At 32.5% G+C, this 144,179-nt stretch overlaps 3 protein-coding genes across 3 annotated transcripts; 2 read left to right on the forward strand and 1 right to left on the reverse strand.

Annotated features, from left to right (window-relative positions):
* Positions 1-7,506: 7,506 nt before the first annotated feature.
* Positions 7,507-11,873, reverse strand: LOC114338783 (cecropin-B2). Its single transcript, XM_028289395.2, has 2 exons — positions 11,656-11,873; positions 7,507-7,746 (listed from the first exon to the last, which is right to left on the reverse strand). The coding sequence occupies exons 1-2, from the start codon at positions 11,743-11,745 to the stop codon at positions 7,672-7,674; spliced, it is 165 nt and encodes a 54-aa protein (XP_028145196.1). The 5' UTR covers positions 11,746-11,873; the 3' UTR covers positions 7,507-7,671.
* Positions 11,874-55,103: 43,230 nt separating this feature from the next.
* LOC126888277 (cecropin-B-like) lies at positions 55,104-87,636 on the forward strand. The gene is made up of 2 exons (XM_050656388.1): positions 55,104-55,291; positions 87,392-87,636. The coding sequence occupies exons 1-2, from the start codon at positions 55,202-55,204 to the stop codon at positions 87,491-87,493; spliced, it is 192 nt and encodes a 63-aa protein (XP_050512345.1). The 5' UTR covers positions 55,104-55,201; the 3' UTR covers positions 87,494-87,636.
* Positions 87,637-91,990: 4,354 nt separating this feature from the next.
* On the forward strand, positions 91,991-107,582 carry LOC114331433 (cecropin-A-like). Its single transcript, XM_028281013.1, has 2 exons — positions 91,991-92,237; positions 107,384-107,582. Exons 1-2 carry the CDS (start codon positions 92,136-92,138, stop codon positions 107,483-107,485), a joined length of 204 nt encoding a protein of 67 aa, XP_028136814.1. The 5' UTR covers positions 91,991-92,135; the 3' UTR covers positions 107,486-107,582.
* The last annotated feature ends 36,597 nt before the right edge of the window (positions 107,583-144,179 follow it).

The raw sequence follows: 144,179 nt of genomic DNA on the forward strand, positions 1-144,179 counted from the left end.
ACTTTGATGTACGAGAACACTGGAACAGGGGAAGTTTTAATTGTGGAACAGTTTAAAAATTTGCAACGTCAGATTACGAAAACGTCCCATGTATTTTGTCGGACAGAACATCCAGTTGATTTGTTACCCTATATGCAAAAATCAGATTGCTATTACTAACCAACATAATTCCTGTCATTTGACATGTTCTTCGTGTTCCACACATTAAAATTCCCAGTTGGTGATAAACACCAGTCTGATTTTTGAATGAGATTTTGATGAAATGGTAATAAATCAATTGGAAGTTCTGTCCGACAAAATATATGGGACGTTTTCGTAGTCGGTCGTTCCAAATTTTCAACCTGTTTCACAATTAAAACTTCCCCTGTTCGAGTGTTCCCATACATAAAAGTTTGTCCGACTAGACACCGTTAAGCTATTAACACATTTTCAGCTTGCTATTAATCAACTTTTTTTGGTACGCGGGATCCAGGTCTACTATGTTTAACCATTTATTTAATCTCTAATAAATTAAAAAATAAGTCAAATAAATAAATAAATAAAATAAATAGATAAATAAATAAATAAAAAATTACTTAATATTTCAAAGATAAAAAATAAACAAAAATAAAACAATATGAAAAAAATGTTTTAAGAAACGCATTTATTTAGTTATGAGTGACTAAAAGTTAAAATATAAAAAAAATCAACTAAAAATCAAAAAATAAAAAAAATCAAATTCGACGGATTATTCGAAAAAACTTCGTTAAAAAAATGAAAAAATCTAACACAATTCGTTAAAGAAAAGCCTGGGGCGAAACCGTTTATTCGATGAAGACGCGCCCCACACTTTTCTTTAACGAATGTGTTAGATTTTTTCATTTTTTTAACGAACGTTTTTTTCGAATAATCCGTCGAGTTTAATTTTTTTCATTTTTTGCTTTTTAGTTGATTTTTTATATTTTAACTTTTAGTCACTGATAACAAAATAAAAGCGTTTCTTAAAAAAAATTTCGTATTGTTTTATTTTTTACTTTTTAGTCTTACACTTTTCAAACATTAAAATATATAGCCATGTTTAAAAAAAGGATGTAGGTATATGACAGATATCTTTTTTTTTGCATTTATTTTAACTTTTGATACATACATTGTACATTTTCTGTAATTTCTTCATACATTTTTCTTAAATCAAAATCATTATTTACGACTATTGCAGTTTTCGCAGCATTTCTATCTCTTGTAATACTTTACTATTGCACGGTGTAGACGCTGTTAATTTCTTGCAATGCAGTTCTTTGATGCGCAAGCCGTCTAAAGGTACGTATCCATACAAGAGTAAACCTCGCTCGGTGTAGTAGCTCCACTGAATGGATACGTCGGTGATCGCCGCTTGGCGCGTACACTCTTCGTTTCAACCGGTTTATATATAAGGGAGCGCATGCTCTATCCATTTGAGCAGCTACACCGAGCGGGGTTCACCCTTGTATGGATACGTACCTTAATGATCGCACTCGGCTCAATGAAACGTAAGCTTTGAAGGCTCAATGCAGGATTTTAAGCCTGTCCTTACGCAAACACTTTCGGCCCCAAGTTCACGACAGCGCAGCGTAGTCAAGAGTCGAACCTTGCGTTTTATGGACAGTCGAAGCCCACGACAATACTAAGGGCAGCATTCGTCCCTCTGCGGTGCCATAACTTTTTTCGCTGAAAACTGGATAGAAATCGGACAGAAACTAGATAAATTTGAAACTTTATTGTTTATATATAAAGCATAACGTAAACAAATAACGTAAAAAGTAAAATTATGAATAGTTCATATAATTAGCTACAATCTGTAAAAGTTTCAAGTTTCTACATTGATTGAAGATATAATATGCAATATTTTTGTCCGTGAGTATATTATTTTAACAAAAGGAAAAGAGTATGTAGTAGCAGATTTTTATCGACTGTGTAGAAATATGACGGATAATAAATGATGAATGTTATGCCAATCTATCATACTTTAGCGAAAATGTCAAAGATAAGTAATTTTGAAATGAAAATTAGAGACATCTTATATTTCACTTGGTTTAGAGAGGACCATCATCCTATTACGTACGTTTCACCCTCTTTAGGCATCATCGGTGAGGTTTTATGGATCATCAGGGCAGACCATAGATCCTCTCAGATAATATCTAAAGAGGGTGAAATTTACCTAAGAGAAGGATGGTCTTCTCTGAAAAAATTGAATAAATATAAGATTTCTCCCATTTTCATTTTATATTAGTTTACTCCAATCTGAACACACGTATGGAAGATTCGTTGAAATTTATACTTAGATCAATACACAAGTAGTGAAAAGCAATTTTAGATTTCTCCTAGTCTTCTTTAATTTATCGTTCTTCTACTAGAAATCACGAATACATGAGTTACCAGAATTTGGTCCAAGTAGAAGTCTTTATTTCTTCGGAACTAAAGCTTCGAATTTTATTTGATAAACATACATAGGCGAACGCACTTATAAATTGGTGACTACAATGATCAACCTTTATTAATCTCGTTTTGAAAATCTCATTATTTTCTCTAAATCTAGCTTATAGTAGGTATAGTAAGTAATTCCATGGATTTCACACTAAACGGTTATCTTTTGTTTTGATATATATTTAAAAATTACTCGGAAAATAGAGTTCTCCGTCTACTAGATAATGCTTGCTATAAATTTGGATTTAGATTAGAATTGGGATTTGGATTCATCGGATTTCGATGATGATATTTTTAGTTTTGAAATACTTACCGTAAACATAAAATCTAAAGTTAGTAAAATATTAGATTTTTCAATTAAATTTGTTCTCTGAAGACTAGAACTATCTTTTCCAATTAAAGTAATTTTATTCGTTGCTGAAAGGTAAAAAATTCTGGAAAGGTATATGTTTTAATGGTCGTTCTTCGTTTGTTAGTTTTTCTTTTTCTTCTTTCTGCTTTCTTAATAGGATGGCTCCTGTTACATCTTCGGATGCCTGCTCATCAGATGTCCAGGTTGTCACTCCACCCTTTCCTTGGCCTTCCTATACTCCTTCGCCGTTTGGTGGTCTGTCTCGTGCTATCTTTACCAGTCTGCATTCTCCCATTCTGCTTATATCGCTATACCATTCATTTTTTCTTTTCAGTGTCCAGTTATTTATATTGTCTATATTACAGTTTTGCCTGAGGTCTGTACTACGTTGTCTATCCCATAATGATTTTCCTGTGATATCCGGACTATTTTCATTTCACGCGTTTCCATCAGTCTTTTTGTCCTTGTGGTGTCAGGTCTTGTTTCCGCAGTGTAAGTCATAATTGGCCTAACTACTCTCCTATAGATCTTGGCCTTTGTTTCTGTCCGTAGATGTGTGTTGCGCCAGATAGTGTGTTTAAGTCATCCTGTTATGCTGTTGGATTTGTTTACTCCTTTGTTAGTTAAAAGTAATAATAAGCTAAGAAAACTTAGATGCCCTGTCACAATCTGAAAGAAGATAAAATGTCATATGTGACGCGACGAATATGGCTAGATCCTAGAAGACAAAACAACAATCAAAATTCACCAGAGATTTAAAGGTAACAGATTTTCTAGAACCAAGTGGTTGGATTAACTGGATGACGGCCTTAGAAATACCAACTCAAATCAAATAAATAGTCAAAGTAAAAATAAATAGCCAAAGACTAACCCAAGATTATAAGGCCAAAACAAGAAGGAGAAGATAAGAAGGTTTCATATACTTTTGATATTTCCTCTTACCATGATTTTCAAGAAAATTCAGATAATTTCATACAACGAATATTGCAGAAAATTATAACGATTGCCCAATTTAATGTTTTCACTTCCTTTTTTGTACCTTTTGTTTGTTTTTTATGGATTTTGTGATACCTATTTATTGTGTAAAAACAATCAAATACCGGAAAAATGGAGAACGAGCGAACTAATTTTACTATTCAAAAAAGGCGATAAAAAGCAGCTAGAAAAATACAGAGGTAAATAGCAACTTGTTAAACACTCCTCTAAAACTTACACCTAAAACTCTACAAGAACTAATGAATCAGAGGATAAGTGTAGCAGATGAACAACAGAGTTTTCGTTCTGGAAAATCGTGTACAGATGCAATTTCGCCATAAAGCAAATTACTGAAAAATCACTAGAGTAGCATTTCTATGTTTGATTGACTTGAAGAAAACATTTGACAGAGTAAGACTCAAAGATGTAATACACCTTCCATATAATATAAAAGTCCCCCTAGATATGGAAAACATCTACCAAAACAACAAAGTGGAAGTCAGAATAAATGGACAACTTACAGAACCTATGGACATAGGCAGTGAATTAAGGCAGGGAGACTCATTGAGTCCTATGCTCTTCAATTTAATCATGGATGAAATCATCAAAACGTCAACAAAGGAAGAGGATACAGAATGGGAAACAAATATGTAAAATACTCTGTTACGCAGAAGACGCAATTTCAATAGCCCAAGATGAAGATAGTCTACAAAGATTAGTCCCCAGATTTATCATAAGAGCAAAAGAATTCAATATGACAATTTCATCTCAGAAAACTAAAACAATTCTTCTTCTTCTTCTTTTAGTTCCTTCTCCTATCGGAGATTGGCTATCAACACAGATATCCGTACCTTACTAAAACAATAGTAATCAGTAAAGAACCAATCAGATGTAAAATAAAAATTGATTGAATAGAAATAGTATTAAACAAGTAATAGAAATAAAATAACTTGGAATTACATTGTAAAGCTATGGAGACCTGGACAAAGAATTTAGAAATCAAGTACAAAAAGCAAATATATTGGCAGGATGTCTCCATAACACTATATGGCGAAACCGACATATTAACACTACGATGAAGTCAGGAATATATAAAGCCAGTGTAAGACCAATAATCACACAACACGAAGCTAGGACAATTAATCCCGGACAAAAAATCCCCAAATAATATTTGCTGCCGAATTGTTCTCTAAAAATTTTCCCGAAATTTTAACAAATTTTGAATTCCAATTTCATGCTAAAAACTTCAAATTTTACATGACAAAAGAATGTGAGTTTTTTTAAAAATCGTGGAAGATATGAGGAATGAGCTAAAGCCCCGTTCTCATGACAGGCGCTTAACACGCGTTTTGATAACGCGCGATTATAACTACATACATTTTACTTGAGACCGTTCACATGCCAACGTCCGTTTTAATGACCTAAAGCCCACGTTAGCATGTGAACGGTCTTCAATAAAATGTATGTAGTTGTAATCGAGCGTTATCAAAATGCGTGTTAAGCGCCTGTCATGAGAACGGGGCTTTAGCTCATTTCCCATATCTTCCATGAATTTGGAAAAAACTTACACTCTTTTGTTATGTAAAATTTGAAGTTTTCAGCATGGAATTGGAATTCCTAATTTGGTAAAATTTCAGGAAAATTTTAGAAAACTATTCGGCAGCAAATATTTATTGGGAGTTTTTTGTCCAAGACTTTTTGTGGGGATATTTTGTCCAAAAAAATTTGTGGGGATATTTTGTCCAAAAAAATTTGTGGGGATTATTTGTTCGGGATTCTTTGTGGGGATTTTGTGTCCGACGATTATTTGTCCGGACCCCGGTCAAAATAGCAAGAGATAAATCACCAATCGATAGAAGAAGTATAGGTCGGCCGCACAAAAGATGGAGTACAATCAGAATTACTTAAAAAGGGGAAGAAGGAGCAGAATACTTATGTATATATGTAGTCCAAGTGATGAAGCTTAAAAGAGTTCAAAACCTCGCAGGTTTTACAGAATCGATCGATTTGCTTTAAAATTTGAGAATAAGTAGTGGATAGTCCAAGGATCAAAATATATATGGTACTGAATGGCGCTTTTACCATGGGGGTGGTTGCCACCCCATCTCGGAGGTGGAAATTTTTTATTATATTTTGACCGCAATAGTTGGTAAAAACGTTCACTCTAAGCAAAAAACGTTCTATACATTTTTTTGATAAAATTAATATTTTTCGATTTATTCGCTATCGAAATTGTTAGTTTTATATCGAAAAAATCAATGTTTTTACAAGTTTTCTGCTAATAACTCCAAAAGTTTTCGTTTTATCGAAACAACTTGACTTAAGAAAAATGTACCTTTTAAAAAAATAAACAAAACCGTCTTTTTTAATTTTTTTTAAGACCAGTAATAATCGAGCTATAATCGACCGGTAATAATAATCTTGTATTGCTAAATGCTAAATATTGTAGTTTCAATGTCAAAAGACGGGAAACCTATGCATTTTTCGAGGAAAAATTTGTTCAAACTAATTTAAAGTATTTAAAAATATCTATCTCCAGAAATAAAAAAAGTCTCTAGCTCAAAAGTTAAGTTACTTATAATGAAAATAATGTTCTTATAATAAAATAATGGCTTTATCTTCAGAATAGGAAGATTAGCATCAGAGATACGAAAAAATGTTTAATATGAAATTGTAGCCTGTTTAATTTCCAAGAACGAAGTTTGCAAAAAATTTTCTACGGCAAAAATTGAGTGAGCTATGGACAATTTAAACTTGTAATAACATGCAAAAACCACCTTTACCAACCCATTCAGAGTCACCTCTTTTTGCGATTAAGGATTTTAAAAATATTTAATATAAATACTCTTATAGATCTTGTAAAAACCTACAAAATTATTTTTTACCAAACTTTCTAAGATAAAAAATAAAAAAGTTACGGTTAAAAAACCAATATATTATCTTTTTGAAAAAAAAGGGGAAATCCAATTGGAAGCATAATAATGTATGTTAGCGATGATTTTAGTCATTGACCTTATTCATTCTTCTTTATTTATATATTATTAACAGATTCTGAAAGTTTGATTCTGATTCTGAAAGTTAGAATGATTAGTTAGAAAAAACTGGAGTTAAAAGCAAATAACAAATTTTGTAGTTTGGTAAAAAATGTCATTTTCTTCAGAAGAGAACGATTACCATCAGTGATACGAAAATATGTTTAAATATGAAATTGTAGGTTATTTAATTCCCAAGAATTTGGTTTGAAAAAATTTTTTCTACGGCAAAAATTGAGTGAATCGTAAATGAGTATTATCCAAAAACATTGATTTTTTCGATATAAAACTAACACTTTCGATAGCGAATAAATCGGAAACTATTAATTTTAGCAAAAAATGTATAGAACATTTTTTGCTTAGAATGAATGTTTTTATCAACTTTTGCGGTCAAAATATAATAAAAAAATTCCACCTCCAGGTGAGGTCGCAACCACCCCCATGTTAAAAGCGCCTTTAGGAATTATATAGATTTTGATCCTTGGACTATCCACTACTTATTCTCAAATTTTCAAGCAAATCATCCATTCTGTAAAAATTGCGAGGTGTAAAGCTTCGGTTCCTGGACTAATGTACATGCATTAGTATGTATATATGTATATGCGCATAGGTACATAATATCCTTATGTTTAATGTTGTAGCAAACATTATTTATTATTGTAACGTGGCTGAAGGGATCAGGAAATCCAACGACATTAAAAAAATTCATGGTTCTATAAAATGTCTATTAAAATTACATGGTTACCATAAATAAATACATAATTTAATTTTTTGATTCTTTTTCCATAAAATTAACAAATTTTAAAAACAAAAACTAATAATTTTCTTTGATAAGTGTCTGTGATATTAATGTCAACCACATCCCAACTGAGTTCAACATCTACCATATCCTTGAACAATAGGGAGGGTTTTTTCCGAAGCTTTTCTTATATTTTGTCCTACCTTTTCCTACAGAAATATTAACCAACGTTAGTAAAAATATAAATTTTAGTTAAATATAATTTTAATTTATTAACGTTCTATGTACAGGGGTAGGCATAAGTCGGGCAATAAATTAGCAGTAAGAGAAAAAAATGCAGCGTCAAAATGAATTTATTCAAACAAATTACCAAAGGGATTCGAAAAAAGGTTACTGTAAGTGTTCAAAGTGATGCACATCTTGATCAATGCATTTATTGCAACGTTTCGCAAGGAGAGGCAGGTCCGGCGAAGCACGTCAAGCTGTCCGCGAAGATTTTCAGATTCTTCTTCAATTGCAGTTCGGAGGTCGGGAAGGGTGGGTAGTCCTCTTGCAAAAACGCGGTTCTTGAGAAGGCCCCATAAAATCAAATCACAAGGTGTCAAGTCACATGACCGTGCAGGCCTCTCAACGATTCCTCGTCTGCCCATCCATTCTCCAGAATGAAGATTAAGGCCCGCTTGCTCATTCGGAGTTCAACTCAAGTTCAGCGCCATTACTCAGTTCACGGCATGAAGTGCGTACTAACGTACAACGCACTTCATGTCTTGAACTCAGTTATGGAGCAGAACTTCAGTTAATCTCCGAATGAGCAAGCGGACCTAAGGTACTTCCGCACACATGCCACGTAGCTCGACGCCCACGTGCTATCATGACACCGAGACAACTGGCTGATGCACGAACGTGCTTCGTTTTAATCTTTTTCGACAGCTTTACCAGACTTATGGGGACTATTCGCGCTGCATGCCCTGAACGTATCCCGAACTTACCCAGAGGGAGTTCGCCTGCGCATTAGGTTTTCGGAGGGAAATATTCGACCTTATTGAACGTCCAATTTTGTAATGCGCAGGCGTTCTCCCTCTGGGCAGCGTCGGGGTATACAGCGCGAATATGCCTATGAGCGTTGCCGGACTTATGCCGATTTTTCGAGAGCGTTGTCTAACTTATGCCGACACCCGTATATTAAAAAAAGTTTAAAATAATAGTGTTAAGGGAATCGTGACGTCAATAAAACTAGTAAAATATACAGGGTGTCCAAAAACTTTACCGACAAACAAAGAAAGGAGATTCCTCAGACAATTTTAAGTCAATTTAACCCAATTCACTTAGTTTGAAAATGCTTCCTAAGGAAGCTAGAGCTATTTGAATATGGCGTCTTATAATTAGTTTTTCCTAAATACATCCAGAACGGTTTCTATTTAGAAAATTGGTACGCATATTTATCGTCCACAAATAAATCGATTCCATCCATTGCGAATTTCTAGTACCCGTCATAAACGTCCGTTTTAGGTAGGGCAACGGTTATTTTATAGCATTTTTAAGCATTTTTGACTCTGAATTATTAATCTGTAAGGTATTCTAGTACTAAAAGGTACTATTGCTTTAAGATGATAGGATATACCATTTTCTGGAAAAATCGATTTAAAAATTTTTCGTTTTGTGAATTTGGAAAAAAATTTCAAAAAAAAAACTATTTAGAGAAACGAAAACTGGTACGTGTATTTATATTCCAGAGATGAATCGATTTCTTTAATTACAAATTTTTAGCACCGGCCATTTGCGTCCGTTTTGGGTAGGTGAACAGATATTTTACCGCATAATTTTTTGTCTTTAATTTTTAAACCTTTTTGACACTAGATTATTTAATTATGAGGTATAGACCAGGACTAATCTGTAAAAAAAAACGTGTATTTTTGGATGTGAGAGGTGGCATTCGGATTTTTGCAGATAAAGTTAGGTGACACCTTCAGTAATAATAATTGACAATAACAACCTTCTCAAGTATGCCCGGAACATTAATAAAAAAATTAAAATATTTAAAAATTTCGAAAAACATCGATTTTTTTCTGCTTTCTTTGCTTATAACTTTAAAACGGTTCGTTTTGGAACAAATTCGTAAAAAATAAAATAAAGATAATTGAATTTTGTATGATATGCGACTGGTCAAAAACGTCTTAAGGTATTATATTTTCTGCAATATAGAAAAAAACCCAAAATAAGGGGGAAAAATACGCCTGTTGTTATTCAATATTTCTTAACCACTTTGGTGGCACTTAGAACCTTAGCAATTCGCTTAGAAAATTCTTATAGCTTACTTAAATGGTCTACCAAATTTCAATAAAATCGACCTTATAGATTTTGCATAATTAATTTGCAGTATAACTGTTTTTAAAAAAGTTCAAATTATTTAAAATCGTTCTGAACAAAAAGTAAACCATTTAATCGGATTATTTAAGGGGTCTCAGCAATGTTTTAAAATTATAAACAATTGCTATCAGCAGAATTGCTATTTTATTTTTTAATCAAAAGATATTCTCGTTCAAAAATTGCAATTTTTGGATTTTTTGAATGTTCCACCGCGTTTATCTCAAAAACTATGCATCCTACGAAAAAACTTGTAAGAACATTTTTTGCTTAGAATTACCCAAGAAATACAAAAAAAAATGTTTTATTTTGCGAAAAATTGATGTTATGTAATTCCTCAAGTTCTTTGTTTATTACAATCTTATCGATATCCAGATCAACTGTTACCCAAAAAATTCGTGTTCTACTGGTCAAAATACATAAAAAACTTGGGTAAGTCTATCTAAATAAAGGAGCCCGTAGCACCCCCTCCTGGACACTGCACTAATTTGTTTATAAGCCAAAAAATTGTTTATAACTTTAAAACATTACTGAGGCTGCTTAAATAATCCGATTTCAATTCTGTAAAGTGCATTAGATAGGTGGAGTGCCTTCTTTATATGTAAAGCAATTGACAAATCTTTGCATGTTCTAGTTTTTGTTGTGCAAGATTTTAAAAAATTTTAATTTTTTTAAAAAAGTTTATATTGCAAAATTATAATGCAAAATCTAGTAAGTCAATTTTAATGAAATTTGGTGGACGGTTTTAGCACATTACAAAAAATTTCTGACCGACTTAGGAAGGTTCCAAGTGTCACCTAAGAGATGGAAAAATCTTGAATAAAAACAAGCTTGTTTTGACCCCTTATTTTATATTTATTGCTATTTTGCAGCAAGGGTGTTAAATTAAGACATTTTTAACCAGTCGTATGTGATAGAAAATTTAATTATCTTTGTTTTATTCCTATACGACTTTGTTCCAAAATGAATCGTTTTAAAGTTATAAGCAAAGAAAGTAGAAAAAACGAAATATTTTGAAATTTTTAAATATTTTATTTTTTTTTTATTAATGTTCCGGGCATATTTGAGAAGTAGCATAAGTCAATTATTATCAACGAAGTTATCACTTAACTTTATCAGCAAAAATCCAAACGCCACCTCTCACATCCACCTAAAAACAGATCTTTCCTGGTCTAGTATTGTAGTACTAAAAGTTACTATTGCTTTAAATTGGTGAAATACACCGTTTTTTTTTTCTGAAAAAATTTTTCACTTTTTTTCAAATTCAAAAAACGAAAAATATTCAAATCGATATTTCTAGAGAACGGTGTGTCCTACCGACTTAAAGCAAGAGTACTAGAATACCTCATGATTTAATAATCTAGAGTCAAAAATGCTTAAGAGTTAAAGATAAAAAAGTTATGCGATAAAATAACCATAGCCCTACCCAAAACGGACGCCTATGACCGGTACTAAAAATTCGCAGTGAATGGAATCGATTTACCTCTGGAAGACAAACATGTGTACCAATTTTCGTTTTTCTAACTAGAACCGTTCTGGAGGCATTTAAGAAAAACTAATTACAAGACGCCATCTTCAAAGAGCTCTAGCTCCCTTAGGAAGCGTTTTCGGACTAGGTGAATTGAGTTAAATTGTCTTAAAATTATCTGAGAAACGTCCTACCTCCGTTTGTCGGTAGAGTTTCTGGACACCCTGTATAATTTTAAAAAATATTTTAAAAGATAAATATTTCTGAATTTTAAAAAAAAACTTACCACTTTTTTCCAAAATTTTTTTGCTTCCAGTTCACCAGTAAGAGATAATAAAACTATAATAGCAAGAATAAAAATAAAAGAAACCTTCATGTTTGATGTCAGTGAGTTAACCTATCAAAATCGACTGTGAGTTCATTAGAAGGATAGTTGCCTTTATATTTGAAAAAAAGATAAGTGTGAAACACAATACTTCCACCTTAATAATATACCTATTGTTCTAGTAAATAACAAGGGTTTACAGTGATAATATTATTCTTAAAAACAATATAGCATTTTCAAAAACATTCCATAAAGCAATCATGTCGCAATAACTGTATTTGTTATTGCAATGACGATTTTTTTCTTGAGACCATAAATATTGATAATTGAATGATTAGTCCTGTCGCCAGGGGGGGTACAACGGCCTCCTTAATTCAGATGGACTTACCCAAGTTTTTTTATGTATTTGACCCGTAGAACACGAATTTTTTGGGTAACAGTTGATCCGGATGTCGATAAGATTGTTATAAACCAAGAACTTGAGGAATTACATAACAGCGATTTTTCGCAAAACAAAACATTTTTTTGTATTTTTTGGGTGATCCTCAGCAAAAAATGATCTTACATGTTTTTTCGTATGATGCATAGTTTTCGAGATAAACGCGGTTGAACTCTAAAAAAATCAAAAAAGTGCAATTTTTTAACCCGAATAACTTTTAATTAAAAAATAAAATAGCCATTCTGCTTACTGCATTTGAAAGTTCAAGTCAAATTCTATTGGTTTTGAGTATTTGCATTGTTAAAAATTAAGTTTTTATTTGTTAAACAAAGCCATAAACACATAGTGTTTCTCGTGCCCAATGCATGCGTTTTAATATATGAAATTGTCTGTATGCGCCTACTCGTTCGATTTCAAATGAGAAATGCATTGAAAATATCATTCAATCACTATGTGTTTATAGCTTTGTTAAACAATAAAAAATTAATTTTTAGTAATGAAAGTAATCAAAACCGATAGAATTTGACTTGTACTATTAAATGCGATAAGCAGAATTGCTATTTTATTTTTCAATCAAAAGTTATTCGGGTTCAAAAATTGCAATTTTTCGATTTTTTGAAAGTTCAACCGCGTTTATGTCGAAAACTATGCATCCTACGAAAAAACTTGTAAACACATTTTTTGCTTAGAATGACCCAAAAAATACAAAAAAATGTTTTGTTTCGCGAAAAATCGCTGATTCGTAATTCCTCAAGTTCTTTGTTTATAACAATCTTATCGACATCCGGATCGACTGTTACCCAAGAAATTCGTGTTCTACGGTCAAAATACATAAAAAAACTTGGGTAATTCCATCTGAATTAAAGAGGCCGTTGTACCCCCACTGGCGACAGGACTAGATCAGTTACTGTATAAAAAATTTACTATTTTAATTGGGAATAAGCCACAATATTAGTTTGAAGTTAAAGTTATTTGACGTTTCAATTTCCACTTCAATAATTCTACGAATTATCTAGAACGAAATAGTTGAATTATATTGAGAACGGCCTTAGAACCAGAGGAGATCTCAAATCAAATAGCGAAACAGGCAATGACTCGCCTAGGATTATAAGGCGATAACAAGAAGAAAAAATATGAATGGTTTATATACTTTAGATATATCCCCTTACTATTATTTTCAAGAAAATTCATATAATTTAGACATTTCAATTTTTTTTTAACAGACAAGGACAAGAAAAGATCGTGTTTGTTCGGAAAAATATTCCGATTAGCCCAGTAAATGACCGTTTTGGAGTGTAATTTTGCTAATTAACTATTCTAAATAGAAAATAAGCCAAAATTTAAACAAAAACATATTTTAATAACGTTTCGACGTCCACATCGGACGTCGTTGTCAAAATACAAACTATTATTTTGACAACGACGTCCGATGTGGCCGTCGAAACGTTAATAAAACAGTTTTTTAGCTAAACTGTGGCTTATTTCCCATTTAGAATAGTTAATTACAAAAATGCCTCAAAGAAATAGCTTCAGAACAACAGTAATTTTGCTACTCACGACGTATTTGCTTGAAAATTTGAATTTAGGTTCCTGTTACCCTTTAATTTACTTTTGGGCTTGAAGCCAGGGTTGCTTCTACTTAGGGGTAAAGCCACCCCTTCTTATCGGTAAAAAATATACGTTTAAGATACGTCACTAAATGGATAATAGGCGAGGAAATAAAGTACTAAAATCGCCTATACCTCTAACTTTTTGAAAGTATGATGAATCGTTATGAAACCTTTTGCATTCAATTCGGGAAAGCTTCAGGAAAATTCTTGGCATAAGGGACAAAGAAAATTGCATTGCTGTAGGCGCAAAATGCATTTTCGAAAGTGGATCCCAAGTTGTTCAGAAAATAAAAATTCACAACTCGGAAAACAGTCATGGAAATAAGTTCAATTTTCATACTAGGTGAGTTTTTTAGGTCGCTGAACAGGAGTATTGGGTCGGCGAAGATATAAGAGGTACCTTGAGTATCCTGGACTTTTATGAAAATTCAGTATGAAAATCGTTGACAGATGTTATCCCGAGGTTTTTTAAGTCGCTGAACACTAATATTACTTTGGCGATGCTGTACTAGGTATCTGTTGCTCGGTATCTACGCCATCTTCTGGAGTTTTATGAAAATTCGTTATGGAAATAGTGGAAATTTATTACCTCGTGGTTTTTGAAATCGCAGAACACGAATATTGCATCGACGATAGTGAATCCTGGTGCCCTGTATCTATGACGTCTCCTGGAATTTTTTGGAAATTCGTAATAAAATTTGTTGAAACTTGTCATTCCGGGGTTTTTAGGGCTACTAAGAGTTTTAGTCATATACTCGAGGTTCTAACATATTTATATTAAAAAAAAAATTATTACAAATACTAAATAAATTCCAAAAAATTGTTATGCATAATATGCGCTCTAAACTAAACTAACTTACTGTTATCGTTACTAACTGTTGAATTTTATAACGTATTTCCATAAAACTCCACGAGACGACGTAGATACCGGGCACCAGGTACCTCGTGCAGCAGCATCTATGCAATATTCGTGTTCAGCGACCTCAAAAACAGGGCAGGGCAACAGGTACCTCGTCAGCATCTTCGATGCAATATTTTTGTTTAGCGACCTCAAAAACCACGAGAAAATAAATTTCAACTATTTTCATAATGAATTTTCATGAAAGTCAACTTTTCATAGAACTAAAAATTGATTAATTTTGTAACTTTCGTGCTATAGAGTTTTTTCACTACTTTTTTGTGAGTTAAAATGTTTATTTTTTATTAAAAAAAATTAACAGGTTATGCTTTTTAAATGTTTTGGTTGTTTTTGTTTTTCTGACAAACAAAAGACCAACATTGGTAAGATATGGCTGTTCAAAGTTTGTATTCACGCGTGATTATGGACTCGTTTAAGCCCTTATAACTAAAAACCTTTCAAAAATAAGGTTTTAAAAAAATAAATTTGAATGTTCTTATTGTCCTTAAAAATACTACAAAATGGTTTTATTAAGCATTTCATAGCTTAAAAGCTAACCCAGTTACGAGTAAAAAAACAATAACATATTTTAATAGATATTAAAAAGCGTATAACGGAGCGATTGTAATAGTCTAAGGGCTAGTGAACCCTCCGACTAACGGTCGTCCTGTACGGCTAGAAATTTTTCTAGTGATAATTCATAGCACACCAAGGCTAAAAACCATGACCTGGCAGGCCTCAGTGGTGCACGTGTATCTACCAGGTGAATCAAAAAGTGCAAATTTAGGGGGTAAAATAAACTTTCTCCTGTAAGGTTTAAAAAGTATGTGTTTGAGTAAGTCATTCAGAAGAAATGTGTACAATGACAGGCGATTCTGAAGAGCATAAAACCTTGCCAGGCGAGGGGAAAGATTAGGGGTTTTTCCTAAAATTATTCTTTTTGCATCGAATAAATTTTTTTTAGGTTTTTTGAATCATTTCAAACAGAAAACGTCTTTAGTGATTTTTCTATTAAGCTAATAGTTTTTGTTATATGAGCGATTGAAAATTTTGAAAATTGCGAAATAGGCCATTTTTAACCGTAAATCGGAGTTTTTTGCAAAAGAGTTTTTTGCAATAAAATATCGAAAACCCCTTTGTTTTTTTAATTGCTAATCAAGCAGGTGCGACACTGTAGTATAAGTGAGGACGTTTGAGTTTGCATAAATTCATTATCTCGAGAATGGGCAAATTTCAAGAGAAATCCTCAGACAGGTCGATTTTTATTTTTAAATTAGGACTTTTTGGCATATATATAATACTAGTGACGTCATCCATCTGAGCGTGATGACGTAATCGATGATTTTTTTAAATGAGAGTAGGGGTTGTGTGATAGCTCGTTTGAAAGGTTATTGAATTTTCTATTCACTAATATAAACATTAACATAATTATTTATACAGGGTGCACAAAAAAAAAATTTTTCAATAAATTAACTTTGATTAAATTTGACAAATAGAAGAAAAATTTTTTTTGTACACCCTGTATAAATAATTATGTTATTGTTTATATTACTGAATAGAGAATTAAATAACCTTTCAAATAAGCTATCACACAACCCCTACTCTTATTTAAAAAAATCATCGATTACGTCATCACGCCCAGATGGATGACGTCACTAGTATTATATATATATGCCAAAAAGTCCTAATTCAAAAATAAAAATCAACCTGTCTGAGGATTTCTCTTGAAATTTGCCCATTCTCGAGATAATGAATTTATGCAAACTCAAACGTCCTCACTTATACTACGCTTCATCAGCAATTAAAAAAACAAAGGGGTTTTCGATATTTTATTGCAAAAAATTCTTCGGAATTTCATCAATCAATGTTTAAAGAATATCTACGTACCTTGGCAACATTGAAATTTTTAGATAAATGTCCGATTTAGGGTTAAAAATTGCCGATTTCTCAATTTTCAAAATTTTCAATCGCTCATATAACAAAAACTATTAACTTAAGAGAAAAATCACTAAAAACGTTTTCTGTTTGAACAGATTCAAAAAACCTAAAAAAAATTGTTCGATGCAAAAAGAAAAATTTTAGGAAAAACCCCTAATCTTTCCCCTCGCCTGGCAAGGTCTTATGCTCTTCAGAATCGACTGTCATTGTACACATTTCTTCTAAATGACTTACTCAAACACATACTTAAATTTAAACCTTACAGGGGAAAGTTTATTTTACCCCCTAAATTTGCACTTTTCGATTCACCTGGTAGATACACGTGCACCGCTGAGGCCTACCAGGTCATGGTTTTTAGCCTTGGTGAGCTATGAATTATCACTAGAAAAATTTCTAGCCTTACAGGACGACCGTTAGTCGGAGGGTTCACTAGCTCTTAGACTATAAAATGTACATAATGTGCTAGAGAACCTACTTTCTATGAGCTACAACTCTGCTTCTACTCTGTCTATTAACTTCATAAATACACCATTTTGTTTTTGTTTTTTTCTATTAGCTCAATTTTTTATAATAATTTTTTTTTTTTTGTAAAACACTTTTTGATGTATACATTATGCCTTTCCGTTTTTAAAGAATTGTTAACTGTTTTTTTTTTAATGTTAATGTTTTGTCTCAGTTGAAACACGTCATGTTAAAGAATAAAAGCGTATTTTTTCTTTGTTTCAAAGATATCATAGACTTTCAAAAAACAAAATGTTCACAAAACATAAGACCATTTCGATGTTTACTCAGGTTATTTAATTCTAAAGAACTTGATTTGAAAAAATTTCTTTACGGCAAAAATTGAGTGAATCGTAAATGAGTATTATCGAAAAACATTGATTTTTTCGATAAGTATAAAACTAACACTTTCGATAGCGAATAAATCGAAAACTATTAATTTTCTCAAAAAAATGTATAGAATATTTTTTGCTTATAATGAATATTTTTATCAACTTTTGCGGTCAAAATATAATCAAAAATTTCCACCCTCGAGATGGGGTGGCAACCACCCCCATGGTAAAAGCGCCTTTCGGCATCATATAGGTTTTGATCCTTGGACTATCCACTACTTATTCTCAAATTTTCAGTAGTAATTGCACAAGAGCTCTAAAATTATTGAATTTTTCCCGAGTGACACTTTGACAGTTTTAATTTCGTGAAATTATGTCAAAGTGTCACGAGGGCAAACATTCTATATTAATTTTAGAGTTCGAGTGCAATTTGTTGCGATTATTTCATGAATAAAACTGTTCAAAACCAAAATTTTATTGTAATTTATTTATGTAAGTACAAATGAGTACAATTAAACACAAAGTTTTTATAAATATTTGACGATTGAAAGTCATCACTTTTTTAATTTTTAAAACATTAATTGTCATTAATGTCACTGAATGTATTTTTTCGTAGCAACGAAGGGTATCCGACGTAATATACTTAACGACGGGCAATTATCAAAAATTATCAATTTAATTTTTATTTCTGTAGCTTTCTATTGGTCAGAATCTCCTATGAATGAAATAATCAAGCAAATCGATCCATTCTGTAAAAGTTGCGAGGTGAAAAGCTTCGGTTCCTGGACAAACAGGCTGAAAAGTTTGTAGGCTAACATAGAAAGAATTTTTGTTTATAAAATTTGATTTTATTATTCAATATTACCTTCGAGAGCGATACAACGATTGTAGTGGCCATGCAACTTTTCAATACCATTTTTATAATACAGTTTGTGTTTAGCCTCAAAATAAGCCTTAGTTTCGGCGATTACCTTTTCATTGGTGCTAAATTTCTTTCCAGCGAGCATTCTCTTGAGGTTAGCGAACAGGTGCTAGTCGCTGGGAGCCATATCTGGTAAATATGTTGGCTGCGGAAGCAATTCATGAAATATTGCCATCGTTTTCATTGATTTGTGACACGGTGAGTTGTCTTGATGAAATATCACTTTCTTTTTCTTCAAATGGGGCCGTTTTTTCGCGATTTCTTCCTTCAAACGCTCCAATAACGGAATTTTGTAGTCACTGTTATGTAACGGTTTTTCCCTTTTCAAGATAGTCGATGAATATTATACCATGCGCATCCCAAAATACTGATGCCATAACCTTGCTAGCCGACTGTTGCATATTTACCGCTTTAGAGTCGGTTCATCACGTGCAGTCTACTCGGCAGACTGTCGATTGGACTCCGGTGGAAATGATGGAGCCATGTTTCATCCATTGTAATATATTGACGCAAAAACTCGGTTTTATTGCGAGCGAAGAGCTTCAAACACTACTCCGTCTCCGAATCATCAACTCGTTGTTTTTGATCGATTGTGAGCTCTCGCGGAACGTAATTTGCACAGAATACCCAAATATTTATGCACAATATATCCAACACGTTCCTTTGATATCTTTAGGGCCACTCTGCGGCGCTACTCTTAGTATGGTATAGTTAGACCCAAACCCAGACATCCAAGGTGAAAGCTCTCCTCCAACACCAAATTGTTCTATATGGTCCACATAATGTTCAGAAAAAAGTCACACCATTTTGAGCGTCGGGTTTGGGGGGGAGAGAGGGGATAAATCTGCAAATTCGTAGTTTTTTACGTTTTTCGTCAATATTTCTAAAACTATTATTTAGCGTAAGGAATGTTCTATAGAAAAATGTTCTACATAAAATTTAAAACAAAAAAGGTTCTATACATAATTGTTATAAAATCAACTGTTCCAGAGCTACGGAGGGTGAAAAGTGGAGGTTTTCGATACTTTTTATATTTACCGATTTCTCCCCCCTCTCCCCCCCCCCCCCAAACCCGACGCTCAAAATGGTGTGACTTTTTTCTGAACATTATGTGGACCATATAGAACAATTTGGTGTTGGAGGATAACTTTCACTTTAGATGTCTGGGTTTTTGGTATAGTTATATCATAAATATTGAGCAAAAAATATAAAAAGTATCGAAAACCTCGACTTTTCACCCTCCGTAACTCTAGAACTGTTGATTTTATAACAATTATGTGTAGATCATTTTTTGTTTTAAATTTTATGTAGAACATTTTTGTATATAGCATTGTTTACGCTAAAGCATAGTTTTAGAAATATTGACGAAAAACGTAAAAAAACTACTAATTTACCGGCTTCTCTCCCATCTCCCTCCCAAACCGGACGCTCAAAATGGTGTAACTCTTTACTGAACAATATGTGGACCATATAGAACATTTTGGTGTTGGAGGAAAACTTTTACTTTGGATGTTTGGGTTAGGCCTTTTTTTGGACCAGTTACACTATACTACCTCCGTAATTTTGGAACCATTCATTTTAGAAAAATTATGCATAGGGCCTTTTTTATTTCAAATTTAATGTAGAACAATTTTGTATAGAAGGTTGTTCATGCTAAACGGCATAGTTTTAGAAATATTGGCAAAAAACTTAAAAAACTACGAATTTACCTATTTCTCCCCCCTCTCCCCCCCAAACCCGACGCTCAAAATGGTGTGACTTTTTTCTGGACATTGTGTGGACCATATAGAACAATTTGGTGTTGAAGGATAACTTTCACTTTGGATGTCTGGGTTATGCCATCTTTTGGATCAACTATACTATACTATCTGTGGATCCACAGAGTGGCTGAAACAGGCGATTTTCTAGCGCCGGCGACTAAGCTGCGAAGTGGATCTTTTGTATGGGTGAGAAAAACATTAAGTTTAATCAAATGATTAAAAACTTGCCGGCTAATATTTTTTTTAAAGTGTGTTCGTCAAAACCAGTGTTTGTAATATCCATAGTTTTAAAAATTTTATAAAATTTCCACGCTTTTGAAAAAATACCAATAAACCCCAAAAATGGAATTAAGAAGAACCAGACAAAAACAGCTATATCACAGAAAGAAGCACATAAAAATCAACCAGTACATCTGGTATCGTACAGGCGTAAAATAGTTTGATACAACCTGACAACTGAGTGAAAGTGAAAAACATGTTAGCTTGCAACCCCCTTTTAACTGATATCTTATCGTTTTATCTTCAACAACAAACAATCAAACCTTTTTTGACCTAGGATGGGACCCCACTATTTAACATACATAAAAAACAAGATTGTAAATATTTGTTTTGTTCAGTTCAAATGCATCCAATGTATAATAAAATGTAAATATAAATAGAGAAAACATTGCTTATGGGATTTATTCTTTTCGATAGGGCTACCTTCTTTAAAATCAGAAACAAATAATTCAAAGATGACGTCCCACGCTTTTCCTTTTAATGCCCTATAAATATGCCTTCGGGTTCTTGTATCACATATATCCGGTCTGTTTTACACTTCAATCAAAAACCGTTCCGAATCGAAATTCATTTTAGGAGCTCACCCTATAAATTCTCGTAAACATCTGCGACAGCTACAAAAGTGGTCCGTCTGAATGACGTTTGCCACTAGTGGACGCCACTAGCAGTGAGGCTCGGCGACTGTGGCTGGCCACAGTCGCTCGTCTGGGGTGCGACGTCCACTTCACATAAGAACCCACGGTAAATCATCGGAAGCTGCTTTGTGGATCCACAGAGTAGCGCTGCAGAGTGGCCCGTCTGGTTTGGGCCTTAGAGTCTCAGCTATCTCGAACAACTTCACTTTACAGTCATCCAAATTTATTTTGTGGACTTTTTTATGTTTTCATCGGTAACAGCCTCTTTGGGGCGTTCACTACGTGCATAGTCCTCGGTGCTCATTTCGTCTCGTTTAAACTTAGCAAACCATTTATCAACGTTTGATTTTCCTGATACAGATTCTGATTAATGTTTATCAAGCCAAGCTTTGGCTTCAAGAGTATTTTTTTTCGACAAAAAGCAAAGCTTTATTAAGGCAATAAATTCCTTTTTATCCATTTTTTTTAAATTAACACAAGTTAATTCACTCATAATGCTATATCTCATAAACAAATAGTTCGACAGCTGTCGAATTTATACACGCATCTTTTGAAGGTTAAGGCTGACTAAAAATCATAATATGGAATTAATACCAGTGGTGCCATATACCCTCGGATGCAAAAAAATCGATCCACTGAAAATTTGGTTATTTTTGATGTCTTGAGTTTCCTAAACCTGTTATCCGATTTGTGATTTTTTTAGCATGTTATAGCCTTATTCATTAACAATATCCCTGTAATAGTATTGTTGTTAGACAGGTAAACTGTCATTGTATACCCGGTGTACGAATCAAACTGTGCTTTTTTCTCAAAGTTCGCATCACCCTGTGGATTATTCTAGCGTTTATAAAATACTGAAATTAAAAACCAACAATAGCCTCAGGTTTTCTTAACATTCTGTTTTTAGATTTATTCGCTTGTGTTGGATAATAAAAAAGTTAGGTACTTTACCAACTGGCCATGTTCGTCATCAGTACAGGAGGTTTCGAAATAAGTGCGGCAGACTTTAAGGGGTAATTTTACATTAGAAACTAATGACAGTTTGCTTTATAATCATATGTCCGCAAACGCTTCGTTTCCGAGATACGGGATGTTCAATTTTTTTTACAAACTAACGATTTATTTATTGCCTTAAAACCAGTTGAGATATGCAAATCAAATTTGGTGAGTTTTAAGACGTAGTTATTGCACATTTTTTGACATACAATTAAGAATTTGATATTCACCATTAGCGCGCAAACGGGTATTATGACCGATCATATTACCCGTATGCACTGCAATGATGAATATAAAATTCTTAATTGTATGTCAAAAAATGTGCAATAACTGCATCTTAAAACCCAACAAATTTGATTTGCATATCTTAACTGGCTTTAAAACAATAAATAAATCGTGAGTTTGTAAAAAAAAAATTTGAACGAAACGTACCTATCTCGGAAACGAAGCGTTTGCGGACATATGAGTATAAAGCAAACTGTCATTATTTTCTCATGTAAAATTACCCATTAAAATGTGTCGCACTTATCTAGAATCACCCTGTACTGATGACGAACATGGCCCGTTGTTAAAGTAACTAGCTAAATTTTTTATTATCCAACATAAGCTAATAAATCTAAAAACAGAATATTAAGAAAACCTGAGGCTATAGTTGGGTCTTAATTGCAGTATTTTATAATATCCCAGGCTGTGGGTGAAAAAACGTGATATAATTCAGGAATTTTTGAAACCTATCAGGTGTTGTAAAGGAAGATGCCAGGAATAACTTCTACTAAAATGTAACCAAAAATATTGTGCGCTTTTTTTTTAATTGCGATTTTTATTTGTTAAATTTGCAATTTTTATTGATTTTTAATTTTGCAGCTTAGGATATTGATTTTAGAGAAAAACTTTTTGATAGAAAGTTGTAGTAAATTAAAAGACCTACAATTTGAGCTATGGTAAGTTTAATTTTGTTTATTGGTTATTGCAAAACAGCCTGCGATAGGTCCAAAATGGCAGTTTTTTACAATTGCATTATTTATTGTACAAATAATTTTTTTTATTTTTTAAAGCTTCAAAATGAAGATCTTTCAATTCCAAACATAAAAAAAATTGTAAAGCCAGATTAACGAATTTGTTGCTTAGATATTATAAATTGTTTATCCCAAGAGGTAAAATGTCGAAGGCTATAACTTTTTGAAAAAAAAAATCGTAGAAAGTTGGTGAAACATCCTAGCTCCTTCGAAAGAGTTATGTTTTCATATTCTGATGTAAATAAATGCGAAAAACATTTTTAAACCTCTAATTTTTGGATTTGGAAATAAGGGGGCAAATTTCGTTATAAACATTTAGAGCTGAAGCGGCCCTGTACATCCTATGAGTTTTTAACTTACATAATATTGTTGCTGAAGATGAAACGAAGGTTTATAAAAAAAATAAAAAATTTCTACGACCAACTGAAGCCGAGATAATTTTTGGGTTTGCAAATAAGGGGGCAAATTTCGTTATAAACATTTAGAGCTGAAGCGGCCCTGTATATCCTATGAGTTTCTAACTTACAGATTATTGTTGCTAAAGACGAAACGAAGATTTATAAAAAAATTAAAATTTTCTACAACCAACTGAAGCCGAGATAATTGTTTTTTTTTTCTTAAATCATAGTGCCTTTATTTATAACAATTAAGAAATTATTTTACAGTCATTGACTAAAGAAAGACTTATATTATCTTAAAATAAAAATTATTATAAAATATAATTATATTTAATTATTAAAAATTATTTTTTAAATCGGTGCTTTTGCAAGCGGCCGAATTTTGCAAATCGCCCGGCTCGCTTCAAATCCGCGCGCTCGGAAAATTTTTACGTAACTTGTATTAAATGACAGAAAACAATTTAATAATATTACCATTATAATATACAGTCTATTTACCACTGTATTTGTTTTCCTTTATTAACTTTTATATGTGAAATCCAAAGAGAATAGTCACTACAAGAAGAAAAAGTTTTATGTATATTATAGTAAGAAGTAACATTATTATTATTATATTTATATAACAATGAAAAACTTAAAAATATAGTTATATATTTCATATATATGTATCATTTTTGTAATATTATTTCTTCAGAAATGAAATTTCACGTACAAAAGTTTATCAAGAAAAACAAATATAGTGGTAAATAGATTGTATATTATAACGGTAATATTATTAAATTGTTTTCTGTCAAAATTTAATACAAGTTACGTGAAAATTTTCCGACCGCGCGGATTTGAAGCGAGCCGGGCGATTTGCAAAATTCGGCCGCTCGCAAAAGCACCGATTTTAATAATAATTTTTAATAATTAAATGTAATTATATTTTATAATAATTCTTATTTTAAGATAATATAAGTCTTTCTTTAGTCAATGACTGTATAATAATTTCTTAATTGTTATAAATAAAGGCACTACGACTTAAGAAAGAAAACAATTATCTCGGCTTCAGTTGGTTGTAGAAAATTTTTATTTCTTTATAAATCTTCGTTTTGTCTTCAGCAACAATAATCTGTAAGTTAGAAACTCCTAGGGTGTACAGGGCCGCTACAGCTCTAAATGTTTATAACGAAATTTGCCCTCTTATTTGCAAACCCAAAAATTATCTCGGCTTCAGTTGGTCGTAGAAATTTTTTATTTTTTTGTAAATCTTTGTTTCATCTTTAGCAACAATAATCTGTAAGTTAAAAACTCATAGGATGTACAGTGCCGCTTCAGCTCTAAATGTTTATAACGAAATTTGCCCCCTTATTTTCAAACCCAAAAATTAGAGGTTTAAAAATGTTTTACGCATTTATTTACATCAGAATTTGAAAATATAAATCTTTCGAAGGAGACTGGATGTTTCACTAACTTTCTACGATTTTTTTTTAAAGTTATAGCCTTCGGCATTTGACCTCTTGTGATAAACAATTTATAATATCTAAGCAACAAATTCGTTAATCTCGCTTTACATTTTTTTTTATATTTGGGATTGAAAGATCTTCATTTTAAAGCTTTAAAAAAAATAAAAAGAAATTATTTGTACAATAAATAATGCAATTGTAAAAAACGGCCATTTTGGACATTTCGCAGGCTGTTTTGCAATAACCAATTAACGAAATTAAACTTACCATAGCTCAAATTGTAGGTTTTTTAATTTACTACAACTTTCTATTAAAAAGTTTTTCTCTAAAATCAATATCCTAAGCTACAAAATTAAAAATCAATAAAAATTGCAAATTTAACAAATGAAAATCGCAATTAAAAAAAAGCGCACAATATTTTTGGTTACATTTTAGTAGAAGTTATTCCTGGCTTCGTCCTTTACAATACCTGATAGGTTTCAAAAATTCCTGAATTATATCCTGAAATCGACCTATTTTTCACCCACAGCCTGGGGTATAAATGCTAGAATATTCCACAGTAGGCCAGTAAGGATCTGCGAAAAAACGTCTATTTTTGGATGTGAGAGGTGGCATTCGGATTTTTGCAGATAAAGTTAGGTGACATCTTCAGTAATAATAATTGACTTATGCTCCGGATGCTTATGCAAATATGCCCGGAACATTAATAAAAAAATTAAAATATTTAAAAATTTTGAAAAACGTCGATTTTTTCTGCTTTCTTTGCTTATAACTTTAAAACGATTCGTTTTGGAACAAAGCCGTACAGAAATAAAATAAAGATAATTGAATTTTGTATGATATACGACTGGTAAAAAATGTCTTAAGATATTACCTTTTCTGCAATATAGCAATAAATACAAAATAAGGGGGCAAAATAAGTCTGTCGTTATTCAATATTTTTTAACCACTTTGGTAGCACCTAGAACCTTAGTAATTCGCTTAGGAAATTCTTTCTAACCTACTTAAATCGTGTACCAAATTTCATTAAAATCGACCTAATAAATTTTGCATAATAAATTTGCAATCTAAATGTTTTTAAAAAAGTTCAAATTTTTTAAATCTTCCTGAACAAAAAGTAGACCATTTAGAAGTTGGTTAATTTTTTTACATATAAAGAGGTGCTCTACCTATTTAATACACTTTACAGAATTAAAATCGGATTATTTAAGGGGCCCCAGCAATGTTTTAAATTTATAAACAATTTGTTGGCTTATAAACAAATAGCTTTGCTTAATAATAAAAAAATTAATTTTTAGCAATGCAAATAATTAAAACCGGTATAATTTGACTTAAAGTTTCAAATGCTGTCAGCATAATTGCTATTTTATTTTTTTAATCAAACGTTATTCGCGTTCAAAAATTGCAATTTTTCGATTTTTTGAAAGTTCCACCGCGTTTATCTCGAAAACTATGCATCCTACGAAAAAACTTTTAAGAACATTTTTTGCTTAGAGTTACCCAAGAAATTAATTTTATTTATTTATTTTGCGAAAAATCGATTTTATGGAATTCCTCAAGTTCTTTGTTTATAACAATTCTTGTTCTACGGGTCAAAATACATAAAAAAACTTATGTAAGTCCATCTAAATAAAAGAGCCCGTAGCACCCCCTCCTGGCCAGAGCACTAATTTGTTTATAAGCCAAAAAATTGTTTTTTAAAACATTGCTGAGGCTGCTTAAATAATCCGATTTAAATTCTGTAAAGTGAATTAGATAGGTGGAGTACTTCTTTATATGTAAAAAAAATCACAAATCTTTTTATGTTCTAGTTTTTTTTGTGCAAGATTTTAAAAAATTTTAATTTTTTAAAAAAAGTTTAGATTGCAAAATAACTATAGACCAGGGCGCATCTGTAAAAATATTAGTACATTTGGACGTTGAGAGGTGACTCAAATTTTTTTGCAGAAATTGCTTGAAAATAACTCAAATAATAATATTTGAGCTATCCTCCCTCTCAAAAAGGTCCGGAACATTGTTTAAATAATCAAAATGTCAAAAAATGAACGAAAAATTCGATTTTTTTCTTCGTTTTTTGAGTATAACTTTAAGAGTATTCATTTCCGGGAAAATCTGTATTAACATAAAAGTTGTGTAATTAAATTTCCTACAATACCTATAGAGTTGGTTGAAAATTTAAAAAATAGTCACCCTTGTTGCAAAATAGCAATAATTGGGAAAAACTATACAAAAACAAGTATTCACATTTTACGTTTTTCAACCATTTATGCTAAACTTAAGACCTTCAAATTTCACCCAGAAAAACTATATGATACAGTTAAACAATACTGTAAATTTCATTAAGATCGGTTCAATAGATTTTGCAAAATAAATTTTGCAATCCAGCTTTCGCAAAAAAATTCATTTTTTAAACTGTTACAGGACTAAAAATAAAGCAGATAGCAAGTTAAATTTTCTTTTGTTTATAGAAGTATACCGTACCTTTCATTTGCAATTTGCAAAACTAAAATCGATTAACCACCACGGCGTCAGGAATTTTTTTAAAATAAACATTAATTATTGGTGTTGCGCGCAGGACACCGGATAGTTTGCTCTGATTGGGCATTCCAATGACCTTTGATAATTATTGATACATTTTAATTTTTATTACATTTCGATATAAATAAATAAATTTGTTTATTGCAAAATAAAAACCCATACTCTATCCTTTGAAATAACACTTTTTTTAGCAAAAACTTTCTTTGTTCATATATTTTAACTTGAGAATAAAAGTTTATTATTTTTAAACATATACAATTGTTTAAACAATATTTCACAAACAATAATAAAATTAGTTTGATTTTTGTGGAATTAAAATATTAAAATACTACAAAATATAGAGTAAGAAAATAATATATTAGATGAAGATTGGAAGAAATTTTGGTGGAAATCAACTTCATGTGAATCGAACACCGCTGTCCTGCGCGTAGCACCAATAATTAATGTTTATTTAAAAAAAAATCCTGACGCCGTGGTAGTTAATCGACTTTAATTTTGCAAATTGTAAATGAAAGGTACAGTACACTTCTATATGCAAAAAAAATTTCAACTTGCTATCTGCTTTATTTTCAGTCCTGTAACATTTTGAAAAAATGAATTGTTTTTGCGAAAGCTGGATTGCAAAATTTATTTTGCAAAATCTATCAAACCGATCTTAATGAAATTTACAGTGTTGTTTTACTGTATCATAGAGTTTTTCTGAGTGAAATATGAAGGTCATAAGTCTAGCATAAATGGTTGAAAAACGTAAAATGCGAATACTTGTTTTTGTATGGTTTTTTCGCAATTATTGCTATTTTGCAACAAGGGTGACTATTTTTTCAACTTTTAACTAATTATATATTGTAGGAAATTTAATTACGCAACTTTTATGTCAGTACATTTTTTCTGGGAAATGAATACTTTTAAAGTTATAATCAAAAAACGAAGAAAAAAATCGAATTTTTCCTTCATTTTTTGACATTTTAATTATTTAAACAATGTTCCGGACCTTTTTGAGAGGGAGGATAACTCAAATATTATTAAAAAATGAATAACCAGAACATTGATTATCCAGAACAGTGCAATACCTATTATCCAAGATTTATGTGTAATGAACCATAACAGCCCTTCTGACCACTTTGGTATACTGGTAACTTGCGTTTCCGACTTTTTTCGAGAAAGTCGTTTCAAAAAAGCACTTCCTATACAAAAAAAAACTATATATCAATGGAATACTGACCTTGCCTTTTTCTATAAAATTTCTATGCAACATTCGAATAAAACGTCTCTTTCTATAAATATTGATGCACAGGAACTATACAATAATCTAATGTCAGCAATTAAAGAAACTGCTTCGCAATTACAACTTTGTAAAGAAAAATCTTTCCCGTCGTGTATCAGGCAAAGTCCTCCATGGTTTGATCATGAATGTACCTCAGCTAAAAACAACATGAAACAAAGCCTCAAAACAGCTAAATCAAATAACTTCCGCGACCCCTATAAAACAAATTTTTTGACATCAAAAAAAGCCTATAGACAAATAATTAAAAAGAAAAAACATATATATTTTCATAACCTGTATTCTCAACTTGCAAACAGCAGGGACTCCAAAACATTCTGGTCAGTGATTAGGAAATTTCGGAAAAATCACAATACTTCTTTTATCGATGTAGACGTATGGGAGCAATTTTATTCGAATAGATATCCCCCAAAACTATATCATAATGCCCGTTTTTTTGATGCAAGACATCCCATTTTTGACGCTATTATAACCAGTGACGAAATATATAGAGTCCTAAATAACTGTCCCAATCGTAAAGCACCTGGAACTGACCATATTTCTTATGAATTCTTTAAAAATCTTCCAAATAATTGGATATTGTATTTAACGGGCATGTTTAATAGAATACTGGAAACAACCATTACGCCGCATAACTGGAGTGAAGTCATTTTTACTATGATATTTAAAAAGGGCAACAGAGATGATCCAGCAAACTATAGAGGTATTGCCTTACTTAATTGTGTTGAAAAAATATTTACTAATATTTTGTTAAACAGACTCAGAGATTGGGTTGAAGTAAATAATGTTCTTCCCGAATGTCAGTCGGGTTTCAGGGGATCAAGGGGTTGCATTGATAATGTATTCACCCTCACTTCTGCTGTACAACTGCAACTACGACTGAAAAAACGCAAAGTGTACGCTGCCTTTGTAGATTATAAGCGGGCTTTTGACTCCATTATCCATCATTTGCTGTGGCAAAAGCTATTTGGCCTTGGGATGAGTTCTAAAATAATAGCCATTTTGAAAAACATTTATGATAATGCTAGGATGTACATCAAAACTCCAAACGGCTACACAAGACCATTTGATATTTCAACAGGAGTCTTACAGGGTGAACCTTTGAGTCCACTATTATTTAGTTTATTTATTGCGGATATAGAACAGTTTTTTATTAGTCAAGGATCACAAGGTATCTCCATTGATAGCCAAAATCAAATAATAATGCTATTGTATGCTGATGATTTGGTCATTCTTTGTGACTCGGAAGTTGAACTCGGTAAAAATTTAAGTTATCTAGAAAAATACAGTGACAAAAACCAGCTAACTGTAAATGTTGGCAAAACCAAAATTCTTCCATTTGCCCGAAGCGGTCAAATTGGCAATAAAGGCGTTAAGTTCCTATATAAGAATGAAAAAATAGAAGTTGTTAACAAATTTGTATATCTTGGAGTCACCCTAACCATAACATCACTTTTTAAAGCAATGGCCGATACAACAGTGGAAAGAGCAAAACACGCAATTGGTAACGTGATAGGTTTAATGGCTAAAACCAAAATGAATTCTTGGACATCTCGTGTGCAACTTTTCGATTCGCTAGTTCAAAGCCTTGTTATGAACTGTGTGCCCGTTTGGGGAATGAGATATGCTGACCAGTTAGAAAGAATACAAATAACTTTCTTTAAAAAACTTTTACATCTCAGTATCAATACACCTGATTATGCTGTTAGGTTGGAGACAGGAAGAGTAAAAATTTCTTTTACTATTTTCAAGCTAACTTTAAATTGGCTTATCAAGCTATCGCAAATGCATGATTTAAGACTTCCTCTTATTTGTTTTCTGCGTCAGCTTCAAATTTCTTCAGCAAATAATTCAATAAATACGAACAGATACAACTGGGTTTCACAGTTTAAGCAATATTTTCAAATATTAGATTATGAATTTTCTTGGGATGAAAACATCTCTGATTGGCTATTAAAAAACAAGAAAAGCATGTTAAAAAAGTATATGGATATGCTTCATCAAGAAGACATTCAAGCAGTCTCCATGTCAACATTCTCAACTATTTACAAACATTTATCCGTAGATACCTCAGTACAGAAATATCTGGAATTTCAAATTCCCATAAAATACATTCGTGCCATGGCGCAACTTCGAACATCTAATCGCCATGTGTTAAAATTTACCTATAATGGTATAACATATCATATACGACCATCTGAAATCTGTACTATTTGTAACACAAACAAGTTGGAAACTCTTGAACATTTACTGTTTGAATGTCCCATTTACAGTTCAATGAAACCGGTTAATATGGCCCCCCTTAATAATTGCACCGACCTTATTGGTTGTCTTAATAATGTAACTATAATATCTCTGAAAGCAATTTCAATATATATTTGGAATATCATAAAACTTAGATCTTTTGTTTTAAATGAATAAGCTTCAGTTTCTCCTTCATTGGTGTTTATTTAAGAAAACAAGTCTCCATTTCAGTTAGTAATAGCGATTAACTTTTGTTTAAATTTGTTAATAGTTACTTATGTTCTAGACTAGTTGTTAGTTATATTCTGTACTTCAGTTTCTCCTTCATTGGTGTTTATTAAAAAAATCAAGTTCTCCATTTCAGTTAGTGATAGCGCTTAACTTTTGTTTAAATTTGTTAATAGTTATTTATGTTCTAGACTAGTTGTTAGTTATATTCTGTACTTACTAAACTCATTGTTATAAAACTGTAGTTTTTAAAAACAATAAATGTCTATCTATCTATCTATCTATCTATCTAACCATTTTCAATTTCGTTGCAAAACGAAAATACAGCCGAACCATATTCCAGTCCAATCAGAGAGTGCTGCAAGCACCTCTACCGGTTTCGAAACTTATTAGTCTCTCATCAGGAGGCACATATGCTGCTCTCCCTGATCCAACCAAAACAAACCCCAGCGTGCAGTCCCGAATTGCAACGAACGAAATGGCATAGATGCCCTAGCGGCAACTGCTAGCAAAAGACTAAGTTTTCACTCTAATGGCATATAGCATATCCCACCAGAATGAAAACAATGGGAACCTTCTCTGGTTACACCTCCGAGGCTTCTACAATTTGCAAGCCATACGGATGCTGAGACTAAGGAAGATGAGGGAATTCTACAATTTACAATTCACGTCCCATCTGCTCAGCGCGGTAAAGTTCCAACGAGACTGGTTCCCTTCATACTCCACACAGAGTAAATGTAAATAAAAAATGAATAACCATTTTCAATTTCGTTGCAAAACGAAAATACAGCCGAACCATATTCCAGTCCAATCAGAGAGTGCTGCAAGCACCTCTACCGGTTTCGAAACTTATTAGTCTCTCATCAGGAGGCACATATGCTGCTCTCCCTGATCCAACCAAAACAAACCCCAGCGTGCAGTCCCGAATTGCAACGTACGAAATGGCATAGATGCCCTAGCGGCAACTGCTAGCAAAAGACTAAGTTTTCACTCTAATGGCATATAGCATATCCCACCAGAATGAAAACAATGGGAACCTTCTCTGGTTACACCTCCGAGGCTTCTACAATTTGCAAGCCATACGGATGCTGAGACTAAGGAAGATGAGGGAATTCTACAATTTACCATTCACGTCCCATCTGCTCAGAGCGGTAAAGTTCCAACGAGACTGGTTCCCTTCATACTCCACACAGAGTAAATGTAAATAAAAAATGAATAACCATTTTCAATTTCGTTGCAAAACGAAAATACAGCCGAACCATATTCCAGTCCAATCAGAGAGTGCTGCAAGCACCTCTACCGGTTTCGAAACTTATTAGTCTCTCATCATGTAGAATTCCCTCATCTTCCTTAGTCTCAGCATCCGTATGGCTTGCAAATTGTAGAAGCCTCGGAGGTGTAACCAGAGAAGGTTCCCATTGTTTTCATTCTGGTGGGATATGCTATATGCCATTAGAGTGAAAACTTAGTTTTTCGCTAGCAGTTGCCGCTAGGGCATCTATGCCATTTCGTTCGTTGCAATTCGGGACTGCACGCTGGGGTTTGTTTTGGTTGGATCAGGGAGAGCAGCATATGTGCCTCCTGATGAGAGACTAATAAGTTTCGAAACCGGTAGAGGTGCTTGCAGCACTCTCTGATTGGACTGGAATATGGTTCGGCTGTATTTTCGTTTTGCAACGAAATTGAAAATGGTTATTCATTTTTTATTTACATTTACTCTGTGTGGAGTATGAAGGGAACCAGTCTCGTTGGAACTTTACCGCGCTGAGCAGATGGGACGTGAATTGTAAATTGTAGAATTCCCTCATCTTTCTTAGTCTCAGCATCCGTATGGCTTGCAAATTGTAGAAGCCTCGGAGGTGTAACCAGAGAAGGTTCCCATTGTTTTCATTCTGGTGGGATATGCTATATGCCATTAGAGTGAAAACTTAGTCTTTTCAAATATTATTATTTGAGTTATTTTCAAGCAATTTCTGCAAAAAAATTTGAGTCACTTCTCAACGTCCATCTCAAAACAGATGGGCCCTGGACTATTATGCAAAATCTAGTAAGTCAATTTTAATGAAATTTGGTGTACGGTTTTAGCACATTACAATAATTTTCTAAGCGAATTAGGAAGGTTCCAAGTGTAACCTAAGTGATGGAAAATCATTGAATAAGGACAGGCTTGTTTTGCCCCCTTATTTTATATTTATTGCTATTTTGAAGCAAGGGTGATAAATTAAGACATTCTTAACCAATCGAATCTGATAGAAAATTTAATTATCTTTGTTTTATTCCTATAGGACTTTGTTCTAAAATGAATAGTTTTTAAGTTATAAGCGAAAAAAGTAGAAAAAAAACGAATTTTTTTGAAATTTTTAAATATTTTATTTTTTTATTAATGTTCCAGGCATATTTGAGAAGGAGCATAAATCAATTAATATTAACGAAGCTATCACCTAACTTTATCCGCAAAAATCTGAATGCCACCTCTCACATCCACCTAAAAACAGATCCTTACTGGTCTACAGGGTGATGCGAACTTTGAGAATAAAACATAGTTTGATTCCTACACCCGGTATACAATGACAGTTTACCTGTCTAGCAACAGTATTATTACAGCGATATTGTTAATGAGTAAGTGGCGAAGCTAGCTCCACGGGGGCCCCATATCAAGGTTTGTTGCGGGGCCCTTTTAGACGACTGATGTGGGATAGTGCTAAAAAAATGTTAAACAAAAGAAGTAAAAACGTTTGTACAGAATAGAATAGAAATATGCTTTATTGTCACTGAAAATTTTACAATATTTTGGAAAAAAAAGCTTACAAAGTGTCGAAAAAAATAACAAATACAGTTTACTAAAATTACATAAATCGTCAATATTATTACAAAATAAAATATAATGAAATAAAACAAAACAATACAGGGTGTCTCATTAATAATTGGAAATCTGTAAACTGTATATTCTTCGGCTCAAAATATTAAGGTGTAACCCAAATCACCTACTCCGAAAATACTTCCTAAAGGAGCTTGAGTTCTTTGAAGATGGTGTCTTTTAATTAGTTTCTTTTTAAATACCTCTAGAACGCTTCTATTAACTTAAGAAAAACTTAAACCTCGTATGCCTATTTATCTTTCAGAGATAAATAAATTCCATAAATTGCGAATTTCTAGTACGGGTCATATAATGTGTCCTTTTTGGGTAGGCCAGCGGTTATTTTATCGCATAACTTTTTTGTCTTTAATTTTTATTTTTGTCACTAGATTATTAAATTGTAAGGTATTCTAGTAGTAAAAGTTACTCTTGCTTTAAGTCGGTAGGATACCCCGTTTTCTAGAAAAATCGATTTGAAAATTTTTCGTTTCCTGAATTTAAACAAAATTTGAAAAAGTATATAAAAAACGGTGTATTTTACCGACTTAAAAAGCAAGAGTAACTTTAGTATTAGAATACCTCATAATTTAATAATCTAGTGTCAAAACTGCTTAAAAATTAAATACACAAAAATATTGCGATAAAATAACCGTAGACCTACCCAAAACGGACGCATATGACCGGTACTAGAAATTCGCAATTGATGAAATCGACTCATCTCTGAAATAAACTTACCAGTTTTCGATTTTTTCGTAGCTTTTTTCAAATAAAAAAAAAACGCAAAATTTTCGAATCGACGCCGACGGTTCTAGAAAACGATATATGCTACCGACCCAAGAGTACGTTTCATTACACCAATGCTTCACAATTTAATAATCCAGTGTCAAAAAGACTTAAAGGTTAAAGACAAAAAAGTTATGCGATAAAAAATAATCATTACCCTACCCAAAACGGATGCCTATAACCGGTACTAGAAATTCTAAATTTATGGAATCGATTTATCTCTGGAAGATAAATAGGCGTACCAATTTTCGTTTCTCTAAATGGAAGCGTTCTGGGGGTATTTAAAAACACGAATTGCAAGGCGTCTTCTTCAAAGAGCTCTATCTCCCCTAGGAAGCATATTCGGACTAGGTGATTTGGGTTAAATCTTAATATTTTGAGCCCGGGAATCTACAGTTAAAATATTTACAATTATTAATGGAACACCCCATATATTGCAAAATTTAAATAAATTGCATAATACATACAACCTTAGGAACTAATAGGTTCTGCGTATAACACCCAAATATAGATATAAATAATAAACCTAAGAAACTCTAATATACCAAAGTCGAAAAATATATTTGAATTGTTGAGATCCATTGTTTGAAAATAGATTCAGTTTTTTCAAGCCAAGAGTGATTGGACATTGGAAATAAGCGTAACAAAGAAGCTCAGTTCTTACGATGCGAGCGGCCGTTAAATAGATATAAGTAGCTAAATACAATTTATAAATAAAGGACCGATTACACGAAAATATACGCAAACAATACACAAGGTTTCATGTATTCAAACATAACGCGATTACAAAAATTGCAATTTGGCATTATACTTTATATAATGTCTCACACACAGCCAAAGGTAAATAGACAATAAACAGTAGCTTGAAAACAAAAAAGATCTGTAGTTATAGAAAGGCGAGAGGCAGAAAATAAATAGGTACCTGTACATAAATATAGTTTATATAGATAAACAATCCATTAGACTAAAATGTCGATATCCAAACAATATACTGATTCAAAGCGTTGTAATAGTGAAATAATTGTAGAATAATTTGTGCAATTTTTTTTAAATGGAATTTTATTTCGACATGCCGCGCTGGGGCCCCTGAATGTCAGGGGCCCCGTATAATTGATACCGCTGATACGGCGGTAGCTACGCCTCTGAGTAAGGCTATAACATGGTAAAATATCACTTAAATCGGACAACGGGTTTAGAAAATTCGAGACATCAAAAATGACCAAATTTTCAGTGGATCGATTTTTTTTGCACCTGAGTGTATATGTCAGCCTACAAACTTTTCATCCTACCTGTTAAAGTCGTAACCTGTTATACTGGGTATTGATAACGTTATACATATTATGTATATTATAACCAATATTACATGAAAATTGCGCCAACTTCAATGCGCTTTATAACAAAGGAATATGGGAACAATAAAAAACAATTTTATAAAATGGCTCGTGAGGCTTATACGTACGATATTCTATGCATTTCTTAGCTCCTGATTTTTCTGGAAATGCAATACACTCACGACTTCACCAGTTTTGTTATCCGTTAGTTTGAGTAGTTATGCTTGTATATTATTAGGGCTCGCTGATTTACCATTCATTAGCTGTGTTATTACAGAATAAACTTCCTGCTGTAATCTTCTTGGTCCATCATATACTTCCTCTTCTAGCTCAAAGATGTTATCTCTTTGATCTTCAAGAGGTTTCTAGTTATTTTTTCCATGTTCACGTAAACGTTGCATGTAAACTAGCATGATATCACTAGAATGATATCACATAGTGATATCATTGAAAAATGTATAATGAAGTAAAATAACCTTATCGAAATATATTGTAAACTGTAACTGATCTTTCAATAATAATTATCAATATTTATGGTCTCAAGCAAAAAAAACATCATTGCAACATGATTGCTTTATAGTATGTTTTTGAAAATGCTGCTATTGTTTTTAAGTATAATATTATCACTGTAAACCCTTGTTATTAACTATAACAATAGGTCTAATATAAAGACGGAAATACTGTATTTCACATTTATCTTTTTTTCAAATATAAAGGCAACTAGCCTACTAATGAACTCATAACCGATTTGGATAGGACAACTTACTGACATCAATAATGAAGATTTCTTTTATTCTTATTTTTGCTATTATACTTTTATTAAGTTTTACTGGTGAAATTGAAGCCAAAAAATTTTGGAGAAAAGTGGTAAGTTTTTTTAGTTGACAAATATTTATCGTTTAAGAATATTTTTGAAACTATATATACTAATATTTACTAACATTTTTATTGGGAATGAGTCACAATTTTACTTTATTAAAATAAGTTGGAATAAGAACTATTTCTGGTCTTTATCCAGAAATAGTTCTTGCGAATGGACTCCCTCTTTTGTTCTTTAGTATAATGAATTGAGAGAATTGAGATTTCCAGCATTTTCATTGCTAAGATCACTTACATCTCATCACTAACGGCTAGCCTTCTACGGTCACTACCCCCTGGAAGATTGGAAGATATTAATATATATTGTTATGCTCTATATTTCCTCCATGTTATGAGACTGATCAGCATCATATGAATTAGATTAATTAATTAATTATTTAATTACTACTTATGGAAACAAAACCAAAATTTCATAAATCATTCCAATAAAATTTATTTTCAGGGCTAATTGATTTTAATGTATTACCTTTGGTTTGTGGCTTCTAGTATTTCTCGTTGCTCACTTCATCCAGGAAAAAACAAGGAAAATAAATGTACTAAAAATCATATAAATTCTACAAATATTATTTATTTATATGCTATACCATAAATATACGATTCAAAAAGTATGCCAAAACTCAATTTTCTTGTAAAAATTTATTATCTACTAGGTCTGGATTCCGCGTATGAAAAAAAAGTTGATTAATAGCAAGCTGAAAATTTGTTACTAGCTTAAGGGTGTCTAGTCGGACAAATTTTGATATATGGGAACACTGGAACAGGGGAAGTTTTATATGTGGAACAGGTTAAAAATTTGGAACGGTCAGACCACGAAAACGGCTCATGTATTTTGTCCGACAGAACAGACTTAAACTCTTCGAACAGAGATTAAACTCTCATGCAAAAATCAGACTGCTATTTATCACCAAATGGGCGTTTTAATGAGTGGAACATGTAGAATATGTCAAATGACAGGAATTATGACAGGTGATAAATAGCAGTCTGATTCTTGCATGAGAGTTTAATCTCTGTTCGGGGAGTTTAAGTCTGTTCTGTCGGACAAAATAAATGTGCCGTTTTCGTGGTGTGACCGTTCCAAATTTTTAACCAGTTCCACAATTAAAACTGCCCCTGTTCCAGTGTTCCCATATATCAAAGTTTATCCGACTAGACAGCCTTAAGCTATTAACAAATTTTCAGCTTGCTATTAATCAACTTTTTTTTTCATACGTGGGATCCAGACCTATACGAAAATAATCTTTAATTCTACTATCTTTTTTTTTTAACAAATTTTCCTTTAAAAGACTCGGTTTATTATAAAAATAAAACAAATTTTAATTTTCACCATTTTAAATAGGTTACTTATATCTTCTATGAATTTATAAATGAATGAATTATGCTGTAAAATTGTTAAATTAAAACAAATAATGTAAAATGGTATGTAATATAAAACAACTCTCTTTCTTTTTTACTAATAATCTGACTTACCTTTTTTATCTTCTATACTTCTTATCATGGATTGTGTTGTCCTCTGTTCCCCACACGTGCTCCTTCGGATGCTGCGACGCTCCTTCTCTTCCAACTGCTTCACCAACAAAAAGCACTCGCTCGAAATCTCTCCTCAATTTAGTCTCTGACTCGATAAAAACAATATCAATCTTTATACTTCCAAGAATTTTTTCTCAGCTCGACATCTTGTGCAAAATTGATAAAAACCGGCTACTCGTTCCAGACAGAAACTGGAATCTATTCGGACACGAGGAGATTTTATTTCTCGACTCGATCACGATTTCTTTTCAACAGAAATCTGCTTACACGGGCACCAAATTAATCACTTCACACAAATTCACTACTTTCCGAACTGGACTGCTCTCTTCAGATCTTATTTACACAGTAAATATTTTTCCTTCATCCATCTGAGACTCAAACACTCTACTCCCCTCCATCAGTCTCCTCGCCAATCACAATCATTCTCTCTACACAATACATTCCTACTTTTCTTTTTTAAAAACAAATAGTGTTGTATACAAATTTTCCATCTTGTAAAATTCCAGGAGATACACAAATTAATTTTTGTCTTACATGCTAGAAAAACCCTACATTCTAAAACTAAACAATTTTATTTATTACCGTCTTTACTTTCTGGGAAGCATTTAGAAATGTTTTATTGTTCACGTCAAACGCAAATACATCCACTTTCTAAAACGGATCGTAATTTAGTTCTATTGTTCTTGAATTGTTAAGTCCGTTCGTAGAATCTTAATCACTAATGTTTTTCACTTTCCACGAAACACTGCTTACGACTAAAAATATATTATTAACAAATTTTGGCCATATACAGGGCGATAAAAATGTACGATCTCGTGGTCTTGGACATAAAATGAAATCTCTAAATTTTCCCCATAAAATTATATAACAATATGTATATTATGTATATAAAATAATTTGTACAGATGGTCAGTTGAGTCGTTGTTAAATCGTTTTTAAATCATTATTATCTAAAGTTACCAATTAGGCCAGGCTGTATCGTCGCCTACGTTGGGTAAATTATTCTGATTAGATATTTTTACACAAACTTAATCCACAGGGTGGCGGGAGGTGCCGCGGTCGGAAAATTGTTTAAACAATTTTTTTAAACAAATTAAAAAAATCAATTTTTTCACTTCTGAAAAATTTCTTTTTAGATTTTTTGCGTCATTATAAACAAAAAAGGTCTCTTGTAATTTTTCTCTAAAATTGATAGTTGTCGATTTATATGCGATTTAAAATTGAAAAAATGCGAAAATTGCCATGTCAAGACTTCACTCGGTTAAAAATTATTATTATGCAAGTCAGAAAGTGGCTAAATCAAAGTTTAAAGCCCTCCCTCCCCCTACATGAACCTGAAGAAATTTGTGTCATTAATTTATTACTAAGCTGTTATTTTTAATTATCACCAATGAGCGCTAAGAGTGTATTGAGGCGTCCGTCAATGTGAGTGCGAAAGAGATGAACCATTCCGGCAGTCCAATGGTGCATTTTATTCGCACTCACATTGACGGCCGCCTCAATACGAGGTATTCAGTCTTGAAAATGGCATTTTCACATTCATTGTTTAAAATTTTATATCTCATATACGTCGACAACTATCAATTTTAGAAAAAAATCACGGGAGACCTTTTTTGCTCATAATGACCCAAAGATTCTAAAAACAATTGTTCGAAGTGAAAAAAATTATTTTTTTAATTTGTTTAAAAAAAATTGTTTAAACAATGTTCTGACCGCGGCACCTCACGGCACCTTATGGATTTGTTATGAGGACCTCTGTTTTAGTAAGTTTGTGCAAAAATATCGAATCGGAATCATTTACCCAACGGGGGCGACGATACAGTCTCATCTATTGGTGATGTTAAGTCACAATGACCACCTCTCGTGGATTTCGGCGGAACTAAAATGAGAGTATTTTTCGTTTTATTGGCCTGCATAATGAGGGTTTTCTTTATCGTACTGGTTGCCAGGAGAGCTTAGCGGCTAGTTTGGCGTCCAAAAATTGATAGACCATTTAGCGTTACCCAGGGTGCACCACGTGGAGGCGATCTATCATTACACCCCGGGTTTCATCGGATCGGGTCTGCCCCGGCCCACCTGGGCGAGGCTTAATCGCATACGTACCGGACATGGTAAATGTGCTGATTCTCTGTTCAAATGGGGTCGTGCAGAAAGTCCACAGTGTGATTGTGGATCGCCTAGACAGACCATAAGTCATTGTGTTTCAGATTGCCTAAATCGTGCCTACCGTGGAAACCTCCAGGACTTTGTGGAATGCTCCCCAGATGCAATTGAATGACTTTGTAAATTGGACATTAATATTTAGATTCATTCATTATGTTTTGGTGTTTGAATAATATATATTATATTTGTGTATTTATCGTACTGAGAAAGTCCATACGCTAAATAAAATGATAAATGGGGGTTTTTAATGTCAAATCGTTGTCAGTATTTTCTAAAATCAATATAATTAATAAATTTTAATACAAAAGATTTAATTAAAAGCTTACAAACGTGTTTTTTAAAGAACGTGTTCCTCCTAAATTTACTCCAAATATTCTGCAACACAACACACACATAAGAACACTTTTGATAAAAGGTTTTTAACACTCGAAAGTCGCAGGGGTCAATTTGGCCCCTGTTGCGAATTCAAGTTATGATGGTTTTTTTTATTTGAAGCAATAATAATTTCAAATTTTATGACTTTTAATATTTTGATACAAGCCTTATTTAACATAATGAAATATTGTTTATTAAATATATTAAATGCTTTTTCTAACAAATCTACCGTAGAAGTCTGAAGGGGCCAAATTGGCCCTGTGTAAATTATTAACGTTTTCTCTGAAATTCGACGAGTCTTTCTTCCAAATTCCTGTCGGATGGGTAAAATTATATTTATTTATGTATTTTGTTTGTTTATTGTAAATGGTTACCGTTATACTGGCACTGATAATCTACTCAATATAGATACAATTGTTGGTGAACACGTTGTTTTGCGGATAATGGAAAATCAACTGGGAAAGGGCAAACATGTTACGACAGATACTAACTACTTCACTTACTTAAAATTGGCTAAGTTATTGCAAAAGACATCAACAAATCTTGTGGGTACTTTGAATCGCAAGAGAAAAAAATATTTTCTAAGCATAAAGTGTGAAAATAGAGAATTGTATGTTATCCTTATATTCCAGAGCGATGAAAAAATAACACTTTGGTACTGAATACCAAGGAAAGAGTGACAAAATGTGATGTTGCTTAGTTGGATACATCAATCAGTGGATGTTGCTGTCTATAGAAAAAAACTTCCTTAAACAGTAAATTTTTATAAACAAACCAAATATGGGGTTGGTGTAGAGGACCAAATGGCGCTTCTTTATAATACAAAAGTTGCTTCAAGATGATGGCATATTCACGTGTTTTATAATACTCTTGACTTAGGAGCAATAACTGCATGAATTATTTATAAAGAAGTAACTGAAAGTAGACTCAGTCGTCGCAAGTTTATTCGTCAACTGTGTGAAGAATTATGGGCTCCATACTTTGACTCCCGAAATCTGGTACTACACCCAGCAATATCGATTCTACCAAAAACCAGCACTGTTTCTATCCAAAAACGAAAAAATGTCAGTTTAAAATATTTTGTAAAGGAAAACAACCAGCACTGTTACTATCCAAAAACGAAAAAATGTCAGTTTCAAATATTTTGTAAAGGAAATCATACTTCCAAACGGCATGCCAGGGCTGTAACAAGGCAATGTGTGGCAAATGTCAAAAACTGTAGATTTTATGGTATTCCAAATGTTCTTGATAGGCAGCGAATGTGTTAAACAGTGAAATTAAAAAATAAAATCAGATTCTGTCGTCTACAGTTGATATGATTTCGTTTTTGTCGATTTAAGAATTTGGGGCCAAAATGATCCCTTCAAGCTTTCAAGGTAGGTATGCTAAGCCAGACTTTCTAGTGTTAATTAAATCTTTTGTATTAAAACTTATTAAAGTTATTAAGGTACCAAGGGTATTATAAGGATAATAACGCTTGAGGTCAATGGTGTATAGACCGAGGGGCTTCGGCCCGAGGTATATACGTTGACCGAAAGCGTTATTAGTATAATACCCGTAGTGCCTTCAACGTTTAATGTCTGAATAAATCATTCTTTATATGCAAAAAATTTGAATGAATTTTGAATTAATTAGTTTTCAAATAAGTACATTTACCAAAAATAGTCGTAACGTAATTGTGGTAACCATTATTTTACTTAGAGTTTTATTTGTCAACTTGACAGTATTTAACTCGTTAATTAAATTTAATAGGCCCTAGGGCGTTATTTTTCAATAACACGCCCTTGGGCGTTATATCGTACTTATAGTCCAGAGAAATAAGATTTTTCTCGTGACACATCCCCCTCCAGGCCGAAACCAAATTTTTTGAGTAGTATGGACATCTGTATTATTAACCTATATGTTTCTTGCAGCCGATTTTGATGATATACATAGTTATAAACAAATGAAGATCAAAAAACGCTAAATTTTCGCTTTTTTCGTCTATTACCAAAAAGTTAAGCACTTTAAACAAATTTGAGTGTAAGAAACTCATAAATCGTATAAAAAACTTCAATATGGCGTTCGCTGAATATGTCCATCCTTATTGGTTGCTTAGAAAATTGCAAAATAAATCATAAATTTTGAGTTTTTAAAAATATTCATAACTCATGTAAAAATTAAATTAGAACCTTCTTGTTACACGGAATGCTGATACTTCTTGTACTTAAATTATATTTTAAATTTCAAAGCAATTGGTCAACTAGTTTAAAAGTTATTTAATTTGTTTTTCCCAAATTCATTTTTTTGCAACACTACAAGTCAGAAAATTATGAGGCTACAATCATACTTCGGACAGTTTATGAAAGAAGAACATTTATACTATTACCATTATTAAAAATAAATGACAAAAAATACTTTTAAACAGTGTACAATTATTTTGAAAAAACATGTCGATTTTTTGCTTACTTATAAACAATTAGAATAACTTCTTAACCGTTACCTGTAGAAAAATTATTTTTTCATATTTAGAAAGACTGAATTTTTATACACATTTAGAAAGAAAAACAACTGTCCTAGGACAATTAGTGACAAAGTTAGCCCCCCCCATTTATTCAATTCACATGTTTTTGCAAAATAATTTTGCAATGTTTATAATTATTTTTTGTAATTTTTTTTTTAATTAAATTAATACTGTAAATTTCCTTCTTCCATAAACTATCCAAAGTATTACTGTAGCTTCATCATTTTCTGACTTACAGTGTTGCAAAAAAAATAAATTTGGGATAAACAAATTAAATAACTTTTAAACTATTTGACCAATTTCTTCGAAATTTAGGGTATGAATTAAGCACCATAAGTCTCAGCATTCCATGTAATAAGAAGGTTCTAAGTTAATTTTTACATAAGTTATAAATATTTATAAAAACTCAAAATTTATGATTTATACACAACTAATACACATTTAGAAAGAAAAACAACTGTCCTAGGACAATTAGGGACAAAGTTAGCCCCCCCATTTATTTAATTCACATGTTTTTACAAAATAATTTTGCAATATTTATAATTATTTTTTTGTAATTTTTTCAATTGAATTAATACTGTAAATTTCCTTCTTCCATAAACTATCCAAAGTATTACTGTAGCTTCATCATTTTCTGACTTACAGTGTTGCAAAAAAAATAAATTTGGGATAAACAAATTAAATAACTTTTAAACTATTTGACCAATTTCTTCGAAATTTAGGGTATGAATTAAGCACCATAAGTTTCAGCATTCCGTGTAATAAGAAGGTTCTAAGTTAATTTTTACATAAGTTATAAATATTTATAAAAACTCAAAATTTATGATTTATTTTGCAATTTTCTAAGTAACCAATAAGGACAGACATATTAAGCAAACGCCATATTGAAGTTTTTTATACCGTTTATGAGTTTATTACTCTCAAATTTGTTTAAACTGACTATTTTCTTAGTAATAGACGAAAAAAGCGAAAATTTACCGTTTTTTGATCTTCATTTGTTTATAACTATGTATATCATCAAAATCGGCTGCAGGAAATATATAGGTTATTATTATAGATGTTCATATTACTCAAAAAATTTGGTTTCGGCCTGGAGGGGGTTGTGTCACCAACAGGCTATTTTTTTTTTCCTTATTTCTCTGAACTATTAATAGAATTCGAAATAATATCATTATTTTTTGTCAAATAATAAACCAGTCGGACATTAATTATATTGATTTTCGAAAATACTGACAACTGTCTGGCAACGATTTTACATTAAAAACCCTCATTTTCATCGTCAATTCGTATCTAGATTTCTGATATTCTACAATAATCACCATTTTTCAGTGAATATTTTTACAAAACATAAACAATTATCACTGATTATAATTACACAATAAAACAATACTTTGAAATTAACAGTGATTCTTGAAATAAATATAATGCATTTTTATTTTGTTTCCTTTTAGGAAAAAGTTGGAAGGAATATTAGAAACGCTGCGAGGAAGATCTTACCAAAATGTGGAAATATCGGAATATCCTATCAGGGCGGCAAATATTCACCCATAATATGTAATAAGAACAAAGTAAAACGTAATTAGACCGTAAGAGAAACATTTAAAAATAAGTTAATTTAGTAAATTTGTTGTGTTCCTATAGTTTAAAAAAATAAATTTATATTTAAGCGTATAATCCTATGATTTATTGCTAACTATGCATCCATTTTTGAATATCTCCTGCAAGTGTAGGCCTACACCGGCGCCCATACAAAAATTTTCACGGGGGGCAGACGTGAAGATGTTGCACATTATATTCTATATACTTTGGATAATCATATATAGTTTACAGCTACAGCACCCAAAAAGCTAGGGGGGCCACGGCCCCCCGTGCCCATGGCATGGACGCTCATAAGCCTGGATCAAGCGTATCAAAAAAATTTGATTAATAGCAAGCTGAAAATTTGTTAATAGCTTAACAGTGTCTAGTCGGACAAACTTTGATGAAGGGGAACACTGGAACAGGGGAAGTTTTAATTGTAGAACAGGTTACAGGTTTCGAACGTCAGACTAGGAAAACGTCCCATGTATTTTGTCGGACGGAACTTCCAATTGATTTGTTACCCTTTCATTAAACTCTCATGCGCAACTGCCATTTATCACCAACACAGTGGCGGCTCGTGACCTCAGAATGCGGGTAGGCTACACATACACTTCGGGTAGGCGACAAAAAATATCCTACAGTTTGTAATACATTTTGAGCCGTCTTGCAATACTAAATGTAATCTATGAGCGCAACAATGTGTAAAAATTGCTTTTGGAGCATCTACTTTAATTTTTGATTGTAATCCGTTTAAAGAGCCAGCCATTACACTTGCACCATCGTAAAATTCAGCAATTAATTTATTTTTGTAATCATATGGCTCAAGCACGTTTGAAATTAAACTATATAGAGCGTCTGCAGATCTATTATCGCTAACATCAAAAAACCCTGAAAATCTTTCTGTTACCTGACCAACTTTGTTAACAAAACGGATTGTTAAAGTACACTGTGATTTTTCGGTTATATCAGTAGTATCGTCAGCTAGTATAGAAAAAAATTGACTTTCATTAATTTCTGTTGAAATTTCATTTTTTACGTAATCGGCAAGACAACCTATTAAATCATTTTGTATTGTTTTTGACAAACCCGTGAACACCCCTTCTATTTTTTAACATGATCCTGGATTTCCTGATCGCGTTTAACTACTAAATTAAAAATTTCTTTAAAATTACCCATGTTTAAAGAATTATGGCTCTCATCACGACCGCGAAATGTAAGTTCTTGTTTTGCTAAAAGAATTGTAACATCAATTTCTTCAACTTCTTCAATCTTTCTTAACTTCTTCATTATATATCTTATTAGAGAGAGAAATATGTCCAGCGAAAGCACTGTCAGTAGTTTGTTTATTTTTTTCTAACCGTTTTAAATCTAAGCAATTGTTTAAATGTTCTTTCGAAGATTCATGTTTTTTTACACTAGCTGATAAATTTTTCAAATCTGAATATCCCTGACTCACCCAAACATTTTGCATCAAATTTGAGAGCAACAGACAAGGCCAACAGAAAAGTGAATTTTTAAAATAACTTCCGCTTAGCCATTTATGATTTTCATACCATATTGTTTTAAACGATCTCGAAAATGGTTGATTGTCTTTTGTCTTATCTGTGGATAAAATTGTTAAATTTTGTAAAGGCCGGCCCATTGAAATAATTACTAATCTTTCTTGATTTTGGCGCCTTGAAAAAGGCGTCTCGATCAAACTGCATATTACATCGTTTAAAATATTCATATTCGATGACTAAAGTTTTTCCACCAATAAAACTAACACACCTACGTTTCAACAACGTCAAATATTACTTATTTTATTTATGTATCAAATAATAATTTACTATTCGAATAAATTGATAAGTTAACAATTAACCTCGCTTTAAATTTTTAATTATCCATATAATCTAATAACACATTATTCAGTTTTCATAAACAAATTTCAATTGTCCCACCTAGTTTTATTCATTACTTAACCTACTAATAACAGCCAAAATCAAAAAACAATTATTTTAAAACAGTTTCACAAGACACAAGAGAAGCAACTGATAAAATTTTGTAGGTCCGGCTATAAGACTCTGTGCCTATCCGCCCGTTCAAAATCGTAGAATACGGTCGCTACGAGCAGACCTGCAGCAGGCCTGCTCGCGTAAACAGAGAGAGATCGCACGTCAATTCGGTGTTGGCGTCGTTCTATTTCAGGCTACGTTCCCGAGTGCCTGACCAAGGAGAATATAGAATCTATACAGTACTACTGATACTACAAGGAGCGTACAATAATTATAACTACGGAGAAAATTTTTTGGATATTTTTAAAAATAATTTGGAAAATTTTTGCTATTTTATTGTAGATATTGTGTCAAAATTTATAAATTACAATTTTGAAATAAGTAATTTATATTAATAATTTATATTATTGTACTACATTTGAAGAGGGTAGGCGGCGCCTACCTTGCCTACCCCGACGGGCCGCCCCTGCACCAACATAATTCCTGTCATTTGAAATGTTCTACTTGTCGGACTTATTAAAACGCCCAATATATTTGTTGGACAAAGTTTTTCACATATTATATAAAGTTTGCTATTGAATAAACATAAAAACTATCTTCTAGTTTTCATAATCATAAACTTGCCAGGATGACACGTTCCACAATTAAAATCACGTTCAACAATTAAAAGTTCCCCTGTTCCATTGTTCCCATATATCAAAGTTTATCCGACTAGACACCGTTAATCTATTAACAAATTTTCAGCTTGCTATTAATCAACTTTTTTTTGGCACGCGTAGTGATGTAAGAAGAGAATATTCTCTTGACTGTTGCTGCGTCTTTAATCGTGCTAAGATGATACATAAAAAAGAAAAATTAAAAATGGAAAATGTGGATAGAGCTTTTCTAAGTAAACGCAAAACAATGAGTAATTTAACTATGGAAATAATTCTTAGACAATTGTTTGTTTAAGAATTTTACATGAATGTCAAAAAGTGATTTCGAACTTTTAATAAATATGATAGGCCAAGAATAGAGAAGAAAGATCAAACATGAGAAACGCAATACCAATCTCAACAAGATAACCAATTGTTATTTATATATACTAACAGTTTTAGTTTAATGTATTTATTCAGGGTGCACTACTCTTGCATTTGTCTCATAGTTCCAGAAGTATGCCAAGTTCCACAAATCTGTATGTACTCCATTAATAAACCTTATTGTGATTTCATTTAACCACGTATTCATCTTTTCTTTGTATGTTTTGACAAAACCAAATTAAATTTCAACAGAGTACAGGAAATAAAGAAGAAATACAGAGCAACATGCAAAATTTTCCACAACAGTTCGACTTTATTGGCAACGCATCAGGCACTGCAATAGTGTTCAAATACCAGTAATATTTCGGCCACATGGCTCAGCCAAACGGCGATATTTTCATTAGATGGCTGATGGCTGTAATGTTGCCAGAAACATACCAAATATATATTGCTTCAAAAACTAGCCCGTCTAAATGCGCCTTTAGACGTAGACCAATCCATGACTGAGCTGGCGACTCGTGAAAAATAAAATCCCACAACTTCTCATCAGTACACTGAAATGCAGAATGTAGATGACCAGGATGATTTTCTGATTAAATCACCACATCCATTACTTGCATTATTTGTTGTAAAGAGAAAACTTTCATTTTTTTATCAAATAAATTTTGTGTTCTCTGTTGTTTTTGTATTTTGTTTATATAAAAGAACATTGTTGTTTAGTCTCATAATTTTGTATATAATTTAATGATTTTTAATACCCTATTTCATCTTCAACCATATCCCTGCTAGGGTTCATTCTCAGAAAATTCTCCCTATCGAGAATATTCTCGAGAATATTCCCGAGAGTATTCTCTGATTTTTCATTCTCGAGAATTTTCCAACACTAGGTACGCGGTATCCAGGGCTATACACACGTCTTCATACTTTGCGCCCAACTTATCTACTTCATTAATTAGTTAACTTGGAGTCTTAGAAATGGAAATTTATAAATTAGTCTGTCAGAGTACAAGTTAAAAGGTTACTAGGAGAAACAACTTTCTCCGGACAAACGGTATCACCATGGCATTAAATGAAACATGTAGAATAAGTACCGGCTGGCTGTATGAAATCTACTCTTTATCCCTAGTCAGCCCTAGTGTACCGTTAAACTGGATCCGCATCACCACTCACCAGATGCTCAGCGGGAGGGGGTACTACCCATTCGTATATATTTATTCTGAAGAATTTTTTTCCCAAAACTTCATCATTTTTGTTTTTTTTTTTTTTAGTCTTTAATTATTTATAACTGGGAGACAATTAACTTTTTTATGCCTCTATATTCAGAATGATACAATAAACCTAAATGCATATATCTGGGCCAAACAAATTGATTTTTAGAATTTGTTTCAAAAAAAATTTTTTAAATAAGTTAGGCCCATGGGCGACCTCCCGTTATCCTAGGTGAGCGACGGAAAACGACGCGACGCGATGCGATTCGATGCGATACGATGCGACCAGTAATTCACGCGATGTGTGGCTTATGTAGTGTCGCATCGCGTCGCTTTCCATCGCTTAATCTACGACAAACGTCACGATGTCAATTCATTCCTATTATTGGAAGTATATATAAGTATGGGGAAGTATACGGCAGTGTTACTCGAAAATTCATATTTTAAATACTTACCTTTAAAAAATACCACAAACGAAGAAGAAAGACAACAAATATCATATATTTAGAGCGAAATAAATTTGGAGAGTTTCATCATTTATATTCGAAATTAAGAAATAATCCACGTTGGTTTAAAGAGTATTGTGGCTTATTACCAAGCACGTTTGATTATATTATTGCAGCTGTTAAACCCAGTATTCAACTGTCAGTACGTAATTTTCAAAAACCAATTTCTATTGAGGAGAGGCTGTTACTGACTTTAAGGTATGTTAATGATAAAACACTGGTACTATATAGTTACTATTAATTTTTATTTATTTAATAAACTATTGCGTAGCACAATTTAAATTGAAAAAAGCAATGGTGCTTGACGAAGTCTGGGATGATGATGATGATTAAGGTTGCGAAGTCTGGGATGATGATGATTGTGGTTGTGGCTCGAATTTTGCTAATTCATTGAAAAGAATTTCTTGTACGTTTGTCCGAAACAGAAGTTTATTTAGTGGCGGCAATGTTTTTAAATATGGTGATATAGATTTGAACCAATTCAGATCATCGTCATCCTGAACGTCCATGTCCTTCTTTAACAACTTAATTTTCTCTCTCTCAAGATTCATAAATACTTCTGAAATATCAGTGGGGTTTCTCTTCTTTTTTTCAACAGCAGCTTCAAATTGATTATGACGGATTTGTGGACGCGACGTACCAACTGACTGGTTAATCTGGGACATTCCAGGTGTTAAATTATCATTTTCAGTTGGTTCCGTGGCATCTTGTTCTAGAGCAAATTGACCTTCAGTAGCATGGGCGACCGAATTGCTGTCATCTTCATGTTGTGTTTCAGTTTGATTTTTTGTAATAGTATCTGTATTACCCGATACTACTGTGGAATCTGACAAAACGGACATAATTGTGTCATCGTCAAGCATATCAGTTTCATCTAAAAATATCCTAGGAACGCTTGTGGCACTTGCACGTGGCTTTATAACTACTTCTAAAAATTTCATTGCCTCAAAATATGGCCAATCACCCCTGTACTCCCCCCCCCCCCCACCATTTTCAGCGTCAGCACCAGATCGTCTTTTAGGGATTTTTTTCAATTCTCTAGCAAAAGAATGACGTAGATTTTTCCACTTTTTTGGGCATCTGCACCTGTAATAGAAAAAAATACTAATAGAGATTTATTTTAGGTACTTGGTAACTGGTCCGCCATTTAGAAAACTAGCATTTGGTTTTCTCATATCTAGAACAGCAGTAGCCAATATTGTAAAACAAGTTTGCGTTACTATATGGGAGACTTTAGTGCAAAAACACATGCCAGTACCAACAGAGGACAAATTTCTGCATATAGCTAATGATTTTTGGCAGAAGTGGCAATTTCCAAACTGCATTGGTTGCATAGATGGGAAGCATATCCGCATTAAGAAACCGAAAAAAAGCGGTTCCATGTATTACAATTACAAAGGATTTTTTTCCATTATTTTATTAGCCATTACAGACGCCAATTACAAATTTATTATGGTTGACATTGGTGCTTATGGTAAATATAATGATGCCGGAGTATTTGATACAGGTTTGTTCCGTCGTGCGATTGAATGTGGAAAAATAAAAGTACCCGCAAAAAATTTTTTGCCAAATTCCAATATTAAAGCTCCGTTCGTATGGCTTGGCGACTCTGCATTTCCGTTAAAAACTTATCTCTTAAAACCACTTCCAGACGCAAACACTGTTCCGGGAGATGATAAAGACCGTTTTAATTACAGATTGTCACGTGCCAGAATGGTTGTGGAGTGCTCTTTGGATCTATAGCGTCAAAATTTGGAATACTTAGCAGACCTATAGCTACTGATGTCGATAATTCAATTCACATTGTAAAAGCTATAACTATAATTCATAACATTGCACGTGACCTTGAAGCTCCCTCTAATCAAACTTCATACTCAACTACTTTTCAGAGACAACAATCTCTTCGAAGATCACGGCGTTATAATGCCTCAACAAGAGAAGCTTTGCAGACAAGAGATTTATTTTTAAAATTTTTTAAACACAACTAGATAAGTTAGTGGATTTCATCTTTATTACGAATATTAGTTAAACTTTCAATTATGTACTTACTAGTGCACCCAAGTCCATCAGCAACACGCTTCCAAGCTCTTCTTGCCAATAAACGATTTCTGTAATCTTTATATTTTTTATTCCACAATAGTTTTTGTTCTCGCACTGCATTAATAAGGAGTTCTAGATCCATGTTTTTATAAAACTAGGACACTACTATTTGCTTTATAAATTCACTTCTTCACTCACAATGTGTCGTGTCCAACGAACTGTCAATACTGACATACTGTCGTGTCTCGTCGCGAACAAAAAAAATTCGCATTTCGTCGCGTCTTGTCGTAGACTGATTAACCCTAAAACGTAGGCCACACACATATACAACCATTTACTTGATATTTTCGCGTCGCGTCGCGTCGTGTCGCGTTGTCGCGTTTGTCGCTCACGTAGGACAACGGGTTAGGGCCGATTTCTCATATCGAGTTCAACTCAAGTTTAACCTGAACTTCTAGTGAACTACAGTTCACACTTCACACGATTTTGGTCAAAATCGTCTTTCTCAATTCCCGTTCACACGATTTTGGTGGTTTAAACTGCGTTCAATTTGAACGCCGAAATTCAAGCGCTCATGGACCCAGTTCAGATGATTTCAGAGATTGCGTATGCGTAGTATTGTCATAAAACACTGTCACTAAATTTGTCAAAATCTGTTTGTCATCATTCGTTAAGGGGAGGGGTACGTAGTTTGGGCTCTAATGTTATTTAAATGGGATTCATTTTTTTTTTCAAATCCTGAGAAAACTAATAAGTATTTTTGAAAAATTTAAACGCAGAATGAAAAATTACGTTCTTATCGAGAGCAGAAAGTCCTTGAAAACTTTTATAATGTTTAGTTTAATAAGTTTAACTGTAATACAGGGGTGAAAAATTAAGAGAAAATGTAGTGTGATTTTTAATTTCAAACATCTGGTTCAAAAGAAACTTTTTATTTATTCTAAGGGACTTTCATTCCTCGATAATAATTTAGTCTTTCATTCTGCGTTTAATTTTTTTTAAATATTCATTAGTTTTTTCAGGATTTGAAAAAAATGGACACCATGTCCGTGGTGATATTTTCCAAATCGAACATTCGCTATCTTTTTCATACAACGCACTGAGTCAAATAGAATGACAAGACAGTGGCCATTTTAAATATTTGACATGGCATCGGGAATATTTTGAGTTGTTGATTAAATAATATTGATAGTGTATTTGATAAATAATTGAATTAAGACGTGAACTTAATAAAAAGTAAATTGTTTGTTACTTATGGACCATCCAAGCAGAGACTTGACCAGGATATATTATTTGATCCAATTATTTTGTTGTTAAAGATGTTCAAAATTGTAAGCGTTCCATAGTAACAATATATTATTAAAAAATCACTTTAACGCTTTTCTTATTTTCTCGATTGAGTATTGGTTTTTAGGGTACAGTATATAAATTATTACAATAACTGAATATATATAATTAGTGAAAAAATTCTCATATATATTAATTGAATTAATAATTTGCAATTATACATGTAACAGTTATCCAAGAACATTCAAATCCATCTCCTTAAAGTAAATGATGACATTGTCAAGTAGTTATGTTTACATATCCATACCAGTGAGAATTTTACTACACGTAATTTACCGTGTAAAGACAGAAAAAGTAGGGATAGCCGTAAAATATTTGCGAATTATATACCGATGGCCTTAAATATATAGCTAAGCATTACGATAACATTATTTGTATTTTTGTTCGATTTATTAATAATTATTAAAATGGCTGTTTGACTATAAATACGTAAATATACTGTTATTCAGAGATAGCATAAAAAAGATCATACAAAATGGCGATAATTTGACCTTTTGCCACCTATTGGCATTTCCTGAAATCTATTATGGTCTATTTTTAAACCAAGAGGACTAATTCAAATTTACCACGTCATAATGCTTGTTTGTAATTGGTCCAACCTCAGACCAGTTTACTCCACTGTTATGAAATTTTGACACTAGTGACATTTATAAAATTTTGAGACAACTGGCATTTCATAGGTTAATTCAGTTATATCGGCGATTTTTGTGTTTTCTGCATTATTCCTTTAATTTTTACACTTTTAGCCCACTTTTATTGGGACCGTGCAAGTTCAGCAAAGCGACCTCTATTTCTACGCTCTGTACTTTTATTCGCACTTTTAATTATATTGGCCAATTATATTAGTCCTGGTTGCTGGATAATTGTCAAGGCCATAGTCCAAAAAAATAATAAGAAGAAAAAATAAGATGCAGGTTATGTTGTGCAAACGTAAACAATTGTATGTAGTAAATAAAATTAGTTATTAAAATGCAGTACTGCAAGCAAAATACAATTAATTAAATTTACCTTTATATAATAATTGCATATCGTATCAATATTGTGGAGCAATATATATAATTTTTCTGCTTCAATGACAGAAGGTATGAAATATACGTCAATTTGACAATTTCAATTGACAATACCAATTATTTAAGATAGTTGCAATATTTCTCCGCGACTCGCGCACGATCGTTTCTCGTTTCCCTTCCAAGTACTTGCACACCGCGAGTACTCTTTAGCGACGTATTAGTATAATATAATATGTATGGATTACCGTCGAAGGCCGATATGATTTGTTTAAAAACAAACCATAGTATCAGCGATATTTGCATTGCCAACAAACATTCAGGCGTAGAACGTGAACTGCCAATGAGAATTGCATTTCCTGACATAACCGAAGTTCAAGGCTGAACCTCAGTCAATTGAACTATTCTTGTGAGAAATCGGCCCTTAGAAATTTAATTCTGACATAATTGGCTTGAATCTAATGACTGACCTAAAGCACATTCACTTTTTATATTTTATATTTGTCATTCAAGTCCAATTTATTATCTTTAATTCAATTCTGCTATCAAACATATGATTGTCGTGTCTATGATTGAAATGTCTTTAATGATTGTAAGTAGGTAATAAAGTTTTACCTCATCGAAACATTTTGTAAAGTGTATTATTGTCAATGTTTATGGTCTCAAGAAATAAGTTAATATTGTCAATGAAATAACAAATACCGTCATTGCGACGTGATCGCATTATGATATGTTAATAAAAATGCTGCTATTGTTTTTAAGTATAATATTATCACTATCAAACCTTGTTAACTAAAACAATAGGTTTAGTATATGTGTGGAAATATTGTATTTTACGCTTATCTTTTTTTCAAATATAAACGGAGGTAGCCTAATACTAATTAACTCATAGCCGATTTGGATAGGATAACTCACTGACATCAAAAATGAAGATTTCTTTTATTCTTATTTTTGCTATTATACTTATATTAACTCTTACTGGTGAAATTGAAGCCAAAAAATTTTGGAAAAAAGTGGTAAGTTTGTTTAGAATTCACAAATATTTATTTTAAGGATATTTTTATTAGGGATTAGCAATTATGTTACCATTGTTTAAAAAGGGCTGGTTGGTCAAACGCAATGGATAAACTTGTTTGATTCACAAATTCACATAAATAATATTATTTGTTTTAATATTTTTTAAATTACATATTTTACTATTTTTATTAGGAATTAGCAATAATTTTACCATTGTTTATAAAGGGATAGATGCTCAACGCAATGAATAAATTTGTTTGATTCAAATTGAGAGAGTCACCAGATGTCACCACCATTTCTGTCAGGGTTGCAATGTCACGCTAATTAACTACGATAAATCCAAAATGCATAGACACCAAGTAGGGGAGTGCAATTAGAACGAAAATATGCATTGTTTCGGAAAAATTCAAACAAGCTTATATTTTTCTAAAACTTTTTTATTAGTTCATATAAATGTTAGAGTAAAAAGTTCTACTCGCAGATTGGGCCGCTAATTGTTTATTAATTGTTTAAACAATAACAATATTTTTGTATAAATAATTTTAAAAATATCATTAAATTCATCATTTTACTTTCATCAAACATGTTTCTATTTTGTTTTTGATTATGCTGAATACGAATATGGCATTTCAATTTGAAAATTCTTATACAGTAGCTCTTATACATAGTATGTCTGCCTAGCTAGGAACCACATGGAAAACTTTTTTATTATCAATTTTACGAAAAAAAGTTATTCTTCATAAAATGCTCTGGATAGTCAACAATCTAAAACTCAACCATCAGATATAAAATTTTATCAATTTTATACGAGTTATGTCGAAAATATTAATTTCGTTAAAGAGCAAAGTAACTTTATATTCCAGAATATTAAAAAATGCTATTATGAAAAGTTGTTTGAAATTAAAAACTATGTTTAAATATACAATTACATCATTCTAATTATAAAAAAAATTAATCTTTCTTAAATTACGGATACTCATCATCATTTTATTACAATTATGATAACTATTTTATTATCACTTTTACGAAAAAAAGTTATTCTTCATAAAATGCTCTCTCTGGTCTAAAATCTAAGATACAATCATCAGATATCAAACTTTTTTAATTTTATACGAGGTATGTAAAAAATATGAATTTTTCTTAAGATTTAAGTGCCTTTATTATTCACAATATTTTAATTAGAAGGATGTAGTTGAACACTAAAACAATTTTTTTAATTCCAAACAACTTTTCTTAATAAAAATATTCGATATTGTGAAATGTAAAGGTACTTTACTCTTGAGTGAAATTCATATTTTTTGACATACCACGTATAAAATTAATTAAATTTGATATTTGATGATTTCATCTTAGAGTATATACGATGCAGAGTATTTTATAAGGAATAACTATTTTTCGTAAAACTGATAATAAAAAAGTTATCAATAGGTCCCAAGTTACGCAGACATACTGTATAAGAGCTACAAGAAATTTTTTTTGCTGAACATTTATTATTGTTGAAGCTTATTATTAAATGTATTTTAGGTAAGTTTTACAGAAAAAAGTTTTGATCACTTTGTATAAACATTTTTTAAGCTGGTAATTTTCGGTTTTTGTATTACATTTTTGTTATCTTACTTAATTTTCTCAAAAAGAAATAGTTTATTTCATTTCTAAAGTAAAATTATTCAGTGGATTTTAAATATTACATCCTAAGCTTTAATAAAGCACTTATAAATCTCTAATAGATCTGTTCAAACTTGAGTAATACCGTCTTAAAATGGTGGTAATTCTATAAAACTACGAAGATTTCAAAAATTACATTTTTTGAGATATCATATCATTAGAATTAAATTTTTGAGATTTTTTTTTGAATAAAACTTCATTTAGTAAGATGACTGAAAGGTAAGCTGTGCAAAATTGAGAGTTTTATAAGAAAAATTGTATTAGTTACACATTTTTAAATAATTTTCAAATAAAATTCATGTAAGGCTCATTTTCCGCCCACACCGTACTTATGCCCATACATTTTATTTCTTTTTATTATTACCATAAGATAGCTTAATTACTCTTCTTTCATGTTCAATTTGTAAAATTTCATTTGATCCATTAGTTAAAGAATTACATTAAAATAACTCAACTGTGCACTTCGCCGTACGCTAGTTTACAGTGCGCCAATGTTTGTGACAAGAGTGACTTTACCGTTATAAATAAAAAATTATAGAAGATACAGATTTAATTTTAGAAAATTCTTTATATAAAGTTTTTTTTGTAAAATTTTCTGAATTTTTCAACGGTCAAGTTAGTTTTTTTTTTAATTTATATTTTCGGAGGTATTTAAAAAAACATCTAATTTCGTAGTTCATTTGTTTAATAAAAACTGAAGCACCCACTTCTCGAGTAGAACTTTTTGATATGTTGTTTATTAAACATTTCTTAATGAAATTACAAAAAGTTCTATCTTGTTTGATTTTTTCCGAAGTGAAAATCTATATGCACTCCCCTAAAGTTGGATAAGACCCTATTCATAACACACCAACTCTACATATATTAAGAAAAATAAATATATGGAAAAATATATTTAGAAATTGAATTAATAATGTCATGCTACTATACATTATACATAATAGCATGACATCATTAATTCAATTTCTAAATACACTCACCGGCACAAAATTCCGCCACCCAAAATTTTTGATAAGTTTGACAATCTATAACTTTATTATTTGTACTCCGATTTTCAATATTCTTGCATCAGTTTGTAGGTACATGTATTCGTCTCGTTTGTTGATATTCCGGTAACAAATTTTTGCTTAGATGGCATTGTACCGGGTGTCCCTATAAGAATGGCTTTCGGCCATATCTCAGGAACCGTTTATACTACAGCTTTGGGAAAAAAACTTTATAACAAAAGTTGCCTCAAAAAAGCCTGGAAATTATTTTCATAATTGTAAGTCCTCCGCTAGGGGGCGTAATTGAATATCAAAAATTAAAAAATCGAAATATTACAAAATTTGCCTAATGAAAGGGCACTGGAAATCCGATCATCGTATTCTTCATAAAATTCTGCGCATATTTCATTTCACAAGTTTAAGTCTACCTGTGCAAATAAGAGGTGGGGGTGAGTGGGAACCTTGTTATGAAAAAATCGCTGTAAGTCCGGTTCTGCTTAATCGATTTTTGCAAAATTAGTCGTGTTGAAAACAGCTCTTTTTCATTAATGTAATAGTTATAATTTGGAAACAGCCTATTATGTAATATGCCGGCTAGAAGGCGCTATTTATTTTTTTTTATAAATCTAGTTTTCCGTGGAAAATATTAAATACTAGTATGTATTTTTTTTCCTGTATTACAAAATTAGACCAAATTAGCAACAGAATACCGAAAACCGCATGTCGATACCTTTTTTATATCTCGAGATATCTTAAGGAACGTGTAAATGTTAAACATAACTGTTGCTGTCATAATATAAGTGGAAATATATAGAAGCAAGTAGTGTCCTTTGGAAAAAAACAAAGAAACATTTTCCAGATGTCACCGCATATAACAAATCAAAACAAAATAAGACAAATAACACTATAAAATATAACCAAAAAAAAGTATGTGTACTTTTCCTTATGTGAACTTCCGAAAGTCTGCGCATCTTTCTCTTACAGAAGCGTATTATCAGACGAATTTTTGACATAAATTACCGTGAGAGTTGTCGGAAAGTTTTCAGAAAAAAAAGAATTCTTACGGTACCTTCCGTGTATATATATAAACTGTTAACTTTTATTTTCCAGAAGGTTGAACTGTTTAAGAAAAATAGCGATATTTATTCACACTTCACGAGGAACTGTGACAAAATTCGTTTGATGAAATGTAACCATGCCGGTTTTAAAAAATCCCCTCACTATACTGGCCCTTCTCTATATAATAGACTACCGCTAAATATAAAAAATCAAAATAACTTAAGAAAATTCCAAAAAGAGCTGAAAGAGTTTTTGTTGAATAATGCATTTTACTCCTTGGAGGAATTCATCCAAGAGACAGCTGGGTAGTCGCGGATATGAAACTATTGTATTATTTCTGCTTTTTTGTATTTTAAGTGTGCAAGTGATTTGTGTAATTTTTATACTTTATTATGTAATATTTATTATGTAATTCTATATTGACTTACCTTCATACATGCATGACACAAAAGTGAATAAATTATTTATTTATTTATTTATTATTATACAAAAAAAATTATACATCTATTATTATGATTTTAACCAAAAAAATATATTTTAAACTGTTTAATTGTATTTTTATTTAAATATTAAACTAATTTTATTACTTAAAATAATATCAAAAATTAAAAATACCGTTAATACGTAGAATCGTACAAAATGTTAAATGTTAAAATGTTAAAAAAATTATGTTTTACTAATTTGACACATAATTTGACACATGATGACTTTTTGAAGTTAATATTTCTAATCGTTATATTTTTCCCATAGCACACTACTTGTTTCCATTTTGACTTTCTTAAATTAGTTTACCGGTGACAATAACAGTTATGTATTTATCTTAGTTGAGAATAGGATAATTAGTATTAAAATATAATGAAATAAAAATTAAGAATTTGTGTAGAAAATCTGACGTTTTTACATGTTCTATGATTCATCGAGAGAAAAGCAAATGCGCGGAGGCAACAATTCATAAAAATTTACATATTAACGCTATTTTTAAGTATTGGTATTATGTTAAGTATTAAGATTAGTGCAATATTCAAATAAAAATAATATTAAACTGTTTAAAATATATTTATTCCGTTAAAATCATAATAATAGAAGTATAACTTCTTACGCGCGTGCAAAGTACACACACTATTTTTTGATATATTTTATAGTGTTATTTGTCTTATTGTTGTTTTGATTCATTATATACGGTGACATCTGGACAATGTTTCTTTGTTTATTTCCATAGCACACTACTTGCTTCTATATATTTCCACTTATATGACAGCAACAGTTATGTTTAAAATTTACACGTTTCTTAAGATATCTCGAGATAGAAAAAAGGTATCGACATGCGGTTTTCGGTATTCTGTTGCTAATTTGATCTTATTTTGTAATGCAGGAAAAAAATACATACTTGTATTTAATATTTTCCAAAGAAAACTAGATTTCTAAAAAAACATAAATAGAGCCTCCTAGCCGGCATATTACGTAATAGGCTGTTTCGAAATTATAACTTTTACATTGACGAAAAAGAGCTGTTTTCAACAAGACCAAGTTTGCAAAAATCGATTAAGCAGAACCGGACTTCCAGCGATTTTTTCATAACAAGGTTCCCACTCACCCCCACCTCTTATTTGCACAGGTAAACTTAAACTTGTGAAATAAAATATGCGCAGAATTTTATGAAGAATACGATGATCGTATTTCCAGTGCCCTTTCATTAGGCAAATTTTGTAATATTTCGATTTTTTTAATTTTTGATATTCAATTACGCCCTCTAGCGGAGGACTTACAATTATGAAAATAATTTCCAGGCTTTTCTCGAGGCAACTTTTGTTACAAAATTTTTTTTCCTAAAGCTGTAGTATAAACGGTTTCTGAGATATGGCCGAGAGCCATTCTTATTGGGACACCCGGTACAGGGTTGAATGGAAGCGTTGTTTTTCTCCTAAGTTTAAAAAATTCTGTGGAAAAATCTGGAGGGCCGATTTTGTTTCATACTCCTTTTGTATTATCCTGGAGGTATCACTAAGGTTTCGTTTTTTGAATTATCTGAATATCCCTTTTGTTGTAAGAGCTGTAAATAAAAACACTGCTTTGAAGGTTTATTTATTTAAACATATCAAACGAACTAAAATTAACAAAACAAAATTAACAACAAAACACAACAATTCAATAGCAGGTATGTCCACCTCTTGCAGCAACGACTGCTCGAAATATGTTTAGTATCAAATGATGTGTTATACTTTCCTGGGGAATAGCCCGATATTCCTCTACCAGGGCCATAACTGTACCAAATATTCTGGAGACCTAGGATGACGGCAAATAGTTTTTTTAATTCATCCCATAAATGCTCAATAGGATTGAGATCTGGGCTGCATGCGTGTCATTCTAATCTTATCAATCTAACTTTTATTTATAAGCCAATCAGTGTTTTTATTTACAAAAAATGATACAGCTCTTACAAGAAAAGAGATATTCGGATAATTCAAAAAACAAAATTTTAGTGATGCCTCCGGGATAATATGACAGGACTATGAGAGAAAATCAGCTATTCCATTTTTCCACAGAATTTTTTAAAATTAGGAGAAAATACAACCCTTCCATTCACCCTTGTATAATGCCATGCAAGCAAAAGTTTTTTGTTGCCGGAATAATACCAACAGATGTCAATATATGTATCTACAAACTGGTGCAAGAATCTTAAAAATCGGAGCACAAATAATAAAGTTATAAATTATCAAACTTAATAAAAAATTTTGGGTGGCGGAATTTTGTGCCGGTGAGTGTATATTCTTCCATATATTTTTTTTAATATGTATGCGAGTTGATGTGTTGAAGATAGATGATATGTATATATATATAACCGGTTCTATAGCGTTCTACGCCTTCCGGTACCCAATCGCCAAGCCTGTCGATCTAGCCAGTCATTTTCTTGAAGATTTCTTTCTGACATGGCTTTTGTAATTCCTTGTTTCCAGGAGGTCGGTGGCCTTCCTCTTTTCCGTTTTTTGATATGTATGAGTGATGATATGTATGAGTGATGAATAGGATCGTATAAAACTTGGTGTCTATGCATTTTGGATTTATCGTGGTTACGCGTGACGTTGCGACCCTGACAGAAATGGTGGTGACATCTGGTCACTGTCTCAATTAGAATCAAACAAATTTGTTCATTGCGTTGACCAACTATTCTTTTTTAAACAATGATTTTACTTTTAAATAAGTTTATTTTGTGGTTTCGATTTTTATTTCGAAAATCTACTAATTCTACTTTCGAAATTCTACTAATAATTTAATTTTATCGACTCATTCATATTGACAATGCAGTCATATACATTATAAGTGCATAGTGATGTAAGAAGAGAATATTCTCAAGAGAATATTCTCGAAAACGATAATATTCTCGAGAATATTCTCGGCCAGAAAATTCTCAGCGAGAATATTCTCGGGCAGAAAATTATTTTCGAGAATTTTCGATATTGGTTTTGCCAATTCACCTAGTATATTTTTTGCATCCCAAACATTATTATTCTTGACGCTCAAACACCTACTTGCCGCTCCGCTCATGAAATGATTTTTGTCGTTCACGCGATTTTAGATCAAATCCCCGAAAATCTGAGAAGCCGAGGGTGGGGAATCACATGAACCACTAGCTAGGGTGTTTACAGGCTTAGTATTTATTGTTTTGGTGCTATATTAACGTGCAAATCTTTAGAATGGATCGAAGTGAAGCACAATTTACTAAAAAACCTTAAACGCTCACCATACTACTCGCGAAGTCGATCGAAGTTCAGCGAGTACGAGAGTGTAGACAGGTTGTTCATGCGACTTTGCTGCATCTCGGCCTACTGTGCATTGCATTCTGTGGCGGTTTTTGAGACCAAGTCAAAGGAACCGAAGTCTTTATCGCCCGGCGTGAATGTGTTCCTCACGAAGTAGAATAAGTGTTTAGTGACAGGTACTTCGGACCTCGATGAACTAACTTCGCGAGAGTGAGGTGCTCGCGTGTAAAGGAATATATGGAATTACTGTAAAATTAAAAGTGTACAAGGTAAAACAAGTACTTTTGCAAATTTTTTTGATAGTCAATACATGAAAAATGCAACAATAATGACAAAACATTTAGTAAAATGTGTTAAATGTCCGGTGGGAGCGAGACAATTATTTGAAAAGGATCAACAGAAACATTCATCAACTGCTTTTCAGCCAACACAGTTGTTAGGTTCGTCCAATGACGGTAAGCATGCCTTCATCCAGTGCATCGACTGAAAGAAGTTTCAGTACTTATGGTTTTATCGACTCCTCTAAAAGAAACCGGCTTACTGGTGAACGGGCTGATAATGTAACTTTTATTGCTCACAATTTAAAATTGTTAGATGTAGACCAATCCATGACTGAGCTGGCGACTAATCAAAAACAAAATCCCACAACTTCTGATCAGTACTTTTAAATGCAGAATGTAGATGACCAGGATGAGCTAATGATAGAAATAGATTATTAATCTGAGTCCTCATCTTTTTCAGATTAGCTCACCACATCCACTATTTCCTGTTAGGAAAATTTCATTTTTTTATCAAATAAATTTTGTTTTCTGTTGTTTTTGTTTTTTCTTATATATAAAGAACACTGTTGTTTCGTCTCATAATTTTGTATATAATTTAATTATTTTTAATACCCTATTTCATCTTTAACAATATCCATAAGCGCGTCATAAGGTTCATCCTCAGAAAATTCTGCATATCCAGAATATTTTCCGATTTTTCATTCTCGAGAATTTTCCAACACTATAAGTGCATGAGTTTAAAATAATAGTGTCAATATTTTTGAGTTGTGTTCCTGGCACGAATTTATTTACACCCCTAAAAAATTTTTCATCTTGCCTCTTTTATCTCCCCCGTTTCCGTTCGTTTACTATACTTGATTATATACATACAGAGTGAGTTTTATGTATGGAAACCCTCAATTATCACGGATACAGCTTCTACGATTTTTAAAAATTTTGGCATTTAAGGGTTCTGTCATGCGACCGATATTGTGATGGTATTTACATTGTTGTCAGATCTCCCGTTTTGCTGTAAATGTAATGAACCTTCTTATTTTAAACGGAACACCCTGTATATTGTTTGCAGTTTGAAGTCTTTAAGAAATAGACTAAGTTTTCACTCTAATGGCATATCAAACAACATAATGCTATTCTACATCCCACCAGAATGAAAACAATGGTTACACCTTTCACAATGGTTACCTTCTCTGGTTACACCTCCAAGGCTTCTACAATTTGCAAGCCATACGGATGCTGAGACTAAGGAAGATGAGGGAATTCTACAATTTACAATTCACGTCCCATCTGCTCAGCGCGGTAAAGTTCCAACGAGAATGGTTCCCTTCATACTCCACACAGAGTAAATGTAAGTCAAAAATGAATAACCATTTTCAATTCGCTGTGTCTAGGTACACGCTAACGTGTACGCAAATAAAAAAGTTAGGTACACGCTTAAACGTCATCACGTCAGTGACGTCATTATTTAGCGTGTACTATGACTGGGTTTTTTGGTACACGCTAATTTGAGCCGCGTGAATGCTGTGGTATAAAGTATCTGTAAGTATCGCGAGTGTCAGAGTGTGGTTAGAATTTGTCTAATCGGGTTATGTTTACACTTTAATATTGATTTGTAAAGAGTTTCCTTATTTTTTACTTGTTGTGTTTTTTTTTAAATTAACTATATGGAGTGTGGACAATTATTTAGTTCTTTTAATGAGTTTAGCAACATTCTAAAACAGTATGAAAAAGATAAGAGACAAAAATTCGTGATTAACGGTAGCAGAAGTAATAAGATAAAATATACGGGGCGATTGATTAAATTAGTGTGATAAAGCTCAGTAGATCCGCTATAGTAATAGATAGCAATAAAAGTTATTATCAAAAATTTTAGCAAACTTTGAGCTTCATATTACAAAATTACTAAAATTAATTAGAATGTTACAGGGCGTTCGATAATATACTGGCGGACGAAACTTATGTTTTTTAAATGGAACACCCTATATTTTATTTTATGTTCGAAATCTTCTTAACTTCCATATCACAAAAATATAAAGGTTTATTATGTTATATACAGGATATTTACAAAGTTCAACTCCCTGTATAAATAAAAATAAACACCAAATAAACTGGTATAATTAACTTACATATAAAAATTATTTTAGCAGTATTTTGTATATATCATGTTAACTAATATTTATTTTGCTTAAGCTGAATATATACTTTTATATGCATATTGTTTTATTACAATTAAGTTTGAAACATCTGAATAGTTTTGCTTCCCTTCCCCTTCCCTTAATCAAAATATTTTCTATCAAACAAACAACAAACACTAAAAATATCAAAATAGCGTGTACCAAAATATAAAGTCACCGCGCACGCTTAATAATGACGTCACTGGCTTGATGAAGTTTAATTCGCGTGTACCTAACTTTTTTATTTGCGTACACGTTAGCGTGTACCTAGACACAGCGTTTTCAATTCCGTTGCAAAACAAAAATACAGCCGAACCATACTCTAGTCCAATCAGAGAGTGCCGCAAGCACCCCCACCGGTTTCGAAACTTATTAGTCTCTCATCAGCAGGCACATATGCTGCTCTCCCTGATCCAACCAAAACAAACCCCAGCGTGCAGTCCCGGATTGCAACGAACAAAATGGCATAGATGCCCTAGCGGCAACTGCTACCAAAAAGACTAAGTTTTCACTCTAATGGCATATAAAACAACATAATGCTATTCTACATCCCACCAGAATGGAAACAATTGGAACCTTCTCTAGTTACACCTCCGAGGCTTCTACAATTTGCAAGCCATAACGGATGCTGAGACTAAGGAAGATGAGGGAATTCTACAATTTACAATTCACGTCCCATCTGCTCAGCGCTGTAAAGTTCCAACGAGAATGGTTCCCTTCATACTCCACACAGAGTAAATGTAAATCAAAATTGAATAACCATTTTCAATTTCGTTGAAAAACGAAAATATAGCCGAACCATATCCGTACGGCTTGCAAATTGTAGAAGCCTCGGAGGTGTAACCAGAGAAGGTTCCCATTGTTTTCATTCTGGTGGGATGTAGAATAGCATTATGTTGTTTTATATGGCATTAGAGTGAAAACTTAGTCTTTTTGGTAGCAGTTGCCGCTAGGGCATCTATGCCATTTCGTTCGTTGCAATCCGGGACTGCACGCTGGGGTTTGTTTTGGTTGGATCAGGGAGAGCAGCATATGTGCCTCCTGATGAAAGACTAATAAGTTTCGAAACCGTTGGGGTGCTTGCGGCACTCTCTGATTTGACTAGAATATGGTTCGGCTGTATTTTCGTTTTGCAACGAAATTGAAAATGGTTATTCATTTTCTTTAAGAAATATTGATTATTTTTCATATAATATTCCTATACCTAAAAGCCAGTTCAATACAGTTCAATACAGTTCAATACAGTTGTTCAGAGCTGCAGCCAACAAAGTTAAGATTGCTGTGATGGTAGCCAACCTCCGATAGAAGACGGTACTGCAAGAAGAAGACCTAAAAGCCATAATTTCGGAGTTATTGCTACATTTACATTATCTTCGCTGAAGTTAAAATATTATATAGATGAGTAAACTCGTTTAATTTGAATAATATGAATAATTTACATCCTAATAATATCATAACATGACAAGATCTACTGTCAATAGATTAAAAAGTTTAACGAAATTGGTATCCAAATCATAGCACACAAAACCTACAGCAGCTGAAAACACATTCAGTAGTAGAAAATTAGGAATTTTAGAAAACCAGTAAAGGTGATTACAGTAGGTTCTCAAAATATCACCCGTTTACTTCAATACAACAAGTCATGCGATTTTTAAAACTGCAATACATTTTGCTACATCTCTGACTGCTCAATTCTTCCTATGTCTGTGGTAATCCTATCTTTGAATGTCTGAATATTGGCAGGTTTTCTTTTATAAACGATGTTTTTCAAGTGACCCCACAGGAAATAGTATAAAGGCAGGTTTCCATGTATCCAGTAACTGGCGCCAGTCGCACTGGAACGGCAGTGCTGGCATGATAGTGGCATCATGTAAACGCTTTTTTGCTCCAGTCCAGCGCTGTCAGCCAGCGCTGTCTAGAATAGAAAGCTTGTCTATTTTTCATGCCAGTGGCCCTCGTCCGTGTCCCCTTTAACCCCGTGCCAGTGGTTGTAGACACGTGTAAACACAGCGTTCCAGTCGCTGGCGCTGTCGTACCTGTGGTTTCAATGGCAGTATTAGGATTTTTAATAAGAGTGCCAGTGAGATTGGCGCCAGTTAGTGGATACGTGTAAACGAACCTATCCAGCGCTGTCTTATTCAAGCACTCGCATTCCAGTGACACTGGCGCCAGTTACTGGAGTCGTGTAAACATTACTTAAAGGATACATGTCGTGTGATCGCGGGGGCCATTCGATAAAATCACGCCTTCCAATCCATCTTCTGGGAAACACATTATTTAGGTATTGCCTCACTACACGCGCATAGTATTCTTGCTGCAGACAAATATTGTCGTTTGGGATATTTTTACTGTGTGAAAGTTTAGAATAATGCAATTTCTGTATTAAAATGTAATTGAAATTACATACTTGTATTTGGAAATAACCGAGCAAAATCAGGTAGAATAATATTTTCCAATAAATTTAAATACGCCGGACAATTTAAATTTCCCTCAATGAAAAGGAACCAATTATTTTGTCGCTAATTATTCCAGCCCATACATTAAGCTTTTCTGGATACTGTGTGTGACTTTCACGCATCCAACGAGGATTGTTACATGACCAGTACTGCAATTATGTCGATTTACGTTTCCATTAATTAAAAAAGTGGCCCCACCGCAAAACATAACACTACTTAAAAAAATTTGAATCATTTTGATTGTAACATTTTTCCATCGTTATGTCTGCAAACTGTTCATCATCATCTGGCTACTCTCAAACTAAGTTCATTTTGTATGAATGGAATTTATTTTCACGCAAAATTTTCATTACTGATATTTGCGAAATATCAAGTTCCCTGGTTATTTGTCTAGTACTTAAGTGTGGATCATCTTCTAACATGATACAAACATCTAAATATTTAAAATAAACGAAAAGATAGTTCAGATTTAATTACAGTACAGAGCGTCTACTATTAGCCTAATAAAATAAAAAAAAGTCAAAATGTAAATTTATACAGGTTAAAACAAATTTTATATCAAAGTTTAGGTGGGTACAAAAGATATTTTCAAGAAAGTATCCAAATCATACAAGGGGATCATTGTTTAAATAATTAAAAAGGGGTCATTTTTGCAAAAAAAATACTTTTTTAACTGCTGAGGTAATTCACTTATTAGTGAAGGTCTATGGGATTTTTTCTACAAAGGTGAAGAGAAAATCTTTCACATAAGACTTACTAAATTAAATTTGACCCCCTATTTATTTAAATAATTGTATATAAAGCTTTAAAAACAAATTTGCAAAAAAATATTTTTAGCGTTTTAAATAAGCACTATAAAATATCTTTTTTTACAGACTAAGTTGCAGTATGTTACCAGTATTAACCAAAAAAAAATTGGTCAAAAAATATTTAATATTTTTTGAGATATTGAGTTTGTTTATTAAATGTTACTATATTTTCAATTGCAAAAACGCGGTTGTTGCCAAAGAAATATTCAACTGCTTAAGATCTCATTATTTTTATTTTTACGTATATTTTCGATAAATGTATTGATAAATTCAAATTTCAATTAAACTTCCCCCTAAAATGGCATTTGAAAATTATTCAAATTTGTTTATAATTTGTCTTTTTAATAACGTCACAGGGATTAAGTATTTTGAAATGCCGTTTCGATAATTGGGTTCCTGGGAATTTTTTACTAATTAACAAAATTTTTTTGTCGTCTTTTCTTCTTCTTTTTTTTTTTCATGGAGTTATATTACTACGGGCCCTTTTAGAGTTAAATTTTATTAAGAATGTCGAATCTCTGAGTTGTAGATTCTAAATCTAAAAATATTAAGATTTAATTAAAATCTCATAAATAAAATGTGGCTACTTACTGAGTTACAGGGTGTTTTATTTAAAAATTTAAACATTATTTTTATCAAGTACTTTAAAACTATTTGACGTATCCTTATCATACTTGGCAGAAAGTTTAGCTGTTATACACCCTACTAAATTGTGATTAATAAACGTTTCTAGCTAGTGCCAGAGGCGTACGACAGGGTATAGTGAATGATTAACCCTTCCCAAATTCTACACCACTGAGTGAATTACTATTTTAGCGAAATTTTTCGATTCTCCAATACTTTGTATGTAAATAGCTTTATCGGTATCGATAAAGTCATCAGTTTAAGAGATATTGGAAGTTTAAAACGAATGAATGAATGAATCAAAATAACTATGCCGTTTCATCTTTAACGTCCTATATCTCGAAAAATAATGACTTAATCGTTACCAGTAAAGAGTATATTATTTACATAGAAAATATTAGAGAATCGAAAAATTTCGCTAAAATAGTAATTCCCTCAGTGGCGTAGAATTTGGGAAGGGTCAACCATTATTTATCCCCTGTCGTACGCCTCTGGTAGTAGCTAGAAACTTTTGTTTATCACAATTTAGTAGACTGTATAGTACCCACAATTTTTGCCAAGTATGATAAGGATACGTCAAATAGTTTGAATGTACTTGGTAAAAATAATTTTTAAATTTTTAAATAAAACACCCTGTAACTCAATAAGTAGCCACATTTTATTTAAGCGATTTTAGACCAATCTTAATATTTTAAGGTCTAGAATCTACAACTTAGAGATTCGACATTCTTAATGAAACTTAACCCTAAAAGGGCCCGTAGTAATATAACTCCAAGAAAAAAAAAGGAAGAGGAAAAAAGACAAAAAAATTTGTTAATTAGTGAAAAATTCCCAGGAATCCAATTATCGAAACGGTATTTCAAAATATTTAATCCCCGCGACGTTATTAAAAAAAATATAAACAAATTTGAATAATTTTCAAATTCCATTTTAGGGGGAGTTTAATTGAAATTTGAATTTATCAATACATTTATCGAAAATATACAAAAATATGAAAATAATAAGATTTAATACAGGTGAATATTTCTTTGCCAACAACCGCGTTTTTGCAATTGAAAATAGAGTAACATTTAATAAACAAATTCAATATATCAAAAAATATTAAATATTTTTGGACCAATTTTTTTTTATTAATACTGATAACATAGCGCAACTTCTCCTGTAAAATAAGATATTTTATAGTACTTATTTAAAACGCTAAAAATAATTTTTTGCAAATTTGTTTTTAAAGTTTTATGTATAATTATTTAAATAAATAGGCGGTCAAATTTAATTTTGTAAGTCTTATGTGAAGAATTTACCCTTTAACTTTGCAGAAAATAATCCTATACACCTTCATTAGTAATTGAATGACCTCAGCAGTTAAAAAAGTAAGTTTTTTTGCAAAAATGACCCCTTTTTAATTATTTAAACAATGATCCCCTTGTATGATTTGGATACTTTCTTGAAAATATCTTGTGTACCCACCTAAACTTTGATATAAAATTTGTTTAAACCTGTACGAATTTATATTTTGATTTACATGTAGTGTAATTTTATTTTACTAGACTATATGTGCTTATACGTGTTTCGGAATAACCGCTTCCTCATCGGAGCACCGGAGCAATCAAATACTTTCATCCTTTCGGGGTAATTATCAAAATAATTACCAAAGATGCTACTAGCACCATCTATGAATCTAAAGTCAAATTAGTCAGGAAATAAAATTCGAAATTATTTATCCCTCTGAGCTTTTTAAGTTGAAAAAAATAAAGCATAACAGAGTGGAGAAGTACACGAAAAGGGAAATCTTAAATTGTATTTCACGTCCTGTCATTCACCGTGATAATAATTTTAGCGAATTATTTCCTTTAATATCCACAAAAGTGAGTAAAGTATAAACTAAAAGAAAATAAAAATGGTTCAGATTTTATTACAGTACAGAGTCTCTATTATGTGCTTATACGTATTTCGGAATAACCGCTTCCTCATCGGAGCACCTGGGTAGAGGCACTGAACTGTAATCAAATCATTGGGAGCATCCAGGTGCTTCGATGAGGAAACGGTTATTCCGAAATACGTATAAGCACATAATAGAGGCTCTGTACTCTGTACTGTAGTCAAATCAGAACCTCCTTTTCTTTTCTTTTTGTTTATACTTTATTCACTTTTGTGGATATTTTAAGGAAATAATTCGCTAAAATTATTATCACAGTGAATGACAGGACGTGGAATGCAATTTTAGATTTACCTTGTCGAGTATTTCGCCACTCTGTTATGCTTTATTTTTCCAACCTTAAATGCCCAGTGGATAAATAATTTCGAATTTTATTTCCAGACTTACTTGACTATCTAAATATTTATTTTCAGTTGAAGCAGTTTTTCTGCGCAATGATTTGGGTAAATCATTTCTGCGCCCTTATTTGGAATCAGTTTTGTTAAACTTTTTTAATAATTTACTGACAGTAGATTTTGTTACGGGATTTCGCTTAGGATATAAATTATTAAAGATATTACACGTTTCTTGTAGACTTCTACGCATATCACCATATCCTAATGTCATTAAAATCTCGATTCGTTCTTTTTCAGAAATAAGATTCATTATGATTTTATAAACACCAACAATACTAATCGAATTTGTATTTGTATGGAAACGTCAAAGTTGTCAACTAATCAAATGTGTATTTGCATTGAAACGTCAAAGTTGTTATTGTAATAACCATAGCAGTAAATGTAGTAATAACTCAGAAATTATGGCATTGAAAAAGAATCAGTATTTCGTAAGGACTTTAAAATGCAAAAATATGCAGGGCATTCTGTTTAAAATAAGAAAGTTTGTTAGATTTTCAGAAAAGTGAAAGATCTGAGAACAATGTAAATACCACCACAATATCGGCCGAAATACAAAACTCTTAAACGCGAAAATTTGAAAAAATCGTAGAAGCCGTTTCCGAGATAATTGAGGGTTTCCGTACATAAAACTCAATCTGTATAATTTTATAACAACTATACTAAATTTATGTACAATCAAGATGCAGTAGAAATAAACAAACCAAGACACGTTAAATCCTACTAGGAGCACTCCCGAATCATAATTTACAATGTATAAACTTTGGAAATTATAATTTTGGATTCACAATGTATATACATTATACATTGTAAATTATATTTCGGGAGTGCTCCTAGTAGCATTTAACGTGTCTTGGTTTGTTTATTTCTACTGCATATTGACTGTAAATTTAGTATAATCATAGTAACTTAATCTTATAGTAATAGTTATCATAGTAACTTAATCTTTCCCTCACTAATTCACTTCTTGTAGGGTAATGTTTTTTTTTTTTTTTTATTTTTATTTATCCGCATCAACCACTCGGGTTATTAGCGGTACATTTATAATACAAAAAAAATAGAGAAAAAGATACATTTTTAGAATATAAGAATGACAAAAATATGGAAATTATTTAGAGTTTACACAGAAAAAAAGAAATGAATCATAATTTGTTATACAGTTTACAATGATTTACAAAAGATAAAACTTCATTGAATTTTGTGACCAGTGCTTCTTTCAGGCTGTTGGGTATCTTGAATATTGTTTTCGCTGAAGTGTATTCTGGACATTCTATTATTATATGGTTAACTGTGAGAGGTATTTGGCATCTTTGGCACATTGGTGGCGGTTCCTTGGAGATTACGTAGCTGTGGGTAAGTCGTGTGTGTCCGAGCCGGAGTCTGCTGATAATTACTTGGTCTTTTCTTTTTGGTGGCATAGGAAGATTTTTTGAAGATACGTCTGGTTTAATGGTTTTCAGATTTGTGTTTGTTTGATCCCATATTTCTTGCCAGATTTTGTTTACATGATTCTTGAATAAAGGTTTAGTGTCAGAGATTGGTATGCCTGTTGTAGTCGGAATGTTCACATTGTTTATCGCTTCGAACGCTGCTTTGTCTGCTAACTCATTACCAGTTATTCCTACATGGGATGGGACCCACATAAATGAGATGGTTTTCCCAGAAAATTGGAGCTGATGCAACGCGTCTTTAATTAGAAATAGATTGATGTGGGTAGGGTAAACATGTTTGATGGCCTGTAAAGAACTTAGTGAATCTGATAATATTAGTATTTGGTTTTCATTTGTATTTTTACAATGATTTAGTGCGTCAAGTATTCCTTGAAGTTCTGCTGTGTAAATACTGCAGCCATCAGATAATCTAGTGGCGGAAATTACGTTTTCTGATACAGTAGCAGCAGTTATTCCGTTGCAACTTTTGGAGGCATCGGTAAAGAAAAGTTTGTAAGAAGAGTATTTGAGTAAATTTGTATGATATTGAAGCCTGATCTCAGCAGAGGTGTGTGAATGTTTGTTAGAATTATGTAAGGAGAGGTCTACTATTGGTAAAGAAACTGTCCAGGGGGGTGTCTGATATTTTTTTATGGATGCTAAGGTGTTTTGATTGATGCTATACGGTAATCGTTTAATGCGTTCGTAAAATGGTATTGCCTTGGTGGTGTAATTTCTGTATTGTTCCGGTGGTTCTTCCGATACTAAACTTGCGAGAAAGGTATTTTCCTTTGCGTTTAGAATTTTTGAATTGTAGCATAGTGATAGGTATTGTCTTCTGAGGTATAATGGTATTTCTCCTGCTAGAACTTGAAGGCTTCTTATTGGAGTAGTTCTAAAGGCTCCAAAGATTAGTCGTAGAGATGTGGTTTGAATGATATCCAGTTTTTTTAGTTGATTTTTGTTTGCTGTTTCATAACACATGCATCCGTAATCGAGCTTGCTTCTTATTAAAGTTTGATACAGCTTTAGGAGAATTCTAGTGTCTGAACCCCATTTATGATTGGATAACACTCTTAGTAAATTTATTCTTTGTTGACAGGATTGAATTAAATTGTTGATATGTGAAGTCCATGTGAGTTGTGAGTCAAATACTATACCTAAAAATTTGATTTCACGGACTTGTTTCAGAGAATATCCATTTAGACACAGGTTTAAGTTGTATTCCTCTCTTCTTTTGTCAAAGATTATTACTCTAGTCTTCTCAGTTGAAAATGTTAAACCAGTCTCTAACGACCACTTTTCTAGGCTGTTTAATGTTCTTTGTAAAATTTGCCTAGCTAAACCTATATTTTTACTTTTAACATATATTACTAGATCATCAGCATAAATACTAGCTTTTACAGGAAGCTCTATATAGTTTGTTATATTATTAATTGCGATTAGGAATAATATTGGGCTTAAGGCCGATCCTTGAGGAATTCCATTATGGAGTGATTTCGATGTTGATATGAATCCATTGGTTTTTACTTGTATGGACCTGTTTTGAAGAAAATTTTTGGTAAAAGCGAGAAACTTACCATCTATTTTCCAGTTTTTCATCATTTTGAGAATATAATGCGTCCATGTCGTGTCGAAAGCTTTTTTAATGTCAAAAAATATTGCGATTACTTTTTGTTGTTTTGTAAATGCTTTATGAATTTCCGATTCTAGTGCGACAATGTTATCAGTTGTCGATCTGTCTGAACGGTATCCGCTTTGTATTGGAGTAAAAAGGTTTCTGTTTTCCAAGTGCCATTTCAGTCTTTTACTTAATATTCTTTCCATTGCTTTGCATATATTACTGGTGAGCGATATTGGACGATATGAGGATGGTAAGTTTTTTGGCTTATTCATTTTTAAAAATGGAATTATAATTGCTTGACGCCATATTGAAGGGAACTTTTTATTTGTGTAAATATTGTTAAAGATGTCGACTAAAATTTTCTTTGCCGATTCCGGTAATTTCTCAATAAATATAGTTGGAATATCATCAGGTCCTGGAGAAGTTTTTTTAGCATTACTTAGGCTTTCGTTAAGCTCGTCCAGTGTAATAGGCATATTGAGAGGGCATAAAATATCTTCTATTTCGATCTGTGACAATTCGGATTTTTCTTTGTGTTTTAAGAAAATAGAGTTATATTGGTCATTGTTTGAATGTAATTGATAGTGATCTGCTAAGATTTCTACAATTTCTAGTTTATTTGAAGTAATTAAGTTATCTGTAGTAATGGTGTCGATATGATTAACTTTGTTTGAGCCTTTTATTTTCCTTATTTTCTGCCATATATCACTTATTGGTGTAGATGAATTTATTGACGAGACATAATCGGCCCAGCTTTCTTTCTTAGATTTTTTGATTAGAAATCTGGATCTGGCTCTTAAGGCTCTAAATCTAGCTAAGTTGACTTCGGAATTGTGTTTTTTAAATATATTAAATGAATGTTTTGTTTGTTTCAAAGAAGTCTCTATTTCGATATTCCACCAGGGTATGGGTGTTTTAGTGGTAGCTTTAGTTTTTCCAATCGCTTCTCTTGCTGAATCAACTATAACATTGTTAAAATTTGTTATTGTACATCTTCTAATATTTTGAAGTCTTCCATTCGTGCAGTTACTAAACTAATGTACTTTTCCCAATCTGCTGACTTTAATTTCCATGTTTCATATGGTTTTGTGTTAATGTTTGCGTCTTTAATATGAGTGATTAAAATTGGTAGATGGTCGCTGTCATATAAGTGTGAAAGCGTATTCCACTCAAGTAGTGGTGCTAAAGTTGAATCGCTGAGGGATAAATCAATGGTTGAAAGCGTGCCATTGTATGCGTTGGAACGGGTAGGCATTCCCGTATTTAATAGTACTAGTTTGAGGTTGTTAATTATTTCCAATAGAGTTTTGCCATTTTTGTCAGTTTTTTCAGATCCCCAAGATTCGTTGACAGTTTGTGTTAGCCAGAATTAATTTAGGAGATGGAATTTGTTCTATCACTTTTTGTAGTTCTAGGAGTATGGATTCGTCTGGATGTGGTAGATATATACTGCAAATGTTGATTTTGAAATGATGAAGTATTGACACTGCAACCGCTTCTAAATTTGTGTTTATCGGAATTTCTTTGGACTCGACAGTAGATTTCACAAAGATACCTACACCACCGCTAGCTATCTGCTGCACTGGTCTACATTTAGTGTAAGATGTATAGTTTTTTAAATTCACTTTATTATTAGAAAGTCGCGTTTCTTGTAAACATATTACTAAAGGTGAAAATTCATTGATTAGTATTTTTAAGTTTTCGATATGGCTGTAGAAGCCATTTAAATTCCATTGAACTATGAATTTGTTATTGAATAGGGTTACAGTCGCTTTCTTCCTCAGTAACAGAAGAGTAGTTGTCTGTTCCGTTTATCTTTTTTAAAATCCTTGAAATATTGTTTTTAAGGCGTCGGTCGTTTGCGTTTGCGTGCACCATTTGCAATTCAGCGCTAAGTCCTTGTAGGTCATTAGTATAATCCTTTGCTATTGTTTCAGGCAATTTGGAGCCTATAGCATTTGTAATATAGTCACATAGTTCTGTATATTTTAGTGGGTAAAGAGTAGTGGCTGACGATAAAATGGCTTCTATAGGTTTCATTGAGGTTTCGATGTTAAGTGCTTTTTTTATTCTTTTGGGTGCAGATTGCTTTGGAGCTGGAAGTATTATTTTTTGATTTTCTGACTCTATTATTTCAGGAGATGTTGAAATTTGTCTTTTGATAGAAGTATGTGCTACTATGTTGGTAGTATTAGATGATGATTCAGATAGGTTTTGTTAGTTGGAGGAGGCACTTGGTGGTGGATTGGTTATAGAAGTAGGAGGAGTACTGGATTGATGAGCAGTTGGAGACTCTGATGTAATGGATTTTTGATTTATTGGATAATTTTCTGTTTCAGAAATATTAACATTCATAGGTTGAGATAACTGGTCAAGATTTTGTTCATTAATTGATTCAGTAGTGCAGTTTTCATCTTTATGCCCTGTGGTATTACATTTAGAGCAATTTAGACCATCTAAGGAAAGATAAATTCTGTAAGCGGTGTTGTCGTGAGATATTAGAAGTGAATTTGGGATAGACTTATTAATTGTTGGAGAAACAAATACTTGACGCCTAAAGCTCAATATATGACTGTATTCAGATTCAGGCATGCCAACTTTTAAAAATGTTATTTTAGACACTGCAGTAAGCTCCAATTTTTTAAGCTCTTCTTCGATTATAGTATTTGGAATACTGGGACAGACACCTGATATCACTAGTCTGCTTGCAGGAGTAATTAATCTTCTGATCTCTATGTCGTTTCCTTGTATTGAAACGGATTTGTGATTATGTAGTAAATTTTCTACGATTGTGGTGTTACTAAGATAGATGCATACTCGGTTGTTTGAGATTCTGGACGCGAAGATGATATTTTTTGGTTGTACTAAAGTTCCTATTGCTGTTATGTATTCATGTATTTTTATATCTGGTACAGATAACAAAACGACTGCTTGTTGCTTGGTGGGGAAGTTAAAATTCGTTACGGCGTTGGAATAAGTAATTGTTGAAGATGTTGAAGAGGTAGTTTGTGTTGATAGTGGTTTGGTATGAGTTAAATTATCGCTATCCATTTTTAATTTTTGCTTTCTTCATTTGAAGGAAATTTTCTAGATCCGCTCCTGACTTAATTTAAATAAGCCGGTTATTCGGCGTTTTTATTTTAAATAAAAATGGATTTTCTGTTGGTTAGGTTTCAGCAATATTCTTTAAGAAATGGTTTGATATGGTCGAAATGAAAATTGTACTTACAATTTTTCTTCTCTGCACTTAAGAACCACTTTAAACTTCACTCTTATTACAAACTTGTTTTCTAATTATTGGTATAAACCAACAAAAAACACGTTTAATCGGAGCTGAAATGTATCGATACTTTTATAACGAGTTCCAGGGCCGGAGTAGGGATAATGTTTATTCTTATGTACTTCCCGTCTTTGCCTGTCTGGCTATGTCCTTCGATTCAGATCTCTCTTGTGGCCGTCTTCTCCATTCTTATGTTCATGGTTTTCAGGTCGTTTTCCACTTCATCCAACCACCTTGTTCTGGGCCTTCCTTTTTTCGCCTTCCGATCGGCTTCTATTGGTATATTGTCTATGTGAAGGTATACACTTTCAATAGTATATTTGTGATAAATTGCGATAAAATTTTCGTTGGAAGGTGTTCTTTTGACGGTCATGTACATCGTTTACCCGTGTGGAGCTGCCCCCCCCCCCCACTTGCAAAAATTAAAAAAACAAATAGCCCTGATTTATGAGCTATTTATGAGCTTTCATATTCCGCAAACTAAAAATTTTGAGCTCGTTCCACTGAGCAGGAATTTAATACTTTAGTGGGGGGGCTGAGTCAGCCCCCCCCCACTACTTAAAAATAGGAATATTGAATCGGTTTTTGCGGCAGAATTACGCTATTTATGAGCTCTTGAAATTATATAGTTTCGATTTTTGAGCTCATCCCCTTCACCCCCACAGAACCCTTTAATTGATTTAACTTAAGAGAAAAATGCTGAGAAAACTTAAAATATGTCGTATTGCGGATATAATTTCTATAGCTTATATACTCGAAGAATAAACTATTAAATCACGTGTATTTCGATTATTGAGCTACAACCCCTTCGCAAGAAAACCACCATATCTTCCTGGCTTAAGAGAAAGTTGTACTTAAATGCATTAAATTAATTATTTGGCGACTACATATAATTTAATAATTTATAAGCTTCCAAATTACGCGCAGTTTGATCAGTAAATTGCAATTTATTTTGTATAGTGCAGTCACTGAAGGTGAAAATCAACGATTACCTTCAATTTCGGTGAACCTTCATCGATTTTCACGAAAATTGGTCAGTGGTTAGAGGATACCTCAAGAAACAAAGGTGACATGGTACCACCTTGCGCCTTTACCCTGAGGTGGATACCGCCCCTTCTCGGGGTGAAAATTATTTTATAAAAAATAACTGCACAAATCTATAAAAGAACAAATTATAAGCAAAATTTATTATATAAAGTTATTAAAATAAGTCAATACTTTTTAAGTTATTAAAGATCAAAAATTTTAATTATTCGTGAAAAAAAATGCATGTTGTGAAGCGGTTTTTCGTAAATCACTGAAAACTGTAAGTTTTTACAAAAAAGTTAATAGTAGTTTAATTCGTATAGCTTATATTCTAAGAATAAACTCTTAAATCAAGCGCCTTTCTATTATTGAGCTACAACCCCTTCGCAAGAAAACCCATCCCATATTCCCGGCTTAACAGAGAGTTGTACTTAAAATAATTTAAATTAATTATTTGGCGACTAGATATCGTTTAATAATTTATGAGCTCGCAAAATATACGCATCTCAATTATTGAATTGCCAGTTTCTTTCTATGGTGAAGTCACTGAAGGTAAAATTCAACTATGACCTTCAATTTCGTAAATCTCCATTCATTTTCACGAAAATTGGTGAGCGGATTTTGATGGTATCAACTTTTTCTGGAGCTCATTTTTGATAAGGATTTCTAAGTACTTTGACAAGTATTTAGTACCTTGACAATTGTTATAAAATGCATCTCTTTATACATTTAATCACCAATACAGTCGGAAAAATGAAAGACTACCCATGAACGAACATATAAAACACGCTGTATTTTCCTGTCACCGTGTCACAAAGAAAATTGTCCCGTGCAAGTACATGTAACAATAATTATTACATGTACTTGCGCTGGCCAATGTTTTGTGTGACACGGTGACAGGAAAATACAGCTTGTTTTATATGTTCGTTCATGGGTATTCTTTCATTTTTCCTACTGTAACTTACTTTAAATCAACATTAAAGGGTTTTTCAAGTAAGCAATTCATTATATTTTTTATTAGCTTCAATTTTAGTGATGAAAACTTTTTTGTAAAAACTTACAGTTTTTGAGTTATTCATGAAAAATCGCTTTAAAGCATGCATTTTCTTTCACAAAAATTAAAATATTTGATCTTTAATAACTCAAAAAGTATTGATTTATTAATAACATTATATAACAAATTTTGCTTACAATGTGTCCCTCTCTCGATTTGTGGGGTTATTTTTAATAAAGTAATTTTCACCCCCGAGAAGGGGTGACATATACCCCAGGCTAAAACCGCAAGTTGTTATTGTCAATTCGTGAAAATGAATGGAGATTTACCGAAATCGAAGGTCATAGTTGATTTTTACCTTCAGTGACTGCACTATAGAAAGAAAATGGCAACTCAATAATTGAAATGCGTATATTTTGCGAGCTCATAAATTGTTAAACGATATGTAGTCGCCAAATAAATAATTTAAATTATTTTAAGTACATCTCTCTCTTAAGCCGGGAATATGGGATGGTTTTCTTGCGAAGGGGTTGTAGCTCTATAATCGAAAGGCGCGTGATTTAAGATTTTATTCTTAGAATATAAGCTATACGAATTAAACTACTATTAACTTTTTTGTAAAAACTTACAGTTTTTCAGTGATTTACGAAAAACCGCTTCAAAACATGCATTTTTTTTTCACGAATAATTAAAATCTTTGATCTTTAATAACTTAAAAAGTATTGACTTATTTTAATAACTTTATATAATAAATTTTGCTTTTAATTTGTTCTTTTACTGATTTGTGCAGTTATTTTTTATAAAATAATTTTCACCCCCGAGAAGGGGCGGTATCCACCCTCAGGGTAAAGGCGCAAGGTGGCACCATGCCACCTTTGTTTCTTGAGGTATCCTCTAACCACTGACCAATTTTCGTGAAAATCGATGAAGGTTCACCGAAATTGAAGGTAATCGTTTATTTTTACCTTCAGTGACTGCACTATACAAAATAAATTGCAATTTACTGATTTAAATGCGCGTAATTTGGAAGCTTATAAATTACTAAATGATACGTAGACGCTAAATAATTATTTTAATGCATTTTAAGTACAACTTTCTCTTAAGCCGGGAAGATAGGGTGGTTTTCTTGCGAAGGGGTTGTAGCTCAATAATCGAAATGCACGTGATTTAGTAGTTTATTCTTAGAGTATATAAGCTATAGGAATTATATCCGCAATACGATATATTTTAAGTTTTCTCAGCATTTTTCTCTTAAGTTAAATCAATTAAAGGGTTGTTTGGGGGTGTAGGGGATGAGCTCAAAAACCGATTCAATATTCCTATTTTTAAGTAGTGGGGGGCGGGGCTGACTCAGCCCCCCCCCACTAAAGTATTAAATTCCTGCTCAGTGGAACGAGCTCAAAATTTTTAGTTTGCGGAATATGAAAGCTCATAAATAGCTCATAAATCAGGGCTATTTGTTTTTTGATTTTTGCAAGTGGGGGGGGGGGCAGCTCAACACGGGTACATCGTTTTTGCTTCGTTTATTTTAAGCCCCCTTTTTCGTGCTTCAGGATCAATTTCTCTGAAAGCTTTAATTAGTCGTGGCTTGTTCCTACTAATGATAGCTACATCGTAGGAATATGCAATAATTTGTAATGTCTTAGTGTTTATATGGCCAGTTACATTTGTTTTTCTGATAAGTGCCTCAAGAACTAGGTTGAATAGCATGGTTGATAGAGCGTCTCCCTGTCTCACTCCCATGTTAATGTCTAACAAGGGAGTCAGTTCTCCATCTACTCTGACTGCGGCTTTTGAACCCTGCAACGTCATTTTTATGAGGCTGATATATATTATTTCTTAGGTATACCTCGATTACGAAGGTCTTCCAGCATTTTGTCTCTTTTCGCACTATCAAAAGCTTGCTTAGAGTCTATACGCTGTGAGCTCGTAGGTAGAGGTGATAATGAAAAATTCGCGAGCGCCAGTAGTGACAAGTTTGTAAACCTTTACTGGAAATTTGCTTTTTGACGTTCTGCATTAAGAGTTGCATATTAAATGTTGCATATTAAATGAGTTGCTTTTAAATGTCTCACGAAAGTTATTGTATTAAAGAGTGTCGAAATACTGGTTACAATAGTAACTGTGTATTCTACAACTTTCCTGTCGCTAAACATAAGGTGATTTAACGACAAAAATGGATTGATGCAATTAGAAAAAAGTAAGTAAACACAATTTTAATTTTAAAATGGTACAAAATTTGAGCTAAAGGATCAGTTAGCACACTCGAATTTTGACGGTTTTAGTTTTACAATCCAATCCTGAAACAAAATTTGAATGCGTGAAGATAACGACCAATCACAGCAAACGTAGGATGCCGTTAAATGTCATTCATAAGTTAATATTTAAGAAGTATTATACTATAATTATATTAAATTATTATACTTTTTTGTAAAATAAATTTTTTGTAATATTAGTTGTCAACATAAACGTCAAAACGATAAGCAAAATCTATGAATAATAAATTCTGTACTTACTGCTATTAATTATCGATTACAATCCAATTACTTCTTTACGTTGTAAATATTACACGATAAGAATTAAAAAATAAGTTTGAAACAACTATTATTTGCTTTTCTACTGTCCTCCTTAAAATTCCGGCCGAAATAGGAACACTGGTCAACCGTTAGATGGCGATAGCAGCCATACCAGCGAAACTCACAGAGTATAGGCAACACTTTTTTCTTTCCAGGAAATTTCCGGTAAAAGTTATACTAGTAATCCTGTAGGTAGGTGGCGACAGTGCCGGTTTAACCTATCTTCGGGCCCTGGGCGCTGGAGGTTTAGGGGCCCCCTTCATTGCTATTCGTTGTCAGTTTTTTAACAAGAAAACACATGCAATAACTATAAGGGTTTATTGTAAAATCCATAAAATATTTTTTTAATAAGCAAGAAGAATAGCAAATGTAAAAAGTAATCCAAAAAATATATTTAACCCTAGAATACGGGTCATTCGTAAATTTTACGACGCTCATAATACATTGGGCATTTTTGTTCACTCTCGTTTATTTTAACGATTTCCCCAATTGAGTACCTTCCACATTAGTATTGAGCTTGATAATGTAGCAGACGGTTGTTATAATTTCCAATTCTACGACCGTTTTTCGTCACTTGGTTCGTAAATTTTACGAAAGTCTCGTGTTATATAATAAATCAGCTGGCTATTATTGTTTGTATTTTGATTTTGAGTGTTTTAGTAACAAAAAATTAAGGTAAATTGTTTTTTCATTCTCATTACAAAATATACTATTTAATATTTGAGCTTTTCTTTTAAGAATGTCAAATACAAAGTTTTTGTCCGCAAAACAACTGGAGGAGGAAGCGGTACGTATTATGAACGGGGAATAAGAGAGTGATGCAGATCTGTTTGAAAATAGTGATAGTGACTGGCAAGAGGAAACTGAATTCTATGGCACCGATAGCAGTCATGGTCATGGCGATAAACAAATACAACCCCGCAAGTTTACGTCGAAATATTCGCCAGAACATAGCTGAAATCTTCAACATAACTAAAGGAGATGATGCGAATATGGCCCAGAAAAATATGAGGAAGACTTGTTTCTACTGTCCAGGCAAAAAAATGCGCAATACCACCAACTATTGCAAGAGTGCAAGAAGCCAATTTGCGGAGAACACCGAGGAGATATTTGCACCCTATGTTCCTAAAAATACCCAAATTATGTTGGTTTCATAATTTTATGCTTTTATTTTTATTCTAAGAATCTTAATTGTTTTCTATACACTGAATAAAAAATTCAAAGTAAAAAATATAGGCTTTCTTCTATGGAGTAGTAAAATTTACGATAATCCCGTATTTACGTTTGGCAAAAACGGTCCCGTATTCTAGGGTTAAAAACATAAATAAAAAATAGAAAGTTCAACAAAACAACACATGACAAGCAAAAAAAACATATTCTAAAAAATACATCAAGACAAAAATTAGTTCACTTTTTTTCTTGACTTGGCATTCGCAAACTGCCATATAATATTAATACAATTCAGTTTCTCCAGTTCTTCATTCTCTATATACAGTAGTGATAATGCGTCTAGGCTTTCTTGGCCCAAATTTGACCTTAAATATGTTTTTATTCTTTTTAAAGCCGAAAAAACCGCTCGCCTGACGCATTAGAAATTGGTATCGTCAAGTAAATTTGCAGTATTGGGAAAAGTTGCTTTTACATCCTGGAAGAATCAAATTTTTTATAAATTGTATGATATTTATTCAAATTTTGGCATAACTTTACAAAATGGGTAATTTCATTATGCAAGTTCCCTTTGGTTTCATCAACATCGTTTTTATGTTTAGCGCATAAAGTATTAATTGACGTCTTGACTTCCTCTTTATCTCTAGATTAAAAAAAACATCTAAAAGCTAATGTTACATCCTTGTAGCATTCAGTTCGCGATTTGACTTCCTCTTTATCTCTAGATTAAAAAAAACATCTAAAAGCTAATGTTACATCCTTGTAGCATTCAATTCGCGATTCTGGAAACAGCGACTAATTTTCTAGACTAGGTATAGATTTTCTGCGACAACGATTTTTTTGTCGCTGCGACTACAAATCGCAAGTGGAGTGCTAGCAGGCGTTTGCAGTGTATTCGCCGCGTATCTGCGTATGAGATTTTTTTCGGAGAATATGTAAATTATTTAGCGATTTTAGTTTTTTATAATTAAAAGGAACGGGCTCCTCCGCGGCCCGGGCCCCTGGGCGCCCGCCCCAAGCGCCCAGTGGATAAACCGGCACTGGGTGGCGATACCAGCGAAACTCGGAGCGGATAATAAATACATTTATTATATAGTTCTATACAATTACACTTTACTTAGATTAATTATTATTTACTGCAGAGATCTCATTTGGCATTTACAATTTACGTTATTTCAAATATTTCAAATGATTACAACTTTGATTCTTACGTTTATTTTAATAATAATTGCTACTCTGATTACTTTGGAAATTCTTTTTATTGTTTGTTTACGTGATATTTATGACAATTTTGAGGTATATTCTTACAAAAACAGTAAAATCCTGTATAAAAGGTATATTTAAAATCCCTCAAAAGGGCCACATCAAAATCACAACATAACTAGTTTTCGACTGGTTTACCAGTCATTATCAGTGCTTACCTAAAATGAATATAACCTAATAAAATAAAGCAAAGATATTGAAATTTTGACTACGGTTAAGAAAATTATAGGTTATACTCATGTGGAATGTACATGCTAACCACCAAGATATTGTTTAACAAAAATATGTGGGTCAAAGCCCACTAAAAGTTGTCCGTCAAGGAAACATTGGTTTAAAATTCTACATTAAGCTAGGATGTTTAAAATATTTAGCTAATCTGTCCCAGGTAACATCTGAGCTGTGAATTTGACTTGTTCACATGTTGAAAGTATGACGGCAAGTGACAATGAAATGGATAGAGACCTCCGAACGATGACAAGGCAGAAATGACAGTTCCACAGGAAGTTGAAAATTAACCTGTCACATTTAAAGACTAAGGTGTACAGCTTGTTAAAATTTGAAATGATGTAACAACACACTCTATTGTGAAAATTATCATTTAAAATTCATTAAACTAGTTGTTCTAGTTAAAAGTGTATTCACGTATACTTTAGTGGAGTTAGTTAGGCAAACCACATTACACAAAACTTTTATATTCGAGAACTAAATTCAGTAATCAAATCTTATTATCAAGAGAACTGGGATTTAAAAAAAGCAATTTTGTGTTGATTTAATGTTATCGAATTTATTTAACTTATTGGTAGATGTTGGAATTTGTGTAGGTAAGTGTGTAAAAAATCACAATGGGGGTGACTGAGGTGTAAAAATGTCTTAAATAATCTGGGGGATGTATCATTTAGAAAGCACAAGCTCAAGCTTAGGCGACTAATTCCTAAAGACCTCGCAGGCTGCCCGGATCCCTAAGAGTCCAAAAACCAAAACTGTAATAGGAGGATGACAGTAGGGGCTGGGGTGTATGAGATGTTTGTGAGGAAATTAGTGAGAAAGGAACATGAACGAGATCCAGAAAGAAAATTAGACTTTTGATTTGGTTTTACTAAAGATGAGTGTTATATGTTGGTAATGACAGATTGAATAGGTAGGGTGAGAATAGCCATATGTAGAAATATGGTGGTGTGATGTATGTAGATGAAAATTTGTATAATGTGGATGTCTGTGGGTGATGATATCAGTAATTTATATGTATGTTATGAATAGATAAAAGTGGTTAGATGGCTGAAGATGACAAAAGTATTGTGGCTAGTACCAGATAAACTATTATAAGTGTGAATGTGAACTAAGCAGTAGAAGGGGGGTGAAAAGTGATATTGTAAATGTGTTAAGAAAAAAGTTGTCGATGGAGCGGTTGGAAGTCCCGATTGAACGAAATATGGCGGTTGGCACAATTCGGATTTTCTGTTTTTCTTTTATTATTTCTAGGTCCTCGTATAAGTCTAATTTTAAGAAATCTTTCTGTGGGATGTTGTGAAGTAGAGCGACATCATCTGGGATATTCAACGTATGATTTTTTTTGTTTGGGATGTTGAGAAAAGGTAGAGGTGTTCTCTCTTTTGGTGTGTTAAAGAGAGCGAGAAGCAAGTGATCTACAAGTTCTTCCTATGTAAGTAGCATCACAGTCAGAACATTGTAGTCTATAAACACCACTACGATTCATGTAATTGATGCTATCTTTGGAATTGGATATTGTCTACTGATCTTGTGATAATGTTCGAAATATCCCCAGATAGCCTATCTTGGTGAAAGGGTATAGAAGCATAGGTAGGTTTGGTTTTCGAATCCTTAGGGAACCCAGCATATCGTAAGACTTTAAGCTGTCTTTTATGAAAATATTTTAAACATCCTAGCTTAATTTAGCATTTTAAACCAATATTTCCTTGACGGACAACTTTTACTGGGCTTTGACCCACATATTTTTGTTAAACAATATCTTGGTGGTTAGCATGTACATTGCACGTGAGTATAACCTATAATTTTCTTAACCGTAGTCGAAATTTCAATATATTTGCATTATTTCATCACGTTATATTCATTTTAGGTAAGCACTGATGATTACTGGTAAACCAGTCGAAAACTAGTTATGTTGTGATTTTGATGTGGCCCTTTTGAGGGATTTTAAATATATCTTTTATATAGTATTTTACTGTTTTTTGTATTATATGGTATACAGCCAACTACAGGAAAAATTTTTCCTTGTTGATTTATTTGTATATTCTTACGATTTCATCCATATAGTTAGTGGCTTTAACAATGTATATCTTTGCAGCACCACTGAAGATGAAATATTTATTCCGAAAACGTTGTTATTAATTAGTTAGTCCGTAACGGTTTTTTAATAAATATTTCTTTTTTAATGGATTTTTTTTGCTATTTTTTTATTGTTGTAATATTCGAGGCGGTTGGCAGCAACAAAACATGAGTAGTTGTACAAAACATAAAAAATTATCACCAATCACAAAAAATGTAATATGTACATATGTACTTTGAATTTAACAAGTATCCTTGGTACACAATAATAATACGTTTTTATTTTCTTCTGTTTTAGGAAAAAGTTGGACAAAATATTAGAAAAGCTGCGAAAAAAACCTTACCAATAATAGGTGGATATGTCGGAATAGCCAATCAAATAAAGGGAGGCAAAAGTTAATCCGTTATATGTTTTCTATCATAAAAAACATAATGTAGAAATGAGTTGTATTTTAGTCTATACTTTAAAAAAATAAATTTAGGTTTAAGGTTATAATTATTATTGTATGTGTAGATATATAATATATTTTTTGTATTACTAAACTTTCTTGACATTCTTCTCTTTCTTTATACAGTGCCTATGATTTATTGCTAAATATGCATCCATTTTTGAATATACCCTTCCTGCAAGTATACATATGTTACCGGCCAAACCTGATTTCAGGACAAACTAGTTTGGCCTAAGCGCGTTAGGATAAACTAGTATGGGCTAGCCCAAACTGGTTTGTCCTATCGCGCGTCCTGATGTAAATACACACACTTCAGGCCAAACTAGTTTATCCTGAAGTGTATGTTTTTATATCAGGATAAACTAGTTTAGCCTAGTCTAAACCAATTTAATCTAGTCGAAAGTACATAATTGATTACAGATTGGTTGCTGATTTAAACGTAAGTTTATAAGATACTATATTAAGAGTTGTAAGACTTTTAAGTATTTAGGGTAAATGATAAACCGAGATGGCACTTGTACGAAAGACATAGAAATGAAAAGATTACGAGGAAAATAAGCCACGAAAGCACTCCATGCAGTAATATGGAAAAACACTCTAACTAAAGAAAACAAAAAAGGATTTTTCAGGGCATAGTGCTGAATATTACCCTACAAGAGCGGAAGAATGGCCAGTGACAACAATAATACGAAATAAAATACGAACATTTAAATTATTGGAGTTTATGAGAAGGTGTCTACAAATTACCAGGTAGGATAGAAAAAGAACAGAGAAAAGATGAAACAGAATAGAAGTAGGATTCTCAATTGTAGTAATTCTCTTCTTGAGTAAGTTTGTGCAAAAAAATCGAATCGGAATAATTTCGCTAGCGGGGGCGACGATATAGCCCGGTCTAACAGATATATACAGAGTTGGGATAAAGTATGAAACCAATCAAATATCTTTGAAACGAAAAAAATAATATTTATGAAATTTTGCATGCAAATACAGTGACGCAAAAGCATCTGATGCCATATTTTTTGTTACTACTCCACTTTCGGTTTCACCGGAAATGCCCTTAACTTATATACTTTGAATGGGACACCCTGTATATTTTTGCACATTTTAAAAGAACGTGTTATTTTTAATTCATACATACCAAGTTTGGAAGAAAAAACTATTAAAACAAGAAATAAATCTCTTTACAGTTAAAAAATAGGTTAATTTATTTAAGTTAGACCAATGATATTAAAAATAAAAAAAAATAATTTCAAATGTTGAAAATGTTTGCTGTTCACCTCCTGACGACGTGCAAGCCTATAAATAAATTCGTGAGTCACTTTTTGCAAGATTTCTCCACGTATTACTTCACATTCATCAATTATTCTTTGTCTCAAATCCTGCAAGCATGTTGGTCGCCTAACGTAAACAAGTGATTTTAGATAACCCCAAAGAAAAAAAATCAAACGGGTTGAGGTCCGGAGAACGGGCGGGCCGCTCTATGAATCCTCTATGTCCAATCCATCGATTTGAAAAATTCACTTCCAAAAAATGAAAATTCACCATAACCAATTATCAATAATATTTCCATACGATATTTTTCACTTAACCCGGCACCTGCCACGTGGGGTGCTACTAGCACCCCATAACACATTTTTATCAAATATTTGGTATTTCAAGTTTGGTAACGGAGCTGTGCGTCATAGTAGCTTTCTATAATATTATATAGCATAAATGTGTTAGTGTTTGAAGTGGTTATTTAGTGTCATTCTGAACTTATAGCTCTAAAATCGAATTAGGGTGTCATCATCTGGCATTTTAAGTTTTAAATTTTTTTTGTATTTTTGATAAACAGGTCAAATTTACATGTTTTATTGAAATAAATGATTTAAATTATTAATATAAACTATATACTCACTAAATCTTAATTTTTTAGATATTTACTTGACTTCATTTATTATGGCTTGGTACTTGCTAATTTGCTTATGACACCTTTTTCATTTTATTTTTTAAATTTTATAACATATTAGTGGCTAATAAGTCAATAAAACTTGTTTTTTATATTCTTATGTTACTCAACACATTATTTTGTTTTTTAAACAAGTAGATCACAGAAAATTTTTAAGGGGTGCTGTGAGCACCCCACGTGGCAGTTGGCGCCTTGCAAAGCCACGTGGCAGGTGCCGGGTTAAATGAGCCCTTTTTAATACAACTTATTTCTGTCAATTAGTTCAGTAACAGTTTTACCTACTCTACTAAATTCAAATAAGTCATGCAGTGCATGTAAACACCAATTTTAGTCTACAGTATTATAGATGGTACTCGTTTATTTCATACTACGTTGTATTAATAAAAAAAATTATCTACAGACAATTTTTAACAATTTTTTTTTTTACCAAATTTGGTAAGTGTGAATTAAAAATAACAAGTTCTTTAAAAATCCTCAAAAATATACAGGGTGTCCCATTTAAATTAAATAAGTTAAGGGTATTTCCGGTGAAACCGGAAGCAGAATAGTAACAAAAAATATGGCAACAGATGGCTTTTGAGTCACTGTACTTGAATACAAAGTTTCATAAATATTGTTCTTTTCGTTTGAAAGATAATTTGCGTATTTTATCAATCAACGGTATTACTATTCTAATAACGCGTCCGCATTGGAAAATTTTTTGTGCGTATTGAACTAATGGTTCGTCGCAAGAATTTGCAATCAACTATTCTAAATGCGAATTAATCAATCAACTATTCAAGAATTTGCGCCGCAAATTTTTATCAGTGAGGACGCGGTGCTCAAATCATTTGATCTTCGCTCGAAAACGATAACCGATGAAGCGCGTGCGTTGTGTGCGTCGAAAATTCTTGCGTCCGATTTATGCGACGAACACGTCCACACTAGCACAATCTACTTCGAGTACGCAAATACACTAGGGTGCAAAATTAACCGGACACATTAAAAATGGGTCATTTTTGATGTCTCGAATTTCCTACACCTGTTGTCCGATTTAAATGATTTTTTAATGTGTTATAGCCTTATTCGTTAACAATATCGCTGTAATACTATTGTTACTAAACGGGTAAATTTTCATTGTATACCGGGTGTACCAATGACACTGTGTTTTTTTTCTCAAACTTCGCATCACCCTGTGGAATATTCTAGCATTTATAAAATACTGAAATTAAAATCCAACCATAGATTCATGTTTTCTCCACATTCTGTTTTTTGATTTATTCGCTTATGTTGGACCATAAAAAAGTTAGGTACTTTAACAATTTGCCATGTTTTTCATGAATACAGGGTGTTTTTAAACAAGTGTGGCAAAGTTCAAGGGGTAATTCTACATGAAAAAATAATGACAGTTTGCTTTATAAACATATGTCCGCAAATGCTTGGTTTCTAAGATAGAGGGTGTTGAAATTTTTCTTACAAACTGACGATTTATTTATTGCTTTAAAACCGCTTCAGATATGCAAATGAAATTTGGTGGGTTTTAAGACGCAGTTATTGTACATTTTTTGACATTCAAGTAAGAATTTAATATTCACCATTGGCGCGCATACGGGTAATATGAGCGGTTATATTACCCGTATGCACGCCAATGGTGAATATTAAATGCTTAATTTTATGTAAAAAATGTGGAATAACTACGTCTTAAAACTGACCAAATTTCATTTGCCGGTTTTAAAGCAATAAATAAATCGTCATTTTTTAATAAAAATTTCAACACCCCCTATCTCGGAAACGAAGCATTTTCGGACATACCGTTTATAAAGCAAACTCTCATTATTTTTTTATGTAGAATTTTCCCTTAAAGTTGGCCATACTTATTTAAAAACCCTGTACTGATGAAAAACATGGCTAGTTTTTAAAGTACCTTAACTTTTTTATGGTCCAATGTAAGCGAATGAATCAAAAAACAAAATGTTGAGAAAACATGAGGCTATAGTTGGAATTTAATTTCAGTGTTTTATAAATGCTAGAATGTTCCACAGGGTGATGAGAACTTTTAGAAAAAAACACAGTTTGATTGGTACACCCGGTATACAATGAAAATTTAACTGTTTAATTACAGCGATATTATTAAAGAATAAGGCTATAATATATTAAAAAATCACTTAAATCGGACAACAGGTTTAGGAAATTCCACACATCAAAAATGACCCATTTTTAAGGTGTCCGGTTAATTTTGCACCCCAGTGTATTTACGACAAACAGCTTGTTCGACGTAAATTTTTACCAATGCAGACGCACAATTAGATTAAAATTTCTACTAATATTTCTAGCATAATATTTATTTCTTTATTACCTCCATAATTACATTTTAATTATTTGAAACTACAAATAATTTATTTATTGGCAAAGTATTTTCTTTCGTCCAATATTTTGAGGCTGTGTTTCCGTGTATGAAATACCGCTACAATGAATCAACTTTCGATAATTCTTTGCTGGAAGCGACTACGGATGTTTAAGTTTTTTATCTTTTGTAAAACCAGAATCAGGGGATCTACAGTTCTTTTTGTTAAATGTCTTATTCACAAATATATATAAGAGACGTATGGTGAATGTTTCTCTGAAGATATAATTTAGATACTCCAACGATATCATATCGATTCAAGATGAAACTATCAGTTATTTTTATTTTTGCATTAATATTACTAGTTGCTTGCACTGGCCAAACTGAGGGCAGAAAGTTCTGGAGGAAATTCGGGAAGAAATTGGTAAGATTTTAAACATTTTTTAATATATTTTTATATTTAGCCTAATTTTACGTTCCGTAAAAATTTTGCCTATTAGTTTGTTGATTGTACACAGTATCTAGTAGCATCGTAGGAGAGATATAATAAATTAGTACGAGGTGACTCTAATTGTATGCTATTATTGCTATTTTTAATTTAATTTATTTTTTGATCGATTTTTTTTACTTAATACTGTAATATATTCATTAATACCTTTTTCAGTAATGTGATTCGTGAGCCGTTTTTAAATATTGTAGTTGATGATGTCCTTCCATTCAGTACTCCCCTGTGACCTTTCATCAACAGTTTTTCTCCTATCTGTCTCAATATGAAAATCAGATCTTGGGTACTCCTTCCTTTTCTGAAGCCATGCTGAGATCCTTCTAATTTTATTTCTAGTTTTTCCCTTAGCCTTTTTTCAATTATTCTATTGAATATTTTGGCAGGAACGCTTGTCAATGTAATATATCTATAATTTTCGCAATTTCTTGCGTCTCCTTTCTTAAACAGTGGTACTATTATATCTGTTTTCCAATCAGATGGTATTTCTTTTGCTGCGATTATTTCATTTAGTAGTTCTCGGAATTTTTCTTTTGAATTTACACTCATATACTTTAACATTCCAGCTGTGAAGTCATCTTGGCCTGAAGATTTTCCCAATTTTAATTTGTCAATGGCTTCCGCAATTTCCTCTTTTGTTATTTGTTGCATTTCCTCTGTATTTTCGATTATGTCTTCCTCTCCTTCTTGTTGATATTCTTTCCATTCTGTTAGCTCTTCAAAGTACTGCTTCCATCTTTGCATTATTTCTCTTTCTGTAGTTAATATATTTCCTTCTTTACCTCTTATATTTTTTAATCTAGGTGTTTTATTTTGTCTTAGCTGTTTCAATGTATCATATAACAATTTCTGGTTATTCTGGATATCATTGCTATTTTTAATAATTTAATTTATTTTTTGATCGATTTTTTTTACTTGATACTGTAATATATTCATTAATACTTTTTTCAGTAATGTGATTAGTGAGTCGTTTTTAAATATCATAGTTGATGATGTCCTTCCACTCAGTACTCCCCTGTGACCTTGTTTTATATTCATGGTTTTCAGGTCGACTTCCACATTATCAATCCATTTCTGTCTGGGTCTTCCTTTTTGTCGTGTTCCTATCGGTTCCGTTGTAATATTTTCTTTACTGTTTTTGCATCTTCTGGTCTCTGGGCATATCTCAGCCACACCTAGTCGAGGAAATGAAACTGAAAAAATTTGTACAAAAATTTGGGATTAGGCTCATTACAACCTCTAATTCATTTTCTGTATTGAGCCGTTGTACGCTTTTGGTTTTTTAAGTGTAAAAATTACCCCTAATTGTAAAAAATATAAAATAACATTTAAAACTTTAAGATTGTCAACATTTGATTCTTATTAGTTACATAATGATTGTTTTATGCTTTAAGATATACTGTCATAATATTTCAACCCTTAAAACCACCCTTGTTGGAGCTATATATAATATTTACTTATCCTAGAAGAATAGTTTCCGCTGGTATCGATTTACATAAAAATTTGGGATTATGTTCATCTCCCCCTGTATTTCACATTCTATATCATGCAAAGGGGGTTGATTATTTTTAGGGGTGTAAACTACCCCTTATTGTCAAAAATTATATAAAAACATTGTAAACTTAAATATGGGTAAAATTTGGTTTTCATTAGTTAAAAAATGATTGTTTTATGCTTTAGGAAAAATATTATATTATTTCAACCCTTAAAAACCACCCTTAATAACATTACAATTTTTATAAGTAGATAATTTAATAGATCGATACAGAAAAAAAGTAGAATTAAAGAATTACAAAAACATTTATTTACACAAAAATACGAATTTACAAATATGTACAAATACAAATACAAATAGTTTTTTAGTCATCTTCCAGTATACGAACCGGTTCTGTGGTATTATACATACATTCAAAGTGATCTATAAGCGGACTTTTCGAATTTTTCGAAAAAAAAAATCGTTTTATAAAGATAACTCCTTCATTTTTGCCAATAAAAAGTTTTTTCGAAAATAATTTTGTAGCATTTTTGAGAGCTATAAGACTCTGTAAATTAAATTCCGTAAGATCCCTTAGTTTTTAATTAGGGTGCGTTTAAAATGCTCGAACAAAAGGGTGTTTGCCCGTAAATAGAGGTTTTAAACAGCTATATCTCGCTAACCGTTCACTGTAATGAAAATCTATGCACAATATAATTTTTGCTATTAAAAAAGCTACAATTTAGTAGTCCATCATTTTTTCGTATCTCTAGTGTTTTCGGAGATATTTTGAAGTAAAAGGTGAAAAATAGGAAATTGCAAAAAATCAATTTTTCTTTAAACTCCAATTTTCCTAAAATTAGGCCTTTTAGATAGGTCAAACTGCTTGGATGTATTTATAATACAAATATAAAAGGAATTACGGAAAGGTGAAGACCAATTTTTAATTACGAGGGTAGTTAGGGGGTTGTTTTCACTGATTTTTTCATGAAGAAATGCAGGTACCGATATTTTTTGATCATAAGTCGCTTAAGTTTCATGCTAGAAACTTTTTATTATTATTTTTTGAAAGGTGTAACTGTATGCTTGAAAAAAGATTATTTAACTTTTCCTCGAAAAATGCAAAGTTTTCCGTTATTTGGCTTTTAATATTTCAAATTATGCATTTGACGAAAAAAGCTAACTTTTAACAGGCCGTATCTCGGTTTGTATTGGTCTTAAAGATATTACAGAAAAAGAATTTGGTTTGTGTTACTAAAAGATATAATTTTGATATTTACTGTTTTTTTTTATTAAATGCATATTTTTCGAGGTATTCTCAAGAAACCCTCTAAAAAAGGCGATTTTTTCGTCGAAAACCCGTTACTTTCAAGCACGAATAACTCGAAAAATATTAGTTTTACGAAGAAAATGTAAAAAACATTTTTTTCTTAGTATTATTTTTTCCATCGATTTACATCGTTAAAATGTAATAAAAAATTACCGCCCCCGAGATGGGGTGGCAACCACCCCAATGTTTTAGCGTACAGCGGCATGATATAGAAAATGATCCTTGGACTATTCCCTACCTTCTGTGAAAATTTCAGAGAAGTAAATCCATGCTGGACGAAAAAATTGCGAGCGAAAGTGCTTTACTTCCTCGACTAAATAGTCTTCAACTGTTCATACATCTTACAATATCATACCCTCCATTTAATTCATTAACCTCGTCGTTTCTCCTGATTCTTTATGTGCCGTCTTCCTCTTGTGCCGGGCCATAGACTTTTCTCAGTATCTTTCTCTCGAATGTCCTGAGTTGGGATTTACCTTTTTTTAATTAAACGGGTTTCACAACCATAGGTTACTACGAGTCTAATCAATTTTCTGTAGATAGTCGTTTTGATTCTTTTGTCTCATAATTTCGATGTCATCAATCGATTCTCGCTGGAAATACGTGCATTAATTTCGCTACTTACGGAATTCTTCTGATTGATCTCTGTGATATGTGAAGGCATCCACACGTTCAATGGTATAGTGGTCTATTGAGATATTATGTTCATTGTCAGGTGTTCTTTTAATGGCCGAGTACTTTGTTTTTGATTCGTATTATTTTAAGTTCTCTTTTTTGTGTTTTAGGATAAATTTCTTTGAACGCTTCCATTAGCCGTATACAGGGTGTCCCGAAAAGATTGGTCATAAATTATACCACACATTCTGCAGTCAAGAATAGTTCGATTGAACCTAACTTACCTTAGTACAAATGTGCTCATAAAAAAAGTTACAGCCCTTTGAAGTTACAAAGTGAAAATTTATTTTTTTCAATATATCGAAAACTATTACAGATTTTTTATTGAAAATTGACATGTATCATTCTTATGGCAGTAATATCTTAAAACAAAATTATAGTGAAGTTTGTCCACCCATAAAAATTTTATGGGGGTTTTGTTCCCTTAAACCCCCCCCATACTTTTGTATACGTTCCAATTGATTCATTATTGTGGTATCATTAGTTAAACACAACGTTTTTAAAACTTTTTTGCCTCTTAGTATTTTTTCAATAAGCCAGTTTTTATCAAGATGCGGCTTATTTTTTAATATATTTACATAAATATTTTATGGGGGTTTTGTTCCTTTAAACCCCCCAAATGTTTGTGTACGTTCCAATTACACTATTATTGTGATACCATTAGTTAAACACGCTGTTTTTAAAACTTTTTTGCCTCTTAGTCTTTTTTTGACAAATCACCTTTTATCGAGATATGGCTTCTTTTTCAAAATATACCTAAAAATGTAAATTATAAATATATTTTCAGATTATTAACAGGTTTCTATAATCGTACTTTACCATATACAAATATGTGGTGGATTCGACAAATATTCAAAATAGCTCGATAAACAGTGGCTTATCAAAAAAGTACTAGGAGTCAAAAAAGTTTTAAAAACATTTTGTTTAACCAATGGTGTCACAATAATAATTTAATTGGAACGTACACAAAAGTTTGGGGGGGTTTAAAGGAACAAAACCCCCTTAAAATTTTTATGGGGTGCACAAATTTCACTTTAATTTTTTTATAAAATGTTGCTGCCATAAGAATGCCACATGTCCATTTTCAATGAAAAATCTCGAAGGATTTTCGATATATGAAAAAAAATCGATTTTCATTTTGTAACTTCAAAGGGCTGTAACTTTTTTTGTGTGCACTATTGTACATAGGTAAGTGAGGTTCAATCAACATATTTTTGACCCCAGAATCTGTGGTATAATTTATGACCATTCTTTTCGGGACACCCTGTATAATAATATGTAGTATATAATAGGGTGGAAGGCACTTATAGAATAAAAGTATTTCTCTCCTTGTTTTAAAGAATTTTAAAAAACGCTAAGACGCGTCCATTTTTAAATAAAAATATACGCTTTTTAAACCTAAATTTGATTGTACAGGTTGATTCACGCAAGTCTAGCATGGTCCATAAGCTTTATTTTTAATGGAACACCCTATATATTTTTATATTTTTAAAAGCTGCTTAACAACCTGATTTCATCGAACTACTTCCTGTATGGTAACGTGTGATCCAAAATTATTGTCACCATAGGTGGCTCTAAACGACAGAGATAGCTATACAGTGCAATGTCTATTCTTAATTCAGATATACTTTCCAGTTTACGTCAACTTTGCAGTGTACGTCAACTTAACAAGAAAAGTTAGGTTATGTAGAGATGGTGGTGGACATACAGCATCTTGTTTGGTTTTATTTATTATTGTTACTGTTAATTTTGTTAATTCTTTTTATTTTTGATTAAAGTTCTGTGTTAAAGGTTTTGACTGATTTTTTATGTTTTATAATGTTAATCAAAATTAATTGATAAACCAATGATATAAATTCAGATTAAAACAAGACATACGTAATTTTTTACACGTCTAGCTTTGATCCCAGTAATTGTGGATCGCTCGTTATATTATGAATAATACAGGGCGAAATTTTGAAATTATAGTGTGTGGATACCACTTATGGAATAAAATTGTTTGGGTCCTTATTTTAGAACATTATAACAAACGCTAAGATATGTCAACTTTTAATTCAAATATGCACTGTTTAAACATAAATTTAAATATACAGGGTGACTCACGCAAGTCTAGCATAAACCATGATCTTTAATTTTAATGAAACACCCTGTATATTTTTATATTTTTAGAATCGGCTAAACAACGTCACATCAAAAAAGTGTATTATGTAGGACCTATTATGAATAATACAAGGTAAAATTTTAAACTTATATATATTTTCATCAAGATATTAAAAACCTACATAAAATTTTGAAATTAATAATTTATCATACTTTAAATAATGGTATTGTTTTTAAATTAACTAAATAAGGACATACACTTTCTAAACTAAGAGTATAAATCTATTGGGCTTTGTATTTAAGGTCTTGACGAAATATATAAATTATTACAAATTTTCACCTTGTATTATTCATAATCGACCCTGCACAATACACTTTTTTGAGATGAGGTTGTAAAGTAGCTTCTAAGAAAATAAAAATATACAGGGTGATCCATTAAAACTAGAGATCATGGACTATGCTCTACTTGCGTGAATCACCCTGTATATTTAAATGTATGTTTGTAAACCGCCCTTTTGAATTTAAAAGTAGACGTGTCCCAGCATTTTTTATAATTTTCTAAAATAAGGACACAAGCAATTTTATTCCATAAGTGGTTTCCATACTTAAAAATTTTCTAAATTTCATCCTGTACTATTCATAATACAGCCTACATGGTATAGTTCCTTGAAATCAGGTGGTCAAGCATCTTTTAAAAATATAAAAATATACAGGTTGTTCGATTAAAAATAAAGCCTATCGACTCTGCTGGACTTGCATGAATCACCCTGTAAATTTAAATTTATGTTTAGAAAGTGCACATTTTTATTTAAAAATCGAGGGGTCTCAGCATTTTTTATGAATTTTTGAAACAAGGGCAGAAATAATTTTAATCCGTAAGTGCCTTCAACATTTTATGTGGCCAGGTACATTGGTTTTGTTGATGACTTCCTCAAGAACTAGGTTGAACAGCATGGTTGATGGTGCGTCTCTTTGTCTCACTCCCACATTAATGTCTAATAGGGGAGTTAGTTCTTCATCTACTCTAACTCCGACTTTTGAACCCTGCAAAGTCATTTTTATGAGGCTGATATATTTTCTAGGTACACCTACACCTACATAGATTACAAAGTCTTCTAGCATTTTGTCCCTTGTCTCAGTATTAAAAGCTTTTAAATCTGTATACACATTATATACTTCTATGTCGTATTCAGAAGCTTTCACTTGTATCGTATATGGTATGAATATATCGTCGGTAGTGGCTCTAATTGGTCTGAATCCATTTTGATTATCACCAATTTTATTTTCAAAATATTCGAGCAATCTCTTGTAGATAATATCAGAAAGAATTTTGTTTACTACATTTTAGCATTCAATGTAATTGGCCTATAATTCTGACATCCCCTCTTATCTTCTTTCTTATACAGGGTGTTTCATTAATAATTGTCCATATTGTAACTGGAGAAACCTTAGTAGAAAATACGAAGATTTAACCTAAAACACTTATATAAAATGTGGTTGCTTACTGAGTTACACTGAGGGTGTTTTATCTAAAAATTTAAAAACCATTTTTGCTTAGCATTTTAAAACTATTCGACGTATCGTTTACATGCCTGACAGAAAGTGCGACTACTAGACACCCTACTAAATTATGATAAACAAAAGTTTCTAGCTACTACCACAGGCGTACGACAGGGGATGGTGAATGGTTAGCCCTAATCAAATTCTACGCCGCTGGAGGAATTACTATTTTAGTGCCATTTTTAGATTCTCCAATATGTTCTAAGTAAATAATATACTCTTCATTGGTAACGATAAAGTCATTAGTTTTCGAGATATTTGAAGTTAAATATGAAACGGCACAGTTATTTTGATTAATTTATGATATGATTCATATGATTAAAATTTAAAAATTATTTGTACGCAGTACTTTAAAACTATTTGGCGTATCCTTATTATACTTGGCAGAAAGTGTAGGTACTGTGTGTAAATGTATTTTAAATGTGATCATTTGTTTCGAATCTTGAGTAAACTAATAAGTATTTTTGAAAAATTTAAACGCAGAATGAAAGATTACGTTATTAGCGAGGGCCGAAAGTTCCTGAGAACTTCTATAATGTTTATTTTAATAATAGTATGGTATAACTAGATCCAAACCCAGTCATCCAAAGTGAAAGTTATCCTCCAACACCAAATTGTTTTATGTGGTCCACATAATGTTCAGAAAAAACTCACACCATTTTGAGCTTCGAGTTTGGGGGGAAGCGGGGGGGAAAATCTGTAAATTCGTAGTTTTTTAAGATTTTCGTCAATATTTCTAAAACTATGAGGTTTAGCATGAACAATCTTCTATACAAAAATGTTCTACATTAAATTTGAAACAAAAAAGGCCATATGCATATGCATAATCCTTCTAAAATGAACGGTTCCAAAGTTACGGAGGTAGTATAGTATAATTGGTCCAAAAACTGCCTAACCCAGACATTAAAAGTAAAAGTTTTCCTCCAACACCAAATTGTTCTATATGGTCCAGATATTGTTCAGTAAAAAGTTACACCATTTTGAGCGTCCGGTTTGGGGGGGAAATGGGAGAGAAATCGGTAAATTAGTAATTTTTTTTAAGTTTTTCGTCAATATTTCTAAAAATATGCTTTAGCGTAAACAATGTTCTATACAAAAATGTTCTACATCAAATTTCAAACAAAAAGGTCCTATACATAATTGTTATAAAATCAACGATTTCAAAGTTACGGAGGGTGAAAAGTGGAGGTTTTCGATACTTTTAATATTTGTTGGGTAATTTATAATATTTTTGCTGATTGAAAGAGATTTTCTTTAACAGGATTTGTTATTTCAGTGGCCGATGGTATGTTAGTTATAAGACCTTGAAGAAACGTCAACCTCACCACCCAAAATCATCATCAATTGCCCAAAAAATATAAAAAGTATCGAAAACGTCCACATTTCACCCTCCGTAACTCTGGAACTGTTGATTTTATAACAATAATGGATAGGACCATTTTTGTTTTAAATTTTATGTAGAACGTTTTTGTATAGAACATTGTTTACGTTTAAACATAGTTTTAGAAATATTGACGAAAAACGTAAAGAAACTACTAATTTACCGACTTCTCCCCCATCTCCCCCCCCCCAGCCGGACCCTCAAAATGGTGTAACTTTTTACTGAACAACATGTGGACCATATAGAACAATTTGGTGTTGGAGGAAAACTTTTACTTTGGATGTCTGGGTTAGGCCTTTTTTTTGGACCAATTATACCGTTCTTCTACCTCCGTAACTTTGGAACCGTTCATTTTAGAAGGATTATGTATAGGGCCTTTTTTATTTCAAATTCAATATAGAACATTTTTGTCTAGAAGGTTGTTCATGCTAAAGCTCATAGTTTTATAAATATTGACGAAAAACTTAAAAAACTACGAATTTACCGATTTCTCCCCCCTCTCCCCCCCCCCAAACCCGACGCTCAAAAATGTGTGACTTTTTTCTGAACATTATATGGACTATATAGAACAATTAGGTGTTGGAGGATAACTTTCACTTTGGATGTCTGGGTTATGTCATTTTTTGAATCAATTCTATCATACTATAAGTTACAGGGGTGAAAAACCAAGAGAAAATTTAGTGTGATTTTTAGTTTCAAATATCTCATTTAAAATAAACTTTTTATTTATCTAAGGGACTTTCAGCCCTCGGTAATAATTTACTCTTTCATTCTGCGTTAAATTTTTCAAAAATATTTATTGGTTTTTCAGGATTCAAAAAAAAAGAACACAATGTCTGTGGTAATATTTTCCAAATCTATCTTTGTCTTACAACGCACTCAGTCGAATATAATGGCAGTAAGACAGTGACAATCATGTAGTGACAATTTTAAATATTTGACATGATATCGGGAATATTTTGAGGTGTTGATTATAGTTATTTATGATATAAGTGTTAAAAATACGCGTTTAAGGCACGCATGTGAAAGTTTGCAGAATGAGCGATAGAGAGTTCTGCAATTCACATGAGTGCCTTAAAAATGTACTTTTTAACACGCATATAATACAATATTTTTTCTACAAACGTAATTACAGGACAATATCTACAAAAACTTTTACTTGAACACTGATATTCCATATTTAAATTTTTTTGACATTACATCAAAATTGTCTATACGGTCAATACGAACTGCAGTGCCTCAAATAGTTATTTTCCTAACAAGTGCAGAAAGTCATTCTTTGCCGCACGCGATTGCAGTTTGCCGAACGACGCGAAGCGGGAGTTCGGCAAGCAGTCGAGTGCGGAAAAGAGACTTTCTGCAAGAGTTAGCAACAATATTTTTTCTAAGAGTCTTTAAAAACTTACCATTAAAAAACTTACTTTAAAAACCAAATCTTAATCAATTAATTTAATTAATATGAAAATACATACACAAATTAATTCTTTGACAAGGTTGTCAAAACCAAAGTTTCAATATAATTAGTTAGCATGACGACGATCTTGGTTTCCATGACGATGATTCAAAACGACTGTTATTGTCTACCGATTTGACTTTCGAATATTATGTAAAAATAATTTTATTTCATCGAATTGTCGCGTTAATTTCATTAAAACAGGAACACAATAAGATATATTTGAAATAAATTAGTAAATAATATCTAAATATTAGTTTATTGCATGTATTATAAATTACTTTAAGGCCATATTAACATATCTAAATTAACACGCGTGCGGAAAAGTAAAAACCGCGTGCGGAAAAGTAACACGCGTGCGGAAAAGTGAAACTTTCTAAACTGAAATGCGTGCGCGAAAGTAGACATTTTTGCACGCTCGTAGAAAAAAAATTTTAAAGCACTACTGCCTTAGAGTAGCATTTTTAACGCGTATGGAGTGCTAAAAATTGCATTTTTAACACGGTTGTAGAAAAATAATATTAATATATAGTGTATTTGATACATAATTGATTTAAGACGTGAACTTAATAATAAGTTATTTATTGTGTATTTTTTGTGGAATATCTAAGCAGAGAATACATCAGGATAATATATTCTGTGATCCAAATCCAAGTATTTTGTTGTTAAAGATGTTCAAATTTGTAAGCGTTCCACAGTAACAATATATTTTTAAAAAATCACTTTAACACTTTTCCTCTCTTCTCTGTTGAGTATTAGTTTTTTGTTGTACATATAAATTATTACAATCACTGAATACATAGTTAGTGAAAAAATTATCACATTTATTAATTGAATTATTAATTTGCAATTATACAAATAACAGTTATCCAAGAACATTCAAACGCCATCTCTTTAAGTTAATGATGACATTTTTAAGTAGAATGACATTCTAGTAATGTTTACATATCAATACCAGTGTGAATTTTACTACACGTAATTTGCCGTGTAAAGACAGAAAAAGTAGGGATAGTCGTAAAATAATTGCGAATTATGTACCGATGGCCTTTCAAAATAGCCGTGTCGTTTCATTTTTAACTTCAAAGATCTCGAAAACTAAAGACTTGTCGTTACGAATGAAGATTATATTATTTTCATAGAAAGTATTGGAGAATCCAAAAATTGAACTAAAATAGTAATTTCGCCAGTGGCGTAGAATTTGAAGAGAGTCAACCATTCACTTTCCCTCATCGTACGCCTCTGGTAACAGCCAGAAACCTTTGTTTAACATAATTTAGTAGTTTGTACAGTACCTATACTACCTGCCAAGTATGAAAAGGATACGTCGAATAGTTTTAAAATGCTGAACAAAAATAGTTTTTAAATTTTTAAATAAAACACCCTGTAACTCAGTAAGGAACCACATTTTATTAAGTGTTTTAGGTTAAATCTTTATATTTTGTGCTAAGGTTTTTCCAATTATATGGATTATTTCATTCATAGGAGATTCTGACCAATAGAAAGCTACAGAAATCTGAATTAAATCGATAATTTTTGATAATCTCCCGTCGTTAAGTATATTACGTCAGATGCCCTTCGTTGCTACGAAAAAATACATTCAGTGACATTAATGACAATTAATGTTTTAAAAATTATAAAAGTGATGACTTTCAATCGTCAAATATTTATAAAAACTGTGTGTTTAATGGTACTTACATAAATAAATTAAAATAAAATTTTGGTTTTGAACAGTTTTATTCATGAAATAATCGCAACAAATTGCACTCGACCTCTGAAATTAATATAGAATTTTTACTCTCGTGACACTTTGACATAATTTCACTCACCTTCGGCTCGTGAAATTAAAACTGTCAAAGTGTCACTCGGGAAAAATTCAATAATTTCAGAGCTCTTGTGCAATTACTACTGATTATTTCATTCATAGGAGATTCTGACCAATAGAAAGCTACAGAAATCTGAATTAAATCGATAATTTTTGATAATCTCCCGTCGTTAAGTATATTACTTATATTACGTCAGATGCCCGTCGTTGCTACGAAAAAATACATTTAGTGACATTAATGACAATTAATGTTTTAAAAATTATAAAAGTGATGACTTTCAATCGTCAAATATTTATAAAAACTGTGTGTTTAATGGTACTTACATAAATAAATTAGAATACAATTTTGGTTTTGAACAGTTTTATTCATGAAATAATCGCAAAAAATTGCACTCGACCTCTGAAATTAATATAGAATTTTTGCTCTCGTGACACTTTGACATAATTTCACTCGCCTTCGGCTCGTGAAATTAAAACTGTCAAAGTGTCACTCGGGAAAAAATCAATAATTTCAGAGCTCTTGTGCAATTACTACTGACAATTATTAATAAAACACCCTGTATAGTGACTGTATAAAGCTAACTATCCCTTTCTCTAACATTTGCTCCTTGGCCCATAAATATCAAAGTTATTAGATAATGAATTCTTCCCCAGAGTTCGATTCCTCCATGTTTTAATAATTCTGCCGAAGTTCCGTCCGTTCCTAGTGCTTTCTTGTTTTTCTGGCATGTTTTATTTTTTGTATATTTCCTCGTAATAAAACACTTTAGAATTTAGAATATCAATCTATGTTAACACTGGGCACAGTGTTCGTTATAATTTATAATACACAATGGGATGTATGCTAAGTGTTTAGTTCCATTTTATCGTTCTTCCAATCTGTCATATATTTTCATAAATTGTAACCTGAACCATTGTGTAATAAGTGGAAGGAAATCTAATATAACAGTATTAATATTCTTCTAGGAGTTTACGAGATGGCGTCTAATACATAGTTTTATAAAATGGTGTTCTCAGCAAGTCCTGTCTGTATCTCTATTTAAATATGGTCCCCATGATGTTTATTGCGTCCCAAACCAGAAGCTTCATTGGGATTAGTCATTAGTTAACTAGATTATATTAACTAATATTACTGATTCTTCTTCTTCTTTAAGTACCGTTCCCAAATTTTAGGCGTGGGTAGCTTCCATGACAATTTGCCGATATCATTCTCGATCTTGTGCAGCATGTAATAGTTGATCTGCTGATAATCCAGTCCATTGACAAAGGTTTTGGAGCCACGAATATTTCTTCCTACCAAGTCCTCTTTTTCCATCGATCTTTCCGTTGACTATTAACTGCAGCATCCTTTATCTGCTACCTCTCATTATATGCCCCAGATATTCAAGTTTTCTCTTTTTTATCATCTTGATTAAGTCACCTTAACCTTGACCTACTCTGTTTAAGACTTCTCTGTTTGAAATACGTTGAACTCAAGATATTCTGAGCATTCTACAATATTACCACATCTCGAAGGCTTTTAATTTGTTCATCACGTTAACCTTCATGATCCAGATTTTACATCCATATAGTAATACAGGATACACATAAAACATAACCTTTTAAGAACTTGATTCTTAGTTGTAAATTCAGCTGAGAGTTGCTCAGAATAGATCTAAGTTTCATAAGTGCTCCTCTTGCAATTTCTATACGAGATTTAATTTCTTCATTCGGATTTAGTGTCTCGTTTATCCAACATCCTAGGTATTTAAAATGGTTAATTTTTGTTATCGGTTAACTACTGGCAATTAGTTGCATAGGGCCGACGTCTTGTTTGCTAACCATAGGTAACTTGGTCTTTGATGTATTTATGCTAAGTCCGTTATTGGAGCACTCTCTAGTGACTCGATCTATAAGGAATTGAAGATCTTCGATACTTTCAGCCATGATCGCGGTGTCGTCTGCATATCTGATGTTAATAGTTGCTCCCCCGATTCGAACTCCACATTGCCCTTCCAAGGCTTCGTTAAAAATTATTTCTGAGTATACGTCAAATAAAGTTGGGGATAACACACAACCCTGTCTGACACCTCTTTGAATTCAAATTTTGTCTGTATCTTTGCCATCTGACATAATAGAAGCTTCTTGGTTCCAATATAGATGAAAAACTCTCAGATCTTTATCATCTATTCCAATCATTTCTAGATATTCAAACAGCCTATCATGTTGAACCCTATCAAACGCCTTCTCAAAATCTATAAAGCAGACGTAAATTGGTTTCTATACTTCCCATGATCATTGAAATAATGTTAGCATTGAGAACAAAGCTTCCCTTGTTCCCAATCCCTCTCTGATACCGAATTGTTGGTTTCCCATTGTTAATAGTGCTATTCTCCATACACTTTTCCCCATATATTTTATTACTTTTTGATAGTTTTGACATCTATTTAAATCTCACATTTCTGTATTTTTCTTTACAAATAAATAGTAATTAAATATCTTTGAACCACAACATTTCAAGTACTTGTATTATTTTAAAAAAAGTATAATTTTAAAATTTTGATGTTTCAACTAGACTGAGCCGACTGTTTCTTCTTCTTGTTTGGTTTGTTGTTACCTGTTGTTGCTGATTATGGCTCGTGTTGGTCCGAAAGGCGTCCAAATTTTGTTATGTTTTTGAATAAATTAATTTGTGGTTCATCTCACCATGTGGTTCTCCATGGTGAGAGTGTATTATTACCTCTATACCACATTTGTGAATTATGGGTACATCTGTTCCTCACATTATACAATGATGAGTGCGCTAATAACTGGCACAATAACGGAAATGGCGGAAAACATAATGCATTGTGAAATAAAATTAGATGAAACTAGTAAAGGTGGGAAATTATCAATAGAAACCTATAAGTTTACAAGTTTATTGATAGTTTCCCACTTTTAGACGCATCTGAGTGAAACTGCCACAGGAGAATTTAAAGAATTCTCCTGGCACAGTGGCAGTTGCCAAACTCCTCCGATACGTCTATAGGTAGGAAACTATCAATATAGTGTAAATTTATAGGTTTCTATTGATAATTTCCGACATCTGCTAGTTTCATCTCTTTTTATTACGCAACGTATTATGTTTTCCGTCTTTTGCTTGTTATTTTGTCGGTTAATAGCGCACTCATCACTGTATTCCGTTAGAGGACATCGCTGTTAATTGAAATTCATTGTATACGTTTTTTATAACTATTATATTATATATGTGACTAAAATTTATATTTTTAATAAAGTCGGTTAATATTTTTTTAGGAAAAGGTAGGGCAAAATGTAAGGAAAGCTGCGGAAAAGACCCTCCCTATTGTTCAAGGATATGCTGGAGTTGCAACTCAGTTGGGATACGGTCGACATTAATATCACACACTCATCAAACAAAATTCTTAGTTTAAGACAATATTTTTTTAATTTTATAGAAAAATATTTAAAATATTAAATTATTTATTTATGGTAACCATGTAATTTTAATTTCGTTTATCAAATACTTGGTATGTGTCGTTCTCATTTTACAATTACAACCAAAACATATTAATAAGCAAAATTATTATAGTCCAGAAAGCCACTGCGCATCCGCTAGGAAAAATATTCTGATTCGGATTTTTTGCACAATCTTACTGAAAAAGGACTCCTTTTATCAAATTTGCATGTTGCCAGGACCAAAAGGTAGTCAAACATTTTTTAAACGTTTTTTTTTTGTTTTTTTCCTAAAACTATTTTTTTTGCATGGAAAAAAGTTTTTTTAGGTTTTTTGGATCATTCCAAACAGAAAAGATATTTAGTGACTTTTCTCTAAAAATGCTGGTTTTTGACAAATAAGCGATTAAAAATTGAAAAATTGCGAAATCGGCCATTTTTAACCCTCAAAAACTATGTGAAAACCTGAAAGTTTGAATGTTGCAAAGGTAGGTATATATTCTGTAAACATCGATTGACGAAATCCCGAAGAGTTTTTTGCAATACAATATTTAAAACTCCTTTGTTTTTTATTTGCTAATCAAGCGTGCGCGACACTATTTTCCACCGACAGTATGGTGCAAATGAAAGGAATAAATTCGTTATTTCGTAAACCGGCGACATTAAGGAAAAATCCCGAAACAGGTCGATTTTTATTTTTAAGTTAGGATATTATGGCATGTATGGTATACTAGTGACGTCATCAGGGGTCGTGTGATAGCTCATTTACATATTTATTTATACAGGGTGTCCTTCTACTTCTTTTTTGTCAAATAATTTAATTTAATAAAAATTTTTTGGACACTCTGTATAAATAATTATGTAAATGTTTATATTACTGAATAGATAATTGAAGAACCTTTCAAATGAGCTAGCACACGACCCCTATTCTTATTTAAAAAAATCATCGATTACGTCATCACGTCCAGATGGATGACGTCATTAGTATACCATATATGCCACAATATCGTAACTTAAAAATAAAAATCGACCTGTTTCGGAATTTTTCCTTAACATCGCCGGTTTAGAAATAACGAATTTATTCCTTTCATTTGCACCATACTCTCGGTGGAAAATAGTGTCGCGCACGCTTGATTAGCAATTAAATACAAAGGAGTTTTGAATATTGTATTGCAAAAAACTCTTCGAGATTTCATCAATTGATGTTTAAAGAATATCTACTTACCTTGGCAACATTCAAATTTTCAGTTTTTCACATAGTTTTTGAGGGTTAAAAATGGCCGATTTCGCAATTTTTCAATTTTTAATCGCTTATTTGTCAAAAACTATCATTTTTAGAGAAAAGTCACTAAAGACTTTTCTATTTGGAATGATCCAAGAAACCTAAAAAAACTTTTTTCCATGCAAAAAAACAGTTTTAGGAAAAAAACAAAAAAAAAACATTTAACATTTAACATTGACCACCTTTTGGTCCTGGCAACATGCAAATTTGTTAAAAGGAGTCCTTTTTGAGTAAGATTGTGTAAAAAATCCGAATTAGAATATTTTTCCTAGCGGATGCGCAGTGGCTTTCTGGACTATTATAATTTTCACATTTTCCTTTATATTTCTCATTAAATTTCCTAAATTACTGCTACATTTCTGCTAATGTTTATGCCTTTACTATAATCCTCATGACGTAAATTTGATAATCATGTCCCCCATCAGTCAGTCTTTTATGATCATCAACATTCAGCCAATCGTGTCCACTGCTGAACACAGGCCTTTCTTAGTCTTTTCAAATGTTCTCTACATTGGGCTGCTTGTAGCCCAGTGCAGTCTTTTCAAGTCGCCCATCTTACTAAGTCCGTCAGTGTTCTCGCTAAGTGCCCTGCCCGTTACTCTTTTAAAGCGTTTTACTCCTGAACTGCTATTTCCCTGATCTGTTGGTTTTTTATTAGGGCTCCGCCCAGCGTTTGACGTTCCATGGCTCATTGTATAACTCTGAGCATCTCTGAGATAATTTGCGGATCTTTGCGTCACTTCAAAGTCTCTTAAAAGTTTGTATGGGAAAACACATTAATTAAAAACGTTTGCTTAAGACATATGGGAATTAAACTTCTTAGAATGAGGCTTAGTTTGCAGAATGTTGACAACGTAAGTCTTATTCGATTTTGTATTATTTCATGTTTTTGGCTGTCTCTGCTTACTTTTACCTCGTGTCTCATGTATTTGTAAGTGTCTGTTTTATGGTATTATTGTCAATAGATATATTTCTCCTCATTAAGAGATTTGTCATAAGTTTAGTTTTCTCAAAGTTTATCTTTAATTCTGCTCTTTCAGGCAGAGTTTTAAGCTAATGTATAATAGAAATTTTGTCTGGTTAGCTGACTGCAATTAATATAATGTCATCAGAAAACCTGATATGTTGAAATATTTTTTCATCTATATTGCCCATAACTTGCCCATATCTTGCCATGCCGTGTTTTTAAATATTGACTCCAGAGATGCGTTGAACAATGTTAATCAAATATTGTCTCATTATTTCACTCCTTAACCTAAGCTAAATTGTTCTGTTTTCGTATAGTCGTATATTTGATATAGCATTCTTCTAAACGTTTCTGATTATTGACGTGTAGTTATACTACTCGGGTTAGTTTTGGTGCTTCCAATACTCTTACAAACTCTCCAGAGCCATAAGCTTTCTTTTTTTTTCAACCCGACCTGTGGGAGATGTCCACCCTATCGAAAAAGTACATTCGGGTGTAACAATTCATTGGGGTGAGGTGTTTTGACCCGAGTACAAAACAGGGATCACCCCACCTCGCTCCAATGCCCCAGGCCATCCCTTTCCCCGCCCCCCCCCCCCCATAGCACGCTGATGCGCGATGGGGGCACAACTATCGTAGCCAAGTGCTCTTCACAATGGAATCCTGGGTAATAAGATTCCATGTGGTACCCTAATCGAATGCAAAAAACTAGGCCAGCGTGAAGCTCTCTATGCCTTTATCTTCTTAATTATTTATCCGCGGAACTAAAATTGCTTGCTTGGGCCCCAAGTCATTGTACCAAGCCCCATTGAGCTCAGTCCGATGGCTTGGAACTCAAGAATTTTATGATTTTTTTGTTTTTGTGATTTTTTTGGTGGCTTACGCCTTTTTTTAAATTTTTTATATTTGACTTACCTTAAAGGTGATCGTGGTATTGGACCTACGTGTGCTACGTTTTCTTCGGCACTTGTTTTCGAGCTACGAACCGTTCACTGTTTACACTATTTTATTTGTTTATCCCACTTTACAATGTTTGTTGTTTTGGACGTTTGTGCTTCCACCGGTGGAAAGCGTCGTACCTTAGCATCTCTCGCAGTATTGGGCTTGGATGGTGTTCCATTTCTGCAAATTTTACCCTGGCCTTGTCTGTCATCATCTCCGTGACTCTTACTTGCTGTAGTTCTCTGAAGAGAAATCGCTCGGCGCCAAAAGCTTTCTCGTAATCGTTAAGTGCAAGCACCAATAGTATATTGTACTTGATCAATTAATATATTTATGGTATGAAAATGGTCATTTATGCATATTCTGCTCTGGAAACTGCCTGTTCTTTGGACTGGTAGAAATCAAGTTTAGATAGTTAGTTCTTCATTGTTAGTCTCTTCATTAAGATTTTCATAAAGAGTTTGTACGTATGTGTCAAAGATTATTTAGGTATTATCAGAAGTATCTTATTTAGATCTGAGAGTATATTGAAAGTGTGAAACTCATGATTCATAATTTTGAAAAATGAACTACCAAACCGATATTTTGAACCTCTGTAGCTCAAAAACAATTGAGGGGACCAGTTGCTAAGGGCTACAAGTGACAAAATATTGTAAACTGAGTTAAGTGCACAAAATAATACTAGATAGTACTAAAAATTTAGTGGCAAAGAGATAGAGGTGAATTAAACTACTGGTGGCGACATAATATCGCAGGTTTTAGTTTGACTAATTACGAAATATTTTAAAACAGTTTGCAGCAAACAGATACTTCAGTTGTATCCCTTTGCCTGTAAGGTGTTGGATATTACTTTTGATGAATCGTTTAGCATCTTTGCAAATCAAGCCCTTAAAAAAATATTCAAAATACTTAAGTGAAATAATAACACAAAAGGTACCAAGTAATTTTCATAAATAAAAACGTTTAATTTTTACGTAATTTTTCTTTTATTTTAGTCTAAGAATTTAAGAAATTCGTAAGGTACTTAAGTGGCAAAGAGAATCAAGTGCAAAATTTGAAGCAGAGGGGTACAAGTGCGAATATTTTTTTTCAAATTTCAAATATTTTGCATGAAAATAAATCCTAACTTTACAAAAGCTTTTACATTTAGATATATCAAAGGTATAAAACTAATCCAAAATAAGTCCATAAGTGATTAATTCGCTGTAGAATTTACTATGTAAATTTAACTTTGACATCGTTTTTCTCAATTAAACCATTTTATCACTTGTACCTCTTAGCATCTAATCCCCTCAATTGGTTTCTGAGTTTGAGGGTAGTGAGAACTTCTGATCAGCATGACCAAAGCTACCTTCCTCTGTGAAAAGTTTCAGTCAATTTAACTAAATAAGACATATCACAGAAATATGTGTAAATAAGACATTTATGTTATAAGTAAATAAGACATATCCTAAGAGTATTTGCACGAATACGACAAATAATCAGACTATAATAGTGTCACGTATCAGTGGGCTATTTTGAGCATGGGTTGTAGTTTTACGCATGTTTAAAATTGCATTATTGATAGATACCTTCTGTCACTGTTTTGGTTTAAGGGGAAAGGCGCAAAATGTAGCCTGTCAAAATTTTTAATGGATTTTAAATGTATTCATTTTTTTCGAATGCTGAGAAAACTATTAAAAATATTTTTGAAAACTTTAAACACAGAATGAAAGATTACTTTATTACCGAAGGCCGAAATTCCCTGAAAACTTCTATAATGTTTATTTTAAGAAGTTAAAGGGGTTGAAAATAAAAAAAATTTAATGTGAATTTGAATTGCAAATATTTCATCCAAAAGAAACTTTTCTAAGGGACTTTCGGCCCTCGGTAATATCGTTATTTTTCATTCTGCGTTTAAATTTTTCAATAATACGTTGAAAATTTTTTTAATCGACATTTTGCGCCTTTTCCCTTAAGGCCATGGGTACATAATTCGCAAATATTTTACGGCTATCCCTACTTTTTCTGTCTTTACACGGCAAATTACGTGTAGTAAAATTCACACTGGTAACGATATGTAAACATTACTAGAACGTCATTCTACTTGAAAATGTCATCATTAACTTAAAGATATGACTTTTGAATGTTCTTGGATAACTGTTATTTATTGCATAATTGCAAATTATTAATTCAGTTAATAAATGTGATAATTTTTTCACTAACTATCTATGCAGTGATTGTAATAATTTATATGTACAACAAAAACTAATACTCAATCGAGAAAAGAGGAAAATTGTTAAAGTGATTTTTTAATATTATATTGTTACTATGGAACGCTTACAATTTTGAACATCTTTAACAATAAAATACTTGGATCACAGAATATATTATCCTGATGTATTCTTTGCTTGGATCTTCCACAAATAATACACAATAAATCAATTATTTATCAAATACACTATATGTCAATATTATTTATGAACAACTCAAAATATTCCCTATGCCACATCAAATATTTAAAATTGTCACTGATTGTCACAGTCTGACTGACAATATGCTGACAATATTCTATTCGAATGAGTGCGTTGTAAGGCAAAGATAGATTTGGAAAATATTACCACGGACATGATGTTCATTTTTTTCGAATCCTGAAAAAACTAATAAATACTGTTAAAAATTTAAACGCAGAATGAAAGACTAAATTATTACCGAGGGCTGAAAGTCCCTTAGAATAAATAAAAAGTTTATTTTGAATGAGATATTTGAAATTAAAAATCACACTAAATTTTCTCTTAGTTTCTCACTTCTGTAACTTATTAAAATACACATTATAAAAGTTCTCAGAGACTTTCGGCCCTCACTAATAACGTAATCTTTCATTCTGCGTTTAAATTTTTCAAAAATACTTATTAGTTTTCTCAGGCTTCGAAAAAAATGAATCCCAATTTGAATAGCATTGCAGCAGAAAATACGTACCCATCCTCTTCAGGGGAAAGAAGCAAAATGCAAAATTTTGACGCCTGTCAAGAATTTTCAAAATATTTAAAAAAATTTTTTTTTTCGAATCTTGAGAAAACTAATAAGTATTTTTGAAAAATTTCAAACCAGAATGAAAGATTACTTTATTACCGAAGGCTGAAAGTCCCTGAAAACTTCTATAATAGAATGAATAAAAAGTTTCTTTTGAATAAGATACTTGAAATTAAAAATCACATTAAATTTTCTCTTAGTTTTTCACCCCTGTAACTTATTAAAATAAGCATTATAGAAGTTTTCAGAGACTTTCAGCCCTCGGTAATAACGTAATGTTTTATTCTGCGTTTAAATTTTTCAAAAATACTTATTAGTTTTCTTAGGATTCGAAGAAAATGACTCCCATTTAAATAGCATTGAAGCCGAAAGTTTGTACCGATCCCCTTAATGTTATTAGGTTTGTTCTAGCATCAGTTTCAAAGGATTTGAAACCATCAGTGAATAGTGGACCAGCGCGAGTAGAGGGGATAGCACTGGTGACTGTATTATGTTCTCTCACTGACCAACTATTTGCTGAAGGTTTCTGACTAGTTTGACTGTTTGCTAGAACAAACCTAAAGTATTAGATATTTGTTGAAAATGTATTAGTGCAGTCACTTAAGGTTTTCACCTCCGATTTCGTTGAACCTCCATCGATTTTCATGAAAATTGGTGAGTGATTAGAGGTTACCTGAAGGAACAAAGGTGATATGATGCCAACTTGCGCTTTTATTCTGGGGGTGGATGCCACCCGTTCTCGTGGGTAAAAATTATTTTAATAAAAATAATATCACAAGTCGATAGAAGGACAAATTCTAAGCAAAATTTGTTATATAAAGTTATTAATATAAATCAATACTTTTTGAGTTATTTCAAAATGCACGTTTTAAAACTGTTTTTCACGTACAACTCAAAAACTATAAGCTTTTTCAAAAAAGTTATTCTTATCAAAATTGAAGATAATAAAAAACTGAATACACTCCTCACTTAAAGAACTAAACTAATGTTAATTCAAAGTGAGTTATGAGTAATTGAATGAGTACTCAAATCTAAGTATTCAAGCTTAAATACCGGGAAAACGATGCATTTTATAAAATATATTTTCTAAACACTTGTCAAAGTACTTTGGGATACCTATCAAATTAGCTCCAGGAGAAGTTAATAGCGTCAAAATTAAGCAAGTTATGATGATAATAAGAGAACCCTTTCGAATGTTTTAGGAAAAATTGAAAAACCAAACATACGCCACTTCCACAAAAATTAAAATTTCCTTACAAGGAATGATACCAAACACGACTTCCCACGGAGAGGGGTGGGGGGTAAATTTAATATTTTAAATACGAATCCCGCGATATTTGCACGATAATGGCACCAAACACGACCCACCACGGAGGTGAGGTGGGGCGTTACTTTAAATTCTTAAATAGAAGCCGTCATTTTTTATTGCAGATTTGGATTCCTTACTTAAAAATAAGTAACTTTTGTTAGAAACATTTTTTCGAATTATGGATAGATGGCGTTATAATCGGAAAAAACGATTGTTGAAAATGGAAAATTAAATTAAAAAATGACAAGCGCCCACTAAAATGGAAAACTTTACTTAACTTTTTTTGGTTTTAGGACCTACTCGTCACAACTCAATAGGTCCCCAAAGCGCTCGAGTGACTGCACATTTAGCATACTTTGCTCCCTTACCATTACTCTCTTTAAGAGAGTAAAGAGTATGGTCATAAAGGGACGCAAGTCTCTTTATGCCCATATTATTAGTAAAGATTTGTATATCTTAAATAGAGGCACGGAACTTACATTTTTCAATGTTCGTAGTCAAACAGTCATAGATATCACGCTATCAACAGCAGAAATATCTAATAAAATTCAGAACTCGCAGGTCTCAAAGGACTGTCTGCTCCCCGCTGGTTGATCTATATTATTAATCTGGAAAGAAGTCTTATCAAATCTCACGACCCTAGGAGGACGGATGTAGAACTCTACAACCGCCTCTCAGAAGATGCTCTGCGGAATGAAAAGGCTTTAACTCCAGGAACTAACACAGAATTGGAAAGGTACACGGTATATATCCAAAATAATATAAGCTACGCTTATAAAAAATCCTGTCCGATAAGTATGGTCCAGGAAAGTCGCAAAACCAACTCTTAGTGGTACACCGAACTGGAACACCTTAGAAAGACAGAAAGAACTGCTTTTAATAAAGCAAAACGTACCAAAATCAAAGAGGATTGGGATATTTATCAATCAAACTTCAGAGAGTTTAAAAAAATCTGCAGAAAAAAACAAAGAGCCACTTGGAGAGACTACTGTGAGGAAATCGAAGATTTTCCGAAAGCTTCCAGGCTACAAAAAGCGCTCTCAAAAGATTAACATCGGCATATCAGCATACTGACAAACGAAAATGGAAGCAAAACTTCCAACCTTTGCGAAAGTGCTGAGGTCCTGATGAAAGCATACTTCCCCGGTTCTAGTGTTTCAAAAGCACCGAACTGGATGGAAGAAATAATTATAGCCACATCAAATGACTGGCATCTTACCAGAACATTAATTAGTGAGGAAAAGATAAGATGGGCCATATCGTGCTTCGCCCCTTTCAAGTCACCAGGGCCTGACGGCATATATCCAGCCCTACTACGGTGGAAACTGGATATCCTTTTGCCGCACCTTGTGGGAATGTTCAGAGCCTCTTTGGCTCTGAGATATATTCCTAGGGAGTAGAGAGAGGTACATGTGGTCTTCATACCAAAACCAGGTAGGATGAATTATACCCTACCGAAGGCTTTCCGACCGGTTAGCCTAACACCTTTTCTCTTGAAAACGATGGAAAGGCTATGTGAGAGGTACATAAGGGATGAAGTTCTGGTTCATAACCCACTTCATCCAAATTAACATGCATATACTTCGGGAAGATCTACCGATTCTGCACTGCATCAAGTAGTGGAAAGAATTGAAAGATCGCTGGATAATAAAGAATCTACCCTAGGTATATTCGTAGACATTGAGGTAGCGTTTGATAAAACAACTTTCCCAACCATCACCCAACAGCTCAATATCAGGAATGTCCCTCTGACCGTGAGCGAATGGATATTTAGTATGCTCTCCAATAGAGCAATAAGCATCAATGTAGAAGACGTTTTTTTTTAGAGGGATGGTTACATCACCACTCCTCTGGAACATAGTTTTTGGGTACCCTGGTTGACCAACTCAGCAAGAACGGTTTCTACACAATAGCACGATATAACCGTCCTGCAAAGCGGTAAGTTTGAGAACACACTATGTGAGAGATTACAAGTTGCTTTCAGACTAATAGAACCCTGTTGTTCTGAAGCTATTTCCTTGTGGAATTTTTATAATTAAGTATTTTCTATGGGAAATAAGCCACAAATTTACTAAAAAAATGAATTTATTAACGTTTCGACGCCCAAGTCGGGTGTCGTTGTCAAAATACAAAATAATACTAAATAAACAAAAATGTTGTTGCTTAGTAAAAAATTCTTCTAATAATTTATTTAATCTGACTCATTTATATCGGCAATTCAGGCATATATTAAAATGATATTGCCAATATTGATGAGTTGCGTTCCTGGGACGACTTTACTAAAAGATAGTTCATTCGATTACATGAAATCAACCCCAGCTCAAGAATATCCGCCACAAAAATCATAGCATGTGATCTGTCTTTAAAAAGACAACCAAATGCAACGATGGCAGTAAAATTCTCGCGCTAGAGATTCCCTAGTAAATCACGAGGGAAACCCAGAAAAAAAACCTCGTGATACTATCCCGACATCGTAAGTATTTGGGCTTACATTTAGTTTACTCTCAAAACTAATACCAAATTCTGACTTTATTGTATATATGCTATTTTAAATTATAAATAATATTATTAATACATAGATATTATATAAATAATACTAAAATATAAAATATGTACTAACTCGATATATTAATGACTTACTAATCGTGGTATTTTCTTTCTATTGACTTCGTCTTTTAGTATGGGTAACCACATCCTACTGCATTCTACCGAGGAATTTGCGACACAATTGTTTTCATTTAGCATAATTAGAGCCGCTTCTTTGATTTTTCTCTTTTTACCATCTGTTTCTTTTAGGACTATACTCCACTGAACTCTATGTTCATTATCCCATGCATGTTGACATATTTGAGATCTATCAAATTCTCTATTTTTAATAAAAGATTGATGTTCACTTATTCTAACGTCTAATGGTCTTGATGTTTCACTTAAATAAAATTGTTCGCATTCACAAGGTATTTTATAAATACAATTCTTTGTTCTTTCTTGTTGATTGTTATATTTAGTTTTGGATAGAATATATCTCAATTTTTTTGTTGTTTTGATTGTTGTTGAAATGTTGAATTTATTTCCTATTGTTTTAAGTTTCTCGGAGAGTCCTTTTATATATGGTATTGATATTTTCCCCGTATTATTTCTTGTGGATGTTATAGGATCCCGTTCTACGTTGTTCTGTTCCATTCGATCCAATTTTGACCATTCCTTATTTATAAACGATAAAGGATAATCATTTTTTAATAAAACAGATGTTAAAATATGTTTTTCTTATAAAAATGAATTTTCGTTAGAACAAGTAATTTTGGCTCTATCATATAAGGATTTAATGATTCCCTTTTTAACGTTGATGTTGTGATTTGATTTGTAATTGAGATATCTGTTGGTGTGTGTTGGTTTCCTATACACTTGAGTTTCATATCCAGTATCCTTCTTTGAGACTAAAACATCGAAGAAAGGCAGACTGTTATTATACTCCTTTTCCATTGTAAATATTATTGTCTCTTCTTGATTGTTTATAATATTTAGGAATGTATCCAACAATTCTGATCTATGAGGCCATATTGAAAACACATATCTCCACCATACTGTGGGTTTTAAATTTTGTTTAGAAATGATATTAGCTTCGAAATCCTCCATAAATATATTAGCCAATAATGGAGGTAACGAAGAGCCCATTCCTAGACCAAAATGTTGTTTATAGAATTCATTATTTAGTTGAAAATAGGTATTATTAGTACATAATGTCAATAACTCCATTATAGCTGATACATTTAGTCTTGTCCTATTTGTTAAACATGGTGTGAGGAACACTCACTGTCTATAAATCCAAAAAAGACAGAGATGGTCCTCTGCACCAGAAAAAGAAGGAGCACGAGCTTAATACCCCCTATGATCCTAAACTGCAGTCTGAACTTCTCTGAAGAGGTGAAATACCTTGGTATTACCCTTGACAGGAAGTTAACATGGAACTCTCACTTAGATAGTAGAGCTAAAATATCATATATTGCCTGTGAACAGTGTCGGCGAACAGTCGGACGCACTTGGGTCCTTTCACCCAGGGTCGTCGCCTGAATCTGCACTATTGTTATTAGGCCAATCCTAATTTACGGAGCTATTGCTTGGGTACCAAAAGTGCTACAGGCAACACAAACTAAACCATATTCAAGGGATGGCTTGCCTAAATATAACAGGTGCCATGAAAACAACACCAACTGCTGCAATGGAGTTGCTCATTGGCATCACCCCTTTAGACATGTATGTCAAAGAGGTGGCGTTGATGACTATGATGAGATTACTCTCAGCGGGTGCAAACCTTGATGTAGGAATAGGACAATTGAGATGTCGTTTCTGGCGGGGTGAGCTGGAGACACAGCCCCAGCTACATGCGGGCCATGGATGTGACTCAATTAAACCTACTTTTGTCTTCGACAAGCCACACAAAATCAAAACAAGGCAACATAGGGAGTCAAACGTGGCAAATGCATATTGTATCTACACCGATGGCTCCAAAACGGAAGAAGGCTCAGGATGCGGGATATACTCCAGATCACTGAACCTAAGTATAAAATGGGGTATGGGCAAAAATGCCAGCGTAGTTCAGACTGAACTGGCTGGTATCTCCATAGCCCCAAAAGAGATAACCCGGAAAAGTATAGTCGGCAAAACCATAATAATCTGCACAAACAGCAGACAAGCACTACTAACCCTGAACAGACCACGTGTCATGTCAGGGCTAGTAATGTAATGGAGTGTCATGAATCACTAGCCCAAGCTTCGAATGGTAACAACATCATCCTGAGGTGGGTTAAAGGACACAACGGAAATAAAGGCAACCGCAATGCTGACCAGCTAGCTAGGAAGGCAGCAGGCCTAAAACTCTTAGGACCTGGTCATCTTTTTGGCTGGCCAACTGCAACAATCGCCGAAATTGTCAAATGTCACTTCCACACGCAAACCGTGAAAAAAGGGAAGAAGGGCCATGATGTAGACTTGCCAAGGTAACACTAAGGAACCTTGGGAAGTCAGCATCAGAAAACTACTTGAGAATGACCAGGAAGAACCTAAGCTTGACAGTTGGTTTTTTAACTGGCCATTGTCAACTAAGAAAACATTTCCAACTACTCTCGCGCATGTCCTATGTGAATGTCCGGAGTTATCGTCAATACGACAGTATGCGTTCAACGAGCCTTAGCCTACACCTGCCGACATAGGGGAGATGTCACCTGGTGATTTGTCCGCCTTCCTGGAAATGGCAGTCTGAGATATTTAGAAGTATTTATATGTATATATTTTAGGGATAGTGGATATCAGTTTCGGATTTATAAAGCATATTCTAATCAGTATTTATAAAACATTAAATAGAAAAAGACTGTTTGACTTGTACACACTTCTATATAAATCTAAACGGGAACTGGTGTATGTTTTCAAAAGACTGATAGTGTGTAAATTAATTTATTAAATCAGCTAAGTACTTTCAGCATATTAATGCCATCATCAGAGCTATCGTCTTATAGGTGTAAAAACCTCAAAAGAAGAGAAAACTTCGAACAAACACATTCTATATTTTAAAAATTAACCCAGGGATATAACCACTGGTTAGGGTAAAAAACCCTTAAATGTTAAAAATCACATTTAATGTGTTTTTTTTATTACAAAATGGCCACCATTCGTACAAAGAACAGCTGTAACAGTAACAGCTGTTCTTTGTACGAATGGTGGCCATTTTGTAAAAAAAAAAAAAAAAAAACACATTAAATGTGATTTTTAACATTTAAGGGTTTTTTACCCTAACCAGTGGTTATATCCCTGGGTTAATTTTTAAAATATAGAATGTGTTTGTTCGAAGTTTTCTCTTCTTTTGAGGTTTTTACACCTATAAGACGATAGCTCTGATGATGGCATTAATATGCTGAAAGTACTTAGCTGATTTAATAAATTAATTTACACACTATCAGTCTTTTGAAAACATACACCAGTTCCCGTTTAGATTTATAAAACAGTCAAGAAATGATAAAATTAGAAAGTAAATTTCTATTTAAAAAGAGGAAAATTTTTGTGGGTGTATGGATATGTGCAACTAATATAGATGATAATATTTTCGTTGGTACCTATGTGTGTGGAAAAGTTACACTGATTTAATTTGTTTCTATGTTTCAATAGGGTAGTTTGAACCGGTGTAGTTTGTGACATTTGCCCACCCATAAGCCAGCTATAGGACTGGGTAGGTACAACAGGGCATATTTTTTTGGTGAATATATCTCAAGATCAAACAAAGATAGAAATACGTAAATTCACCAAATCGGTAGCGCTTGAGTTCAGCTTTCAAACGGTACCTAAGTGGTCAGGATTGGACATACACACGACCCAGTATAGCCGAAAAACTGAAAAATTTAACTTTAAAAAATTTGCGTTCTTCGACGATAACCCAGATTTCCAATTACGAATTGCGCCAGTAAGTGAGTGTTTGTAGGAGAACTCTAGACGTGTCTAACCACACGTGTATACCTTATATCTGGGAAAATTCGAATTTTTAAGATATAGGCCTCATAAATGTGATCAAATCCATTTCCTATGGGAAAAACGGTTTTTCAAGGTCATTTGATCCTATAGTAACTTCAGATATCATATGTAATATCTGAAAGATAATCCTACCTCAGGTGCATCACACTAATTGTAAATAACTTTCAAACGCGTGTTTAGTGATCAAAATCGGGTAAACCGTTTAGAAGATATCGAGCTCCAAAATTATAGACCACTTAACCATTACAGCCGAAATGATCCAGTGGTTACGACTAGGGGTCGACAAGACAAGAATTCTTGTCTTGGCAACATCTTCTTGTCTTGTCTTGAGAAAAAATCGTGAAATTTAAAAAATCTTGTCTTGACATTTTCTTGACATTTTATATCTGGTCTTGGCTCAAGAAATTTCAAGATCTTGAAATTTCTTGATTACCCGGTCGAGTGATTCCACGGTGACCTTTTTATTGCGTTGCGTGCTAACACTGCCTTCACTGCTACTGGGAGGAGTCCCTGATCTGCATTGGTTTCCTGATGAACCCAAAATTGATGTGTTGTTGCATGCTTACAATAAGCATTTTGTATGTTTCGCATATATTCTAAGCTTAGCTGTCCAGGATTTCATAAAAATTGCTGAGCCAAATCAAAACAGTTTAGACATCGAAAAGGATTTTGATTATTTGGAGGATGAGATCCAAGTAGAAAATGCTATAAATGCTACTATTTTAGAGTTTAACTGTCCTGTAAGTAAAATTAAGTACCTTGTAAAAAAAATCAAAAACTCAGGGCAAATGCAACTTAAACAACAGTGCTTGCGAGGCCATAAATTGTAAGATGACTATGCCAGAACTAGATGTGCCTACAAGATGGCATTCAACTTTCGAGATGCTAACATGGGGCTTTAGTATAAAAAATGCTTAAAACTATATTTTGTGACAACAACCAAAATCTAAATAATTGGAAAATGTTAGATAAAGAATGGTTCTAATCAGTAAATTTTGTCAGTAGGTTTCTGAGAAGGTTTAAAACACTTTCTTCAATTCTCGAAGGAGAAAAATATTGCACACTCCCATTATTGGTAGCTGGAATATATTTACTTTTGAACAAACTGGAAATATGGGCTCATGGACTTAATAATAAAATTTATATAGAAGCTACAGATGAGCAATTAATTTACTGCATTCAAGCTGAGTGAGATAAAATACTAAAACACTATAACAAAACTAATTTGATATACTGTATTGTTGTTATTTTGGGGTCTACCCCAAAATCCCAACAGCCAAAATCCCGACAGCCATAATCCCGACGGCCAAAACCCCGACACGCCAGAATCCCGACAGGCCAAAATCCCGACAGGCCAGAATCCCGACAGGTTTGATAAGTTTCTTTTAACATGTAATTATTGATTTTTGTTTATGGTCATCTGTTTTTTATTTTTTGTTACTAAACAAAAGTATTTACCAATTAATATGAACTAATTTTCTAAATAAAATTGCTAACATGGGTTTATGAATTAAATTATTTTTTTGTCATATGTATAATCAAATCCTGAATTCAAGTTTATTTTCATATATGTACAGTACGTAAATTATTCAGCTGGACATAGGAAACATACATCGTATATATTTAGACACATAAATCCATACATTGTATTATATTGAGATAATTGTGGCAACTGAGCTACAAATACAAATTGTCAGTAATTGTTTATCCTGGATGTTAGCATTAACTTCAAAATCCGTTAAACGTCAAGTATTATTGGTTTGTCATCTGAACCCCGAAGCGAAGAGTATTCTTTATATTGTTTATTTATACTTCTCCAGAAAAGATGCAAATAATTAAATGGTATTATCAAGGTAATTCGTTGGCAGAATGTGTAGATCTATTTGCTAATACTTTCGAAACTAGACCCATACCTTGTAGACAAACAATTGCAAATGTTATAAATAGTTTTGAAACACAATATTGCTTAAAAGATTGTACAAGATGTCACAAAATAAAAGAGATGTCTTCGGAAAGACAGCAGGAAATCGAAAGAAGGGATGAAGATATTTGTTCTACAATTGAGGTAGATAACTCCAGAACCAGCAGAAGTGTCGCCAAGGAGTTGGAGGTTTCGCATACCACAGTTCATAAAGTTCTAAAAAAATATGGCTTTAAGAGTTTCAAATACTCGAGAACCCAGGAGTTATTTCCCGGAGATCATTATCGTAGAATGGAGTTGGGAGTTTTGTCAAGCTGCAATGGATGAATCTCACGAAAATGATGATTTTGTAAAAAACATTCTTTTCACCGACGAATCGTCATTTTCTGTACGGGGTCATCACAATCCTTCAATAACGCGGTATTGGTCTCAGGAAAATGAACATAGAAGCATTGTACATCGGACTCAACGCCCTCAAAAACTTAATGTGTGGACCGGCATTTTAGGTGACCATGTAATTGGTCCATTTTTCATTTAGGGAGTTCTGAATTCAGCTAAATATCTTTCAGAATCTCCCAGATGTACGTTTAGAAGAAGTCTGGTACCAACAGGATGGCTGTTCCGTTCAAAATGCGCGTATCGTGAAAAATTATTTAAGCACGATTTTTCAAGATCGCATTGTAAGCGGAACAAGCAACCAAATTAAATGGCCTGCAAGATGTCCCGATTTGGTTCCCATGGATTTCTTTTTCTGGGGACATATTAAATCCACCATCTATGTCAACGACCTCGAGAGGGGTCGCTCTCGAAAATAAAATAAGAAACGCTTGTGTTACGATTACGCCACAACAGCTTGAAAACGTGAGGCAAGCATTTTTAGTCCAAGGTAATAAGGTTTTTTCCATGACACTCGAGCAGCCAGGGTACTGAACCGTTTTTTCGACAGGTAATACCTATAAGAGCAAATTGTAACTATTTCCTGCGTAGGATCTGGCGGCCATTTTTATTTATAAACAATTAAGTGTCAAAAATGGCATTTTTCCCTTTTTTTTTTCAAATCAATGGAAAACAGTAAAAGTTATGGTTTTTTTAGTACAAATATCTTTGAGATTATGGAAAAAGCTTTAAAATGATGTATTACAAAGTTTGATATACTCATTTATTGTTAATATAATTGCGAAAAAAGGTCGGAATTGCAAAAAAAATTAATTTCGCAATATCTATTGTAAAAATTAGTGTACAGCTTTGAAATTTTTATCATATAAGGGTTCTTTTGTGCTTAATATGCGATAAAAATTTCAAAGCGATTCATTCAATTGTTTAAATTTTATTCAAATTGTTTATCCCAGAGAGCATTTTTTTTACAATAACATAAGTCAGAAAAAAATGACGTTAGAACCATTCCACGGTGTCAAATGAAAGAGCATGAGCTATATTTTCAACTTGGTTTAAAAAAAGCGAATAAAAAATGCATTTATTAGTAATAAATAATTATGCAAAAGTATCGTAAATCTTTCCTTATAAACTTTTTATTTTGTTATATAAGAAATTATATATATTTATTACAATTTTTTATCAATTATGATATAAATACCATTACTTGGTAGTTGTGCACTTAAAACAGGGTAAAAAAGTTAATTTTTTTGGAAAAAGTTATTCAAAAAGTTTATAAGGAAAGATTTACGATACTTTTGCACAATTATTTATTACTAATAAATGCATTTTTTATTCGCTTTTTTTAAACCAAGTTAAAAATATAGTTCATGCTCTTCCATTTGACATCTGTGGAATGGTTCTAACGTCATTTTTTTCTGACTTATGTTAGTGCAAAAAAATGCTCACTGAGATAAACAATTCGAATAAAATTTAAACAATTGAATGAATCGCTTTGAAATTTTTATCACATATTAAGCACTAAAGAACCCTCATTTGACAAAAATTTCAAACCTGTACACTAATTTTTACAGCAGTTATTGCGAAAATAATTTTTTTTGCAATTCCGACCTTTTTTCGCAATTATATTAACAATAAATGAGTATATCAAACTTTGTAATATGTCATTTTAAAGCTTTTTCCATAATCTCAAAGATATTTGTACTAAAAAAATCATAAGTTTCACTGTTTTCCATTGATTTGAAAAAAAAGGGAAAAATGCCATTTTTTGACAGTTAATTGTTTATAAATAAAAATGGCCGCCAGATCCTACGCAGGAAATAGTTACAATTTGTTCCTATAGGTATTACTTGTCGAAAAAACGCTTCAGTACCCTGGCTGCTCGAGTGTCACGAACAGGGTATATTTTTGTCTTATTACCCTGGCCTATTTATGATAGACTAGGTTATTGTCTTGCAAAGCAAGGTGGTCTATTTGAACCTTTCATTTAGTTTACTTATCATTTTGTACCGTATAATGTATTGTTCGAATTTCAGTTACTTTAAATTAATTATTTATTTGTGTTTAACTAGTTTGAATAAAAATTTTTCGTTTTTCGTTGGGCTTAGTACACAATAAAATTTTTAAAAGGTTTTTAACTGCATTTTAATAACTTTAAATTATTTACGTAGATTTACGTAGCAGAATTACCTCCCTCGATTCACACGTAATAGCGTCTTTTTCATGAAAGAAAATTGTAGAGTTTAAAAAAAAATAGGCGTGGTTTCCTGTAGGCCTGTTGGGGACGATCTTTCCACAATATAGAAAAGATCAACGCACTGGCTCATAGCTTACCTCAAGTGGTGTGAAAACAGCTAGATATGTTTGTAAAGGAGAAATTTACTTTACTCAAAGGATTGTGACCGATCAGAGGTCACAGGTCAAAGTATCCTCAAAATTCTAAGGTAGCCACTTGAGGACACTTTTGCCTTTGACCCCTTACGACACGCAAAGACCGCCGTTCGTGAAGTCACAATCCTCGTTTATATTCATTTCGACTGACACAAATAAACGTCAAAACATGACAATATAGTAGCTGAATATTTTTGGCCTGAGGGAATGATAAAACTGTGTCGTTTAATTTTGTAATTAGTTTTAAATAAAAAATATTTTAAAAATTAATTAAAGTAAAATTATTAATTCAGTAATCATAATCTTTGTTTTTGAGATATTTATGGACATTCTTGCTTACAAATTCACTTATTCTATTCGTTGTAACAACTCTATTGCACCAGAAACTCGAACACAAGCTTCAACTAACACAGATTAGCGCAGTTGCCACACTCGTCTTAATGTACAGTGCCTATGTCCAGCTGTACGATTTACGTACTGTATAATAGATATTATCATGTCACTTACAACCTTCCATTTCATTAAGTATAGCTTTTATATTATAAAATGAAGTGTTTAAATATTTTTTTTAAATACATAATAATTAGTGCCCGTACTTATTAGTAAGTAATAATTTTTCAATTTCAATACTCTATAATATGATTTGGTATTGCATTTGAAAAGGAAACAATAAATATACAAAATGAAGTGGTCGGAATTTTTACTTATGCGAGGATTGTTGCATGTCGGGATTTTGGCATGTCGGGATTCTGGCGTGTCGGGATTCTGGCGTGTCGGTGTTTTGCCGCCGTTTTTTTGACAATCCTCGCCATAAAGTAGAGGCATTTTCCTCTTCATCTTGGGAAAAGCTTCTATAATCAGAGGCAGTACAAAAATTTGAACAAATATTTAAAGCTAACTACTTTAATAAATCCAAGAATAATCTATAGAATCCAATACCAGAGCCAGTACTTAGTCTGAAAAAAGAAGATAACGAATTTGATTTAGATTACTTACCTATTTAACAAATCTCATAATGATAACTTACAATCTTAGAAGTATGAAATCGAAAAATACTTAAATGGGCCTAGGTCAGAAGATTCTGAGGATATACATACTTGATTGGTGGAGAAGACACGAAAATATCTACCCGTCATTATCGAAAATGGCCAAGGATTTTCTCGGATCGCGAGCAACATCTGTACCTACGGAAAGGCTATTTTCAAGAGCAACTTTACAATAACAAAGTCAAGAAATCAGCTAGGCGTTGACTCCATAAGAAGTGTTATCTGCCTTAACTCATGACTTATCAAATCCGATTTAAAAATGTGCTAAATTTGATATTTAAAATAAAATCTAGTTTTGATTATTAGGTATTTCAGGATATTTCAATATTTCTTGTTTTCTTGACAAGAAATCTTGGTATTGACATACAATTTCTTGTCTTGTCTTGAAATCTAAAATTACTTCTTGTCTTTATCTTGTCTTGAAATCAAGACAAGGTCAAGACAAGATCTTGAAATTTTCAATTGGCGACCCCTAGTTACGACGCTAAACTTGTGATAAGGCAATCCAAGTTCATCTGACAACCATCCTAATATATTTTTTCAATCTATTCCGAAAGGAAAAAACATCAAATGCCCATTCGATGGACACAAATTTTTTTTTAAATATTGGGATGGCTGGGATATGAATTCGAATTACCCGATATCAAGAAAAGTCCTGATACAAGAATAAAAAACCGCTAAACTCGGTAAAACTGAGTGGTGCACAAAATATTCCAGATACAAAAGAGTTGATTTGATTATTACGTGGCGCAAAATGTATTTTCATTGTGAGGGAAAATAAAATTCTATTATATTTTCAAAGATTTTTCCATAATATTTGCTAAATTTGAAGTAAAACGCGCCACAAAAGAGCCTTAAACTGCAAACTTTATCGAAGGTTTTTTTTTATTATTTATTACAGCTGTACGCTTTTGATAGACATTCATATTCTATTTATCTGCCAATCTAACTGTGCCCATAAAACATACATCTATGGCGTATAATTAAAAGTGAAACGCGCTTAGAGAATATCGAATTTTAAATCCATCGCCACATAGAGAGCTTATCAGTTCCTGCAGTGAAATAAATAGGTGTTTGAAACAGGGTAGAATCCAATAAACGGGCGTGAAGTGGATCGTTAAGTTGTCACTCGTTAATTAAGTTGCTTGTGTCGTAAATGACGTGATGTATGCAAATCAGAACGTCGTTTACCCCTGTAGACACATATATTCGTACAAAGAGATTTTGAGACATTTTCAAAGGCGTGGGTGTAAACGTCTTCGAGAATAATTTTGAATATTTAAATTCTGCTATTACACGATTTTCCCATTTGCCTTCATTTATACTAAAGTTAAATATTAACCTTATGACGCTTGCCTGCACTACAGCCGCATAGAGTTCTATAAAATTTGACTTATAGTTCAAACGAGTAAGAGTAATTAAAAGAGTGTGAAATTAATGCGCTTAACAATATTTATCTATATCCTTATAGACATATTTATCATATATACCGTATCCTTATCACATATACTATATCCAGTACATTTATGAAAAAATCATTGATTTTACGTTAAAATCAGACTTATATTTTAAGGTTCTAGAAGGTATATGAGAGGTAGCTGATGACAATTCAAATACCTCTCGAAAAAAAATTGTTTTGTATTTTTTTTAATCAATCGCAAAAAGCGAAACAAATATTTTTTGCCGATATATCGCTTCTTATACATTTTAGAGAAAAATAGTTTAAATAAAACTTGTAGATCATAAAAAATTCTTTAATCATGAGAGTTTCCAAATTAAGATACATAAACAATTGACCGAGATAATTGCAAAAACCCTTATTTTTGAAGTAATTTATAAATATTAATAATTGTTTTTTCATACTGACAAATAATATTTCTAATAATGTAACTAGACTTGAGAGCAAAATAATCGACTCACTTGCTGAATAATTGTACATGTGGAATTTCCTAAACCTGTTGTCCGATTTGAGTATTTTTTTAGTATGTTATAGCCTTATTATTTAAGAAAATCGATGTAATATTATTGTTGCTATACAGGTAAAGGTCATTTTATACCGGGTGTAACAATCATACTGTGTTTTTCCTTAAAGTTCGGAACACCCTGTGGAGTATTCTAGCATATAAAAAGTATTTAAATTAAAATTCAATTGTAGGCTTAGGCTTTATTAACATTTTCTTTTCTGAGTCATTTGTTTATGTTGGATAATGAAAAAGTTAGATACGTTTAAAAAAAACAAACACCCTATGATTGTTACACCCGATATAAAATGACCTTTACCTGTCTAGCAATAATAATATTACATCGATTTTCTTAAATAATAAGGCTGTAACACAGCGTTTCCCAACCGGTGGGTCGCGACCCACTAGTGGGTCGCGGGCAGATTTCAGGTGGGTCGCGGCGTGGCTCTTACAGTAGCTGAGTGACGTACAGAGTACAGAATAGCATATCATCATGGGTGAGGGATGGGTCGCGAGTATGAAAAAATATCAGAAGGTGGGCCGCTAGACATAAAAGGTTGGGAACCACTGCTGTAACATACTAAAAAAATCACTCGAATCGGACAACAACAACATGCTTAGGAAATTCGAGACTTCTAACGTGTACAATTCAGCAAGTGAGTCGATTATTTTGCTCTCAAGTGTACTACTACTAATCCAAGTAATGAAGCTTAAAATAGAACAAATCCTCGCGATTTTTACAGAATGAATCGATTTGCTTGAAAATTTGAGAATAAGTAGTTGATAGTCCAAGTATCATAATCTATATTATGGCGAAAGGCGCTTTTACCATGAGGGTGGTTGCCACCCCATCTTGGGAATTTTTTATTATATTTTTACCGCAAAAGTTGGTAAAAACATTCATTCTAAGCAAAAACGTTCTATACATTTTTTTGATAAAATTAATAGTTTTCGATTTTTTCGCTCCCGAAAGTGTTAGTTTTATATCGAAAAATCAATGTTTTTAATCAGTTTTCTGCCAATAACTCAAAAAGATTTCGTTTTTTCAAAACAACTTTACTTAACAAAAATGTAAATTTTGAAAAAATAAACAAACCCGTTTTTTAGTTTTCTTTAAAACTAATAGCAATCTAGCTATACTTTATTATATGTTAACTCTTATTCATCAAATGCTAAATATTGTAGTTTCAAAGTCAAAAGACGGGAAAACTATGCATTTTTCGAGGATAACTTGTTGAAACTAATTTAAAGTATTTAAAAATATCTATCTTCAGAAATAAAATAAAGTCTCTAGCTTAAAATTAAGTGACTTATAATAAAAATAATGTCAGTCCCTATTTTTTTCAGCAAAAAGTGATCGGAAACAACCCCCTAATCACCACCCTAATTAAAATTAGTCATTGACCTGATTTAGTCTTGTTAATTTATGTATTATTAATAGGTTCTAGAAGTTTGATCGGCTTAGAATGATTTGTTTAAAAAAAATAGAGTTAAAAGCGAATAACCAGTTTTTGTAGTTTGGTAAATAATGCCCTTTTCTTCAGAATAGAAAGATTAGCATCAGAGATACGAAAAATATTTCAATATAAAATTGTAGCTTATTTAATTCCCAAGAACTTGATATGCAAAATTTTTTTCTATGGCAAAAATTGAGTGAGCTATTGACAATTAAATCTTGTAATAACATGCAAAAACCACTTTTACCAACCCTTTCAATGTCACCTCTTTTTGCGACTGAGGGATTTAAATGGGCTATATGTCACGAACAAAAGCTGATATCGAAAAATGCTTGAAACTGTTACTAGGATAGTAACGGGGAACTAAGATGACATGAACGAGAACTCACCTCCATCAACCCCCTAGGCCCCAGCCACCACAACCAATAAAGTTTAAATTGTAAACCCCTACTTGCAATACATCATCGAAAAGACTGTAAAAAATGCTATCCAATAGTATAAATAATAATTATACAGGGTGTTATTATTGGCCGGCTTACTATGACTTTTGTATTTGTAGTTCTATCTCCCTGACTATTATTTTGAATGATAAGTGTTCGTCGGTACTTTTATTTTTGTTAAATAAAAACTTAATTTGCCGTTTTTGCAAAACAAGTTGAAAACATCTGTTTCTTCGGTTCTGTCAGATTCAATAATTTTTGGTTTATTTGAGATTTTTAAATGGCATTAATTCTCATCAATTGTACGATTGGTACTGTCACTCAGCTGTAGTTGTCACGATGGTTTACACTATACCTGAACGCGTGGAGATCATTTTAATATTTGAAAATTTTGATCAAATCAAATGGATCATCAAATTCAGGTGCTTGGAAATTTTGCAATAGAGCCTACTGCATCAACACGTAAAGTATCTGCAATGACAGGACTTTCACATGAGTCGGTTAGAAAGATGTTGAGATTACATGAGTTTCACCCGTCCAAAACACAAATTCTTCAAGAACTAGGCGATGATGTTACAGACCGACGAATTGAGTTTTGTGAACTCATGACTGAAAAAATTCGCGTTGAACCGAGAATGTTAAAAAATATTAGTTTCACTGATGAATGTACTTTTATGCTGAATGGTAATATAAATAAACCAAACTGTCGGTACTGGAGTGATGCGAACCCGCATCGATTCAGAGAAGGTCACACTCAATATCCTGAAAAACTGAATGTTTGGGCAGGAATATTAGGCAATGGTATAATTGGCCCCTTGTTCACACCAGGCAATTTAAGTGGCGACATTTATCTCGATATGCTGGAAAACACCATCGAACCTTTAATTGTGCATGAATTAGAGAATCAAAGGGACGACCAAGGCAACCTAGCTCTAGACAAAGATTTGCTGCACTTCCAACAAGATGAAGCTCCTCATCACTATGCAGCTCCAGTTAGGCACTGGTTGGATACTAATTATCCGAACAAATGTATTAGCAGAGAACAAGGACCACAGAGAAACGACACAACCGCACTAAAAACGTGTACCGTTTTTGAAGACGCATGCGCGAACCTGGTTGCTTTAAGTATCACCAGCATGCTAATTCTGTCCCTCCTGGTTGTTTTACGATAGTCCGTAGGCGTGTATGGTAAATACTCGACTTAAAAGTTTGTTTGAGCATTTATATAATTATAATAGTTAAAATGTCTGGTTACTCGTATGTGTTTCACTGATGTTCATCTGCGACAGGAAGAGAAATAAGTTTATTTAGATTTCGTAAGAATAATAACAGGTAATTGTTATTGCTTTGTAATTTTTACATAAGTATTAGTTATTACGTATCTAATAGTCTTAATTTGACTTGATTAAATATTATTGATAATAAATCATGACGAAAGTGATTCATTTTCTTGAATTTAATTACCCCTACGTAATGCATAAAAAACTAAACTTTGCTCTGCCAAGCAAGGGATATTTCGAATTAAAAATATTAAATTTGGTGTCAGACGCAAGTCTACGAAGGGTCAGCCAGGTCAAAAATTCAACAGATGTTTTCCTTATGTTATCGCACTCCAAGATATCCTATTTTTACGAAATAAAAAAATATAAAGAGTTCTATACACGAGAATTTCTGATTTAAACGACAAAACCAAAATACGATTCAAACAAAAATTGTTGGAAACATAATTGGGCCGATAATTGAGAAAATCTTAAAATTATAGCAGAACAAGACTTCAAAATTGCAAAAACACGGTTTCAAATAAACAAACTTACATTCAATAATGAAAAAACTAAATACTTATCTACCTTTTGCAGTGCAGTATACAAAAATTGTCTGCCAACTTTTAATTATTTAAATATAAATAACAAAGGTTACCTATATATATATATATGGATCGGAGTATACATCGGAATCGTATTGTAGTGTTGTTTTCTGAATAGTTTGTTTTTTGAATGTACTTAATATCTTTAGAAACAAAGAAAGTAGACGGTTTTGTAGTTTAACATGTCTTTTGTGGATGCAAAGGTACAAAGGTAGATACATCGATGTTATATTGGAGTCTTGTGTTTTAGTTCACAACGTATTATGTTTTCTTTTTTTTTTGCGTTATTTTTTCGGATATTAGCGCACTCATCACCGTATATTATAGTATAGCTTTCCGTGCGTGACAAGCTTTAGGTTCTTGACGTTCGGCAATATTTGTACTGCTTAGAGCCAATTTAATATATTTACAGAGATAAAATTCCGCTTAAAGAAACATTGTCAAATTATGAAACATGAAGAGAATTATATGTAAAATGTCTTCATACTTTTGCTCCAAAGATATATCAGAGAAGGTATACGTTTCCAAGACAATAACAATATTGACATTCGATTTCAACATAAAGTTTTTTTATCGATCACGAACATTTGTCACTCAAAGAGAATTGGAGCTTTCAGAGTTTGTGACATTTCCGTGGAAGTTACAATGGCTGTGTTATTTTTCGATAACCCATATTAAAAAATATAATTTATTAGGAAATACCCCGACGAACAAATTATATCTTGTATCAGCCCAAGCCAAAAACAATCAGTGAATGTCACACCTACCGTAGGAAATAGGTATATTTTATTATTGGTCTTTCAATGCCAAAATCAGGATAAACAAAAAGCTATTTATATTTATGGTTCCAATCAATATGATTTTCACCATTATTTTGCATTGTGCGATATATTTGCAACCTTTTGTAAATCAAAAATGATTCCATTATTATAAAGAATGCCAACAAAAGTCGGCCCTGCACGCAACTTTTTTTTCGGTGCAATATTTTATATTTATTGAAAGTCAACATAAATGCTTAATTTTATTTACGAATTTATATGTATTGTGTGACATGCCCACTGACTATTGGTACGCTGGTTGTTCAGGTTGCTTTCAAGGTCATTGGCGGCGTGCTCACGAAGGATCAAAGGCGTGTCGCTTCTCTGTGGTCCTTGTTCTCTGGTATTAGTGACCACCGAAGTTACCAGACTTACCGCCACCTGACTTTTTTCTATGGGGTTATCTTTAGTCAGTTGTTTATGAAGCTCAACCTGCGTCACTTAGGAAATTGCGAGAAAGAACTACGCAAGCATGTCGCGCTATTACTAGAACAACATTTGCGAAAGTTCGAGCAGAATTTGAAAATAGGGTGTATTATTGTTTACAAAGAAGCAACAAGAAGCATAGAACCGTGAACAACAAGAAGCAACAAACCGTGAAGAGTGGCGAAGAATGGGAGAGACCTATGTCCAGCAGTGGACAGAAGAGGTTGTATGATGATGATGATGAATTGTTTACAAAACAACGGAACAACACTTTTAACATTTACTTAATTGACATTTTTAACAAATTTGTAGTTCAACTCAAAACACTTAATTAAATTTTCCATTTAAGTTTCACACTTATTGCTTCACTCTGTATAATTATTATTTATCCCATTGTATAACATTTTTTTAGTCTTTTCAATGATGTATCACAAGTAGGGATTTGCAATTTAAACTTTTTTGGTTGTGATGGCAGGGGCCTAGGGGGTTGATGGGGGTGAGTTCTCTTTCATGTCATTTTAGTTCCCCCTTACTATCCTAGAAACGGTTTCAAGCATTTTTTGAGCTCAGCTTTTTTTCGTGAGATATAGCCCATTGTAAGTTTTAAAATTGACACACTGTAGATCTTGCCGGTTAAAAAATCAATATATTTTTTTGAAAAAAAAATCCAATTGGAAGCATAATAATATAAGTTGGCGTTATTTTTAGTCATTGGCCTTACTCATTCTTCTTTATTTCTGTATTATTAATAGATTCTAGAAGTTTCACTTGCTTAGAATGACTAGTTTTTAAAAAACTGGAGTTTAAATCTAATAACGAAATTTTTCAATTTTGTCAAAAATGCCATAGTTCTCCTCAGGATACACCACAGGCGGCTCTGAAGACAATGAAAAGTAGAAACTCAGGTCAGCTGATGATGGTGACCCCGAATCGTATTAAATTTAAAGCTGTCTTTCCTTATTTTATTTTATTCATATTTGAGTACTGAAGGTGCAGAATTCTGTTGAAATTTTATTTAGATAAGCGGGCAGGTGATCAGTAGGCAGTAGGCCCAGATCAGATACCCACCGAGCTAATTAAATGCATTGACGAAGAAACACTGCATATACTTTTAGATATTTTCAACAAGGTATACTCAACAGGAGTAATACCCTAAGATTGATTGCTGTCCACGTTTGTAACACTTCCCAAGTCAGTACATGCGACAGAATGCTCCCAGTATAGACCAATTTCCTTAATAAGCCACACACTTAAGATATTCCTCAAATTAATACACGAAGACTGTACAAAAAAATAGAAGAAGATATAGATGACACCCAATTTTCATTCAGAGGAGGACTAGGAACGAGAGGGGCCCTGTTCGCTTTTAACGTTCTCGCACAAAGACGACTAGATATGAACCAGGATCTCTATGTCTGCATTATAGATTATCAAAAGGCTTTTGGTAGAGTACGACATCAGAAACTCGTAGAACTTTGAAAAGAAAAGGATATGGACAGTCGATATATACGGGTTATTGTCATTGTCAATATGTACTAGAACCAAAAAGCAAATAGACAAGGCGGAAACGGCGGGTTCGTTGGGAAAAATATTCCCATGAGATATTTTTGCATAATCACATTCGTGAGACATCCCAGAATAAGGTTCAAGAAGTCGCCCACGTGAAAAGTGGGCCAATTTTTTTTAACAATTTTTTTTAATCAAATTGCAAAAATCAATATTTTTGGCCCAGACTATTTTTTTTTTAGGTTTTTTGGACCATTCTGGACAAAAAAGGTTTCTTATAATTTTTCTACAAAGTTGATCTTTTTCGAGTTATAAGCAATTTAAAATTTGAAAAACGCGAAGATGGTCATTTTTAAGACTTAATAACTCGGTTAAAAATTCTTATTATGAAAGTCAGAAAGTGACTAAATCAAAGTTTAAAGTCGTCGCTACATGATCCTGAAGAAATCTGTGTCATTAATTTACTACTAAGCTGTTATTTTTAATTAATAACAATGAGCAGTTAGATCGTATTGACTCGGCTGTAAATGTGAGTGCGAGTAAGATGCACAATTGGACTGCTGGAATGGCTTCTCTCTCGCACTCAGCATTTACAGCAGCCGCACACGTGCATGGCGCTTATTATTATGACTTAAAAATAACAGCTTAGTAATAAAATAATGACAAAAATTTCTTCAGTATCTTGTAGGTGGCGCTTTAAACTTTGATTTAATCATATATTGACTTTCATAATATTAACTTTTAACCGAGTTATTAAGCCTTGAAAATCGCCATTTTTCGTTTTTTTTTTCAATTTTAAATTGTATATAAGTCGAAAACGATCAACTTTACAGAAAAATTATAAGAGACCTTTTTTGTCCAGAATGATCCAAAAAATTAAAGAAAAAATTTTTCGGGTCAAAAATATTGATTCTTGCAATTTGATTAAAAAAAATTGTTAAAAAAAATTGGCCCACTTTTTACGTGGGCGACTTCTTGAACCTTATTCTGGGATGTCTCACGAATGTGATTATGCAAAAAAATCTCATGGGAATATTTTCCCTTCGAACCCGCCGTTTTCGCCTTGTCTAAAAGGTTAATATCGAAAATGTCGAAACTGAAACCATAGAAATTAAAAGAGATGTTAGACACGGTTGCGTGTTGTCTCCATTGTTATTCAATCTGTACAGCGAAGCTAATTTTAAGGAAGCAATATCAGAGGAAGGACAGGGTATATCAGTAAACGGAAAAATCTTGAACAACATAAGGTTCGCAGACGACACGGCTATTTTTGCAGACTATCGCTATCTATCTTGACTTGGCATCGAGGTTTGAATCCGAACGATACTATCAAAATACGCCCCTATTAAAATATAAATTTAGTGTAGCAAAGTGAAAAATAAACTAACACAAATAAACTACAGTGAATTTAGAGCGACGACAGTTCTTCCGATAAAAATATTTCATCAAAATTCAGCAAATAGGTATTAATGAGTAAGCATTGCAAAAAGTACAATAACCTCTTTAAACAATTAATAAACAACAGACAAAAATATCCCGATAATAACTGAAGTGCTGTCTGAAATAAAAGCGACGTTGCCGGCTATTGAAAAATTTCTGCAGAAAAGCCGAATCATTATTACGAAAATCCATATCTGAGTAAAAGTCCAAAGTGCTGAAAAGGGTTGAAGCTCCGACAAGTGGATAGGGCGGACACCCTTACCGCGGTATAATTGAGCAGATATTAGAAAAATTAGAGAAAATGGATGAAAGAAATGTAGGAATCGAAAGTAAAGTAGATAAAATGCAAGTAGACCTGGATAAATTAAATAAAGAAAACGAGCAGTTGAAAGCAGATAACAAAGCAATGAGAACTAAAATCACGGAACAAGAAGTTAGAATCTAAATACTGGAAAGGCAAGCTAGAAGAAAGAACATAGTAATACAGGGGGTCGAAGAAAACCAAACAGAAAGCGAACAAGAGATGATAAATAAGATAAAGGGGTAATGGAAAAAATCGGCGTACAAACAAACCTAGATGAAAAAGTGGTAGAGATGAGAAGAATAGGCAGACAAGGTGATCCCCAAAATGTACCCAGACCCATCATATTAGAAATGAAAAAAGAAGCTACGAGAATGGAAATTCTGAAGGCTGCTAAAAACCTAAGAGGAACTAAAATATATATCAATGAGAACTTCCCGAAAAAAATACCACAAGAAAGGAAGCATCTTCTCCAGCACATGAAAATGGTACGCCAGGAAGGACACACAGCCGCATTAAAATACAACAAATTATGGATAAATGGTGAACTGTTCTCACTGGAGCAACTAGAAGGCATGGATGAAAATTACTGGAAGAAACCTGAAGAGAAGAAGGGTAACGCTAGGACAATAAACGACAGATCTCCCCTATCTGATAATATAGATCCAAGAGGAAAATTGATGAAAATGGCGTCAAAAAACTAACAGAAAATATAACAAAAGACGGCGACAGTATAACGGAGTTGGCAATGAATACGGACATGAAAATGTTTTGTAAGAAAAGGCGCAAGAACAAAAAAAAAAAGATAATAAACAAAAACAGAAAAATAAGAATAAGAACGTGGAATATCAAAACACTTCTAAGACCATACAAAATGGAAGAGTTGGAAAAAGAAATGACAAAAATCACAATAAATTCACTTTACTCTTGAGCGAAATTCATATTTTTGGACATACCTCGTATATTATTGATAAAATTTGATACTTGATGATTGCATCTTAGGTTTTAGACTATGCCAAGCACTTTATGAAGAATAAATTGTTTACGTAAAATTGATATTAAAAAAGTTTCCCATATGGTTCCAATTTGCGCAGACACCCTGTATAAGAATGAAAAATAAACAAGCAAATTTAACATTTGTTAATATATGCCCCTACAGAGAATGCTCCCGAAGAAGAAAAGAATGAATTCTATGAGAAACTTGAAGAATTGTACGAAGAAATGCCAAACAACGATATACTAATCCTGTTAGGAGACTTCAACGCAAGGATATGGAAAAAAGACACGAACAGAGAAATCACAGGAAAAGAAATGCATCAAAATACGAATAACAATGGCAGGAGAATATGTAATCTAGCAGCAGCAACCAATACCTTTATTATTAGCACCAAATTCAAGCACAAAAAAGAGCACAAAGTAACGGGGCTAATACCTGGAACAACAGACGGAAACCAAATAGACCACTTCCTAATCTCAAAAAAATGAAGAACGATTGTACAGAATGTAAGGTATTACAGGGGAGCCAATGCTGATTCAGGTCACAGTTTGGTGATAGGCGACATGAAATTGAAGATACTTAAAGACAAAAACGACAGAAAGAAAAGAAAGAGGTGGAATCGGTCAAAACTAAATACAGATAATGCAAACAGAAAATTCTGCACTAAGTTAGAAGAAAAACTACTAGTCCTAAAACCATCGAACATAGATGAAACATGGGAAGACCTAAAAGATATATCTTAACAACAGCAGAGCAGACGATAGGACTAATGGAAGACAATAAAATAAAATATTGGTACGATGAAGAATGCGAGAAAGCTAGTAAAGACAAGGACAAAGCAAGACACAGGTGGTTGGCCACAGGGAATCAAGGAGATCTCCTACACTATAAAGAGAAGAAGAAATGATCAGACAAATGTTGCAGAACTAAAAAGAAGAAATTGATTGAAGACTTACTGCTAGAACTCGAAGCTAATAGTAACGATAATGCAAGACTATATAAATACATAAAAGCACAGAATAAGGAAAAGATACCGGAAACCATTGGGAAAAAGAAAGGGAAACACACTATAGAGAATTTTTCAAAAAAAAAATGCTGAAAATGCAGAAAATGAAGAACAAGCAGAAAATAGGAATGAAGAACAATCAGAGCCTCCCTAATACAGCAAAGTATTGGCGACCATAAACAGATTAAAGACAAGGAAATTAGCAGGACCAGACGACATTATAGATGAGTTCTTCAAGAAAGGGGGAGAGGAACTAGCCCACAGAATCTACAAGCTGATAGAACGAATATGGGAAGAAGAACTACAGGGGAATCACGCTATTAAATAAAATGTACAAAGAATTAATTAATTTAATCACACAAAGAATAGAAAAAACGAGAACAAAAATATGTGAATACCAACATGGATTCAGAGAAGGTAAGTCAACAATAGATGCAATACACATTGTAACGCAAATCGTCGAAAAAAGTTACGAGCACGGAATAGATCTACATATACTGTTTATTGACTACAAGCAAGCCTTTCACAGTGTAATAAGGGAGGAGCTAATTAATGATATGAATTAACTAGGAATTCAAGAAAAACTAGTAAGTCTCACGAAAATGACGATGAAGGAATCCAAGGCACGAATCTTAACAAGGGAATGCCCGTCAGATAAAGTACAAATGGAGGTAGGTGTCGGACAGGGAGATTAGTAAATAGATTACATCTAGTCAGTATAAAATATGGACTACAAATGAACGTTAAGAAAACCAAGTTCATCATTATTTCTAAGCAATACACAGTAGGAAGGATAGATATCGAGGGAAAACAAGTATAAAGAGTAAATACCTTCAAATATCTGGGAACATGGGAAACAGAAAACAACGACCACGGTAGAGTAATCAGGACACGCATCGAACTTGCAAGAAAGGCATTCATAAAAATTAAAAACATGTTTGTTAATCGAGACATTCCTCTGAAGCTGAGAATAAGAGCCTTAAGATGCTACGTGTTCTCGACTTTGCTGTATGTAATGGAAAGCTGGACACTAAAAGTAGACAACACAAAGAAGCAGGGCAGCGTTTCGGTCAATTGCCGCCCTAGGCAATTCTCTAGTAGCCGCCCTTCAAACATGTAGGTACCATTTTTGCGAAAAAAAAAATGCAAGCAGAATTTTTATTTAGGGAGCGATCAAGTATTACGCAATGCGATTTTTGAAGATTTTTAACCCCACACTAATCAATCAACTTGTATATTGATTTTAAAATTATTTTAAGGCTAAACATTTTTTTGTCATTACTTTTTAAACCATGTCTGGCAATTATAATTCATATTCCTAATAATGTTTAAAAAGTAATGACAAAAAAATGTTTCGCCTTAATAGCTATTTATTATTATAAGTGTTAAAAGTACAATTTTAAGGCACGCATGTGAAATTTTGCAGAATGAGCGAAGCGAATCTTTTTCAATATTTTTTCTACAAACTAATTGCTGAAACCATAAAACCTATGAGCAGTAAAAGGTAGAACTGGTTGTCTACACTTAAGGGGAATGTCTAAAAATTCTTAGCGAAAATATTATACCGTTACATAAACATTCGTCCAAAGTAAGTCCGGAAATGGATAAACTGACTAATTTTAAGTAACTATTGTTCTATAGAGTTTTTTCACTAAGTCAATACTTTTCGAGTTATTTGCCAGTGAATATGTTCATTTTTTCAACAAAATAACCACGCTTTTAGTCGGTTTTTCGCAAATAACTCAAACAGTTAGTATTTTGTCGAAAAAACATCCTAGGCAAAAATATAGCCTGTAAATTTTTTTAAAAAATGGTGTATATTTCACGTCTCTATACCTAGTAGAAGCAGAGTTATAGCTAATGAAAAATAGGTTAATATTCGTCAAATTCCAAATGGAATAATTTAACGTAAAATAACCATAAATAAAGCACATTTCGGGGAAAATTCATTACAATTTAAAGTGTTTAAAAAAAGCTTCATTTTTGTTTTATAAAAATTTCTAGCACCAGAAGTAAAGAAGTTACTCTCAAAATAAAGTTAACACCATTTTTTTACTTTTTTACAGGCTATATTTTTGCTAAAAACGTTTTTTTCGACAAAATACTTACATTTTGATTTATTTGCGAAAAGCCGTCTAAAAATGTGGTTATTTTGTTGAAAAATGAACATATTCACTCGCAAGTAACTCGAAAAGTATTGACTTGGCGAAAAAGCTCTATAGAAAAAAAGTTACTTAAAATTAGTCAATTTACCCATTTCCGGACTTATTTTGAAGATATATTTTTTCACCCCCAAGAGGGGGTGACAGTCACCCCCAGGCCAAAAGCACACATTTGCACAATATAACTTTTTTTCTTTGACATGTTAAGCTATACTTATGCCAAATTTCATGTCAATCCAAGCGGTTCTGTAAAATTTAGAGCAAAAACCGTGAAAGAATGTACTATTAAACCACCTTTTTCAAATTGCGCAAGTTGTACTATTAATATTAATGTTAATAAATGAAATATAAATATTTTGACGTTTCACAATTTGACAATTCACTTTTAACTGCAGTGCCTTGAAAATTTTAAAGCACTAGTGCTTTAAAGTAGCATTTTTAACGCTCCTATGGAGTGCTAAAAATTGCTTTTTTAACACGGTTGAGAAAAAATAATTTTAAATTCGATATATTTACCTGTACAGGTGTGCTGCGCAGTAATGAGCGCAACCTGTATCAGTAGCCAGATGGCCGGTACGGTGTTCGAGGAAGCATAGGGAATAATATTATATTAAAAAGCCAGTTGTCTTAAAATTTAAAATACTTTTTTTTCCGACGTTGTTAGCTCTTGGTCCAGTAGTATTAATAAATATAGGTAAATATAATACATATATTATGTGAATATTTCTTACTTACCGAGCCGAGATGTGGAACGTAGAATTTATAAAAAGTAATATTTTACACAAGTGAGAAGAACAAAAATCACAGTATGGTATGAATTCACTTTTGACCGGTGAAAACAAACACAGAATGTTTTAAATAATAATGAAAAATTATGATTATGTATAATTTGCACTAGTATAGGGTAGGAATGTGTTGCGATAGCAGTAGCCGTTATTTTTTAACTGTTATTTCACTGAAGCTGTTTCACACTGTTACATCATTTTCATATTAACTGAAATATTCAGGTAGCTGACTATTTTTTTAATTATTGTAGACCTATAGCAAGAAAACCTACCCATGTCCTGTCTAGAGTTCACGTCCGTTTTTTTAATTATTAACAATTTAATTTGTATGTAATTTTTACATAGGTACATTACATATCAGTGGTCGTTTGCCAAAAGCAGATAATATGTCCATTTTTGGTACTTTTCAGGGGAGCAAATTCAAATTTCCACGACGGCCAAAAATTAAAGTTTTTTCTTATATGTCAACTCACATAAATAGCTATATAAACTCAAAACCAAATATGATATTTCTAAAACTGTGATTTTATGGACATCGTGGACATATCAGCTATTGGCAAACGGCCACTTAAATATGCAATTTTATTATACCTAAATATATTAATTAACAAAGGGTCTAATTTGTTTCAACATTCCTTGAAAAAATATTTTTTATGATCATTAATGATCATAGAAAAAGTCAAAGTATATTTTAATAAATAAATTATTTTTATTAAATAATAATTTATTGAACATAATTTATTCATTAAAGTATACCTTAACTTTTTTTATGATTAATAATGATAGCATCATTACAAAAAATGGATTTTTGAGAAAAGATTATTTTTTCAAAAATGGTTTAAAAAAATTAGACTGTTTATTAATTAATAAATGTCTAGACAAATTGCATATTTGTAATGTACACAAAAGTACATACAAATTAAAATAAGAAATATCAAAATCCATTGGGTAAATCCCAAGATATAGAAAATGGTAGTAGTTTTAATTTGCTTTTTAGTTTTGGAACTCGTGCATTTTTCGGCTCCCGCCAGGTAGCTGACAACTTCTTTAACTATTGTTGACCTATAGGATGAAAACCTACATGTTTTCTTCCTAGAGTTCGCGTTCGTTTTTTAATTATTAACAATTTAGTGCAATCAACGCAGAAGCTCCCCCTTCACTTAATATGACTAGTCATCGTTTAGAACTACATTTTTAAAAATTCGAGTAAAATATCATCTTTTCGAATATGTAAGAAGATGTTTTCTACGGACAAAATTTTTAAAGTTATTCTAAATGTTTATAAACTAGTATTTTTTGCTATATTAGATAATTTTTTATCTTTTATTAATACATTTTGATAGTATCACTTTTCTTCTTTTATTTGGCATACGCAGAATTGTCCTATCTTCATTATTTTCTGTCATTTGTTATTGCAAAACAAAGGTCTCTGGGACAAGCAAATAGAATACCTAACTTTTAAACTAATTAATGGATCGGTCTCAAATTTTGAGAGTTTGTTATGTATATACCCCAATACCCAACTTTGAGTGAAGTGAAACACTACAGTTCTAAGTTAGTTTTAGTAGAAGTCATTAATAAATAAAAATTTTCAGTTATTTTGCAGTTTACGAAGCAACAAATTAACTTTTTGACTTTCAAAAATCGTCATTTTGAAGGTTTTTCATTGTACTAAAAAAATAAATTTTGTAATTT

The sequence above is a fragment of the Diabrotica virgifera genome, chromosome 7 (genome assembly GCF_917563875.1).
Source record: "Diabrotica virgifera virgifera chromosome 7, PGI_DIABVI_V3a".
In the NCBI taxonomy this organism is placed as follows: Eukaryota; Metazoa; Arthropoda; class Insecta; order Coleoptera; family Chrysomelidae; genus Diabrotica; species Diabrotica virgifera.

What these genes read in the sequence shown, in the direction of transcription:
- LOC114331433 (XM_028281013.1), top strand. Translation starts at nt 92,136, where the DNA reads ATGAAACTATCAGTTATTTTTATTTTTGCATTAATATTACTAGTTGCT. An exon ending in GGAAATTCGGGAAGAAATTG is followed by an intron (nt 92,238 to 107,383) that starts GTAAGATTTTAA and finishes ATATTTTTTTAG; the next exon opens with GAAAAGGTAGGGCAAAATGT.
- LOC126888277 (XM_050656388.1), top strand. Translation starts at nt 55,202, where the DNA reads ATGAAGATTTCTTTTATTCTTATTTTTGCTATTATACTTATATTAACT. An exon ending in AAAAATTTTGGAAAAAAGTG is followed by an intron (nt 55,292 to 87,391) that starts GTAAGTTTGTTT and finishes CTTCTGTTTTAG; the next exon opens with GAAAAAGTTGGACAAAATAT.
- LOC114338783 (XM_028289395.2), bottom strand. Translation starts at nt 11,745, where the DNA reads ATGAAGGTTTCTTTTATTTTTATTCTTGCTATTATAGTTTTATTATCT. An exon ending in AAAAATTTTGGAAAAAAGTG is followed by an intron (nt 7,747 to 11,655) that starts GTAAGTTTTTTT and finishes ATATTTCTGTAG; the next exon opens with GAAAAGGTAGGACAAAATAT.